The sequence below is a fragment of the Eptesicus fuscus genome, chromosome 10 (assembly GCF_027574615.1).
Source record: "Eptesicus fuscus isolate TK198812 chromosome 10, DD_ASM_mEF_20220401, whole genome shotgun sequence".
In the NCBI taxonomy this organism is placed as follows: domain Eukaryota; kingdom Metazoa; phylum Chordata; class Mammalia; order Chiroptera; family Vespertilionidae; genus Eptesicus; species Eptesicus fuscus.
Genome location: NC_072482.1, coordinates 53,476,307 through 53,620,485, shown reverse-complemented (window position 1 = coordinate 53,620,485; position 144,179 = coordinate 53,476,307). Strand labels below are relative to the sequence as shown.

General features: G+C 42.0%; 3 protein-coding genes across 14 annotated transcripts; all 3 read left to right on the top strand.

Moving 5' to 3' along the window:
- The first annotated feature begins 6,429 nt into the window (after window positions 1-6,429).
- On the top strand, window positions 6,430-35,293 carry PNISR (PNN interacting serine and arginine rich protein). Of its 9 annotated transcripts, none has more exons than XM_054722476.1 (13): window positions 6,482-6,579; window positions 13,091-13,170; window positions 15,045-15,159; window positions 17,086-17,274; window positions 18,639-18,862; window positions 20,282-20,453; window positions 21,602-21,792; window positions 25,259-25,405; window positions 28,148-28,247; window positions 28,991-29,044; window positions 30,107-30,277; window positions 33,640-34,284; window positions 34,957-35,293. In XM_054722476.1, the coding sequence occupies exons 3-13, from the start codon at window positions 15,072-15,074 to the stop codon at window positions 34,992-34,994; spliced, it is 2,019 nt and encodes a 672-aa protein (XP_054578451.1). In that variant the 5' UTR covers window positions 6,482-6,579; window positions 13,091-13,170; window positions 15,045-15,071; the 3' UTR covers window positions 34,995-35,293. The 9 variants fall into 9 exon arrangements, with proteins under 9 accessions (XP_054578452.1, XP_054578451.1, XP_027993970.1 ...); XM_028138169.2 differs by having other exon boundaries at window positions 6,483-6,579; window positions 25,259-25,396; XM_054722474.1 differs by having other exon boundaries at window positions 6,485-6,575; window positions 33,640-34,726.
- A 4,065-nt stretch (window positions 35,294-39,358) lies between these two features.
- COQ3 (coenzyme Q3, methyltransferase) lies at window positions 39,359-61,903 on the top strand. Of its 3 annotated transcripts, none has more exons than XM_054722031.1 (7): window positions 39,359-39,562; window positions 47,515-47,632; window positions 51,837-51,989; window positions 54,323-54,422; window positions 55,680-55,922; window positions 59,939-60,098; window positions 61,563-61,903. In XM_054722031.1, exons 1-7 carry the CDS (start codon window positions 39,454-39,456, stop codon window positions 61,724-61,726), a joined length of 1,047 nt encoding a protein of 348 aa, XP_054578006.1. In that variant the 5' UTR covers window positions 39,359-39,453; the 3' UTR covers window positions 61,727-61,903. The 3 variants fall into 3 exon arrangements, with proteins under 3 accessions (XP_054578006.1, XP_054578007.1, XP_054578008.1); XM_054722032.1 differs by lacking the exon at window positions 39,359-39,562 and adding an exon at window positions 39,612-39,801; XM_054722033.1 differs by lacking the exon at window positions 39,359-39,562 and adding an exon at window positions 39,797-39,834.
- A 9,219-nt stretch (window positions 61,904-71,122) lies between these two features.
- FAXC (failed axon connections homolog, metaxin like GST domain containing) lies at window positions 71,123-128,995 on the top strand. Of its 2 annotated transcripts, XM_054722012.1 has the most exons (7): window positions 71,123-71,241; window positions 71,713-71,834; window positions 77,225-77,360; window positions 85,887-86,083; window positions 96,090-96,313; window positions 117,065-117,181; window positions 127,942-128,995. In XM_054722012.1, the coding sequence occupies exons 2-7, from the start codon at window positions 71,728-71,730 to the stop codon at window positions 128,229-128,231; spliced, it is 1,071 nt and encodes a 356-aa protein (XP_054577987.1). In that variant the 5' UTR covers window positions 71,123-71,241; window positions 71,713-71,727; the 3' UTR covers window positions 128,232-128,995. The 2 variants fall into 2 exon arrangements, with proteins under 2 accessions (XP_054577987.1, XP_008150466.1); XM_008152244.3 differs by lacking the exon at window positions 71,123-71,241 and having other exon boundaries at window positions 71,464-71,834.
- Window positions 128,996-144,179: the final 15,184 nt, after the last annotated feature.

The following is a 144,179-nucleotide window of genomic DNA, read 5'->3' as shown; positions in this document are numbered from 1 at the left end:
ACCTTATAGCCATGGTTTTGAACTCTATATCCAGTCGTTTGTTCTCCTCCATTTCTTTCATTTGTGATCTGTTTCCTTGTCTCCTCATTTTTGCTGCTTCCCTGAGTTGGTAGGGTGGCTTTGTATGCTTAGGTGTCTTATATGGTTCAATGGGTCAGCCTCCGAGTTACCTGAGGTGGACACTCTTGGTGCACCCCTTTGTGGACTGTGTGTACAGCCTTGTTGTAGTTAAGTCTTGTTGGTGTCACTGGGAGGAATTGACCTCCAGGCCAATTGGCTGTGAGGACCCGCTGTGTCTATAACGGAAGAATTGCTGTGGAGGAGACATGTTTATGGGGCAGGACTTGTTCTAGTGGGGCTTTGGTGCTCACTGAGTCTGCCTCTTGAATGTATCCCTTATGAGAGTAGTTGAAATCTGGTGTCGTCTCACACTGACCACTAGATACACTAGTGTCTGAATCTCCAATGGGGTGCAGGTCAGCTACTGTCTGAGGCCACCCAGCAGGAGCAACAGCAAGAACTACAGTTTTCTCTTTGCTTGGGATTTGGAGGTTTTGGAGCAGTCTGACTGGAGCTGCAGTTTATTTGGTTAAGCTTCAACAGGGCAGGCCATTTATATGCAAAAGCCGCTGCACGGAGCTTAGGTGTATTTGTAGATTGTGTGGGGCGGGGTCTCAGGGCGTCACTAGGCTGAGGTGTGGCAAACAGCAATGGCTGCAAGTCAGCCATCTCTGCCTTTCCACGTTTCCAAGTCCCCGCGTCCCGCACTGCACTAAACACTGATTGCTGGGCGCGCTTCTGCATGAAAGTCACCCTCACTTTCCAACCCAATGGCCGACAGTCCAGCTTCTCCCCATAGGTGTCTTGGTCCCCCGCGTTTCCCCAGAAACTGGATTTCAGAGTAATCGGGAGCTTGTTTCCCTTCGTGTTGAAAAAAAGCAGTGTGCCCAGTCGCCCACCACCAGCCCGATTCACGTGCCTCCGTACCTCAGCCTTGTGTTCCTTTCTCCTTCCTTCCAGCTGTAGAACTTCCACTCAGCCAGCTTTCCTGTGGTTCTGGGTGATAGACATTTTGTCTTTTCGTTGTAGTTTTGAAATTGTTGTGCGAGGCGGCAGTTTAGGAGTTTACCTTTGCCGCCATCTTGGTTTCTTTCCCGGTGACTCCGTTTTTATGGGATACAGCCCCAAAGTTGCATCCAGCCCTGCAGTGTGCTCAGTGGCTGAGCTTTAACCCATGAACCAAGCGGTCACAGGTTCGGATCCTGGTCAGGGCACATGCCCAGGTTGTAGGCTCGATCCTCAAAGTGGGGGTGGGGGTGGGGTCATGCAGGAGGCAGCTGAACAATGATGTTTCTCTCTCATCGATGTTTCTGTCTATTCCTTTCCCTCTCTCAAAATCAAAACATATTTAAAAACAAACAAACAAACAAATAAACACAAAGTCCCATCCAGGCAGTTTTATTTGCTAAGTTCAGGTGCTTTAGGGAAGCTACATCAGTTCTGGATGTTGCTCCCACTGGTCTGGAGACCCAGGGACAAAGGGGTATGCTCTATTTTCCCATATACTTACTGTACAGAGGTGGAACTGGGGGAACATGACCATAATAAATATTCTCATTCAGATGGGGAAGAAGAATAGAAATGTTATCAGGGTCTCTTACACTGGTTATGGGGAATGTCCATTTTTGTTCACTAAGAATTCCCTTTTCCATTGTTCTCTTTGACTCCATACTCCACCTTCTGGAAGGATATTTTTTTATTTTCCTCCTTGACTATATCTGAATGGCTGTTTGAGGAATATGCCGTCCTTGGGAAATACATAGCTTTACTAGTATTTCAGTCTATTTCCTAGATAATTGGGGAAGTTGTTTTTTCGTGTTTTTCTTTAAAACAGTCACAAGTTCTTTTAGCCAATGTTTATAATTTATTTTTCAGTACAACTCTTTTTAAAAAAATATATATTTTATTGATTTTTTACAGAGAGGAATAGAGGGTTAGAAACATCGATGAGAGAGAAACATCGATCAGCTGCCTCTTACACACCCCTTACTGGGGATGTGCCCGCAACCAAGGTACATGCCCTTGACCAGAATCGAACCCGGGACCCTTGAGTCCGCAGGCCGACGCTCTATCCACTGAGCCAAACCGGTTTCAGCATTCAATACAACTCTTAAAGTAGGCCTTTTTCTGCTTTCAGTCAGATTTACATGCCAATAACCATACCATTTTTTTTAAGACAAGTACTTCGTGGGTTGGCTATATTTCTCTGACTTCCTACCTCCATATCTCTCCTGACTTTTTGGCAGGTATATTCTGTCTATAAGTTTTAAAGTGAGAGCCATCCTCTTAACCACATTTTCATCTTCAGGTACTTTTTTTCCAAGTGAAGAAAAAAATTAAGGTTCCACACCCTTAATTAATCCATTGAAGTTTTTTTCCAAAATAAATATGAAGTCTACACTCATAGTTATGGATTTTGCTGCAAGGCTTTCTCAAGTTTATCTCTTACTGCTTGGAGGTGAAAATCACAACCATTATGAGGCTCAGAATTTCTGGTCCCCTCTTCCTTAGTTTCAGGTTTCACAAATCAACCATTCTTTCTGAGCTCCAGTTTTATAATGAACTTGCCAAATGTGTCCAATAGCACCCCCCACACACTCTTATTATTCAACTTTTCCCCTTAGTTTGAAACTCACTAGGTACATTTTCTCCCTCCCAGGTTATTGTGGGTTAGTTACTTCAAATCCACTGCATAACGTGAAGTGCCATGTTTCTAGCCTCCAGTATTAGCTAAGTATACCAACCAACCTCTAAGCTAATACCACATAGCTTTGGTTCTTAGAGCAGCACCCAACTCCCATTACCAATATCTGTATTTGTCAGGGGAGGCTAGACTTAGGCTGTATTACCAAATTACTTCAGAATCTTAGCAGCTTATTCTGTGATCATTGCAGCCTTTTTGTTGATTTGGGGCTCTTTCTGGCCAGTATTTCCCATGAAATAACTCAGTGATCCAGACTGAGAGAGAATATACCAACCCAGAGCTGCATTATATGAAACATATAACCTTCTTGTTTGATGTTACAGTGCATCAGGTCCAGAAATGACAGTCATCACTTAAACCACAGCTTATTGGCCAGAACTAATTCACCAATTCCTCCCTAATTTTAAAGGGGCTTAGAAAAATGCTGTCTTCTGTGTGCTATGTCTATGGAGAATCAGATATGCGTGAACACTAATAATGTCTTACGACATTATAAAAGTGAATTAAGTACAGAAGTAGTACAGTAGCTTGAATCACAAAAGATTTAAGGTAAGAACATGTCTGTGAACATACAGTAGGTTTACCTTACTTTCTCCAGTCTGGGCCAAATGCCCATTACCAGTTTGGTTCATTGGTAAATAACTGAAGTAATTATTATTTTATATCCTCCTCATACTTAGCCAGATACTACTTTCTAGGAGATGCTTAAGTAACAACAGTACTTAAGAATTACAAGAGTTGAAATTTGTAATAATTTTCTTATAGCATATTAGCTTGAAATAATTCTTATCCTCCATTTATGCTTTATTGCAGTAAAAATATATAATAAAATTTACTATTTTAAGCATTTTAAGTATATGCTTCAGTGGCATTAAGTACATTCACAATGTTATACAAATATCACCATTCATTTCTAGAACCCTTTCCTAATCCCATACAGAAACTCTGTACCCATTAAATAACTCCCTATTGCCCTTTTCCTTCAACTCCCAGCAACCGTATTCTACTTTCTGTCTCTATGAAGTTGCCCTTCCTAGGTACCTAGGAAAGTGAAATTATATTTTTGTGTCTGCCTTGTTTCACTTAGCATAATCTTTTCAAGGTTTATCCGTGTCATAGCATGTATCAGAATTTCATTCCTTTTAAGGCTGAATAATATCCTAGTGCATGTATATACCACAGCTTTAAATAATATTTATTCTTAAATTTTAAAAGGGATGTGATATGGAACTTAACATTGTAAAGGTTTAACTCTTGAGAAGCAGGAATATGTCCTAATTCTTTATCTTCAATATCTCACCTTATTTAACATTTTTCCATTTTACCTTGAGGATAACTTGTTTCTATAATGCAAAGTAGTAACTTGAACATATCCTCCCCTTGAATTTTCTCCTTCAAACACTTTGCAAACAGAAGTTAAGAAATTTAATTTACAAAGTCTGCTGATTGTTGGTCATAAAAGGGAGTGTCAGTCAAGACTGGCAAGATGAGGCTGCTAAGCACTTTCTGGTCAAGGTGCACAATGACCAGCCTGCAGCAGGTCATATACATGACAGCTGTTCAAACACTTGAACACAAAAACATTCTGAGACAGTTTGGTGTTGAAATGCATATACGTGCCTGATGTCTCCTTCAGATCATACCATTACAGGGAAATCCTAGATCAGTGATGGGCAACCTTTTGAGCTTGGTGTGTCAAACTTCGCCAAAAAACTGAGCATAACTCAGGTAGTGTGTCACTTTGAGGAAAAAACATTATTTCGCAAATGTTTCATCCTCAGGAGCAGCAAATGTTTCATCCTAGCATGCGGCTGCTTCAGCGGCCGCGTGTCATCAGAAATTGCTACGCATGTCAGTGCTGACACGCGTGTCATAGGTTCGCCATCACTGTCCTAGATGATAGTGGTGAGGGAAAGGGAAATGGGAGTGTAAAATCATTTCCTGGTTTGGCAAACAGATTGCTGAGAGTGTCTCATGAAACTAGAACAGGGCACAAAATTTAGCAATGTGTCCAAAATGATTGGCCCATATTGGGATTATTGTTTAAAATACTAATTTAATTATTTGACAAATGGGGGGAAAATGTGGCTATGCAGTATGCTGGCCAGTTGGGAAGCACAGATGAAAAATAAATCTTTCAGAAAATTGCTTCAACTTTACTAGGGAAACAAGAAAACAAAACAATTGCATGATAATTATAGGAAGTAGGAACATATGAAAGTTTCACTAGCAATCAGGATTTACAGAGAAAGAACGTTTTTCTTATTAGAATGTTTCTTAGAAAAGTAAACTTGCAAATCAGGGTCTATCCAAAAAACTTGGAAAATGAAGAGAATCACAGAGCAAAATCAGAGATTAATAAAGTGATTTTTAAAATGGTATTAGTCTGTTGTGTAGTTTGTGTGTGTGCGTGCGCGCGCGCTAAGTGGAAATTAGGGAAAGGGTTAAAGGAATGGAATTTCCAGTAGCATCTTCATGCCTTCACAGCATTGTGTTGCCAGGGGTAATTAGTGAACTCTTCTCACAAGATGAAGTTTTATTTGGAGAGCCACTTGGATTTGATCCAGCAGATGTTTAGCTATTGAGGACTTTATTCTAAATCTTACCCAGGAGTATCTTGGCTTCATGTGTTTTATTAAGGAAGACTAAATTATATGTAAATGGCCTCTATATTTACCTTCTTGTACTCTTGCTACGTTATTCCTACTATAATTTGCTATTTCTTTTGCACAATCCTCAATGAAACAACTTAGGTACTTGGTGCACTTTCTTCAGTCACACACAAGTTTCATTCATGTTACTCCCCAACAAGGCATTTTCCAAGATTTAGTTGAGAAATGAATACTGTATTTTTGGAACATTTTTGTTTTCCTTGTAACTTGTAGACCCTAGCCTGGAAATCGATACTTTTTATACTTGGACACTGTTTCAAATGAAAACAACATGGAATCCAGTATTCCAGTATTCTATTCGAAGAATTGCACTGCATGGACCCTTTCAGGGGGCCATCTTGTAGCTGAGAGATGGAAACTGGACTTGCCCGCCACTTTTCCTTAAAGGTCAGGGGGAAAGAACCAAACCTCGGGACTTGCTGGGCGAGGTTCAGCTGAGCCCGTGTCTCCGGAAGGGGGCGCGATGTTTTGAGGTAAACAAAAAGAGTGAGCGCTGCGGGGTCAGCTAAGGTCCCCGCCATCGCTACCATCCAGACCGGCCACTTCGCTAACGTCCGGTCCCTGAGGCGGAGCCCTCGGCGGCGCTCTCTGAGCCCGAAGTCCGCGGTTCTCCAGGAATTCGCACCAGACCGAGGCCGGCCCGCCGCTCCAGGCGCACCTAGCAACGGGCCAGTTCTCCAGTTTGACCCTTTGGCCCTCCCGTAGTCTGAAACTAGTGCCGCAAACTCACCCCCCTTTTCCGAAGCTAAAGTGTTCCTAGGGAAGAACATACCTCCGTTGCTAAAGTAAAAAGTTGCAGGGCGCACTGTACAGAATATTTAAGTTCTTGGCCGGGTATGCGCTGGCGACATTAAGGGGAATGTACAGGAATGTTCAGACACTTCCATGGCGTGTACCAGAGACCAGGTGGTACTGCCCATAACAAAAATGGCGCGGAAACACGTAACCCGGGTACGGTCAAGTGCTCAAAGACCAGGAGGCAGGAACCGTACGGCTTCGATGACAGGCGGATGTTGTTGTTACTACTTCCGGGTGAGACCACTCGGGCGCCATCTTGTCTTGTTCGGGAAGAAGTAGAAGCAGCGAAAGGGTTGGAGGTATTACAGGGACGGTGGCGGCAACCGTATTCCGGAATCACAGTGAGTAAGTGGTGGAAAACAATTACGCATGGGGACTTGCCGGGCCGTTACAAACGTCTTGGTTTCTGTGGCGAAGGTAGCATAACTTAAAACACGTAGGCTGCTTACGCTGCTTGGCGCTACCGCTGGAACCTCATCCCCTTAAAGCCGCGGCGTCTGCCTGACTTGGTGAATCAAACCGGTCCTCTCGATAAAAAGGAAATGTTGCCATGAAAGAGAGTGCTCTCCACCCCTTTCTTTTTAACTATGAGAGTTTTCTTCTTCTCGGATGAGAAGGGACTAATTCTTGGGCTCCTGACCTGCCGTTAAGCACTGCGCGTGCGCAGTGGGAACCCTCTGTGGGGAGCGGGTTGCGAGGGGGGCGGAGGAGGCGGAGGACCCGGACCTGGACCTTTTGCGCTGTGCAGCTCTGACTACGCAGGCGCAGCCAAGGGCAAATGCGTCCTGTTAACTATAATTAGCTTCCTTAGTTTGTATTCTTGTTTTATCCAGTGATGGGCATTCTGTATTAAGTTTCACTAGTGAAAGAGGCAGTGTCCAATATTTTAGTTGTATTATCCTGTGGTGGTTATTGTCATCTGAACATCTTGGGCACTTGACAAATTTTGATTATCGGTGGTTCATAAAAGAGCAAAATAACTTGGAATTTCTGATTGGAATGCAGCAAGGCAAAAGCAATAAAAACAGACCAGAACACTATGTAAGTACTCACTCCTGTGACTACTTTGTAAAGCATCCTGGGGCTATAGGGAAAGTAACAACAGTAAGTCAGTTCTTTTTTTTTTTTTTTAAAAATATATTTTATTGATTTTTTACAGAGAGGAAGAGAGAGGGATAGAGAGTTAGAAACATCGATGATAGAGAAACATTGATCAGCTGCCTCTTGCACACCCCCTACTGGGGATGTGCCCGCAACCAAGGTACATGCCCTTGACCGGAATCGAACCTGGGACCTTTCAGTTCGCAGGCCGACGCTCTATCCACTGAGCCAAACCGGTTTCAGTAAGTCAGTTCTTTTTAAGATGTTCATGAAACTATATTTAATTATTGTTATTTTTACTAATAGACTTTATTTTTTAGAACAGTTTTTGATTTACAGAAAAGTGAGCAGATAGTACAGAATTCTCAAATAATCAACCCAAACCCCCATTACACAGTTTCTCTTGTTATTAGCATTATATGTTAGTATGATACATTTGTTGCACAATTAATGGATACATTATTATTAATGGACACAATGTTGACACATTATTAACTAAAGCCCACGTTTATTCATGTTTCCTAAATTTTAATCCAGCGTTCTTTTTTTGTGTCCCAAGACCCCCATTTAGGATACCATATTACATTTAGTTATTAGATGTCTTTAGTCTTCTCTTGGTTGTGACCATTTCTTAGGCTTTTCTTGTTTTTAGTGACTGTTACAGGCTGAATTGTATTTCTCCAAAATTCATGTTGAAATTCTAACTTTGGTACCTCAGAATGTGACGCTATCTCACACCCATGTTTCTCTCTCCTTTGTTTCTCTCCCTCCTTTCCACTCTGAAAAGGAATGCAAAGAGATAGTGTCTATAAAGAAATAAAATGAGGTCATTAGAGTAGGCCCTAACCATTATGACTGGTGTCCTTACAAGAAAAGAAGATTAAGACAGAGGGAAAAGCATGTAAAGATATAAAATAGTAAGAAGCAAGGAAAATTCCAGGGTAAGTGAATAGGGAAACTAAGACAGATAGTTAAATAGCAGTTTGCAGCCACCTAGTAAATCCTATCTTCTCTAAAACGTGGACACTTAAGAGTAAATGTACTTCTCTCCAGCCAGAGGATAAATAGCTTAAATCATCCTACTCAGGGAGACAGATAACAGAAATCCAATTCGTGCAGTTTTCCAACCACACCCAAGGATAGACAGATTAAGGGAATAAATCTCATTTTGGTACATCAGCATAAAGCTGACTAATATTCTATTGATTCTCCCCTAAGACCTCCCCTAAATGCCCATCCTTTAAAAACCCCTGAAAATGAAGGTGATGGGTGCATTCTCCCTCCAAGGAGCACACTCATTCATTCCCTTCCCCTTACTCCCCCCACAGGCACATATCCCCTAACCTCTAAGAGACCCCATGAAACTTGCAACCAGAAGAGAAATGGTCCTTTTTCACTGTCCTAAGTATGTTTTTGCTGTGGTCAATAAATTATTGCTTGCTTTTCTATACTTTGTCTCTTGATTGAAACCTTTCTATCAAGAAGACAAGAACGGAGGTTTCGTCATCTCCCCAGTGACATGGACATAGGAGGCATTCATCTACAAACCAAGGATATAGACCTCAGAATGAAACTCACCCTGCTGATATTTTGATCTTGGACTTCTAGCCTCCAAAACTATGAGGAAATAAGTTTCTGTTATTTAAGCTACTTAGTTTGTGGTACTTAGTTATGGCAGGCCTAGCAAACTTAATACAGTGACCTTGACAGTTTTGAAGAGTACTGGTCAGGTATATTGTAGGATGCCCTGTTATTGAAATTTGTCTGATGTTTTTCTCATGATAAGATTGGTGTTAGGGGTTTTGGAGAGGAAGATCACAGGTATCCAATCAAGTGTATCTATAACAATAAAAGTGTAATATGCTAATAGACCGGACGTCCTTCCGGATGAAGCCGGGCTGCAAGGGAAGTCCGGGTCCCGGTGCCTGCCGGTGGCCAGAGGGAAGCCAGTGCTGGCAGCTGGCAAAGGAAGGCCTACTCTTGCAAAATTTCATGCATCAAGCCTCTAGTATACTATAAAAATGACATCACATTGGGATTTGACTTCAGTCACCTGCTTAAAGTAGTGTTTGTCAAGTTACTCTCCCCTATTCACTCCTTTCCATACTGTACTTATTAGGAGGAAGTCCCTTTGCACAGTTCATAATTCAGGAGTGGAGAGTATCTACATAGTTTATTTGGAATTCTCCATGGGAGATTTGTCTCTTCCCATTTATTCAATCATTTGTTTATATCAGCATGGACTCATAGATATTTGTGTCAGTACTATTTTATTTTGTTCAAATTTTTTTCAGTTTTGGATTTCAGGAGCTCTTTCAGTTGGCTGTGTACTTTTGACTTTCTTCCTTTCTTTTTTTTTTAAAGCACTTTCTTTCTTCCTAGTACTCCAGGCTCATTTTGTACGTCCCCAATCCTAAGAATCAGCTTTTCTCTAAGGATCCCTGATTCCTTTTATTGTAGAATGGTATTAGAACCAAGATACATGTACTTGTTGCTACTGAGATGTTGTTAACTTTAGGCTCTTGCTCATTTATTTTTTAGTTATTACTTTGATAACCAAACTATCCAATTCTCCAATATTTTTTAATAACTCTGCTAAGCTGCAAGCTGCAAAGTATTTCAGTATATATCAAAATGTGTCACATGAAACAGCAAAAAAAAAAAATTGTTTTTACCACATTTCAAATGATTATAAAGTTAACCTTTACTAGTTCCATTTCCACCTAACTTGAATAAATTAATTTTTTTATTTGACATCAGTCATCTGGTGTGTAGGACTGAAAGGGCAGGGGAGAAGAGGATTATTGCATTTGTTAGTTTCTAAACTTTATATTTGATGTGAGAAACATTTGACCATATGTATCAAAGGATAGATGTGCTTCTATATATCTTTGATTTTGCAATTGATGCTTAAGGGCTTTAAAACATTACATTTTCACCCTGGCCAGTTAGAGCGTTGGCCCGTGTACAGGAGGGTTTCAGGTTTGGTGCACAGGAGGGTTTCAGGTTTGATTCTGGGTCTAGGGCAAGTAACGGGTTGCAGGTTCGATCCTGGTGTGGGAGGCAACCAGTTGATGTGTCTCGAACCCATGTTTCTCTCTCCTTTGTCTCTCTCTCCCTCCTTTCCACTCTGAAAAGCAATGCACAAAATATCCTCTGGTGAGGATTAACAACAACAACAAAAATAACATTTTCATTTTCGTTCATCTTATCACACAATCAGTGATTGTCATTTAAACAGGTATTTTTAAGAACCTCAAAGCACAGTGTTCTAATATATTGTCATCTAAGAAATGGGTAAGATGAATGATGGTCATTTCTGGTTGTATTAGTTTCTTAGGGATGCTGTAACAAATTACTACAAACTCAGTGGCCTAAAACAGCAGAAATTTATTCTTTCACAGTTCTCCAGGCTAGAAGTCTGTAATGTAGGTTTTGGCAGGGCCATTCTGGCTTGCTTGTTCTGTCTTTGTCTCTGCCTCTTTCTCCTTCTCACTCTCTTCTCCTTCTCCCTCATTCCCTCTTCTGTAGAGGAGGATCCTTCCTAGCTTCTTCTGGTGGTTCCCAGCAATCCTTGGCTGTAGATATGTTTGTCCAGTCTCTGCTCCTTTGGTTAGTTACATGGTGGTGGTGGTGGTGTGTGTATGTGTTCTTATAAGGACACCAGCCATATTGGATTAGGACCCACCTTAATCCAGTATGACCTCACTTTAACTTGAATACATCTGCAAAGACCCTATTTCCAAATAAGATTACATTCACAGTTTATGGGAGTGGGGGTAGGGACTTCAGCATATTTCCCAGGGGGACGCAATTCAATCTGTAACACTGGACATAGCTATAAACTAGATTTTTACAGCCCAGTGTGATAACTTAGATGATCTGATGCAAACAGTGGTTATTGATCTTTCTTTTCTTTCCAAATCCCAGTTATTTCCAAGAAAATAGCAGTTAATTAAACCTCATAAAGGGGAAATCTTACAATAAACAAATTCTTACAAACTTGAGAAGTTGAGACTAAGGATCTTTATATTAAGGCTAAAGGAAAATAATACTATGGGCAAAACACTATGGAATTTTTAAATAATTATTAGATTTCCTCTGCCCCTCCAGAAGATTCTTATGTGAGCCAAGACAAAAAAAATACAACACATGAAAATTCAATATAAGTTTCTCTATAACAAGTCTCTTTATTATCTTTAACTTATTGTGGAAATTTTCAGAGAGTACAAAGGTAGAGTTGGAACCCTAATGTACTTATTACCCATCTTTAACAGTTATTATTTTCCAAATCATTAAGACAATGTGTAAATGTCATTTTTAGTCAATAACAAGGCTATATTATTTCACTAAACCATAATGAAATTAAAAGATATATATTTTTTATTATTGCCAGGTGTGCCTTCATATTCCTTTTGTTTTCCAGATTTTGCATTTGTTGTAGATTTTATGGTGAAAATGAAGGAAGAAAGAGTAGGGCTTTTGTTTTTTATTTTTTTATTTTTTAAATATATTTTTTTATTGATTTCAGAGAGGAAGGGAGGGGGAGAGATAGAAACATCAATGATGAGAGAGAATCATTGATAGGCTGCCTCCCTTAATGTCCCACACTGTGGACCTAGCCTGCAACCCAGGCATGTGCCCTGACCAGGAATCGAACCATGACCTGTTGGTTCATAGGTCAATGCTCAACCACTGAGACACGCTGGCCAGGCAAGAGTAGGGCCTTTAAACCCTTGCCATCAAATCACAATTTTCTTCTTGAGTTAAGAAGAAAATTGTGAAACTCTATCAAGCATTGTTCAAGATGCTGAAACATAAATACAAGTTTACATTAAATATTCAAGTATACCAAGTCTTTCCTTAAAACCTGTCACTTTACAAAATTCAGCATAACTCTAAATTTTGTTCTCATAATCAGAGGTACCTTTTTTGGACTAATAACAGAAGATTATTCCAAATCCTTCATAAGAAAATGACACAGAGGTAATTTGCCCAAAGTCTCACATTTACATGACTTGTGTAATTGTTATTGCTTATACCAGTCATTATGGACTGTGCTGATCAGCTTTCTTTGATTCTTCATATCTTAAAAAATCTGTAGATTTCTTTCTTTTTCTTTTTAATTTTTTGAAAGTGGACAGAAAGATGGAGCTACAGATGATTTGTTTGGTGTTTAGTGATTGCTATGTGGAGAAAGCTGTGCTGTACCTTATGGAAGATAAAAGATGAATAGATTTGTTTTTCTATCAACTTTTGAAAAGCTGTGATCTTAACGGGAAGAATCTGTTTGAGGGACAGACTGTTCTCACCTTACTACTGTTAACTTTAAACTTAAAATTCCATTGAAAAATCTGAATTAATGCATTCTATTGCTTTACTTGTACCACTTAAGCTAATACCAGGTGGATGAGACCTTCTTTTCAAATGTTTGTTCCTTTTTTCTCAGCATATTTGACAATCCCTAAATTGTTGGATACTGTTTTGTTATTGTTAATAAATAAAGATATTTTATTGTAAATAAAAAATATATTTTGAAAGAAAAAAATGTTAAAAAGTGTTGCCTTCCCATTTCTGATGTACCTGTTTCCCTTAATCTTATAATGGTAAATACTTTCTCATTATAGTTAATAAAAGGAAAAGTTCCAAAATAATTTGGAGATTATCACATTTTCATGTTACATCTCTAAAGTATCTTTTCTAATTTTTCATAATCTAAGAGCAAACTTATACTCTTTTTTTTTTTTTTTTTCAGGGCATAAGTAATTTTGCTGCTATGCTTCCAAGCTGTAGTCTGAATCTGTCTAAATTTTAAACAGAAGGTGAATCTTTAAGGTCAGTCAAAATATCAGTTGATAATTCTTTTGGGCGTTTCCTTTTTTATTTGTTATCTTTTAATTCAAGTTATAAGTGAAGTTACTTTTCAAGAGTTGTGTAATGAGTCATTTAGTTTTTAAAGGGCTTTAAGGTATAGTTGGAAAAGAAGAGGGGGTGGGGAATAGGGAGAAGAATGAAAATCTCAAGAGAGATTAGAAAAGTATGTTTAACCAGTTCAGTGTTGGCTTCAACTGGGGTGCTGTGTAGTGCCTCTTTAGCCATATGCTAATAATGCCTTTATTGTAGACTATATTCATGCAACCAGAAGATAAGTGCACTTAATTCTTAAGTAAGTCAAGGTAACAAACGAATGCATCTTCCCTAATTCACAGTGCTCTTCAGTTGAGAAGTCAGCATCTGCCATTGATAGAATTATAAAAATGCTACAAAGACTAGAGTTGCAAACTTTTTTTAAAAAAATATATTTTATTGATTTTTTACAGAGAGGAAGAGAGAGGGATAGAGAGTTAGAAACATCGATGAGAGGGAAACATCGATCAGCTGCCTCTTGCACACCCCCTACTGGGGATGTGCCTGAAACCAAGGTACATGCCCTTGACCGGAATCGAACCTGGGACCCTTGAGTCCGAAGGCTGACGCTCTATCCATTGAGCCAAACCGGTTTCGGCTAGAGTTGCAAACTCTTAAGAGCCTGAGTTATAATAGCCAACTGTCTCATTTGAGTTGGTGTGTCTTACTTCCTTATCTGGCTTCTCTATTTTTTGTAATCCTGCAATATTAAGGCTTTTGGATTGTTTATAGAGGAAAGGGTCAGTCTAGAAGGATTTGTTTAGTAAACATTTATTTAATGCCTATTTTATGCTAAGCCCTAAGGTACAAACTGAAGAAATATATGCTGCTTACCATGTGTGTCATTGGTTCTTGAAGAGGGTTATATATCAGTGTTGGATAAAGTTCAAAGATATTAGACTTGTAGGAATTTAAACTTTGTGTTATGAAAATTTTCAAACTAGTTTACAGAAAGGTAATGTGTGATGACCCTCTCCCCCATATCCATTATCTGGATTTAATAGTTGTTAACATATGTTCTCTTCCCCAGTCTTTTTCATGCTGTTTACATGTTAAGAAACCTGGTCCCGTAAACTACCTTACCCTCTGAATTTATCTGATTGTTTCTTTGAAACTGTTTATCTCATTCCTTTGTCCCCTTATAGTTCCTTCACACTAGAAGTAAGATAGGAAAGCTCAGTTGTATTCAATTAAACATTTTTGGTGAAAGTATTTATTTAAATGATTCTGGGGACATAATATCGTATCTTATGAGGAGGCACTATTACAGATTATTAAATCTTTAGGGTGATATTTTGGCAACTTTTCAATTTGTGATTTCCCATTGCTTCTAAGATTGTCTGAATCAGTTCTATTAGGTTTGACAATATGGCAGTTTTCTAAATTGATTTTACCTTAAGCATTCACTAGCCATAGGGAGAGTTCTCCTTCATTGTTAGAGTTATTTGGTTACTCTCTTCAAGGAATCTTAGTTGGGGGAGATGAAATCACATTTTTTTCTGATTATTTTCAAAATAATTATATTTCAAGAGATTTATATTGGGAAAAATTAGTATTTTCCTTTTTGAGCTAAATTGATTTGAGCTCTGCCTACCGCCAAATTCTGACACCAGTATTAACATGAAATTTTCTATTTTTGCTTGCCCACCTAAAAATTCCAGTTGCCTCTGGCAACCTATTGACCAGAATTTTAGAGCTCTGATCACATAAATGTATTATCGTATTATAATTTCTGTGTGAGCTTTTAAAATTAAAGAACTCTTATTCTCATTTTTAAACTATGTTCATCTTGTTGAAGATAGAAAATCAAATATATTTTTAAAGTCAGGATGTGGGATCAAGGAGGACAGCCTTGGCAGCAGTGGCCATTGAACCAACAACAGTGGATGCAGTCATTCCAGCACCAGCAGGATCCAAGTAAGGAAATAAACCGAAATCGGAGGGGGGGCGAGGAGAGAGATGTGGAAGAGTGGGAAATAATTCGATGGGATTAAGAAAGATGGAATTGGAATTGGTTTATTGGATCATTTTGTGGTCAGTATTTAATCTTTAAAACTGATTTAGTTCTTTTTTTCTAAGAAAGTAGAAAATCTTTCTTAAATGTGTAATTTAAGTAAAGTATACTTCTCTTAATTCTGAATGTTATAATTCAGTGTAGAGCATAGTCAACTGATGGTATGCTAAATCATTTCTCTTTATTATGGAACATTTCAAGCATATACAGATGTAGAAAAGAGTATAGGGAACTCCCATTTGTTATTTAGCTTTAATAGTTATTGACTCATGGCCAATTTTGTTTCATTGATATGATCCCTTCCAATGCCCTGCCTTTATTAGGTTAATCTGAACTTATTTTTTCAGTAGCTACATAGCATTCTATTATAGGAATATACTGTAATTTAATTGATCCACTTTTGGATGATTGATTGATTATTATTTTTATTATTTAAAATATATTTTTATTGACTTCAGAGAGAGAGAGAAACATCAGTGATGAGAGAGAATCATCGATTGGCTGCCTCCTGCACAGCCCCTACTGGGGATCGACCCTACAACCCATGTATGTGCCCTGACCGGGGATTGAACTGTAACTTCCTGATTCATGGGTCGATGCTCAACCATTGAGCCACACAGGCTGGGCTATAGTTTTTTACTTTTAAAAATAATTATAATTTTGTATATATATCATTATTCATGTGTCCAATTATTTTTATTTTCTTAGTAAAAAAATCAAGATCATAGTTGCATATTTGGAAAGTTTTAGGTAGACGCTGCCAAGTTTAACTTCATGAGGATTATGCCAATTTATGTTTCCATCAGAATGTATGAGAATAAGCCCAGCAATGTGGCTCAGCGGTTGAGCATCGCCTATGAACCAGGAGGTCACAGTTAGATTCCCAGTCAGGGCTCATGCCCATGTTGTGGGCTCAATCCCCAGAAGGGGTCAGCCAATCAATAAAAATAATATTTTAAAAAAATGTGTGAGAATACCTTTTTAATCTTGACTAAATAGATGTGAAAAATTATCTTATTTTACTTTGTTTCCTTTATTAATAATATTAGATCTTAGAATGTTAAATATAGATATTTGAGAAATAAAGGAGGCCCTTAAATTAGTGGGGACAATACATTTGAGTAAAGAATGACTGATATGTTGTTAATAGAGGTATTTTGACTATAGAAGGGAGCTGAAACTAAAGAAGGGTGACTATGAGGAGGAATAGGGGTAGTTATATTCATCTGAGATCTAGAGGATCTAGTGTAGGCCTGAAGAGGACCTATTTGAGGAAGAAATGAGTGAGTTTGATTATTTGTTTAAAAAAAAAAAAAAAAAGGAAGAAGACTTTAAAAAAAGTCAGTAAACTGCCCTGGCTGGTGTGGCTCACTTAGTTGAGCATCGTCCCATGCACCAACCAAAAGGTCCCTGGTCCGGGTCAAGACACATGCCCAGGTTTCGGGCTCAGTCCCACTGAGGGGGTCTGTAGGAGGCAGCTGATTGATGTTTCTCTCTCTTCCTCCCTCTCTAAAATCAAATAAAAACCTTTATATATATATGTATCGCATTCAATAAAGTGCAGAGGATAAATTTCTTATGAGTTAATATTAGAAATTAATTGGTTAAGAGTGTTTTTATGGAATCCTTTTCAGAAAGTATTAAGTCGTTTGTTTTATTTTGTAGCCTGAATATAGGTTATCTGAGCATCCTTACAGTCATAACACTTGCTAATATTTAAAATCAACAGTGGGAAATTACTGAGATGCTTATTTTATATAGAGGCACTATTCTTTTAGCTTCTACATTCTGAATGCTCAATTCTGCCATGTTAAATTATATTATATTAGGCCAGATTGATTGGGCTGCATTGGCTCAAGCTTGGATTGCCCAAAGAGAAGCTTCAGGACAGCAAAGCATGGTAGAACAACCACCAGGAATGATGCCAAATGGACAAGATATGTCTACAATGGAATCTGGTCCAAACAATCATGGGAATTTTCAAGGGGATTCAAACTTTAACAGGATGTGGCAACCAGGTTTGTTGTTTATGTTTTCCAAAGTTTAGGATTATTTTTAAAATACAAGGATTAAAATTAAATTGTTTAATTTGCTTATTTAGTCTTACGACTTCTTGAAATCAATGCTTGAAGAATAGACAGTTTAAATTAGATTTGACCTTGAAATTTTGTGGTTAAAATTATTCTGTACTCAGTCTGCTAGCACTGTGGCACTCAGTTTGATTCTTTTCTTGGTTCTTCATTCCTAGGCTGACAGGGGCTGGGAACACTGGAAACCTCACTTGGCATCTAGGGAAGAGAGCATTCTATGATCTCTCTCTTGCAACCTCTGGCCTTTCAGAAGCAGGACTGGCAGAGCAAAACATGTCTAGTTTCTAAAGAAAAATTGTGTCACTATGTGACAGATTAGTCTGTCAAATATATTCTGCCCCTACCATCCACCCATATTTACTTCCCTGTTTTTCAGATAGTGAAGATCTTCCATAAGTTTTTATCTGTTTTGTTTGTTTGCTTGCTTGCTTTTTTACTTCACAATATGATTTAGATTCCTTGATGCTATTTCAGTTTTTCCAAACCTGTGCTATTATTTTTAATAGTCACTTTATTTATAGAGGAATCTTACATTTAAGTGTGCTGATGGTGAAGTCATCTCTCCTTTCCCTATTAGTAGTTATTTTTGTTTTTCAATATAAGAATGGAAAACTCAGAAAGTAATCCTCTAACATTTTCAAAAGGATAATGAATATTCTAATATTTGATACTGTGATGTAGTTCATTTCTAGTTTTCTTGAAGCTATGCTAAACTAAACTTTCTCAAGTTTGAAAATGTTTTAGTTCCCAAGTTTAAGTTTATAAATGACTCACCCTAGCATCATCCACTTCTCCATCTTTGCTCTACTGGTTTTCTTTGTGACCCTGCAAGTGATTTATTTCTGTGTGCCCAATTTCCTCTCCTGAAATTGGCAAAAAAATAATACCTGATTTCCCCCTACCTCACAGGGATGTTGTGAGGATAAATGTGTTCATGGAAGAAAGAAATTATATAAAAATCCCTAGGCATTATTTTTATGGTGGTGTTACTGAACAGAAATAGAAAACTTCAACAACAAAAAATTGCTTTGAGTTTTGTTAAATTTATTAAAAATAATTTGGGGCATTTGTTTTCATTTATTTAGGATATGAATTGAGTGGAGTTAGCTCATTTGAATGATTTATTAATTCATTGCTTATTTTTAAGATATACAAAAGGAATTTGACCAAGAAGTCATAAATTTTTTATTTATTTCTTTACTGAAAAATTTAGCTTTCTTGAGAGCTTAAAAATTTGTATTGATTTTGTTATAACTCCCTGTTGAATGTTTTTATGCCTAAATTCTAAATAGAATGGGGAATGCATCAGCAACCCCCACATCCCCCTCCAGATCAGCCATGGATGCCACCAACACCAGGCCCAATGGACATTGTTCCTCCTTCCGAAGACAGCAACAGTCAGGACAGTGGGGAATTTGCCCCTGACAACAGGCATATATTTAACCAGAACAATCACAACTTTGGTGGACCACCCGATAATTTTGCAGTGGGCCCAGTGAACCAGTTTGACTATCAGGTGAAAGATATTTTGTTGCTTTAATACTGTAGATGTGCACATAATCCATTCTTTGGAAGTTTGTCTCATCAAGAGTACCTGAGATATGTGTTTCACTTTTCAGTTTTATACAGATAAGTGCATATTATGTCTCAGAAAAGTTATCAGTTTTTGAGAATTAAAACATTAAGAGTTTTATTTTCTGATTTGCTTAGGAAAATGGCATAAAGAATTGTTAGGGGGAAATTTACATAAAATGAAAAATGTGTAAGTGAAATAGTTATATGATGTTTTGTTTTCTAATTTATAATTTCAAAATGGAATATTTAAATGTTCAATAAAGTTTAGGAAATGCACAGTAGTTGAATACATTATTTATCAATAATAATAGATTATGGTTAAGAATTGAAGAATATAGATCTTCTAAATGCAATTCCTTCTCTGTCAAGTTAGGACTTTTTCTAGTGTTGTCTTTTTTATTCCATTCTGACATGACATGTTCATTAATAGAATTATACATAATTTCTTTTGTAGCATCTAATTCATTCCTAGGGACATAGAACTCTATGGGAAATAGTGTTATTGTTTTTTTTCTAACCACTCACCAAGGTCCACTCTTAAATTATAATACTAGGTGTCATTTTGAAATAACTGATTACAGTTGTTACCTTATAAACTAAGCTATCATGATTTAAAATTTTGAAAATATATACATTATATCACTAATTATATAGGTAATAGACCTAAATGTAAACAATATTCACCTTGAGGTAGTAATCTTATTCATATATATTCAGATACTTGTTGTATACTCATACTTGGTATACAGATATGATAGTTTTTTGTGGCAGGGAGCTTCTACTTCTACCGCATTTGCCTGGTAGATCCCCTTGCTAATAAGACAAAGAGGTCGGCAAATGGCTTAGAAACGCCTCTGAAAATGGTAAAATTACCAAAAAAAGTTTAATGTAATGATTCAGTAACTTTTATCTTTGCTTAAAATAGATATTTCTTTCTTGCAAGGTTTTAGAAACAACTTACATTCACAAGAAATAGAAAGTTGGAATTGACTAAAAATTTTTTTCTTGTATTTTCTGGTTATAGAAAAATTGACATTTATTTGGTTTCTTGGTAGTGAAAGGATTAGTTTATAAATGGATTCAGAATGAAAAAGTTCATATATGTTATTTTCTGTACTTGAAAATAGTGTATCAGAAGGATTTTAGATGGCTCTTGCATTTATGTAGGCAGAAAATCTTTTTCTTAAGAAAAGTAAGCTTAGGTTCTTGGGGCTACAGAAATATCGGTGGATATTAGAACCATGGAGTTCTTGGATTTGCTGCACACATGGATTTCTACTGTCCCAGTTCATAACACACGTGTATCCCAGAGTGTATATTGTATTAATGTGAAGAAAAATAAACTGCAATACTCTTTCAGCATGGGGCTGCTTTTGGTCCACCGCAAGGTGGATTTCATCCTCCTTATTGGCAACCAGGACCTCCAGGACCTCCAGCACCTCCCCAGAATCGAAGAGAAAGGCCATCATCATTCAGGGATCGGCAGCGTTCACCTATTGCACTTCCTGTGAAGCAGGAGCCTCCACAAATTGGTAGTTATTTAAGTTCAGTGAACTACATTAGCATGATTTCTTGACCATATAAAAAGGATGTCTTAATTTCTTAAATTGTTCTACTACCTGTGATATATTAGAAATCGACACTTTAAAACCCTATTATTTTATAGTCATAAAACTTTAAAATTTCAAAGGGGAGATTTTGTCTAAAATATTAAAATCTTTGAATAATTTTCTTTAAAATAAAACTTTACCTTAAACTTAGATTTTGTGATGAGATAAAGTTAACATGGCTGTAGAATTTTGATTTCTTCAATGTTGACAATTTGATACATTATACCGATATATGAGCATTTTCGCCTTTTAAAAAAGCCTCTAGTTTTTTCTCTGGATTCTTTCCACTCTCAGTTCATCTGATACACTGCTGTAAGATTAATTTTCCTTTCATTATTTCACTTTCTGTAAGTATTTTTCAGAACATTTCAATTGTTAAATAACAGGACTAACGTATTCCCAATGAAAAATTTTGAATTTATTATATATCTGGAAATCCAAATCCAGCACTTAATGGACCAGAACATTTAAGTCTTTTTTTCTTATCACAAAGTAGACATTTTAGGACGATTATTGCTTCTTTTATAACTTAAGGAATAAATTAAAAAGTATCCCAGATGGAATACTTGTTTAAGTGAATTTTCAGTGTGAAATGGACTTGTGTTTGACTCTCTTCTGTTTTCATATTTTAAGAAGCAATGTAAGTTTGGCTCTGAAGTAGCCCATATCACTGCTTACTGGTTTTGTAACCTTGAGCACATCTCTTAATATCTGAGTTTCAGTTTTCTCATTTGCAAAAGAGATCAAGTAATAGTGATCATTTAGGGCCTTTTTTAGGATTGAGATGATGATAGTTTAATGTGCTTTCATAGTGCCTTGGCACATTGTAAACATTAATACAATGTTTATGCTGCTATTAAAAGTGGTGATTTTTTTAAAAAGCGTGACATTTATTGGGTTGTTTTTATTAGCACTGTCTTGCTGGAAAATGATAGTATTTGTTATAAACGCTCAAATGGCACCAGTATTTTTCCAAAAATTTCACAAGTTAGAAATTTAGGAATAAAGAACTCATGTGTTAGATTTTTACTTAACTGACTTACAAATTTTCTTTTTCTCATGTGAAACAGATGCGGTAAAACGCAGGACTCTTCCAGCTTGGATTCGGGAAGGTCTTGAAAAAATGGAACGTGAAAAGCAAAAGAAGTTGGAGAAAGAAAGAATGGAACAACAGCGTTCACAGTTGTCCAAAAAAGAAAAGAAGACTACAGAAGATGCTGAAGGAGGTGATGGCCCTCGTTTACCTCAGAGAAGTAAATTTGTGAGTAGAATCCTTTGACCTGAAACTCCATTTGATATCTATGTGAAAAGGTTATTGAAATAAGTATTTTAGCCTGTAGAAAAGTATTAAAGTAATTTTCCTGAGATTACCTTCAGTAAGTATATTGGGTATTATTTTTTTATATTATAGATGTGTTATTGAGGGCAGGGTAAGGAGAGAGTGTACAGTGAGTTTATAAAACATTTTATTCTGGAGAGAAATTATTCAGTGGGATGCGAGATAGGTCTTACATTGACAAACATTTGTATTCTTTTGTTGTGGTATAGCTAACTCCCAAGTGGTGGGTTATAAATCAAAACTTAGTTAAACAGCACTAGAAAAAGAAATCTGCCCTTTTTTTGAACATTTATACTTGTAACAGAGGATATAATAACTTCTATAGTTTTTTGACATGAGTACTGAAGGAAACATTGTTTTAAATACTTAAGTCTTCATCATGTAGGTGGCATAGGAATTATTTATTTAGCAATAATGTGCTCCTAGCTGGTAGGGCAGTTATAACAGTGGCAATGTCACTTAGGAAAAGGGTCCTCCTCCAAAGGCTATTTTCTGCTTCAAAGATAAATCTTAAGGACAGCAAGGTTACTAGATTTAAGAAGACATTGATTTTGCTTAAATTCAATAAAAAGCCATAAATTACTCTTTATTTTTATAAAAGAACCATGCCACAGATGTGTTTTTGTTCTGGATGTTATGAAATAAACTACAGACTACCACTACTACTAAGAGTTGACCTTAAAATTTGTTTTTTAAATCTTTGCATGAAATAGTGGATTTCCAGACTTGGTGGTGTATTTTTGTTGTTTTAAAAATATATTTTTATTGATTTCAGAGAGGGAGAGAAAGAGAGAAACGTCCGTGATGAGAGAGAATCATTGATTGGCTGCGTCCTGTATGCCCCACACTACCCAGCCGTGTGTGCCCTGACTGGTTGAACTGTGACCTCCTGGTTCATAAGTCAATGCTCAACCACTAAGTCACGCAGGCCAGGCTTGGTGGTTTTCTTAAGTGTCAAAACATTGTTTGGATTTGGAGATTATCCTCCTTCTTACAGATGATGCCTTTGGGCTTGTGTTACATGAATTCTTCTCCTGGTTCAAATGGCCTTTCCATAGTAGTATTTAGCCGATCATCTTGTCTTCTACTTAGTAGGATTGCTGAGTGTGACTATGGAACACTTTTTTGCCTAAAGTAGAGTCCCCTTTTTAAGATACGCTGTTTTGTTTTTTTGTTTGTTTGTTTATATATATTTTTATTGATTTCAGAGAGGAAGGAAGAGGGATCGAGAGATAGAAACATCAATGATGAGAGAGAATCATTGATTGGCTGCCTCCTGCAAGCTCCCCACTGGGGATCGAGTCCACAACCCAGGCAAGTGCCCTTGACCAGAATCGAACCTGGGACCTTTCAGTTCGTAGGCCGACGCTCTATCCACTGAGCCAAACCGACTAGGGCGAGATACTCTGTTTAGATATTGAAAACCTAACCACCTACACAGTGACAGAAACAACTGCTGGCATTTCTTCCATCTGAAGTAGACCTTATTTCGCATCTATCTGTCCATTAAATAGCTAAAAAGAAGCAAATTTCTCTATGTTTCGGGGCCAGCCAAGATCTGGAAACTGACTACAAATTTTTCATTTTAAGTCACATGATATTAGGTAAATAGCTTATATTTATAGCTATAAAACTTAACACTGAGCTGAAACGGGTTTGGCTCAGTGGATAGAGCGACGGCCTGCGGACTGAAAGGTCCTAGGTTCGATTCTGGTCAAGGGCATGTACCTTGGTTGTGGGCACATCCCCAGTGGAGGGTGTGCAGGAGGCAGCTGATCGATGTTTCTCTCTCATCGATGTTTCTAACTCTCTATCCCTCTCCCTTCCTCTCTGTAAAAAATCAGTAAAATATATTTAAAAAACAAAACAAAAAACTAACGCTGAATAATCTGATTGTGGTTCATTTACCAGTAGTTCTACAAGCCACTCATTCCAGCCATCAGATATATTGGATATTAATTAAGTCAGTCTCTGGGCATGATGTGCTTTGGTTATTTATAAAGAAAGGTCAAAATTGACTAAGGCTGGGTGGCTAAGTTGTTGGAGCATCATCCCATGAACCAAAAGGTTGTGGGTTCGATCCCCTTTTGGGGTGCATACAGGAGGCAACTGATTGATGTCTTTATCTCTCACATTGATGTTTCTCTCTCTAAAATCATATCCTCAGGTGAGGATTTTAAAAAAATTGTCCAGCTTGTGTGGTTCAGTGGTTGAACATCAACACATCCATTACTGATAAAGGCATATGCCCGGGTTGCTGGCTCAATCACTAATAGGGAGTGTGCAGGAGGCAGCTGATTGATGTTTCTCTCTCATTGGTATTTCTCTCTATCCTTCCCCTTCCTGTCTCTCTAAAATCAATAAAAATTTGACTAAGAAAAAGAACAAAATTTAATAAAATAATTAAAATAATTTTAAATCATCTTATAATCACATTTCCTCTCAGGTAACACTAAATTACCAAATGAAATTTATCATGCAAAAATATAATTTAGAGAGAAATTTCATTTTCATATCTCTCTTTCATACACTTTTTTTTGGGTTAATCTTCACCACAGGATTTTTTTTCCATTGATTTTTTTTTTTTTTTTTTTTTGTGGGGCGGCGGGAGAGTGGAAGGGCAGGGGAGAGACAGAGAAACATCGATGTGAGAGACACATCAATTGGTTGCCTACTGCACATGCCCTGGTCAGGCTGGGGATCGAACCTACAACCAAGGTATATGCCCTTGATCAGAATCAAACCTGGGACCCTTCATTCCATGGACTGATGCTCTATCCACTGAGCCAAACAAACTAGGGCTCATATACTTTTTGGTTTTTTAAAAAATATATTTTATTGATTTTTTACAGAGAGGAAAGGAGAGGGCTAAAGAGTCAGAAACATGGATGAGAGAGAAACATCGATCAGCTACCTCCTGCACACCCCACACTGGGGATTTGCCCGCAACCAAGGCACATGCCCCTGACCGGAATCGAACCCGGGACCCTTCAGTCCACAGGCCGACGCTCTATCCACTGAGCCAAACCGGTTAGGGCACATATACTTTAAAAAAAAAAAATCCTGACCCGAGGATATTTTTTCCATTAATTTTTAGAGAGAGGAGGGGGGATAGAGAGAGAGAAATATTGATGTGACAGAGACACATCTACTGGTTGCCTCCTGCACACACCCTGACCCAGGAGATTGAGCCTGCAAATGAGGTACATGCCCTTGACTGGGAATAGAACCTGAGACCCTTTGGTCCACAGACCGATGTTCTAACCATCGAGAAAACTGGGCAGGGCTATCTCATACACTTTTTAACTTAGGGTTTTGAAATAAAATGTTCAAGATAATGATTGATTATAAGCATGAATTTGGGCTACCCATAGTATTACTTTTTTAGGATAGTGATGAGGAAGATGAAGATGCTGAAAATGTTGAGGCTGCAAGCAGTGGAAAAGTCACCAGAAGTCCATCTCCAGTTCCTCAAGAAGAGCAAAGTGAACCAGAGATGACTGAAGAAGAGAAAGAGTATCAAATGGTAAAAAATGTAAATTTATTTTTTTATTAAAATTGTTTTGAGGTATAATTGATGTGTAACATATTATAGGATTTATTTTGTTTACTAGGTGTACCGGTTAATTGGATTTTTTTCAATAGATGGAGTTACACATATGTTGATATATATGCGATTTGATATGTATGCTATTTGTTGTATTGACAGCAAGCTTCAAAACTTTATATGTCAAATTTGCTGAAGGTGTTAACATCATAGATATTTTTATGCTTAAAAATGTCAAATTCCATGCAAAAAAAAAAGAGAGCATTTTCAGAAGTTTTAGTTCATTACTTTATTTTGGAGAAAAAGTTATACTTCGGGAAGCTTATGGTGAACATGCTCCATCTCAAGATACTTGTGAACACTGGTTTAAACGCTTTAAAAGTGATGATTTCGATGTGAAAGACAAAGAACACCCAGGTCAACTGAAAAAGTTTGAAGACCAACAATTACAAGCATTATTGGATGAAGATGCGTGTCAAACTCAAAAACAACTTGCAGAAAGATTAAACGTTGCTCAGCAAACAATTTCTGATCGTTTGCAAGCAATGGGAAAGATTTTAAAGGAAGGAAAATGGGTGCCACATCAACTGAATGAAATACAAATGGAAAACCGCAGTCATCAGTAAAATGTTGCTTCAACAGCACGAAAGAAAGTCTTTTTTGCATCCAATTGTGACTGGTGATGAAAAGTGGATTTATTTTGAGAATCCCAAACGCACAAAATCATGGGTTGATCCAGGTCAGCCATCAACATTGACTGGAAGGCCAAATCGCTTCGGAAAGAAGACAATGCTCTGCGTTTGGTGGGATCAGGAAGGTGTGGTATATTATGAGCTTCTAAAACCAGGTGAAACCGTTAATACTGATCGATACTGATAACAAATAATCAATTTGAACCACACTTTGATCGTGAAATGACCAGAATGTGCCAGAAGACACGGCAAAGTAATTTTGCATCATGATGACGCACCATCACACACTTCAAAACCAGTTAAAGACACATTAAAAGATCTTGCCTGGGAAGTATTAACTCACCTTCTGTATTCACCAGACCTTGCTCCTTCAGATTACCACTTGTTCCGATCGATGGCACACGCTCTTTCTGAGCAGCTCTTCAAAACAAACGAAGAAGTGGAAAATTGGGTCTCTGAATGGTTTGCCTCAAAACAAGAAAACTTCTATTGGGACGATATCCACAAATTACCTGACAGATGGGGGAAATGTGTAGCTAGTGATGGACATTACTTTGAATAAAGCACTTGTGAAGTTTCTCTTGAAATTATTGTGTTTTCTTGGATTACAAAATCCGCATTATTAACCGGTACACCTGGTATAATTTTTAAAAACTATTGGTTGGTATCTTAAGCATTTAAACTGAGAACTCATGAAACAAGTATGAAATATGTATTGATATATAGATTTCCTGGGCAATAATGTCTGCAAAATCCAGTAACACCTAATATGAAATCACAACTTATAAAGCAATTACTAAGCACATTTCCTTATACCAATGTTGTAATTTAACAATGTTTTACTATAAGGGGCAATATGTCTATTATTTTCTAAAGTGTGTGTGTGTTTTTTTAATATATGTATATTTTTGTTGATTTTAGAGAGGAAGGGAGAGGGGGAGAGAGATAGAAACATCAATGATATCATTAATTGGCTGCCTCCTGCGTACCCTCCACCGGGGATCAAGCCTGCAACCCGGGCATATGCTCGGACTGGGAATCGAACTGTGACCTCCTGGTTCACAGGTCGATGCTCAACCATTGAGCTATGCTGGCTGGGCTAAAGTGTGTTTTTCGAATAATGGGAAAAATTAAAAGACTTCATAGAATAAGTTTAGGAAGCACTGGGGTGGGAACACAGGTAAACGTATTTCTTCATTGTAAAAATTCTCGAAGCCTTTAATATCTGTGTTTATTCCTTTTCTGAGATTAGGAATATAAACTGCTGTTTTTTTCATATTGAAAGACCCATGATCTTTGGAATGTGTTTAGAAGATGCTAATTCAGTGCACTCTCATTTCAGAAGATTAGTACTGTGATCTGGAGCCCAGAGAGGCAAAGGGACAAATAGTCTACATTTGAAGGAGCTGTTGATAGCCAAACCATTGCTAGAATCCAGCTCTTATTTCAAGTCTATTGTACTCTATATTACAGCACTCAAGAAAAAAAGGACTTCATTTGACAAAATGAAATAACTGCCTTTTCCTTATTTTCTCTCCTCAAATTTTACCTTGAGCTGAGGGTTAAGTTCCTAAGTGACTTAAGAAGCTAATGTGGTGTTGCTTACTAATAGTATTAAATGAAAGGATATGTCTTTCAACTTAAAACACCAATGGAAATTTTTATTAATAGGGACTTTTTACATGTTTTGTCTCTAGAGTTAGAATTCAGTGTCTCTATAGAAATAAACTCATTTATTTCTTTAATCCATATGATTTTGAAATTTTTAAAAGTTCTTATAATTTAGAATTATTTTCAAGATATTCTGTTCGTTGGAATGATTGATCTGAAATGCTTTATAAAATAAAGCTTTGCCTTTTTTTCCCCACTAGTACAGGCTAATTTTTTTTTTCCTTATTGATTAAGGTTTTACATATGTGTCCTTATCCTCCCATTGCCCCCCACCCCCTAAAGCTTTGCCTTTTTAATTTTTTGAAAATGTCAGACTGTATTATTAGTAACTATAATAATTTAATTAGAAACAATATATATTCCTTAGATGTTATTGACAAAAATGCTTTTGACTGAAATTCTACTGGATGTCACAGATGAAGAAATTTATTATGTAGCCAAAGATGCACACCGGAAAGCAACAAAAGGTATATTGTGGGTGTTCTTGGCTTTGTTTTTCTGGGGGTGTTATGGTTTTGGTGGCTATTTTGGACTTTTTTTGTTGTCCTTGTTGAAATAGTAGCAGATATTCGAATATTCTCTTCTTGCATGTTTTACTCTTTTGGAAAGTTCAGATTTATAGACACCATATTACAACTATACAGATATATTTGTTTTGTCCAACCTCTCTGAGCACAAATTCATAATTACACTGTTGTTCTATAAAATGTATTTTGGAAAATTCTTGATGATGTTCAATTTATTTCACCTGATTTTTTTTTATAGATACCATGGTATTGGTGTATGATTTCTAATGCAATTTAGTTTTACTAAAGAATTGAATTATGAACCTTCAGAGTTTTCACAGTTTACCACTTATAATTCTTACAGAGCTAGTTAGTGATTTTCCCACCTAGCCCCCATATATTTAGTAACACTTAAAAAATTATACTGAAAGCAAATTTAAATTATGGGCCATACCTCAAAAATAAAAATACCGATATGCTGTCAACATTTTTCCTCATTATAAACCAATTTCAACTCACATCAGAATTATACTTTCAAGGCCAGACATGCTACTGGTTTAAAATGAATGTTATGTTTTTAATGTTTCTTCTCTCCCCAAGAAGCAGCAATAGTAGTAGATTTAACAATACCATAGACTCTCATGACTATGAAATCGTGGCTATTTGTGTTAACATGTTGTTCCTGTTGTTGATGTGATACAAAGCTCCTGCAAAACAGCTGGCACAGTCCAGTGCACTGGCTTCCCTCACTGGACTCGGTAAGTGTTCTCCTTATTTGTAAGAGGGCCTTAAAGGGAAAAATCACACTTACCTTGTCTCTCTACATGTTCTATTTTGAAACTGTACTGTTCCTACTCAGTTTATAAAACCTGAGATCTTAGGGTTAAATCAGTCTCTAAAAGGTTTGCCTTTTTTTTTTTTACTAAAGAATTCACAGTGGGATTATTGTAAATGTGGTGACTAATTCATAGTTAATGAGGCAAGTTGTAATAGTTATAATTTAGCCATGCTAATATTTAAATTCACTTTCAAAATTGTTGCCCTAGAGAGGAACCTATCCACTAATGGTTTTAAGGACCTTTATTTAGGTTGTGTTGCAGCAAGTTAGGTTTACCATAGAGGAAAGGGTTTATCTTACATTACCATAGTAGTGATGTGTTCATAGTTTTCTATTTGCATGTTATATTATCAAGTATATAAAAGCTTGAATTTGCCTTTTCCACATTATTTCAAAAATTAATCTTTGTGAGGATCAACAAAAATGGCTAGAACCAAATGCCCATGTGATTTTGTTATTACTATTTAGATCACTTCAGGGTGGGGAGTAGTTTTAGCATCATACCATTTCTGCACAGTCAGAATTACAGTATTCTAATTTTTTTAGGGGAAAAATACTTAGCATACTACCTGGGGTTTCTAAGCTTTGAACAATGAAAAAGTTAATTGTAGAACTATTTTTAGGATCATCATAAATTTTAAGGTAGTTGAATGGATTATGCTTTAGTGAGACTTTGTTACTACACTATTAAATGGTTTTATTGGTTAGCATGGACAGTAAAACAAAACCATTATCACGATTCATTTATGCTGACAAATATATGAAATACTCCAGAAAGAATAAGATACTAAGTATCAATTTTTATGAGGGCTCTTAGGAACTTCTTAAGCATTGGAATTTATACTTCTCCCCACCCCGAATAAGTAGATTCTTCCAACAAAATGCAATGTAAAAAAGAAATGAGCTTTCTTCTTGGACCGTAAAAAGTTTTTAATGCACAGAATAATTTTTCCATATGATGGACTGGGCTTTATGCACACAGGTGGACTGGGTGGTTATGGATCAGGAGACAGTGAAGATGAAAGGAGTGACAGAGGCTCTGAGTCATCTGACACTGACGATGAGGAATTACGGCACCGAATCCGGCAAAAACAGGAAGCTTTTTGGAGAAAAGAAAAAGAACAGCAGCTGTTACATGATAAACAGATGGAAGGTACAACTTATACATTCACCTAATTTTGTCCAGTTTTGTTTGTGTTTCTTTACATTTTTCAAACAACTTAAAGTATCAAAGGATGGAATTGAGGCTACATCCTATCTAATAAAAGAGTAATATGCAAATTGACCATACCTCCGCTACGCCCACAAGCCAATCAGGAGCAAATATGCAAATAAACCCAACCAAGATGGCTGCGGCCACGGAGAGCAGGAGGGAGGCTTGGGTTTCTCCGGCAATGGAGGAAGCCAAGCTTTCTGCCTGCCTTTGCTGGCCTAGGCCTCCACTCAATGCTACAAAGTTTCAATGATAGAAGATAAATAAATTCCAACAAAAATGGTGGCAGCCACAGAGCTCGAGAGAGCAGGAGGCTAAGGTTGCCCCCGGTGATGGAGGAAGCCAAGCTTCTGCAGCCCTGGCTGGCCTAGGCCTCCAGTCCAGGCTACAAAGTTTCAATTATAGAAGATAAATAAATCCCAACAGAAATGGCTGCCGCCACGGAGTGAGCAGAAGGCTTGGCTCCGCTCCAGGCTACAAATTTCAAGTGTAGAAGATAAATAAATCCCAGATACCAAGGCCTCCGCTTGGGTCACTGGGAGGGGTGGGGGGGGCCGGCCTGCAAACCACCACAGGCCCCTCGCCCAGGCCGCCCCCCGCCCCAAGGGAACCCCCACCCTGATCCGGACACCCTTCAGAGAAAACCAGCTGGCCCCCACCTGTGCACCAGGCCTCTATCCTATCTAATAAAAGAGTAATATGCAGATTGACCATCACTCCAACACACAAGATGGCTGCCCCCATGTGGTCAAAGATCCTGCCCCCATGTGGACATAAGATGGCCAGCAGGGGAGGGCAGTTGGGAGAGACCAGGCCTGCAAGGGAGGGCAATTGTGGGTGATCAGGCCAGCAGGGGAGGGCAGTTGGGAGGGACCAGGCCTGCAAAGGAAGGCAGTTGGGTGCAATCAAGCCTGCAGGGGAGGGCAGTGAGGGGTGACCAGGCCGGCAGAGGAGGGAAGTTGAGGGTGACCAGGCCTGCAGGGAAGGGTAGTTGGGAGGGTCCCAGGCCTGCAGGGGAGAGCAGTTGGGGGGGTACCAGGCCTGCAGGGCAGGGCAGTTAGGGGCAAACAGGCTGGCAGGGGAGTGGTTAGGGGGTGATCAGGCTGGCAGGCAGAAGCGGTTAGGGGCAATCAGGAAGGCAAGCAGGTGAGCAGTTGGGAGCCAGCAGTCCTGGATTGTGAACTAATGGTACTCATTACAGTAATTTATATAAAAATTTAGGGCCGGTGGGGTCGGGCCTAAACGGGCAGTCGGACATCCCTTGAGGGGTCCCATATTGGAGAGGGTGCAGGCTGGGCTGATGGACAACCCCCCCCACCCCCATGCACGAATTTCGTGCACCGGCCCTCTAGTTAGCCTACCTAATAATAGACAAATATGCAAATTGACCATACCTCCAACACACCCACAAGCCATGCCCACCATCCAATCGGAGCGAGCATGCAAATTAACCCAAACCAAGATGGCTACAGCCACAGAGAGCAAGGTTTCCTACGTAACAGAGGAAGCCAAGCTTTCCGCCTGCCCTTGCCAGGCCTAAGCCTCCACTCAAGCTACAAAGTTTCAATTATAGAAGGTAAATTCAAACAAATGGCGGCAGAATGGAGCTTGAGAGAGCAGGCCAGGGTTGCCGCCAGCAACAGGGGAAGCAAAGCTTTCCGCACACCCTGGCCGGGCCCACCCGCTTAAGGCAACAAAGTTTCAATTATAGAAGGTGAATTAACTGCAACAGAAATGGCTGCCGGCCTCAGAGGGAGCCCCAGGCTTGGCTCTGCTCCAGGCTACAAAGTTTCAGTTGTAGAAGGAAAATAAATTCCAGATACCAGGGCCTCTACTTGGGTTGCCAGGGGACGTGGTCGGCCTGCAAACCACCACAGGCCCCTCCTCAAGCCACCCCACGCCCCAAGGGAACCCCCACCTGATCCGGGACACCCTTCAGGGCAAACCAGCTGGCCCCCACCTGTGCACCAGGCCTCTATCCTATCTAATAAAAGAGTAATATACAGATTGATCATCACTGCAACACACAAGATAGCTGCCCCCATGTGGTCAAAGATCCTGCCCCCATGTGGACACAAGATGGCCACCACAAGATGGCCAGCAGAAGAGGGCAGTTGGGAGGCACCCAGCCTGCAAGGGAGGGCAGTTGGAGGTGATCAACTCTGCAGGAGAGAGCAGTTAGGGGTGACCAGGCCGGCAGAGGAGGGAAGTTGGGGGCAAACAGGCTGGCAGCAGAGTGGTTAGGAGGTGATCAGGCTGTCAGGCAGAAGTGGTTAGGGGCAATCAGGAAGGCAGGCAGGCAAGCAGTTGGGAGCCAGCAGTCCTGGATTGTGAGAGGGATGTCCGACTGCCCGTTTAGGCCCGATCCCACTGGGCAGTCGTACATCCCTTGAAGGGTCCCATATTGGAGAGGGTACAGGCTGGGCTGAGGGACAACCCCCCTCCGTGCACGAATTTCGTGCACTGGGCCTCTAGTCAGTAATAAATGAGTCGTAATTGAAACTAAGGATTTTGGCTTATTTGTAATTTTTATCAAATGTAAACTCAAAGTTAATTTTAGTATTGAAAATATATAGTTTAGGAAAGGTAAACTTTTATCTGGGGAGAGATTAATATCAGGGGCAATAAGTTAAGCTATTTCAGTGTATTTTTATTTCTTGTTAAAGTTCTTCAAAAAAGTTTTGAAATGGGGGAAATATATATGTAAAACTATTGAAAAATAATTTGTAGCTAGGATAATTAAGGGTAATAGAGGACTTTTTATATAAATTACTGTAATGAGTACCATTATTAACAGTTTACATAATGATACTAGGAATAATAGAGAATTTATTTTTGGAATATTTTTATTTGGACAATTTGAAAGGTAATTGTTAAGAGTTTGCAGCCAAATATTTCGTATAAATGACTTATTACCTTATTACCTTTATTGGACAAAAGGGAAATTTTTTTCTTGCTTCACATGTACCTCTGTACCTTGGTACTCTGTGGCTATACTGTCCAGGAGGTTAACTAACCCAAGTTGAGATGTGCTGTAGGTATTAAATATGCACTAAGTTACAAAGGCTTTTAATGAAAAGTATTTCCATATTTATTTTAATTGATTACATGTTGAAATGTTAATATTTTTTGTTGTATTGGGTTTATAAAATAAAATTTTAACTGTTTGTTTTTACTTTTTTAATGTAGTACTAGAAAATTTGACTTTGCTTCTGTGGCTTGCTCTATTGTTATAGTCTGATAACATGGGAGTTTTTCATTGTACATTTGACTTAATATTTTTGTCTTTTTTTCTATTTCAGAAGAAAAGCAACAAACTGAAAGGGTTACAAAAGAGATGAATGAATTTATCCATAAAGAGCAAAATAGTTTATCATTACTAGAAGCAAGAGAAACAGACGGTGATGTGGTTAATGAAAAGAAAAGAACTCCAAATGAAACTACATCAGTTTTAGAACCAAAAAAAGATCATAAAGAAAAAGAGAAACAAGGAAGGAGCAGATCAGAAAGTTCTAGTAGTGGTAGTTCTAGTAGCAATAGCAGAACTAGTAGTACTAGTAGTACTGTCTCTAGTTCTTCATACAGTTCTAGCTCAGGTAGTAGTCGCACATCTTCTCGATCTTCTTCTCCTAAAAGGAAAAAGAGACATAGTAGGAGTAGATCTCCAACAATTAAAGCTAGACGTAGTAGGAGTAGAAGTTACTCTCGCAGAATTAAAATAGACAGCAATAGGGCTAGGGTAAAGATTAGAGATAGGAGAAGATCTAATAGAAATAGCATTGAAAGAGAAAGACGAAGAAATCGGAGTCCTTCCCGAGAGAGACGTAGAAGTAGAAGTCGCTCAAGGGATAGGCGAACCAATCGGTCCAGTCGCAGTAGGAGTCGAGATAGACGTAAAATTGATGACCAACGTGGAAATCTTAGTGGGAGCAGTCATAAACATAAAGGTGAGGCTAAAGAACAAGAGAGGAAAAAAGAGAGAAGTCGAAGTATAGATAAAGATAGGAAAAAGAAAGACAAAGAAAGAGAGCGTGAACAGGATAAAAGAAAAGAGAAACAAAAAAGGGAAGAAAAAGATTTTAAGTTCAGTGGTCAGGATGATAGGTTAAAAAGGAAACGAGAAAGTGAAAGAACGTTCTCTAGGAGTGGTTCTATATCTGTTAAAATCATCAGACATGATTCTAGACAGGATAGTAAGAAAAGTACTACCAAAGATAGTAAAAAACATTCAGGCTCTGATTCTAGTGGAAGGAGCAGTTCTGAATCTCCAGGAAGTAGCAAAGAAAAGAAGGCTAAGAAGCCTAAACATAGTCGATCGCGATCCATGGAGAAATCTCAAAGGTCTGGTAAGAAGGCAAGCCGCAAACACAAGTCTAAGTCCCGATCAAGGTAGTATACTTTTTAAAGTATTTTGTCTGATTTTTTTAAAAATTTGACTGAATTTATTCAAAGTTGAAAGTGTCCTTTCTCTCTCTCTTTAATAAACTCAGATTGGTACTTTATAAATGATCATAGTCTTAAATAATTTTAGAAATATAATATTAGTTATTTAAAAATTATAGATTCTTTAGTTTAAAATACATTTTTATTTTTAAATTTTGTCTTTCCCTTTTTTTCAGATCAACAACCCCTCTCCGTCGTAAACGCTGAGGAATGATGTGGCAAGAATGCCATGATGTTTAAAAAATTCCATGAGTTTTAAGGGCTTGTCTCATTATAGAGGCACATTGTGGCTGTGTAGGTGAAACCAGAATTTTTTTTTAAAATCTGTAAATAGGTGTACTTTTTCCAAATGCTGCTCCGTTAATAGGATTTCTTTGTATTACTTTTTTTTTTTCCAAAAAATAGTGCACAATAAGACTATAAACATGCCATTCTCTTTCAGCTGTAATATTCTTAAAATTATTATTGAATGTACTGTGATGTCAATAAAGCTCTTTAGTTCATTTTTGTTAACCTCTTGCACCTTAATTTTATGATTTTAATCTAAGGAACGTACTTTTATAAAAAGGCAGCTGGAACTTTGTATAACAAGTTTTAAAGGTACTTCCTCCCATATCCCCCAAAGAAAATGGTTTTATCTCAATAGTCTGTCAAAGTTTGTAAATTTTTACCCATGAATTTTTGTCAAATTCCAACTTTAAGGGTGTGGAAGAGGGCCAGAAACAGACATTTACTTTTTATTTGGAATCATTAGACAGCTTTCTAAACTTTTCCTATTTAGGGGATTTTCAAGTAATACATTCTCTCTGTGTATAAAGTATGGTTCACTCCTGTAAAATGAAATTGCTGGATTCAGTCAAGCCAGTGTACCAATTAGAGTTATTATAAGGAATGATTGTGTTTGACTCTATCAGTCAAGTCTGGAACTATATTCTGCAGTTACCCACTTCTGTTTTAGAAGTGTATTTGAAACACTTTGGGGTTATTACAGAAATGAAACTCACAATTCAATATATTTATTTATATATTTTTAAAGTATATGACCAGCTCAGTGGAGAAATGTTGTATTATGCAGGCTATGTCAGTCTCATAATTTGAATGGTTTTGTTTTGTCAGTTTCTTAAAATTAGGCTCAGTGAGTGGTCTAGCAATTTAAGGCAGTTATAACTTATGAGTGAAATGAAGGCTCTACAGGCATTTTAATGCTCAGCTGCTTTCAGGGTTCATTTTTATGTGATTATTCACTTATGCCACAATAATCAGATAAGTCTCCAAAAACAAATGCTTTTAAATTTTAATTTAAAAAGAACAGGTGCAGGTCACAGAAATGTTTTAAAGTATGCCTTTTTACCAGCAATAGTTAATTTTAAAATAAGCCAGAATTTTGCCAAGATCAGTATTTCCTCAAAACGAAGATAGAAATAGATTTGTATAGTGTGCTCTTGTACCTCTACATAGTTCTTAAATAATTTTGAGCAATTATGCATTTATCTAGAGGAAATAAATCAACTGTGAATAAATGCATGTTTACCAAAATGGTTGTTTTACAGTGCATTCAGTTCTGATATTTATAAAGTTGACATTTCACAGAATAACTTTTAAATAGTTTAGAATTCTATATAGTTTAGACATCAGTCACATCTGGAGACAAAATAAAGGAAAGTGTGCAATATTTTTTATGTAGGTGAGCTAACATGGTATACCTAATTGTAGAATTACTCAATTAATTTGTAATAGATAAGTTGTATAACATTTTCATATCTTAAAATGTTTTTTAGATCAATCTTCAAGTGAAATAATATTTTCAAAATAAAATTCTACGGAAAAGTTCTGCTGGCTATGATATGCACATTTTTGGGCAAGATATGAACTAGAGCCAAAAGCAGTATTTGAAAGCTTTATTTACTCTGCCATAATATGCAAGTCTCTTATTAAATCTGTAGATATTTTTTAAAACACAGTCATGATGTGTGTGATTATTAGTAGACACATTAGTGTTATAGATATTTGTTTTGTTTTTTATGGATAATTTAGAGAATTCATCATTTCATTGACATGTAATGAAGTATGTTTACCTTGAATGGTAAGATTTTATAAAATAGGTCTTCCATGATTTGGGATGTGAATGCTAAAACTTACACATAAGTTCATTAAATGTATAATTTAATTATGAAATCTTCTAAATAACACCACCAGAAAATTAATAGGTTCCGCTTTTGAGACAATCATTGGTCTGGATTAGTTAATAAAAACTGTCTTAAGAATTTTTTAAAAAAACATTTCTAGTGTATTCATCATATTTGTTCTTGTGGAATGGGGGTGAACCACACCATTTAGAGCATAAAATGTAATTTGGAAGAAGTAATTATAAGATTTGTCTTAGGCCCCAAAATATAAATAAAAATTGGTGTGGAATCTCAGTGTATGTTTTCTGCCATTGTAAAATATCTTTTTTAGCATCTTTCTAATATACAATAGGTGAATTTCACAAACATAGTTTCTTTTTACATAGGAATTATGTAAGTTCTAAAGTTCCTATAATAGTCTTCTGGAAATCTTTTCATTTTAACTGAGTTTTTCTTCTGTCACATATATTAAAATCTATTTTAATTTACCGAAGTTTCTAAAATGGTCTACTAAGCATGGTTTAATGGAAATAGGGATATATTGGATTGTCCTAGCTCTAATACTTGATGTATTTCGGGCAAATCACTTACTCATATGGGCCTTAATTTCTTCAACTATATAAAGGTGGAATTAGGTTATTTCCAAGATCTTTAACACTTAAAGCCCTTAAGTTCTTCAATATTAAGTAGAATTTGGTTGTAAAGTCTAAACCTAAATGAGAAAATGGGCTTTTTATTAGTCCTAAAATAACTCATGCTGTATTATTCAGGTTTGTATCAGTTTAACATGGCATTTATTTTTATTTTTTATTTTTTAAAATCCTCACCCAAGGATACTTTTTCCATTGATTTTCAGACAGAGTGGGAGGGAGGGGGAAGAGAGGAGGACAGAGAGAAAAATCAACATCGATTGCTTGTCTGAATGGTCCCGACTGGGACTGAACCCACAACCGAGGTACATGCCCTTGACCAGGGGCATGCCTCAAGACCCTTCTGAGACCCATGTGTAGGCTGAAGCTCTATCCACTGAAATACACAGCCAGGGCTAACATGGCATGTCTGAGTTACATTTATACCATAAAGGTTTATCAGGTATAGAGTTTTCTAAACACACATAGGTCAAATCTGCCACATTCTGATTATGCTAAGTTAAAATTATTCTAATAATTCTAGTTAACCAATTTATGTGAAATTTTATAAATGAAAATTTACCAGTTAAACTCTGTATATAGTAGTATATCATTTTAAAGGAATAAAGCTGTTAGCTGTAAGGGAGCACATTACCCTTAACTTGAATGAAAAGTTTATGTAAAATTGAATTTAAAAATTATTAAAGATTTTTAGTTTTATAATAAAATTGTAGACTAGTTGACAACACATTTATGGGCGATACCATAGCTCCAACAATGGCTATGTACCATATAACAACTGCAAATCCTTTCAGAACAACTCAGGTTTAGGTGTCTGGGAAAGCCTTTTGCGTTTGTAGAGAAAAACCGTATGAGCTAGTTTTGCTTATCTGAGTTAAACTAGCGGGTATTCAAGAAGCTTTTGATAGACAAATTACTGATTGCCTTTGTTGAACTGAAAATGTGGAAGGCTCTGAAGCTCAGTGAGGTGGTAACATTAAAAGCGAGTACATTTAAATAAAGCTCTTAGAACTTAATCATGCACTTGGCTTTTTTTCTTGGATCTGTTACTCCAGCAAATATTTAACACATGCTAAAGGATCTTTTATGCAGATCTTTCTGCCATCTTGAGAGAGGAGCTGTGAAGAGATGGCTGAGGTCCACAACCACTCTTAGAATGAGGTCAATATTTTACTAAGAAGCCATAAGTGAAAGGCCATTACTGAGCTATGTAAATTTCACTAATTCAAAAAGCCCTTTGAAAATGTACAATGATTTTTTTTACCTTTAATGCTGGAAATTTATTTTTCTTACCCAAGGAAAGGCTTTTATATATTTAGAGGTAAAATGTTACAAATCACCGTTCTTGCTCTAAATGAAGTTTGACTAGCCTGGGTAATTAACAGTCTCCTGCTATATAATGTATGCCCTTGTCCAGAATATTATCAGGTCGCTTGAAGAAAATACTCAATTTAGACTTTTGGCCCTCTGACATTGACCTTGACAATTCTTTCTTTAGAGAAGTGTTTCCATGCTTTTATGATTCTAAGAGTGTCTAACGGGTATAAATCCCCTATGAGACATCTGTTAAATATGAAATAGAGCTACCAGGGAATAAAAGAAAAGCTAGGACGCAGCAGGAAGCAGTAACATGATTGATGGCTACTTTGGCTATGATGTCATATAGGGACAGGAATAATAGAAGCATCTTTAAGTTCGTTTATGATAATAGAAACATTCTATAGTTTAATGGCATACACAATTTGACACGTTGAGGGTGAATAACTATATATAAAACATCCACTAAGTGCAACCGTGATTAGATGGACTCTTCGACTGCGCGAGAGTGGATCTCGGAACCTTTCTGTTGGGGAACTTGTACCGGAGGGACCGGAAAAGACGTGGAACCTGTGTCGCGATGTGGGTGGTCCGCAAGCTGCGCTCCTGCGGGAGCCGTTCTTTAGGAGTGTTTAAATCTAGGTGCCGGGGTACACAGGCCGACTGTTCTCGCTTAACCCCGTCGGCGGGTGAGTAGGTGCCGAGGTCCCCCCACACGCGCCCACCGGGCGGACCTGCTGTGCGCAGGCGCGGAGAGGGCGGCAGGCAGACGCTGGGCTCCGCGCGGGCTCGGGAAGAGACCCTTGCCTACCGCCCTGGCCTCGCTGTTGGCGGAATGGCCGGCCAGGGCTGTCGCCCTCCCCTTCCCAGAGGCCGGGAAGAAGAGCTGAGGACTCGTCCTGGGGAGCGCAGCCCGCGGACCTCCGCCGTAGATCCAGGGCTTTTGTCTCCATTTGGTTGTGTGAGTTCCTTGGGAGCCGGCGGCTGCCTTGCGCGCCCGAGTCTCAAGGTCGTTGTGTGCGTTCTTCCTTGGCCGCGGGAAGGGACGCCAGCCGCTGTCTTAGTTATACAAACACAATAACGTTGTATTGTGTCTTGTTTGCACTTATCTCGCCACTCTTCAGGAATAATTTAAGGCAGCTATACCACTTTTTGATTAATAGGTTAATTCAACAGACTATTGGCAGAGATTAAGAAAATAATGCACTATACTTGATGTTTGTAGAAAATAGATTATTTGCTCCCAATGTTAACCAGAAAGTTAAGTTCATTCTTTAATGAAGCTCATTTAATAAATACTGTATGCCAGGCACTGGGAATTTTAAAATGAATGATAGCTCAAGGGCCTCTAAAAATGTTAGGATACCAACTAAGATTAGGATATAATGACCAAAAAAAGGAAACTGAAAGGCCCACCAATGAAGTCAACGTTGGTCCTCTCATACAGTGAAAACTAGTCTAGCCAACAAAAAGGGTGATTGAGCCCTGGCGGGGTGGCTTGGTTGAAGTGTAGTCCTATATCCCAAAAGGATTGCAGGTTGGATTCCTGGTCAGGACACATACCTAGATTTTGGGTTCAATCCCTGGTGGGAGCATCTACTGGAGGCAACCAATGGAGCTCTCTCCCCCTCTCTCTCGCCCCCCATTCCTCTCTCAAATCAATCCTATATAATAAAACCCTAATATGCAAATTGACGGGACGGGATGTCCCGTGGCTATGATGCGCACTGACCACCAAGGGCCAGAAGCTCAACACAGGAGCTGCCCCCTGGTGGTCAGTGCGCTCCCACAGGGGGAGCACCGCTCAGCCAGAAGCCTGGCTCATGGCTGGTGAGCGCAGCGGGAGCCTGGCTGGCAAGTGCAGTGGTTATGGCGGGAGTCTCCTGCCTCTGCTGCAGGTTGGTGGTAAGGAGCGAGGGGTCCCAGACTGCGAGAAGGTGCAGGCTGGGCTGAGGGACCCCTCCTCCCTCCCCCCCCCCCCCGCCTCCAGTGCACGAATTTCGTGCACCAGGCCTCTAGTAAAACCATGTTCTTGGGTGAGGATTAAAAAAATAAAAAGGAATGATTTAAATCAATGTGTATCCACCTGGAAAAATTATTAGGATATAGTATTAAATCAGTGTGTATTATGAACTTAGAGCTATATAGATGGAGATAGAGACTAGAGATACATAAAAATTTTAGTAGTGACTATCTGTGGTAGAGTTGGTGATCATTTAGTCATATACTTTTTGGAATTTTTTTCAGTAAACATGTTTTTTATAATCAGAAATTTAGAAAAAAATACAATATAACTATTTCTAAATATTGGGAGTGAACATAGAAGGAGCACCTAATACATATTTGGGATCAGGTAATCCTCTTAAACAGTTACGTAGGGAGTTGTCTTGAAGGAGTTGGCCAGTTTTAGAAGCAGGTAGAGTGGCCAAAGGCACCAGCTTGAATATCTGTGAGGAGGTTTCTGGGAAACGGCCAAGTGTTCCTTGAAAAGTAGTGTAGATGGAGGGCTGCAAATGAGGGCAGAGAGTGACAAGGGATGAGAGAGGAGACTTTTTTAGGCCATGACAAGTCCTTTTAGGCCATGACAAGTGTTCCTCCTGTGGTTGACTATTTTGAGGACAGTGGGAAATGACAGAAGCAGCAACATAATCAGGCTTGTTTTTAAGAAATAACACTTGGCCTGGCTGGCGTGGCTCAGTGGTTGAGAGTTGACTTATGAACCAGGAGGTCACGGATCGATCCCCGTTCAGGGCACATGCCCGGGTTGCAGGCTTGATCCCCAGTGGGGACTGTGCAGGAGGCAGCCAATGGATGATTCTCTCCCATTATCCATGTTTCTATCTCTCTCTCCGTTTCCCTTCCTCTCTGGAATCAATAAAATATATATTTTTTTAAAAATAAAGAACTAGCCGAGACCGGTTTGGCTCAGTGGATAGAGCGTCGGCCTGTGGACTGAAGGGTCCCAGGTTCGATTCCGGTCAGGGGCATGTACCTTGGTTGCGGGCACATCCCCAGTGGGGGGTGTGCAGGAGGCAGCTGATCGATGTCTCTCTCTCATCGATGTTTCTAACTCTCTATCCCTCTTCTCTTCCTCTCTGTAAAAAATCAATAAAATATATTTAAAAAAAAAAAAAAATAAAAAAAAAATAAAAAAATAAAGAACTAACCCTTGGCAGTTTTTTAAAAAAATATATTTTATTGATTTTTCACAGAGAGAAAGGGAGAGGGATAGAGAGCTAGAAACATCGATGAGAGAGATACATCGACCAGCTGCCTCCTGCACACCCCCCACCGGGGATGTGCCCGCAACCAATGTACATGCCCTTGACCGGAATCGAACCTGGGACCTTTCAGTCCGCAGACCGACGCTCTCTCCACTGAGCCACACCGGTTTAGGCTAACCCTTGGCAGTTGTATAGAAAGTGGCACAGAGGCAGGCAAGACTAGGCTCCATGAGGCCTTAGAGTAGTTCAGATAATAAATGATGATTGCTGGCCTAAGATATTGGCAGAGTATGGGTTTTGTTCACTATCAATACCTTATAGGGGCTGGATAAATGACTTTTGAAGTAAATGAAATTTCCCTCCATTACTTTAAAATCTCAAATACAAGAATAATTACAGATTCTGGTAGAGAAGGAATTGGTAGCATCCTATTTATTAATACAAACTGAATTGTTTCTCTCAATTATGATGAGGTGTTTTTTAAAGCCCTTGAGAGTTCTGGCAATACTAATGACTGAGACTAATTTGCCAGATATGAGGGAGGTAAGAGGGGCGGTGAGAGAGAGAGAGGGGTCATGACTGAGTAGAGAGCAGGAAGGCTCTAAGGCTCAGTTTCATAATAATACCTTATTCCTTACCTATATGTTACAGTTTACATAATTATCTAATATCTCATTTACCTACCTAAAGTCATAAAGGAGGTCGTATTTGAACTGGGTCTTAAAAGGTAGTCAGGTAGGTAGGTAGTACAGATAAAGACAAGACATGAAATATAAATAACCATTTGTCTTGGAATTGCTGTAATAAAATACAGGCTGGCTGACTTAGCAATTACAGATTTTTTTTTTTTAAATAGTTCTGAAGACTGGGAAACCCAAGATTCTGTGTCTAGTGAGTGCCCACTTCCTGGTTCAGAGATACAGCCTTCTTGCTCTGTCCTCTGGGAGCTCTTTTATAAGGCCACCAAACCAATCATGAGGGCTCCACCCTCATGAGCTAGTCACCTTGCAAAGGCCCCATCAAATGCCATCACCTTGGGGGTTACAATATGAAATTGGGGGGGGGGGCGGGTTAAGACACAAACATTCAGACCATCACACCATTATACTTAAGAAAAGATACAAACTCATGATAAATTAGCACGACTTGGAGATACCATTTTCTTCTATTAGATTAGCAAAGATAAAAAGGTTTGATAATACATTGCATGGTGACTATCAATGTGTTATCACTGTGGGGAAACCAACATTAGAAATTCTCATCTATTTTCCATGGGTTTAAACATCTGTCAGTGGCAAGTACATGCCATTTGACACAATTCCTGGGATTTTATCTATAGGTACTCTCAAACATGCATACATATATGAAATTACTTATGTAATTCAGTCTTATGTTTTTGGAATAGCAAGAAATTAGAAATAACCTAAACAAATGTCCATTAATAGGGGACTGTGCAAGTAAATTATGAGATACGCGTATAATGGGTTACCATGCAGCCCTAAAAAAGGATGTTCTTTGTTATGAAAAAAACCTCCTAAAATACATTGTTAGGTAAAAAAAAGTAAGGTGTAGAAGAATGTGTTACATTTTAACATTTTTAACATTTTATGTGTTATATTTTGTATTAAAATAAGAGAGAAATTGATAAACAAAAATTATATATGTGTAAAATATCGCTGGAAGCTTACATACAAATCTAGTAACATTGGTTGCCTCCAGAGACGGAAACTGGATAACTGGAGTCAGGGGATAAGAGAGATGCTTTGTAGTGAGTCTCTCTGTACTTTTTATTTATTTTTTTAATATACTCCTATTTATTTCAGAGAGGAAGGGAGAGGGAGAGAGATGTAGAAACATCAATGATGAGAAAGAATCATTGATTGGCTGCCTTCTGCACACCCTTTACTGGGGAATCGAGCCTGCAACCTGGGCATGTGCCCTTTGACCAGAATCAAACCCGGGACCCTTCAGTCCGCAGGCCGATGCTCTATCCACTGAGCCAAAACCAGCTAGGGTGCCTCTTTGTACTTTTAATTTAAAACCTTTTGTTTTGACCTTGGCCCTGGCCAGATTAGAGCATCATCCCTACACACCAAGATTGTGGGTTTAATCCCCGGTCAGGGCACATACAAGAATCAACCAATGAGCCCTGACCCGTGTTTCTCAGTGGTTAGAGCATCCACCCGCATCCAAAGATCATGGGTTTGATTACTGGTCAAGGGCACATACCTGGTTTGCAGGCTTGTTGCCTAGTGCCAGTTGGACATGTGCGGGAGGCAACCAATGTGTCTCTCTCACATTGATGTTCTCTCCCTCCCCCCCACCCCTTTCCACTCTTTCTAAAAGTCAATGGAAAAAATATCCTCAGGTGAGGATCACCAAAAAACAAACAAAAAAAACACTCAACCAATGAATGCATAAATTTGTGGAACAACAAATGGATTTCTCCCTTCCTCTCTCTCTCCCCAACATCCCTCTCTCCCTCTTCCTCTCTCTCTCTAAAATCAATCAATAAAATTTTTATTTTGAAATAATTTAAGACAAGAAGTTGCAAAGATAGTAGAGAAATTTTCATATGCCCTTCACCAATTTCTTAGTGATAACATCTTAACCTAACTATAATACATTGTCAAAACAACAATTGACATTAATATAAAACAGTTAACTAAAGTACAGACCTAATTTGGGTTTTGCCACATTTACATTGGTGTGTGTGTTTGTGTGTGACCACATGTAGAAATTTGTGTATCAGCTACCATAATCAGGATACACAGAGCTGTTCCATAATCACAGAGAAATTTCAAGGTACCACTCCTTTACAGTCAGACCCTAACCCCAACCTTAACCCTTGGCAATCTCTGATCTGTTCTTTATTACTAGAATTTTGTCATTTCAGCAGTGTTATATAAATGGAATTGTACAGTATGTACCTTTTAAAAAAATGCATTTTTATTGATTTCAGAGAGGAAGGGAGAGGGACAGAAAGATGGAAACATCAATGATGAGAGATAATCATTGATTGGCTGCCTCCTGCACACCTCCTACTGGGGACCAAGTCCACAACCCCAAGCATGTGCCCTTGACCAGAATCGAACCCGGGACCCTTCAGTCCACAGGCCGATGCTGTATCCACTGAGCCAAACCAGCTAGGGCATTAATATCTACTTTTATCATTATTTTCTTTTGTCTGCTTGCTTTGGGTTTATTTTACTTTCCTTTTTCTAGTTTGTTGAGGTGGTAATTTAGATTGTTGACTTGAGACCTTTCCTTTTTTCTAATATGCATATTTAGTGCTATAAATTTCCCTTTAAATACTGCTTTACTATGTCTATAGATTTTTATATATTGTGTCTTTTACTTTATTTCAGTTTTGTTTCCCTGAGACTTTGTCTTGACTCATGGATTGTTTAGAATTGTGTTGTTTAATTCCTAAGTGTTTTGTTATTTTCATGTTATCTTTCTGTTATTTATTTCTAGTTTGAGTCCACTACAGTCAGAGAACATAGTTTATATGATTTCACTTCTCTTAAAGTTGTGAAGGTTTCTTTTATATCCCAGGATATCGTCTATCATTATGAATGCTCCATACATACTTGAAAGAATATACATTTTATTTTTGTTTGGGTAGAATGTTTTATAAATTTCAATTAGATTGTGCCTTGGCCGGGTGGCTCAGTTGGTTGGAGTTTCATCCCATACATCAGAAAGGTTGCGAGTTTGATTTCTGGTCAGGGCACATACCAAAGTTTTGGGTTCGATTCCTAGTTGTGGCGTGTACCAATCAATGTTTCTCTCCCTCCCGCCCACCCTCCCCCCCCCCCCCCCCCCGCTCCTCTCTGAAATCAATAAACATATCCTCAGGTAAGAATTTAAAAAAATTCAATTAGATCTTATTGGTTGACTAGAGGCCCAGTGCATGATTGAATCATGCACGTGTAGGGTCCCCTACACGCTTTCGCTTTCGATTGCGGGGGAGCTGGGTGCCTGTCCGCTGGTGTACCAGGCCTTTCGGAAGCCTCCGGCTAGGTGGAGGCTTCTGAAAGGCCTGGTGCTGGAGCAGACAGGCACCCAGCTCCCACGCTTTTGATGGTCTGCGGCGGGACATGAGCTCGCTGCCCCAGAGGCCCCTTCTTTGCCGCAGCACAGGCATGGCACAGACGCTGAGCTCGCGCCGCCGCTGGTGACTGAGCTCAGCGTCCCGCTGGCCCAATCGGCTACCCCGGCCACCCCGAGTCCCGCCCCCTGCGCCTCCCGCTGGCCCAATTGTGGGCATAGCGGAGTGATGGTAATTTACATATTACCATTTTATTAGGTAGGATGGTGTTATTCAGTTCTGTGTCCTTGTTGATTTTCTGTCTAGTGGTACTATCAATTACTGAGAAAGGGGTGTTGAAGTTTCCAAATATAGTTATAGATTTATTTCTCCTCTTAGTTCTATTTTTGCTTCACGTGTTTTGAAAGCCTTGTTTGGTACATACACATTTAGGATTGGTTTATTTTCTTGGTGGATTGTCCTTCTTATCATAATGTAACGAGCATGGTAATTTTCTTTGCTATAAGGTATACTTTGTCTAAATGCTTTTGAACAGTTGAATGTTCTGCAGCAGAGTAAGTAGCTCATAAAGCAGGTTCCTACGTAAGTTTGAATATATGGACTAGATGAGTGCTATTTTAAAATGTTTTATACGACAGTTTTTTCTTCTGTAAAGGGTGTTGAGCATATGTATATGTCCATTTTATGTAGCTAACATGGAAGTGACAGAATTTGAATTAGTTTTGACATATAATCTCAGAATCAGTATTACCCTAATTTAAAAGGTAATGTAGTTTTTTGACCCTATTTAATAGTTGACACTAATACAGATGTCCTCATTTCTCCCCTTAAAAGGTAATATAGTTTTAATTTGAATATCATTTTTTATAATTTGGTGCAGCTTAATGTGGATGCAAAAACTAATGGTGTGAGAAAACTTTTACATATGCATACTTACGTTTGCCAACTACAATTTCAGAAATGTCTGATTAGAGTTAGATGGTGGAATGCAAGACCTTTATTTTATATTTTAGAATAAAATCCAAAATTAAAAAAACCTTTTAGTTTCTTCAAGTACATGTATATTAACCTTTTGCACTCGGATGTCGAGTGTGACTCGACACGGTTAGCATCGGTAGCAGCTCTTTTTATACTCTTTGAATGTATCAATAATTTGAAATATAAAAAAATCCAAATAAATAAGTTTGTATGAAAAGAAACTCCAGTTTTTTATTCTACTGCCACGCTTTGTAAAATCTGGGGTATTTAAAAAATTAAATCCCGAGTAGAATAAAGGAATCGAGAAAAAAGCAATCGAGTGCAAAGGGTTAAGGATTCATACTGTGCTTTCTCTAAACATTTAATTTTTTTCCAATTTATCTAGAGAATCAGCTCAGTTGGACTCTACAAATTAAACCATGGGTTTTCAGTAAATACAGGATCATGTGGTTCAAATCCTATAGAATGACTTTTGCCTGCTTGAATACAATGAAAAGTTACAGGTAAGTTTATTCATTACTGTGGCAAATATTTACATTATGTAAATAATAGTTTTATATTGGTTGTGTTTAATAACCCAGTCAGTATTGAATAGCTCACATGATTTGATTAAGGTACTTTTATTTATCTACATATTCTTGTGTTTTTTTTAATAAACCTTTATTGTTCAGATTATTGCAGTTGTTCCTCTCCCCCCCCCCCCATAGCTCCCCTCCACCCAGTTCCCACCCCACCCCATGCCCTTACCCCACACATTGTCCTCGTCCATAGGTGTAAGATTTTTGTCTAATCTCTTCCCGCACCCCCCACACCCCCTTCCTCCCCAAGAATTGTCAGTCTACTCCCTTTCTATGCCCCTGATTCTATTATATTCACCAGTTTATTCTGTTCTTCAGATTTTTTATTCACTTGATTTTTAGATTCACTTGTTGATAGATATGTATTTGTTGTCATTTTGTTGTTCATAATTTTTATCTTTACCTTTTTCTTCCTCTTCTTAAGAGAATACCCTTCAGCAAGCATTTCATATAATACTGGTTTGGTAGTGATGAACTCCTTTAGTTTTTTCTTATCTTTGAAGCTCTTTATCTGACCTTCAATACTGAATGATAGCCTTGCTGGGTAGAGTAATCTTGGTTGTAGGTTCTTGCTATTCATCACTTGCTATTCATCATCATTTCTTGCCACTCCCTTCTGGCCTGCATAGTTTCTGTTGAGAAATCAGCTGACAGTCGTATGGGTACTTCCTTGTAGGTAATTAACTGTTTTTCTCTTGCTGCTTTTAAGATTCTCTCTTTGTCTTTTGCTCTTGGCATTTTAATTATGATGTGTCGTGGTGTGGTACTCTTTGGATTCCTCTTGTTTGGGGTTCTCTGCGCTTCCTGGACTTGTAAGTCTATTTCTTTCACCAGGTGGGGGAAGTTTTCTGTCATTATTTCTTCAAATAGGTTTTCAATATCTTGCTCTCTCTCTTGTTCTGGTACCCCCATAATTCGGATGTTGGTACTCTTAAAGTTGTCCCAGAGGCTTCTTACACTATCTTCATATTTTTGTATTCTTTTTTCTTTTCCAGTTGGGTGTTTTTTGCTTCTTAGTATTTCAAATCTTTGACTTGATTCTTGGGATCCTCTAGTCTGCTGTTGGATCCCTGATATTATTCTTTATTTCAGTTAGTGTATGCTTGATTTCTGATTGGTCCTTTTTCATATCCTTGAGGGTCTCACTAAATTTCTCAGAGGTTTCTAGAAGATTCTTGAGTAACCTTATAACCGTGGTTTTGAACTCTATATCCAGTCTTTTGCTTTCATCCATTTCTTTCATTTGTGACTTGTTTCTTTGTCTCCTCATTTTGGCTGCTTCACTTTGTTTGTTTCTATGTACTGGATAGCTGCTAAGTCTCCTTGAGTTGATAGAGTGGTCTTGTGTGGTTGGTGTCCTTATAGGGCCCAGTGGCTCAGCCTCCCCAGTCACCTGAGGTGAATGCTCTTGGTGCACCCCTTTGTGGGCTGTTTGCACAGTCTTGTTGTAGATTGCTGTTGGTATCACTGGGAGGAAGTGATGACCAGCTGTGTCTACACTGGAAGATCTATTGCGCAGGAGACACCCTTATGGGGCAGGACTTGCTTCAGTCGGGCTTTGGTGCTCACTGAGTCTGCCCCTTGAGTGTGTCTCTTATGGATGTGAAGAGTTGTAATCTGGTATGGTCTCACTCTCACCACTGGGTACACTGGCCCTTGGATCTCCAAGAAGGTGCAAGGTCAGCCACTGTCTGGGGCCGCCCAGCAGGAGCTACAGAGACATCTGCAGATTCCTCCTCTTTGTATGGGTTTTGGAAGTGCCCAGACGAGGCCCAGCTGTGAAGCAAGGCCTCTGCTGCTGCCAGGCCTTGGGCCTTCTTTTGGAAGCTCTGGGGCTCTCTGACACAGCTGCAGTTTGTTTTAGGTGAAAGGACAGGCCATTCATATGCAAAAGCGGATGCTCTCAGCTTGGATGGGGTTGTAAATTGTGTGGGGCGGGGTCTCTGGGAATCACCAGGGCGGAGCAAACAGCAATGGCTGCCCTGAACCGGAGAAATCCCAGATTCTCAGCGTCCTGCGCCCCCGTGCAAGAACAATGATTGCTGCAATGAGCTCTTAAACTAAGAGCTAAAAGAAGAGAAGGAATTAAATGGGTTTATAGAGGAAGGAATGGGTATCTATATATATAAAAGCCTTAGTGACCGTTATGACAGGTTGACCGAATGACCAGTCAACCGGTCGCTATGACGATGCACTGACCACAAGGGGGGCAGATGCTCAATGCAGGAGCTGCCCCCTGGTGGTCAGTGCATTTCCATAGCCAACCTCTTGTGGCCGGCCAATCTCCCGTGGTCCCTCCCCGTAGCCGGCCGGCCTGCCCTGATTGGCCCCAATCGGCCCTGATCGTCGGCCAGGCCGAGGGACCCTACCTGTGCACAAATTCGTGCACCGGGCCTCTAGTAGTGTGAGAATAATGTTTCAGGGAGAGGTAACAACATATACAAAGTACCTGAGGAAGAAGCAAGCATGGTCAGTTCAAAGAACTAAAAGAAGGCTCAAGTAGCTGAAGTGGGGAGGATGAGGAGAGAAGTGTATATAGTTATGGAGAGCAGATTGGAGGGGGGTGAAGTAGGAAGCAGGTGGGCTAATCAGGCTAGGATAATGATTAACATAGGAGATGATGGGAGCTTGGACTCGGATGATAGCAGTCAAAATGAAAAAAAGAAGATGGAGGCATCTGGCTTCAAATCCTGATTCTACCACTTAATCTCTCTAAGCTTCCCTTTTATTATCTGTGTAATAGAGATAATCCTATGTAATAAAAGCCTAATATACTAAGTGTCCGGTTGTCCAGTCAGCTATTCAACCAATCAAAGTGTAATATGCTGATGATATGCTAAGGCCACTCAGCCTCTCGCTATGATGTGCACTGACCACCAGGGGCAGACACTTCAACTGGTTGACCAGTCGCTATGACGTGCACTGACCACCAGGGGGCAGATGCTCCAATAGGTAGATTAGATTGCTGCTGGAGTCCAGCTGATTGGGACTGAGTGAGATGGGCTGGACACACCCTGGAGCCCTCCCGCAGTCCCTCCCCGGCTGGCCAACCTTCTGCGTCCTTCCCCAGCCCCCGATCGTGCACCAGTGGCCTGGCTTGCACCCTCTCACAATCTGGGGGGGGGAGGGGGATGTCGGAGAGCCAGTTTCCACCCGATGGCGAATGACCGGTTGTTATGACATGCACTGACCACCAGGGGGCAGTTGCTCAACGCAGGAGCTGCCCCCTGGTGGTCAGTGCGCTCTCACAGGGGGAACACTGCTCAGCCAGAAGCCAGGCTCATGGCTGGTGCGCGCAGTGGCAGTAGCCTCTCCTGCCTCCGCAACAGCGTTAAGGATGTCCGACTGATGCAGGGAGCAGGCCTAAGCCATCAGTTGGACATCCCCCGAGGGCTCCCAGACTGCGAGAGGGCACAGGCTGGACTGAGGGACCCCCCTGCACCAAGTGCAGAATATCTACTAGTGAGATAATAATAGTAGTATGTACCTACCTTGTAAAGTTGCCGGGAAGATTAGGTGAGATGATCTGACATATGTTGAATTCTTAAATAGTAACAACATTTAGTAAGTACTCAATAAATGATTATTGCTACCATTACTACTACTATTATTATTATTAAACTAGAGGCGCGGTACACAGGATTCGTGCACTGGTGGGGGACGTGGCCTGCAGGGATCGGCCCGCTGTAGGAGCGCCGCTTATTCCGGTCAGCCAAGCGTTGCTCCCACTGTGGGAGTGCACTGACCACCAGGGGGCAGCTCCTGTGTTGAGCGTCTGCCCCCTGGTGGTCAGTGCGCATCATAGCGACTGGTCGACCAGTTGTTCTGGTTGTTCCACTGTTCGGTCGCTGGGCTTTTATTACATAGGATGTGACCCAGAAGGCCAAGTTTTGTGGTTTCATTTTCAGCGTAACTTACTTCAAAAGCAAATTAATTGTTTCATCTGTGAATAAAATGTAATTTAAGCAGTGTGATTATAAGGAAACTTGATTTTGAAGCATCAAAAATGAGTAATACATGTATTTAGAATCTAATAAATTATAAATTGGAATATCTTTGTACATACTATACTCATGTTACATTTTTAAAACCTGCAGTTTTTGCCTGGCTCTTCATTTTGACCCCTTAGATACCCTTGGACAAGACTGTACAGTACTTCTCGAACCACCGTAGACAGCAGTGAGATGAAAACCTTCCTGGCCCTGGCTCACAAATGGTGGGATGAGCAAGGAGTATATGCACCTCTTCATTCTATGAATGACCTGAGGGTGCCATTTATTAGGTAACGTTACAGAAATTCTAAGTCTTTTTAACATGCAAGTCTTTTTAATAATTCATCTTCTTTTCAGTTCATTTTTCTCTTGATTTATACCTAGGTTCAAAAATGCTGTATTTTAAGTTCACTTTAGAAATTAGGGAGATTCTCTTCAATGTCCATTGTTTGAAACCATTAATTTTTAAATAACATCCAAGTTCTAGGGTGCTTTTGTAAATTAACTTGAAGCATGTTTGGACGTTATCTGCTTAATTAGAATTAAATCCTCATGAAAAGAAACTAGGGTCCTATAGCATCAAGATAATTTTACAACAACTTTGACCTTTAGTCAGTTCTGATAAAGGGAATACTACTGAGATAGTTCAATTCAACAAATATTTATTAAGAACTTACTTTGTTTAGAGCTTGTGGACTAGACACTATAAAAGCTACTAAGACATTCATCATTTGAAACATAGTCCACGTACTTCAGTAACTTATAGTTTGCTGTCAGAGGTAAAGGCCAGGGTTCATTAGACTCCATTTATAAAGAAATTGTTCATTCATTCTTATGTTTATTCATTTATTTGTTCATTAAACATTTTTGAGCAGCCGAGATGGGCATGGCACTGGGATAGATACAGAATGTCAGACTCACACTGCCCTCGGGGACTTGATTGGTTTTTGCTGGTTCATCATTGCAGCACAAAGGGAAATGTGGGCATCTTTTTATTATTACTGAATTTTTGGAAACACAAAGGCAGGGAGAAGCAAAATGTCGTTTTTTAGGTTAGATCAGAGGTTCTCAAAAGTGTAGGCCCTGGACTAACAACATCAGTATCACCTGGGAACTTGTTAGAAAAGCAAAATTCTCAGGTCTCACCCTGGACCTATTGTTTTGGTTGCAGGGATGGGTGAGATAATTCGCATATATTCTCAGCTTGAGAACTACTGTATTCAGGCTACCGTGACACCGTCATTTAGACCGTTCTAAAAAAGATCACCCAGGGTAGTGCAAGTTATGGTTAGAAATTTAGATTTTATTCTGAGCGTAATTAGAAGCCATCAAAGGGGAATGATATGATCAAAATTATGGTGTAAGGTAGTCATTTTGGGTGATGTGTGAAAAATGGATTGGATTTCATTTGAAATGGGTCCTTTCAATATGTTATAACATTCTGAAGTTATCTATTTGACCAATATCAAGGTTATTCTTAGGAGTCAATTAATTTTAATAGGAATAACAGATATCCTAAGGTATCTTTATTATGTATAACACAACTTAAAAGTTTAGTTTTCAATACTGTTAGGTATATATCTATCAGTGTGTGAGTGTGTGTGTGCATGTGCTTATGTTTGCATATGTGTTAAAGTATGACTAAGTATGATAATAAAAGTATTACTATGGTGATCTTAGAATTAAGTTTATCTGATTTGGATGCCTATTTACATGGTCATGAAAACACCATTAAGTTAGAAGATTAAAAAAGACTCAATTTAGAAGGGAATATAGGCCAATTCTGAAAATATAGATTTCCAATCTGCTTTTTCTAAGCCCTGTAAATAACCTATTTGTTGCAGACATGAAATGGATGTAGCAAGTACTGACAATGTAGTTAATAGGTGACATGATATCTCAAGCAAATAAATTAGGTTAATCTAAACTAGATTATTTTAAAAGTTTTTATTTAGGTCATGACTGTTTAAACTAACAAGTCATAATTATTGCTGTACTAGGGGTCCAGTGCACGAAATACATGCAGCTGCCGGCCAAGTACTCTCTCCCTTCCCCCAGCTGGCCCCGCCCCCTGGTCAAACTCCCGGACAACTCCCGGTCGTGGGGACAATTTGCATACTACACTTTTATTATATAGGATTATTTCAAGAACTTTACTTTAAACCTCCTGCTTTTGATTATTAAAAATATCTTATAAATTAGCTCAGGTGGTACTGCTCAGTGGTTGGGCATCGACCAATGAACCAAGAGGTCCCCAGTTCGATTCCTGGTCAGGGCACTTGCCTGGATTGTAGGCTCTAGCTCTGGGCGGAGAAGGTAGAGGGGGCAAGGGGGGCGTGTAGGAGGCAGCCAATCAATGTTTCTCTCTTAACAAGGTTTTATCTCTCTATCCCTCTTCCTTCCTCTCTCTTAAAAAAATTCAATAAAGATGAATTAAAACAAAAACAAAAATACCTTGTAAATTAAACAGTTATTTAATTCTGAAAATAAAAGACCTGTTTACCCAAAAAATGAGTAATTCATTTTAAAGTGAGAATTTAATATTTCATTGAAAAAATGTACACTTTTAAGATTTAATTGATAAAAATCAATAATTTTTATATGTTTTGAATTTTTTAAAAAGAGACAATCTTTTAAAAACAATTGCTAATCACCAGCCAGGAAAACCTTTGTCTGGGATGAAGATTCTTGATGTTGGCTGTGGTGGTGGATTGTTAACTGAAGTAAGTGACTCACAACGTTTTCTTTAAAAATATAAAAATTGCAGAAAATTATAGTGAGGATTTTTTTTTCTTTTTTATTACAGAATAGCTTTGGAAATTTTGGTGTCTCTTCTATCCCAAGAGATTAGGCAATTTCCACTGTTTGGGTGCTATGATAAGCCGTCCTTTGCCTTTGCTTCCATATTAAAACCTAACAGAGTTTTGCCGGCTTGCAGGGCTCTTCCCTTCTCGGGTGCTTTAGAGCACTTGGAAGAATACTCATTCTCTCTGTGAAGATTTGCTTTAGCTTATAGTAAATTTATGCACTGTAGCTTTATTTTGTATTCTCCTATCAATGCTGCATCATAATCTGATCTCTGAAAGATATTTTAAGCAACAGTATAGGATATAAATCTAAGTGAAGGGTCAATGCGACGTGGTCTGTCGAGGTCCATAACAGCAAGTTGGGAGTGAGCCTGACAGAGGCCTTAGATGCATAGCTAAGTTCCACATGCATAGAAAACATGTTCTTCATGTGGCTGGTCTCTCTGACATCAATTATAAAATTTCAGGAAATGTAAAATATGTGAAAATACATCTCTTAGACTCAAGAATAGGTGGTATATCAAGTTATAAATTAGTAAGATTTTACTATATGTATTCTACAATCTTCTCTGTGTGTTAGTGCAGATCTTATGTCTCTAAAGTTAAAATAATTTGATTTATACTTTTAACTTACTGACTAAAGAGTTATAAAAGCTATACAAGTTTTGATCAATATTAAGGCTGTGTTTAAAAGTGAGCATTTTGTGGGAAGTGATTGAATATAAAAGTTGAAAGAAGACTTAGCTATGAAGAATCATTTCTAGTCAGTCACAGAAAAAAGCTATCAAGAAAAAATTGTTTCTTAGGCAGTTTGAATATCATACAGTTTTGCTGTTTTTATATGTTACATTTATTGCACTTTAAATAAATCAGTACTGTACTGTGTGCATATTAATTGTACCTAGAAAATACAGACGATTTTTTCACTATTTGAAAGTAGTTCTTCATGAGTTTTATGTTGTGATTATTGTTCTCATGTTTAAGCTTTTTATTATGGAAATTTTCAAACGTGTACAAACTAGAGAAAATAGTATAATGAATTTCCATGTTCCCATAAAAAATCTCCAATATTTATCCCCTCATAGTTAATCTTGTTGCCTTTTTGATAAGCTTTTTATTGCTAACATTGTTCCATTTTCTTCCTGAGGGTAACTTTTTTTTTTATACCATCAGCCCCTAGGGCGGCTAGGAGCTTCAGTTATTGGAATTGATCCTGTGGATGAGAACATTAAAACAGCACAGCGCCATAAATCATTTGATCCAGTCCTGGATCAGAGGGTAGAATACAGAGCGTGTTCCCTGGAAGAGATTGTGGAAGAGACTGCAGAAACATTTGATGCTGTCATAGCTTCTGAAGTTGTAGAGCATGTGATTGACCTAGAAACATTTATACAGTGCTGCTATCAAGTGTTAAAAGTAAGACTTTCGGAGTTTACTTGTTTGATTTTGCTTTTCAGTGTGTATATATAGCCATAGCAATAAGTGCTTCATAATACTGGAAACCAGAACCAGGGGAAGTATCTGCTGGACATTACTTCTGCCTCTCAGCCTGCCCTCAATACCAGCGTTTTCCAGATCCAGTGTGTTGATGTCCAGGGAGCTTGAACAATGTTGGTGCTGAACATTATAATACAACCAATAGATTTGTAGTGATATTTTTCCATTGATATAGTCTAGTTAAATACCTAATAGACATTGAATGACAATTACTAAAAAATTTGTTTGGATTAACATTTAAAAATAAATAAAAATCATTATCAGCATAAATTGACTTAGCATTTGTTAAGCACTCTATATGTGATATGTTTAAGTTTTCAGCTTCTAAAAGAATCTTCATGCATATAACCTCACTTGATCTTACCTACAACTAAGGAAGGTAAGGCAGGCATTGTTATGACCTCCTTTGATCAGTGAGGATCAGGATTTGGGAGATATCAAAGGTCATTTGGTCTTTAAGTCAAAGGTCACTAGGTACTGAAGTGCAGTTTAAAGCTACATCTTTTGATTCCAAATCTGTTTTTTCCCATTACATTATTATTGTTCTATAATTCTCTGCAGCCTTAGTCCTCTGAAAATGATTTCAAATTTTCTTTTAATAAATTTCCCTAAAATATTATTATTATTATTTTATTATTATTATATTGATTCTGTTATATATGTATTCAGGAGGTAACACCCTGAGGTCAAAAGCTAAAAGAATGCAATGCTTAGTTTTAGCCCTTACCTAAATAGAGCTTTTTAAAAATGGTTTTTCTTTTGAATAATTTTAGATTTATAGAAGAGTTGCAAAAATAGTAGTGTTCCCATATACATTTTACCCAGTTTCCCTTATTTTTAGCAATTTCCCCCCCTAGCTCTATTAAGATATAATTGACATATAAGTGCTTCTTAAGAATATGTTTTAGAATACTGGAGTTTTACAGAGAAAAGTTATAATGTGTGATGAAATAGTGTTTGATATTTCAGTTTTTCATTTAAATGGACTGGGCAATATTTCAGGGCCTTCTTTTTTCTATTTTTGGTTTGGGGTGGTATTTGAGATATATATTCTTTCTTTCTCTTATACATGTACATATGAGGTAGGGCAAAAGTGGATTTACAGTTGTGAGTTTGAAAAACACAGTTTATTATTGTATTATTATTTATTAATCATTGGTATTATTTTTCACATATCAATAACTGTAAGCCTACTTTTGCCCCACCCTGTATATAGTTATATGATTATTTTGGAGAGTCTCTTTATCCTCACCAGGCTAATGAGAATGCATGAAAGAGGAGATGGTAATGTCCTTGCTATTCGTGGGAATAAATATAGGAAACACTATCAATATAGTCACTAAAATATGGCAGACAGAACAATTTCATAAATGGCTTGTATTTATCTAAAGTGCTTATCTTGATCTCTTCATATTCTTTATACCAGCAATTTTTAACCTTTTTTATCTCATGGCACACATAAACTAATTACTAAAATTCATGGTGCTCCAGAAAATATATATTTTTGCTGATCTGACAAAAACAAAAAAGGGATAATTTGGATTAATTCATACCAAATGGCTCTTGTTGTGTTGGCTGTTGTCATTTTTCTATTTGACGATCTAAGGGAAAAGAGGTCAGTCCCCATGACTACATAGTCAGGAATTGCATGTTTTGAATATTTTTGCAGCACACCAGTTGAAAATCACTGCTTAATCCTAATGAAAGAAAATAAAAATGAAAAAATTTCAAGCCTTAATCATTAATGTTCTTTTCAAAGAACAGGTACTGGCATTGCTTGCCTGCACAAGATGTGGAACTATCCGCTGTACCAAACAAGTTAGACAGAATACGCACCTGGAGGGAAAGCAGTATTGACACATGTTAAAACATAAATGTAGACATGTAACAAGGAAGAGCAGGCTGATCTCATTTCCATATTTTTATTATTAAGTAGTTAATATACACAAAGCAATGTATCCTCCTATCTAATAAAATAATAATATGCAAATTGACCATACCTCTGCTACACTCACAAGCCACGCCCACCATCCAATCAGGAGCGAGTATGCAAATAAATCCAACCAAGATGGCTGTGACCACAGAGCGAGCAGGAGGCTTGGGTTTCCCCGGTAATGGAGGAAGCCAAGCTTTCCTCACACCCTGGCCGGCCTAGGCCTCCACTCAAGGCTACAAAGTTTCAATTATAGAAGATAAATAAATCCCAACAAAAATGGCTGCGGCCATGGAGCAAGCAGGAGGCTTGGCTCCGCTTAAGGCTACAAAGTTTCAATTATAGAAGATAAATAAATCCCAGTTACCAGGGCCTCCACTTGGGTCGCCGGGGGGCGTGGCCGGCCTGCAAACCACCACAGGCCCCTCGTCCAGATTGCCCCACGCCTCAAGGGAACTCCCACCCTGATCCAGGACACCCTTCAGGGCAAACCAGCTGGCCCCCACCTGTGCACCAGGCCTCTATCCTATCTAATAAAAGAATAATATGAAAATTGACCATCACTCCAACACACAAGATTGCTGCCCCCATGTGGTCAAAGATGGCTGCCCCCATTGGACACAAGATGGCCACCACAAGATGGCCAGCAGGGTAGGGCAGTTGGGAGGGACCAGGCCTACATGGGAGGGCAGTTGGGGGTGATCAAGCCTGCTGGGGAGGGCTGTTAGGGGTGACCAGGCCGGCAGAGGAGGGCAGTTGGGGGTGACAGGGCCTGCATGGGAGGGCAGTTAGGGGTGACCAGGCCGGCAGGGGAGGGCAGTTAGGGGTGACCAGGCCTGCAGGGGAGGGCAGTTAGGGGCAAACAGGCTGGCAGGGGAGCAGTTAGGTATCAATCAGGCTGGCAGGGGAGTGGTTAGGGGGTGATCAGGCTGGCAGGCAGAAGGGGTTAGGAGCAATCAGGAAGGCAGGCAGGCGAGCAGTTGGGAACCAGCAATCCTGGATCGGGCCTAAATGGGCAGTTGGATATCCCTCGAGGGGTCCCAGATTGGAGAGGGTGCAGGCTGGGCTGAGGGACACACACCCTCGTGCACGAATTTCGTGCACCGGGCCTCTAGTCCTATATAATAAAAGCCTAATATGCTAAGTGTCCAGTTATCCAGTCAGCTGTTCAACCAATCAAGGAATAATATGCTAATGCCACTCAACTGATCGCTATGATGTGCACTGACCACCAGGGAGCAGATGCTCAACTCAGGAGCTGCCCCCTGGTGGTCAGTGCGCTCTCACAGGGGGAGTGCTGCTTAGCCAGAAGCCCTGAGCAAGGTTTATGGCTGGCAAGCGCAGCGGTGGTGACAGGAGCCTCTCCTGCCTTTGCAGTAGCACTAAGGATGTTCGACTGACGGCTCCTGGACTGCAAGAGGGCGCACACCAGGCTGAGCCACTGCCCCCCACCGAGTACACGAATTTCGTGCACTGAGCCTCTGTATAATATAAACATAAATCATAGTAATGTATGATTTTAAGAGTTATAAGCACTGTTGCATAAACTCAGTGACTGTATTGGCAGTGGACTGCCTTTATTAATGAATTTCCCCAGGGAAAAAAATACTATTTTAGTAAATTATATTCTATTCATGCTTATGTATCTTAACTGCACTTAAATTATTTGGAAGGGCCCTGGCTGGCTTGGCTCAGTGGTTAGAGTGTTGGCCTGCTCACTGAACCAATCAAGGGCACATACTTGGGTTGCAGATTTGATCCCCACATGGGGGAGGCAACCAGTCGATATGTCTCTCTCACATCGATGTATCTCTCTCTCCCTCCCTCCCTTCTACTCTCTCTGAAAAGCAAAGGAAAAAATAACCTCAGGTGAGGATTAATAACAACAACAGCAAATTACTATTTGGAAGAAAGGAAGAGGGTGGGGGAAGGGAAGCCTTTACCTAACTGATGTTCCTGACATTTAAAATTTTACTTCTCTCTCTCTCTCTCTATTTTTTAGCCTGGTGGTTCTTTATTTATTACTACAATCAACAAAACACAGCTATCCTATGCCTTGGGAATTGTTTTTTCAGAGCAAATTGCAGGTATTGTACCAAAAGGCACTCATACGTGGGAGAAGTTTGTTTCACCTGAAAAGCTAGAGAGCATTCTGGAATCAAGTAAGTATTAAGAATTTTTCCAATTAAGAATTTTCAAGGCCTAGCTAAATGTTTAATGTACCTATAATTAATAATCACACAACCTAGCACTTAAATAGGCCACAGTTCTTTGGATGTTGGTTTCATCTCCTCAACTAGATCATAAATTCCTTGAAGTTAGGATTAAGTATTAGATACCATTTTCTCTCACCTGGGGCACCTAACCCAGAGCCAAGCAAATCAAAGGTGATCAGTGAATACCTTTTGGCTGTTTAGTCCTCACATGTTTAAGGATGAGGAACAAATGTCTGTTATTTACACATCCTCAGTTTGTCCTCTTGAGGCCCTCCTTGTATTAGCTTATCGTACATATTATTTTTCCTGATTTCCCCCATACTCAAATACATATATTTTTTTAATTTTTTAAAATATTTTTACTGATTTCAGAGAGGAAGGGAGAGGGAGAGAGAGATGGAAACATCAGTGATGAGAGAGAACCATCAATCAGCTGCCTCTTGCATGCCCCCTACATTGGGGATCGAGCCCACAATCGAGGCATGTGCCCTGACCAGGAATTGAATCAGTGACCTCCTGACTCATAGGTCGATGCTCAACCACTGAGCCACACTGGCTAGGCACTCAGATATATTTTGAACTTCCTTGTTAAGTTTTATGTATTTTATGCTTTTTATAGCATGCCTTATAGTTATTTTCGTGTTTTTAAGCCCCTTTCTGGCTTGTAAGATCCTTGAAGTCAAACTAGGTCTTTTTTTTTTTTTTTTAACTATGTCTCTTTTTTGTACTCCCTGCAATGCCTAGCTCTGCTTTACTCATCATGAACATTGGACTTACGTGTTAGATTCCTGTTAAGTAATAATGTTTATCAGTTCATTTATTTGGCAATTGATATTCCTGTCAAGTACTTAGACTCATGTATATCTCATGTTTTTTGTTCATAAACAATATATCAATAAACTTGATTTTACTTGGAATGTTATCAGTCCAATGCAATATAGTAAGTTCTAAAGATTTCTGCAAGTAACTTTGTTGAAAACAGAGTAGAAAAAATATTTTAAAGATGCTTTATAGGAACAATCACTTGTTGACAGGTATGTATTTTCTAAAAACAGTTAATGTTTATTGAGTACTTACCAAATTCCAAGTGCTGTGCTACTTTATACACATATCTCATCTAATTCTGACAACTGTGTGTTATATGTTCTGTCCATGGGAGAAAACTGACATTGAGAAAGGTGAAATGAATTCCCCAGGATCATCTGTTAGGTGCCAGAGCTGGGGCCTGAGGCCAGGCAGTCGGCTTTGGAGTTTATGTTCTGTGCTGCAGTAAAGAGTGATTGGCACATGGTGACCAAGTGTTTTTGCCTGTTGAGTTGGACGTCCTTGTTTAACATGGAGAGTTGCATGAGACTCGGCTCTTGAAAGGTAAATACTTATTAAATCTACTCTTTGTGATATGTTTTTCAGATGGTCTGTCAGTTCAAACTGTGGCAGGAATGATCTACAACCCCTTCTCAGGCCATTGGCATTGGAGTGGCAATACCAGCCTTAACTATGCCGCTCACGCTGTGAAGCAGGAGCTCCCAGTGCCCGCTGAGCTTGTTTTAAAGGCGGATACCGAAAAGCTCTGAGCTGATGCCACCACCAACCCAGCTGTGCACGATGAGCGGAAGAAATGAATGTTTCCAAGGACCTTAGGAACATGGCTGAAAGCCTGGTGTTCACAAAAACAACAGATGTATCATTTAATTTTTGAGAGAGGTTATGCAGAAAAGAGAATCAATAAAAAGGGCTAAAACCTTGGAAAACAGTTTTTGTTGTTTCATCTAACAGCTATTTTCAAGGAATTATTCTATGGATAAAAAAGTTTTGTCCTGGTATTGTGTTCTTTAGGAGTTTAGATTCCTCAGCCTTTCTTAAATAAATAGGGTAGGCATATTTGTTAAATAAATAGGGTAGGAATATTTATAGGAAATCACTCCATCTTACAGATTATATATATATACTAGAGGCCCGGTGCACGAAATTCGTGCACAGGGAGCGGTTCCCCTCAGCCCAGCCTCTCCAACCCAGGACCCCTCGGGGGATGTCCGACTGCCTCTCGCAATCCGAGACCGCTGGCTCCTAACCGCTCGCCTGCCTGCCTGCCTGATCGCCCCTAACCACCTCTGCCTTTCTCCACACCCGGGACCCAGGATTCCCTCTGGCCGGTTGCAGGCACCCAGGACCCGGGTTTCCCTCCCTCTGGCTGGCTGCAGGCACCCAGGACCCAGGCCAGCTTCACCTGAGCCGGCCGCAGCCACAGGGGACTGTGGGTGGGCGGCTTTGCCTGGGCCGCAGCCGCAGGCACCTGAGGCCACGGGGCAGGCAGCTTGTCCCTCTCCCAGGCCGCAGGTGTAGGCACAGCCGCTGGTGCCCAGGACCACGGGGCGGGTGGCTTGCCCCTCTCCTGGGCCACAGCCTGGCTGGTCCCATTCCTCTCTTGAGAGCTCATTTGTGCCTGCCTGGTCCCCATTCCTCTCTCCCCAGTGTTGAATGTCTGAGCAGTTACAGTGTGAGGGCGTGATGACCATTTGCATATTAGCTCTTTATTATATAGGATGTTTTCCAGCATGTGTGTGTATACATATGCACTATAATGTTTTAATTTAAAGGAATCTGTATTATCTGTGATGTTTGGGTTTGGTTTTGGTTTTGGTTTTAGTTGAAGGCAGTTATGCTTCTGACTGATGAAAACCAAGTATAGTTTTGTACCACTTATATTTAAGAAGATAACATTTTTCCCTTTAAATTTTAGTTTGTTGGAAAGCAAATGGACTGTTAAGTATATGCTTAAGGATTTGGATTTAAACATTAAAATCCAGAAGTTCAGATTGTACTGGACATACTTTCGTGTATTATTCCATAAATGTTTTATGGTGCCTTTTTTTTTTAAATAGAAAGGATTTTTTTAACTCAATTAAAAAATTCAGTTATGGAAATTTCCTTTTTCAATTTTTATAATTAAAGGTACAGACTTAAAATATATATTTTTTGCCTCTTGATATATGTGAGTCTCTAGCTTTTTCTGAAGTCCATTGCTGGAAAAGGACTTTCATAGAGGGTGTTGGCCGAATGTGACAAACATGGACTGAATGCATTGGACCCATGTGGAAGGGCAGCTTTTACTTTCGAGCCTTTTTTCACTCTTAAGCTCATCTGTTTTCCATATTCCTTTGTCAGTGTTTGTTGGATAGGGCTTCTTGGACAAACACTTCAACCATCTTAGCTCATTTTCTTGTTCTCAGCGGCATTTCAAGGGAGGAAACTAAACTTTAAAGAATTAAGAGAGAAATTTTAACTTTATTTGCTAATGTCTAATTAGGGCACTAAAAATTAGGAGCTCTCATTGGCCTGCTTTTAAAAGTTTGATTCTGAGCCTGAATTCTTGTAGTTTTATTATGGGGGTGGGGGGAGGGGGGGAGGGAGCTTCCTGATTCTGGCTGTTGGGAAAAAAAAATGTTGGTATTAAAGATTAATCTAAGAAACATGTAATGGATTGATTAAACTCAAAGTGCATTTATTTTAGAAAGAAAGTTCTAACTTGCAGCTATTCAAAGTGTGTATTAAATCCTGAAAGTTCAGGATGACCCAGTAATAGCTACTTCTGTGTTTCACTTGACTTCCGATGAAATGAGCATATGAAAATTTTGTGCCTCTTTTATAATCTAATTTCATCTTTCAGGCCAATTTTAGCCAAATTCCAGGGAAAATAGGCTCAGAAAGACACTACACATTTTTGAAAATGCATATGTGTAGAGTAAGAATTGCTCAGCTGGAAAACTGTAATTTTGAGAACCACCTGCTTTTGAAAAGCAGTAATATAACAATTAGGGCAATGGTGGGGAGTTTAATCTGCAAACAAACTCAGGAATTCTGGGTTCATGAGAATCCATTGCAAGAAATAATGATGGAAACTTTGTGACTGATAGTCCAGCAAAAAAGACTGCACACCTGTCTCAGAATGGAAAACAACTAGGCTGGAGAGAGCAAGAAGGGGAACTTACCCAGGATCTTGGTTTGGATTGAGAGGAACAGCTGTAGGAAGCTGGCAATGACCTGGACCACCTGGTGCTTGTGAAGGGAGTCAGATTGGTCAGTGCAGTTACAATGATAAAAACTGCTACACCATTTGAGGTTGGCTCAGAGGGCTATGAGTGCTAGGACAGCAAAGCTTTCAGCACTTACAAGTAGCAATGAATAATGGTAGGAAAGATCACATGGCAAGGCAGGTGGTGACAAGAGAGAAGTCAAGTGGTGTAGCTTTTCCCATAACTTCCATAAGGAACAACAGGGCCTCGCACTCAGCGCATAAAAGCAAACCTCCCATAGAACCTGGAGGAGCCTTCTGGAAGCAGGATTCTGGAAACTAGCCTGGTTAGGAGGCTAGAATAGAAAGCATTTGGAGTTGTTACTGAAGCTCTGATGTTTCCCCAAGTTGCTATATTCTGAGAAAAATGTTATGCAGGCATGTAAAATATTGCTAAATTTGTGTGTTCTATATTTTTTCTGAAGACAAAACACCACCCCCCAAAATTATCTTAATTCTTTTATTTTACATCTAGAAGTTTGCATGAGGTGCTAGAAATGTTGTCACATTCTTTATCCCCTAAATCATGCCTGAGTGTCCTCATGAAAATGTCAATATCTTTGCAACTATGATCTTAGGACACTTCCTACATTTTGTTGATCATGTTTGGATTTGGAAAATGGGTGCCATTTGGATAGTAAGGTTGAACATTTTGTTTTATTTGATTATGATTTGTTAACATTTTGTGGCTAAGCTTGAGACTCCACAAAGAATCGTTCTTTGTAATTGTACTGCTTTAGATAATTTGTTAAAGATGTTCCTATTGTTGCCCTGGCCAGTGTGGCTCAGTTATTTGGCGTGTCGTCCCATGCACCAAAGGGTAACAGGTTTGATTCCCGGTCAGGGCACAGGCCCAGGTTGGGGGTTTGATCCACAGTCAGGGCATGTGCAGGAGGCAACCAATCGATGTCTCTCTCACATCAATGTTTTTCTCTCTCCTCTCCCTTCCTCTCTCTTTAAAATCAATTTTTAAAAAGGTAAATTTAAAACATCCTTAAAGAAAAAAGGTTTTTCTATTGTTATGGTTGATGCCACAGTGGAAAATTGGAAAGCTTATAGAATGAAGTGTGTCCTATCTTCTCCCTAACACAGCTTCACAAAGTCTGGCGTCTGAGCCTCAGTTCTCATAGAGTGTCATTGCCCTTCTATGTTTAAAACAACTACATGCTACTTATTGCAACTTAATGCTTTAAACATCCTGAATAAAATTATACTCTTTCTGTTATAGTTTATAATATTATATTAATGATAAATTGAAGAAAAGTATTGAGTTCAAATACTACATCAAAAATATCTCAGGCAAGCAAAACAGTAGAAAGTGTTGGCAGTATTTGAAATGTCTTTTTGTTGTGTGCTAGGGACACTTACAGGACTTCTGAGCCACCCTGATCTGGAATACAAACAGCATTGAGAGCATTAAGTAGAGGTATACTGATGCTATTCGGTAACCAGGGTCAAGCCATGCTCACTGGAAGTTTTTAAAACCTGGACTGGTGAGGTGTCTGCAATTCCATAAAATATTTGCATCATTATAGGCTTACAGAAGTAGGTCTGAAAATCTAAGAATCCTAAGAAAATGTCGATGTAGAAATAATGACGGAAACAAGACTAAATAAAAGAAAGTGTTAGTACAGTCACACAATTGCTTTTAACTTACAATGTGACTTTATTAGGAAGGAGATTCTTATTTGACTATATATTTTTATTAAATCTGTTGGGGTGACATTGGTTAATTCTTATATGACTATTATTAATAAGATGCAAATTGCATGCAAGCCTTCTCTGTGTCAAAAACACACACAAGACAAACCAAAAAACATCTTGACACTGATGGTTTGCATGAAATTCAAGCAAAGGAATTTACTGTGAGATCAAGAAACTTCTTGTATTCCAGCAAGAAAAGGATGCAATGTTAATAATAAATGATCCACTGTCTAGAAGCTAAAAGGCACCAGTTGGACCCAAAGAAAAGGATATGTTCTCAAGATGATGTGGGCAGAACTGAGAGTTGGGGGTGGAGAGATACAAGGTCATTATGGACACCAGATGTTTCCACTTTGCTAGCTTTGAATCCTTGTTTCTTGTTGACGGACAGGATCTAATGGACATAGAACTCACTGACAACACAAGATCTCCACTGGTCTTTCCTTAACTAAAGCAGACCCTGTACCTGGGATGCACAGAAAGGCTTCCAAGGTTCCAGGACCCCTTCCCCCAAAATAAGAAAAAATGTGTGTATTTTTCTCTGAGAATGTCCCATAGCTTTTAAAAACACGTATATTTTTATTGATTTCAGAGAGGAAGGGAAAGGGAGAGAGATAGAAACATCATTGATGAGAGAGAATCATTGATCAGCTGCTTCCTGCACACCCCACACTGGGGATCGAGCCCACAACCCTGGCATATGCCCTGACTGGGAATCGAACCATGACCTCCTGGTTCATGGGTGGACACTCAACCACTGAGCCATATTGGCAGGGCTGTCCCATAGCTTTAATGACCCCCAGACATCTCAATCCCAGGCCCATATCTCTTCTAACTCACATTCTCAGTTGCCACTGGGCACCTCCACTTGGGCATTGTATAGGCTGTCTGCTATGGGCTGAACTGTGTCTCCCTAAAATGCATATTTTGAAGTCCTACTCCCCAGTACCTCAATATGTTACTTTACTTGGAGATAGGGCCTTCAAAAAGCAAATTAAGGTACAATGAGGTCATTAGGATGGTCCTTAACCAATATGATTAGTGTAGTGTCTTTATAAGAAGAGGTGATTAGGACACAGACAAAAACCATGTGAAGAGACAGGAAAAAATATCCACCAACAAGCCAAGGAGGGAGTCCCCAGAAGAAGTCACCCTTCCTAACACCTTGATCTTAGATTTCTGACCTCCAGAACGGTGAGGAAATCTCTGTTGTTTAAGCCACCCAGTCTGTTGTACTTTGTTATGGCAGTGCAAGCAAACGAATACACTACAGAAGCTCAAAATGTCAAATTGTTACCCACCTTCTCAATTGCCCCTCATTCATCTGAGCCTGGTTATTATTTGCATACCTTTTCTTAGCCTCAAGTCAGTCTTGTAGGAAATTTTTACTGAGGGTTATATAATGATTTATAAAATGCCCAGGTTCAGTGAATCAGAAAGTAGATAGGCAAAGTCACCTTCTGGATTCATAATTAGGATTCAGGATACTTGGAGAGGGAAATATTAGATCTCTTCTCCATAAGTCAAGTCAAGAAAGCAGAAACTTTACAATAAAATTCAGGGTAACATTACCAAGTACATTGTTTATTTTTAAAATATTGAGATATTTTAATAAAATGGCATCTTAAATTTCATTATGTAAAACAAGCAATAGTGCCAACATCACATCCACTTATTACCACAGCATCAAGGACTTAAAACTCTTAAGCTGTATTTTGAAACATGAAGTACATTCTTGTGAAAAATGTTTTTCCAAGATCAATGAAATTTATAAAGCAGTGTTATTTATTTATGTTCTTTGTGTTGGCATCTGGAAAAGGTGCCATGATATTACTAATTCCCCAGGATTCTATGTCTTCTCTCCTCTCCTTTACTCCCTCGCCTCCCCCCGCCACAAACACACACCATCTCCTTTTCCTCTCTCAGCTCCTATCACTGGGACTAGGACCTCTCAGAAGTGATATGCATTACTATCTGTTATAATTGCTCTTCTTGAGACTTGATTAATTTTCTTTCCATGTCTGATTCTACTACCGAGTCAACGTTTTCATCTGTCTGTTGTCTGAACTCCTAAGAACCATAATTTGATTGTCTTAAGAACCATCTAACATGTGGGGTCCCTTTGGGTAGAGTCTTTGATTCTCCTCATAAGCCAGTGGTCTCGGCTGTTGTTAATCAAAGTGTAGTCTGGTCTCACCTGGAAGCTTGTTAGAAATGCAGAATCTCAGACCCCATCCCAGAACTATGGAGTCAGAATTTGCACCTTATAATGATCCCCAGTGGTTAATATGCACCGTAATGTTTGGGAAGTACCGATCTAATTGTCCATTATTTGAGCATCATAGCAGAGCCCTAATTGTTACCTATGCTCTTTAGAGTTTGGGAAGCACTGATTTAGTTGTTTCTTGTCATATTGTCATGACCAGGCTGCATAGTCACGAGGTACAGGCATAGCAATATCTGTATGAGGAAATGTCTGAATCTATGTTTCTCAAAAGGTGACAGTATAACTGGTAGGCATTTGAGGCTTTGTAGCCATTGGATTTTGCACAGTTCAGAATGTGTAAAGAAGGAATGGTGTAAAGAAAGAATACCATGGACAGCGCTCCAGCACTAGTACTTGGTGTGAGAACTATCTTAGCTACAAAGGCTGTGGCATGAGACACACAGGGTTTGAATCCTGGCTCTATCATTATGTCGCTCTGGGAAGTAAACTTGCTAATTTACCTCTCTGAGCCTCAGTTTCCTCACTTGTAAAATGGAGTTGACAATACTACTTATTTAATACAGATTGTTTTGAAAAGTTACTGAAGAAAAATCACTAGACAGGACTCCCTTCCATTTTCTTGTCTTGTAACACCTCAATTAAAGTTAGTGAAACAAAGTCCTTGAAAAATAAAAAATAAAAAGATGCCTCTAGCTTTGAGCTAATGTTATGATACGAAGGCCGCCAGAATTGGTGGCGGTGGTGGGAGGGTGCAGTGGGGAGTAAAGATGCCCACTCTGGCTCCCAAGGCCCTCATTCCATCTCACTAGCTGTGGGTACCCAGGAGGAGGAGCTGGATGACAGACACGCTCAGCTCCCTACCCTTCACCCTGCAGGGCAGGGTCCTGCACAGCCGTTATACAGGAACCCAGGGGATTGGGCCTGGGATCTGACTCTACATGGGGTTCTAAGGAGCCATTCTTCGAAGAGGTGGTCTCCTCAGCTCCTCTGTTGAGTTTCCGTCCGGCTATTAATTACACCACCAGCACTGGCCTGGTGCCGAGTCCCCGTGCCGGAGCCGCAGCCTTCCTCCTTTCTGTGGCTGGATTGTACCTCTTCGTGGAGCAGCTGCTCCATGTAGGGCTCAGTCTGATCTTTCACAGAGTTGGCTAGGGCTGGCATCACTGCTTTGCCTTCACAGCGGTAGCTGCTTTCTTTGTCCTCTAAATTTTGTTCTGACATTCTCACACCAAACTTTCGCCCAACTCTTAGGTCTTCTCAGACTCTTCTGCCTCCTTTCCCCTTTCTACAAGCCAGAGTTCTAATAATCTTCTCTATTCTATGCCATGGATATGATATAAAAGCTAAATGTTAATCTGCATCAGATTGCTTAAGACGATGGGAGTTTATTTTACCTACACTTGCATCTTACAGGCATTCACTTTTGGGTGTCTCTGAAAATGGAAACCATATTTGAACCAAAGACCAGGGACTGCTCAAAGATTATCTGGTACTCCCAGGACGCAGCAGTGGGCCACGGCCTCCATGGGGGTGGGGGGGTGGGTGGGGCAGGTCTGCCTACCAGAGCAGCTGTCCAATGCATCCAGTGGCTCTCTGGGATTAAAATATCAACCTTCCTCTGGTTTCTAACTTGTTTCCTGGGCATAGGGTTTACCACTATGGATTCTCCCTTTTGCCTTCCATGTTCCTCTAGAGTCTAGAGTCTAGAGGCTCAAGGGGATTTATGCCCATTCCCAGGACTGGACCCAGACACTCAGGCAAATGATTCGGTACCAAATAGCAAACTGATATTCTACAAATATTGGCTCAGCATTTAACGAGAGCAAAGGCTGAGTGCTATGTGGGAGGCACAAAGAAGCAGCATGGAGAAACACTGGTGCCTGCGCTCTTTGTCCCCTCTCAGCACAGAGCACTTCTGCTCTCACCCCAAACTTGTCCACTCTGCCTCTGATGGACAGGCCTTGCAGCCTCCTTGGCAGGCCCTGGGGTCCCACTCCTTGCCACCTGCCCATGGAAGGTTCGCTTCCAGCCATGCACTGCTGGTTCCCCAGAGGTCACATGTGCATACACAGTGTGTTAGGGACCCCCGTGTGCTGGCACTTGGGTACCGGCCTGGCTAACCCCTCCCTTTATCACGTTGGGGCTGGCAATAAGCCCACTCTTAACAACATGACCCCACTCGCTGCCCGTCCTAAGGGCTGGTTTGGTAGGGGAAGTAGAAAGGAGCGGGACTCCCTTCACCACCATCTCCGCTCTCTCGTGAAAAGTCTGGAGGCTATAGCCCTCCTTTCACCCTCCTCGAGAGATAAATCCCCTCCTGGGTTTTTCCAGTTCCTCTGAACAATTTTAAATGATCGATGCTCTTGCTAAAAAATTTGCGTGTACATCATAAACTTCCATGAAACACGATTCTGTTATTTGTATTTTCAAGCCTTAAAAAAATGAAGTTAAAAGGAAAGAATTGAACACACAATTTGACAAGATTTTCTGTACCAAGGAAAGGAAAAACACCTCACACCAGCAGGTTTCCTGATAATGATTTCAAAGAGGAAAGGCTTAAGCTGCGTCTCACAGAAGGGAAATCTCTGGGGTACATTTTTTTCTCATTTGTCACACCAGACATCTTTCCAGGAGCACATGGGCAAGACCTAGGAAGTCACTGTGTAACGTAACGAGAGTGTTTTTACAACCTGTGCAAGTACACAGCGCCGTGACGACGGCCAGCCCCACCTAACCCCGACCTGGACCCGGGTTTTGGTGCCCAGCCCCACGGGGTGGCGGGGCGTTTCCGCTCCGCGCGGCCCCAGGTGAGTCCGTGGCGCGCCCCGCTCTCTGGCTCGCGGGAGGGGCGGGGGCGGAGGCGGAGGCGCGCGGGTTGAGGGGGACCGCGATCCGGGCTCGGACGGCAGCTTCCTCCGGGCGGAGCCGCCTCTGTAGCCGCCCCCGCAGCCCGGCCCGAGCGCGCGGAGCCTTTCCGGGCCGTGGCGCCGGGGCGCGGAGCCGGACCGGCGCGCCCCAGCCCTGCAGCTCCGGCCGGGGCGGAGGCCGCCGGACCGCGGAGATGCGGGGCGGGGGCAGGGCGCGGGGTAGGTGACTGTCTCCCGCCCGTTTCCCGGCCCCGGGGAGCAATGACATCACGCGGCCTTCTCCAGGCGCCGACACAAAGAGAGGCTCGGAGAGGCCGCCGCGGGGGAACCCGGCGGCCGCCCTGGGCCTGGGGGTGCCGCCGGCCAGGACCGCCTGGCGCGGCCAGGACCCTTTCAACTCCTCCTCCTCCTCTGCAGCCACCGCCGCCCTAGGTCGTCGCCGCCCGCGCCCGCAGCCCGCCGCTGAGCCCGCGCCCGGCCGCGCCGGCCCCTTCCCATGCGGGCGGCGCGGGCCCTGGGAGGGGCGCCCGCAGCCAGCCGCGCAGCATGCCCTGGGGGGTTGGCTTTGCCTCGTCCAGGCCGTGCGTGGTGGATCTGAGCCGGAACCAGAGCGTCTCCTTCTTCGGCTGGTGGGCCGGGTCCGAGGAGCCCTTCTCCTTTTATGGGGACATCATCGCTTTCCCTTTGCAGGATTACGGTGGGATCATGGCAGGGCTGGGCTCCGATCCCTGGTGGAAGAAAACACTTTACTTGACCGGGGGAGCTTTGCTGGCCGCAGCTGCGTATCTGCTCCACGAACTCCTGGTCATTAGGTGAGAGAGGGCCCCGCAGGGGCGCCGGAGGGGCCCCTGGCCTGGGCAGGGCTGGCGCGAGGGGGGACCCTCCGTCTCGCCGCTCAAATGCCCAGGTGACCATGGCCTTGAGGGGCAGTTTAGAGTTGACGGAATTAATCTGGTATTGGGAGGGAAAAACATCCGTCTCCCAATATTTCGGTGCTGAAAGCCAAGAGTCTTTGGCAAGATCCTAAGTGCACTGTTTTACAACAACAGAATTAGGCCCTGTAGAAATACTAAGTTACACTTTTATGAAAGTCCTCATTTATTTATAGATAATCATGCTGGAACATTAACCACTAACCTTATATTTTACTTAAAGGTTAGTTCTCCATGCTACACCCCCCCCTCCGCCGCCCCCCCAACCCCTCTCCCCCTTTCCGCCCCAATGTTAACATGCTGAAAAGGCTGAAATTGCAAAGGGTCCAGAGACCTCTGGGCTCCTGTTAAGGCTGCAGGGCCGGGTATAGTGCTGTGCAGTTTTGATGCAACCTTCACCTGGTTCTCTGCTAATCTGTTGTTTAAAGCGAAGCACCGTCTTCGGGTTTGCATGCTATTGTTGTGTGAGCCATAGGAGATATAGGACTAGCACATTGGGCGTGTTTGACAGGAACGTGAGAGGCACCCAGAGCCACAAACAGTTGCATGGCCGCCTGCCGCAGAATGTTGACAGGATTCACTTGGAAATAGCAGAAAATGGAGGCCCTGCTGTTGGCACATCCAGCCCCACACGAGATCTTTGAGTAGGATAATAACCACAGACTGCTGAGATGGTCGTTTGGCTAATTGCTACATTAATTTACCTTTAAAATTTCTGTGTGTTGGACCCTCTGCCACTGAGATGACCAGAAGCAAGCAGTTTTCAGTAGCTTAGAATGTCCCTCTCGGCCAGTATCTTTTAAACACTGAGAAATGTGCTTTCGCTGCCTTTTTCCAGTGGGGGAGTCCTACACAGTAGGTTGTAAACAAAGACAGTGGCAGTGACCTTTAATAGGCCTGCAGGCATTCCAGGAGGACACTGTGACAGACCAGCTCAGGTACTGTGAATATTTCTAGTCTCTGAGAGGGTGGGGAATCATTGAGGTCTGGGGAAATGTATGTTCGTATTATTTAGTCATAATTGAGAAGTTTTATTTCCATCTTACACATTAAATGCTCTCACTTAGCACAGTGTTTGAATCTAGTCTAGTTGAAATAAAAAAATGTAAAGTGAAATGATCTCTCTAGGTTATTTTATGTTTTTGCTACTTTTAGAACTCTCTTTCAAGCTATATGAAAAACTGAGACATTTGTGCAGTAATTTAAACGGTAACCCCATTGTTCCTCAATTATATTCCAGCCCTCTTTTCAGGATCCCACACCATGTGGTATCTCACCAGTTGCCCACTTTGTGAAGGGAGTGAAGGCACGCTTCACAGGACTGAGTCTAACCCTTGCTTAAATGACCTTGCAGGAATAGGGAGGAGCTCGGAGCTCACCCTGGGAGCAGGCCACACCCTGGTAGGTGTGGTCGCTGGACAAAGAAGAGGCCTCTGGACAGAAGTGTGTCCTTTCCCTACTTAGGAGACTGCTTGGATACTTATTTAGTTGAGGTGTGTTTAATCCTTGGTTGATTCACTTTTGTTTCTTGACAGATACTTAAATTGAGTTGGAAAATCCTGTTCTAATGCTGGTAATAAAAGTGGCTGCCCATTTCTGAGTCCTTAGTAGGGGCTCTGCATAGCAGTGCTTTCCTTGTGTGGTTAGATTTACTCCTTACAACTAGCATTGGATGTTTGATCCCCATTTTATCGGTAACGAAATTGTGGCCCAGGATGGGTAAGCAACTTGCCCAGGATCACACAGTAAGAGTAGTAGGATCCAGATTCAAATCTGGGAATGTGTGTGGGCTGAGCCTGAACTTTTTTACCACTGCTTCCTAGAGAGTACCAATTGTGAAGTAGATTTTGATGGGGGGAGAGGAAGAGAAATGTAGAGAATTGGGGCATAGCTCAGGGAAGACAGACCTGTGGAAGCACCTGAATTTTTGACAGCTTCTGGGGTATGGAGGGATAGTGGAAAAAAACCTGAGGTCTGGGACTGAGGTTCAGAGGTTACATGATAGAGACCTCTGCTTAAAGGGAAATCGTCAGTTGTCTGTGTATTTTAGGGAAGACACTAAACAATATGAAATATGCGAGTGGACAGTATACCTTGAAATGGCTATACTGTCTGAGTTCACTGGCAATCACATAGTCGTCACCACCTTCTTGGATTTGCTGTTGCATAGACTTAACCTTAATCCATGGCTATGTCTCCAGAGCGGAAAGTAAAGTTGACGGATGAGAATTACTTACAAAGTTTCATTAATGAGTATAACCCAAGTAGGTATTTTGGATTTTTCCCCACTACAATATTTTTCAACAAATATAGTCCCAACCCTGTGCTTTTTTTCTCCCAGTGGAGGTAGCCCAGAAGCTATCTTTTTTTTTTTTAAATATATTTTATTGATTTTTTACAGGGAGGAAGGGAGAGGGATAGAGAGTTAGAAACATCAATGAGAGAGAAACATTGATCAGCTGCCTCCTGCACACCTCCTACTGGGGATGTGCCCGAAACCAAGGTACATGCCCTTGACCAGAATTGAACCTGGGACCTTTCAGTCCATAGGCTGATGCTCCATCCACTGAGCCAAACGGGTTAGGGCCCAGCAGCTGTCTTAAATTCAGTGTGGCATTTGGAAATGTATTGTTTGTAAGTTGAGTGACTAAGTAATGACTGTTATTGGTAGCTCATTTGCACTTAAGGCCCATGGCTCAGCCTGTCCTAGAAAACTTAGGCAATCAGAGCAGCCCATGGGTCAGACTCTGATCTCCCTCTAGAGCTCATCAGCCGTCCACAGAGGCATGTTCACTGTGGTATCTTTCACTGTGGGAGTAGGGGCCAGTCTTGCTGCTGTACAGGTGTTCTCTGATACAACCCTCGTCATAAGGGCACTTTATAAAATACAGCTTCTGGGAAAGAGGTCACCTGCTTCTTTGATCCTGTTAGAGGGAGGTTCCTGATGTGTGGAGGGAGGGCTCTGGGGCCTGTTTGGGTTCAGATTTACTCTGTTTTTAATCAGTCATGTGACCTTGGATTGGAGAGTGGGCTTCTTGGCTACTGGGTTTTCTCATCTGTAAATAGGGATGATGATAGTAGCCTTCTTTGTAGAGTTGATGAAGTGAGTTAGCCTCATGTTTGACATATAGTGAGCAGACAGTAAAAGGTGGACATTAGTTGTCACAGACTTTCACCAGAAAGTTAGGCGTAAGTGGTCTGGATCCAACTGGCTGTTTCATATTACTGAGTAGGAATGGTTCATTTTGGTGTAGTTGTGCTTAAGAGCTTGGGAACTGGAGCTGTTAACAACTTGATCTCAAGTTGGTCGTCCTTTGGCACGTTATTAACCTCTCTGAGCTTCAGTTTTGCTGTCTACTATAAAATATAAATATCGTGTAATATACTAAATTTAAACTGTAGCAATATCCACTCTGTAGTGTTACTGAAATCATGTAATATACATGCATACAAAGTCATTGGCATATATGCTTGTCACATAGTTAACATCCATTCTTCTTATGACATGGCCCAAGTTAACCATTACAATTAGATTGTTCTGGCCAGTGGCTCAGGGGATTTTATATTTACCTCCTAACCTTTCAGTCCTTATATTTTGCCCGGCTAATTTACATAAAAATACAACTCCGTGATTTGAATTATTTGAGTGGGCAAAATCAGTTAGTTGTCAAATCTACAGTTTGCACTTTCTGGGAATATAGTCTAAATGGCTCCTTAATTTTGATATCTGACCTCCCAAACATTTCATCTAAATGAAAACCTTTGTTTCATAGCAAATATTGCCAGAAAGCAGCAAATATTTTTATTCATTTGACCAATGTTTTAAAAAGGAGCCATTCTTACCTCTCTAACTGGAATGGGCTCTTCAGTGGTAAACTTCTCCAAAAGTGTTGTTATATTGAGCGGAGATGCTGCAGTAGATGACCATCTGTGTGATGGTGATACGAAGAGCTTGTCTTTGCTTGCTTAGGTAGATAGATGTACTTGAGGGATTCAGCTAGGAATGATGGGAGGGAACCAGAGCTCAGGGAAGGCCAAGGGGAAGAGTGGGAAGTGGTTAGGTAGAGTAAAAGATGGAAATTGCAGGAGGTTCCTGTGGTGTCTGAGGGAAACTATGTGGAATGATGAGGTTTTGTAGTGTAAGGGGATAGGACCATATCTCTTTGAAAAAGAGTAAAGTCCATCCCTCCTACATATGCTTGATAGCTCACCAAATATTTATAGATATTAGTTTATTTAATTCTCAGGATAATCAATACAGAATAGGTACTCTCCTCACTATCTCTCTGAGAGAGGAGAAGAGGGCGAGGCCAGTAGGAAGCAGGACGTGGACTTGACCCCACGTGTCCAGACTTGGAATCCAGTATTTGCTTTACTTCATGGCGGCTATTGAAAAACTGTACCAGGGAAGTCCTCCCCACCCAAAAAAGTAGCCAAAGAAAAGATAGGTGATGTGTGGCTGAGACAGAAGAAGGGGCAAAGGTAGGGGCACTGAGACAGGTGCTGTGTGGTGAAAGTAGGGACCCTGGGAAGGTGGAGAGAATGAGGGAGCCCAGAAGCCAGTCCCTCTGCTCCGCAGGTGAAAGGCCAGGTGAGGGGCAGGTAGTTGGGAAGAGGGACCAGAGTGCTTGGCGTCTCAGATTCCCTGCAGACGTGGGTCAGGGCCGAGGAAATCTGCATGTTATCCAGGGCCCTGTGGAAGAAGAGCCTCAAGAACACAGGCTCTGACTACCTGGTTCAGTCTAGCGTCTGCCATAGTGATGTGACTTCGGGCAAGTTCATCCTCTGTGCCTCAGTTTCCTCTTCCATAAAACATGGATCGCAATAGCATCTACTTCGTAGGGTTATTGTGAAGGTTAAAGGAGATCATGCCTGTGAAGCCCTCAGAACCATGCCTGACACATAATAAGCCCAGAATATAACTTTAATCTACCCATCGTGTCCCCTGGCAGGTAAAGATAGCCAGTAAGGGGAAAAGGGGGACCTGTCCCCGAAAGTGCTCTTCCTGTCCATAAGCTACAGGGACCAGAAGGAGGTCGATATGTAGTTACTTTGCTGGGCCCTGGAGGTCGTGGTAAAATGGGAGCTTGTAAGGTTCTTCTGTGGTTCACCAAGCTTCCACTTGCTCCGTGCCTCTGGGTGAGGTAAGCCCCAAGACGAACATCTGCTTGTTCTTGAGGAGCAACAGCCCAGCAGGGGTCTCTGAGGAACTGAGAGAACTGAGTGTATAACACGTGGATTGTTCTTTAATTCTGTTTTGGTTTTAACAGGAAACAGCAAGAGATTGACTCCAAAGATGCTATTATTTTGCATCAGTTTGCAAGACCTAACAATGGTGTCCCCAGTTTATCTCCTTTCTGTTTGAAAATGGAAACTTACTTAAGGATGGCTGACTTACCCTATCAGGTACTCGTGTGCAAATACGTTTTATTCTCATAACAGCAAAATCTGTTAGACGCGGTCCCTAACCTCACGTGGTGGGAAGGACTGGCACTCTTTGCTAATGGGGGCGAGCATGAACTTTTGTAGGGCTCAGGGCCATGTTATTTTTTCCTGAGTAGAGTATAATTTGGTTAATAGTTTGGATAGGCTGTTAATACAGGTGGGTGTACCATTCATTGCCTGATGTGGTTTTATCCTTCAGGTTTCTATTTATTGACAGCATTAAATTTTGTCTCATGAATCCTGGGGCAGAGCACCCAGCAGGCACCCGGGAAATGAATTTCTCCACAGTTTCCATGTTTTGTTTGGGTGACTTTCAGGGAAACGCTGGCTCATTTCAGCATTGGAGAGGGAATATAGGCGTGTATTTAAGGGCATACTTTGTTCTCTGAGTAATGCTTGCGCTGTGTCTCACAGATTTGACAGGTTGTGTTTTCATTGTCATTCAATTCTATGTATTTTTTAAAAATTCCCTGATGTTTTTCCTTTTCCCTTAAGGTCTAGCCAAATGCAACTTTTTTAAGATTTTGATTTTTGTTGCTGTTTTTCAATTTTATGGTCAGAGCAGGTAGTTTTAGTGATATTAATTCCATGGAATTTACTGACCCTTTAGCCTAGTGTATGGCTACTTTTAAAAATATATATATTTTTATTGATTTCAGAAATGAAGGGGGAGAGAGAGAGAGAGAGAGGGAGAGAGAGAGAGAGAGAGAGAGAGATAAACATCAATGATGAGAGAGAATCATTGATCAGCTGCCTCCTGTGTGCCCCAGATGGGGGATTGAGCCTGAAACCTGGGCATGTGCCCTGACCGGGAATTGAATTGTGACCTCCTGGCTCATAGGTCGACCCTCAACCACTGAGCCAGGTAAGCTGGGCTGTTAAGATTTATTTCTAACATCTTATTTAATACTTGTCTCCTTACTATTACTTTGTTTTTACTTTTTCTCATTTCCTGCTTTCAATTGGATAGTTAAATTTTTTTTTTTGTCATTTAAAACAAATTCTATTTTTGTTGCTATAGTGGTTGCTCTTAAGATCATAATTTGTGTCTGTTTATCCCTATTTATTTCTTAAATGTATCCCATTGTATTTGCCCTCGAATGATACAGGTGTGTTAGCAGGTTCACATGAACCTTGGGTCTCTTCCTTCCCAGCCCTCATCCCATCTGTGTTGCTGTTGTGTAATATGCTACTTCCGGAATTTTTGAAATATTATCTCTTTTGTTTGTTTGTTTGTTTTGGTCCTTTTATAAACAGCAAGCCTTACTAAGTTATTTGACTAGCCTAATTTCCCATCTCTGATCCTACAGGATTTGTTTATCTTTTTATTGGAGTACTTCCTTGATGAGTATTTTCAGAGTGAGCCTTTCAGTGGCAGTCTGTGGCTTTGCATGCCTGAGAGCTTCGTTATGCCCCCAAATTGGATAATTCTGTGATCAAAGTTTTTTTCCTTCAGTGGTTTAAAAATTATATATTTTTTTTATATAAAAATTTAACAATATAACTAAGTTGCCTTTTTTTTTGCATCGGTGTTGCTATTGAAAAATCTGATGTTAATCTGACTCTTTTTCTTTCATTTTTTTCTCTGGAAACTTTTAGAGTACTTGTTTAATCTTGACATTCTTAAATTTCACTATCATGTGCCTTGGTGTGGGTCTTTAGTATCTTGTTTGGTCCTTTATAAATATTTAATTTGAGGTCTTTAATCTTTTTAATTCTGGGGAATTATTATTTTTCTAGTATTTATTTTCTTTTTTATTTGTTTTCCTTTTCTCCTTTCCTGTTGAATAACGAAGGCTCTACTTTCATTTTCTGCATCTCAGAATGTATCCCTTCATTCTTTTCTGCTTCCTTCTGGGAGAATTCCTCTCTGGAATTGCTCTATTCTCTCCATTGCTCTATTCTCTCCTTGCATCGATCGTGCTATTTCTCTCATTTATTGTGTTCAACTTTTACATTTTTTCTTCTTAATAGTTCCCCTTGGTTTGTATTACTAATCTCTTTCGTTATCTCTTAGAGGACATTTATTATGCTAATTAAAAATGTTTGGTCTGTCCCAGTAAGTCTGCCTCACGTTGTAGATATCCAGCCTGTTGCCCTTCCCACGGTTGTACTCCTCTGGTGCCTAGTTATTTTGGTTTGAGATCTCCTTTCACTGGGGATGTCAGCTTCCCTGCCTGGGAATTTATACTGAGCAAGGGCTAAAGCTCAGGCTGCAGGTTGTGTACCTTGGAGGAGGTTGAAGAAAGGGAAGGAGGTGAGCCCCAGGCATTCTCCAAACCAGTGTGGTCCCTCTGGTTTGCTGCCACTCCTCCAAATGGCTCCCACAGATCAGGGATTCACCTTTAAGCTCTTACAAGGTAGCAGCATGGAGAGGAGGTGGTCTCCTTGGCTGGAAACAGACCAGCAGGGAGGTTGGAGGGAGAGCTCACCCAGCCAAACTGTTGGCTGCCCTGATAACGATATCTCCCCCCCCCCCCCCCGGCCACCTCCTGACTCCCCGTGGCCTGTGCTTTCTGAGCCAGTTTCTCTACAGAAGAGGGGATGGGGATCCTTCTCAGCTGCACTGGGATGAGATGAGTGTCATGCTCTCAGCTTGGTAGTGCTGTTTTGGAGGTTCCCTGGGAGTATGGTGGAGTGGCACCGAATCTGGACTCTGGGGGATCTGGGAGGGCATGGGGTCTTTATGACTGGGGGCTGAAATACAAGGGTGAGTCTGGAGACGGAGGCAGGGAGAAAAGTACTAAGGACTTTCTAAGCCAGCGATGGAGGAGAAAATAGCCATAGAAACAGCCCAGGCTTGGATTCTCTAAATGCAGTGGATCAGGTTTGAAGATCGCTGTTCAGCGTGGTGTTGGCAGTTGCCACTAAAGATGTGTGTCACCGAGGGGTGCTGATTGGAGGAGAACGCTATCCTGCAGCTGCCTGTCTCCACTCCACCATCACTCTAGACAAGCTTCCCCCTTGAGCCATGGCAGGTTTGGGACAGTGAGGGTCAGAACCTGAATCTTGTGCTCTGAGTTTCTGGCTGCTTCCAAGATCATGTGTGCCTCCACCCCATGAAGTGATCCTGCTGTTGGCAGCCACAGCCGGGCTGGCTGCCCTTTCTTTCCTGCCTCTGCCCCATCGTTACCAGCAGCCTGCCTACCTACCTTGGTTCATTTTTTGGAGCCGCTGCTTTTCAGTTTGTATAACGGCAGCAGCAGGACACACGCCTCACTGTGAAGCCTGGAGCTCTTACCGAGGCCTTTGAGAAGGGCCGCGCTTACCCGCTTCCAAAGTTATTGTTTCTTGTTCAGTATAGATACGTTTTTAAAAAGGAATGATATAGGAGTGTTTTTTCTTCTGTGAGGTCTCTGTGGGAAATAAATGGAGGGGTGTTCAGCATGGGGCAGAGATCTGGGTGGAGGGAAAGTGGTTCTGTGGTTTAGAAGGGGGTGTGCCTGCCAGAGTGCCTTGAGGCCCAAGGGCCATCAGCAAGGGTTTGTGACGCATGTGGTGCCTGGAACGTGATGGTGGGAAGTGCCCATGTCTCAGAGGATCAGCAGAGAGGTTTGTCCTATTCCCAGGGGGCTCCACCCTCGGCCCCTTCTTTGCCCTTTGCCTTTTTAAAACATATTAAGATACCATGTTCCTAAGAGCATGACTTTATATTTGAAACTTTTCTATTTTTTAACCTAAGTGAGACTGGAATAAATATTTGATGACCATCAGTAGGCACTCACAAAGCTTTTTTAAAAAAAACCTTGATGTTTTGGTCATAGTTATTATCTTTTTAAAATCAAGATATAAATATCAATAGGTCAATTTTAAAAAGTGTTCATTTTGTAATAATCAAAGATTCATGGGAAGTTACAAAACATGTATAGGGAGATCCCACAAATATGGGTAATAAAAGAAAGAAACAGCTTTAGTATTTTTTCTGATTACATGTATTTGACGTACGACGGTCCTTATAAGGATTTCAAACAGTACAAAAAAGTATAAGTGAAAAAGGAAAATCTCCTGCCATCCTACTAGCTAGAGATTGCTGTCACTGATATTTTTGACCATCCTTCCATTCATTTCTCTAGACATACATCATTTGACATAACTGATTGTATATGAAGCATGTATTTCACACAGTAATTCTTTTTAAATAGATAATGACTTCTTCGGAACTCACTGCTCTGGCTCTCAGTTTTAACTTTTGATGTTCTATTTATTTGCTGATCTTGCCTTTTTTTCTTCTATCTATCTATCTATCTATCTATCTATCTATCTATCTCTATCTATCTATCTGTTTTAACTTTTTTAAATTGAAATTATTGGGGTGGCATCCCAATCTTAAAGAATAATAGAGTGAACACCCATATGCCCTTCACCTGGATTCACCAGTTGTTGACATGCTGCTTTTTTGCTTTATTTCTCTTTATATATACCTTATGGACAATTTTTTTTCTTTTTAATTTGTCTGTATTTGCCACAGTCTTTTAAAACAGAACATGACTTAAGCACTACATTTATAACTTGCTCTGAGTTACTTTCAAACAGCTTTACAACATCCCTAGGTTGGCCTATAATTTTGTCACGCTAAACAATATTTTTCCTTGGAGACAAGCCCTATGGATAGTTACTCTCATCAAGTTGGTCAGCTTAGCATACTGATTTCTAGAGGCCGTGCATGCAGTTGGTAACTACAGGGGATGTTAGACTTAAAAAGTAGATCCTAGGGAATGGAAGTTGTTTTAAGCATGTATCTCAGAACACTTTAGCAATAAAAGATTTGGTCTACTTAGTAATCCACTTGAGAGATAAACACTTTAGATCAGCGGTCGCCAACCGGTGGTCCGCGGACCACTGGTGGTCCGTCCGTGAGGTCCAAAAGGTTGGCGACCGCTGCTTTAGACCACAGAGCTAACAAACATTAGCCTACACATATCTTACAACAAACATAACCCCATTCTGTTAAAACATACCTTTATGGACAATTTTTTTAATGCACCGTTTGAGAATAGGCAGCAGAAATAATAACACTTCATCCCTCACTATTTCAGTGTGTATATCCAAAAAAATGAGAATATTCTGCTATAAAACTATGATAGATATTACATTTTTGTATAATATAATAATAGCTGCATGGATTTTTTTCAGTGAGTTATAACCCACAAAAGTTGCTCAAGTAACTTCAAATTTAGTTGATGGAAGACCTTTCAAAATAGTTGCAAAGCTTCAGGGAATATAATAGAATAGAGGCCCAGTGCACAAAATTTGTGCACAGGTAGGGTCCCTATCGGTGCCGGCTGCCGGCCAGGGCCTCCCTTCCCCTGCTGCCGGCTGCTGGCCGGGGCCTCCCTTCGTTCCACGCCACACCCTGGTGGTCAGCACACATCATAGCAAGCGATCTAACTACCAGTCCATAGAACTCCCGAAGGGACACTTTGCATATTAGGCTTTTAAATATATAGATGTAAATTTAGCTGAAAATTTGGGCCATCATGACTGTGTAGCAAATCAGAATGACAAAACTTGGGGATTTCTTTTAAGGTCTCAAGTTCTCCATCACAGAATGGTGATGGTGATGTTAGTCCTTATGATAAAGGCACTTTATCAGACACTTCATGTGCATTTGGTTCTAGCAACTGTTATTATATTGTCCTCATTCTTTAGAGGAGGAAATTGAGGCCCAGGGAGGATTAGGGAGACTCAGGGAGGTCCAAGGTCACACACTGAATAAATGATGGAGCCAGATTTTTATGCCAAAGCCTATAGCTTTCACTGCTGTGCTAATAATGCAGTGTGAATGTAGATATATTAACCGCACCGCACCAGGGATAGACTTGCAGGGGAAACATCAGCTTGAGAAAAATGTAGAGGGTTTACCTCTTCACCTTTCTTCCCAAAATTGCTTTCAGAAACTATCCTCAGTGGGTCAGTCAGACTCCAATTGCTTAAATAAGAGTAGGCCAGGTGTTTTTAAATGTTTATGGAAGTTAAGGGAAAAAAAAATGTATATATATATATATATATATATATATATATATTATTTTAAAAGTAATATAATCACATTTAGAAATTTGGAATGCATGGAAAAGACCACCTGCATCTACCCATGGTCTTGCAGGTTGTTCACTGCACAGCAGTGTCTGCGAAAGAGTGGGGGCAGGGAGGACTTGCCAGGCTGTGAACCCTGGCATAGTCTGTATCCACCAGAGGAGGTTCTGTTTTCCTGGTTGCCCAAAAGCAATATGGCTATCAGCAGCCCCATTAACTCCCCTTTTTCTAGGTTGGGTCCAGAATGAATTTCTTTAGAATAAGCAATGAGATAAAGTATTGATACCAGGAGACGGAGACCAGTGAGTTTCCAATACGTTCCATTAAAGCTAGCAGTAAGCAGCATTAGCTAACACCTGCTCTGGTTTTTAGCCTTCCAAAAAGGTGACATTTCCTCAGAGGTCTGAGAAGCCTGGGACCCTCAAACGTAGTCCAAGCCCAGTCCCTGTGGGCACAAATGGACAGCTGCCTTTAAGGATCATGATTTCTAGCCATAACCCTGTTATCTCACTGGAGGCCAATTCATTGGTCATACATACCACATACAACATGCAAGCATAATTCTTAGACACGGAGAGACTTGACTTAGAAATTTTGTAACATTCTATATATTTTTTTATCCCTTGTGGTGAGATGTGCTGTTTGGTTTTTGGGAAAGGCACACACAAATCTTGGTGTGATTTAGGTAAGAACAATTAGAGCAATAATCATCTTCGGTAATCCCAATAATTTCTCACACACAAAAAAAACCCTCAAATGGTAATTTTTTTTTCTTGGAAAATTTTGTTTCTAGTCTAAGATTTGCCCGGGATCTCCTAGAAGGAGGCCCTTACAGAATTTGCTGTCATCAAGCACCTGTACAAGGAAGGGTCTTCCTGTGCGGGGCTTGATGGGTGTGGTTACGTAGGTTTAACTCTGTTTCTCTAGGAGGTAATGAGGGTAAGTGAAGCAGAGGTGGACAGGCTGCAGGTCTGTGGGCCAAAGTCAAAGGAGGAAGAATACTTTGTATTGCATTACATTCACATTTCAGGGGACAACCTTTTATTGCTACTCATATTCATTTATGTGTTGTTTATGGCTGCTTTCGAGCTACGACTGCAATGTTGAGTTGTGACAGAGACCATATGGGCTGCCTAAAATTTACTATCTGGCCCTTTACAGGAAAAGTTTGCTGACCCCTACTTTAGAGAAACAGTTTAAAGATGTTGAGTCCGATATATTTAAAATTTACCCAATGCAACATTTTAAAATAAATAAACAGCATTATCCTATATAATAAAAGCCTAATATGCTAAGTGTCCAGTTGGCTGTTCAACCAATCAAAGCATAATATGCTAATGATATTCTAAGGCCGCTCAACCACTTGCAGTGAGGTGCACTGACCACCAGGGGGAAGACGCTCTGATTTGGTAGATGAGCTTGCTGCTGGGGTCCGGCCGATTGGGACTGAGTGAGACAGGGCGGACATGCCCTGGAACCCTCCCGTGTCCCCTCCCCCACTGGCCAACCTACCATGTCCCTCCCCGGCCCTGATCATGTACCAGTGGGGTCCCTCGGCCTGGCCTGTGCCCTCTCACAATTTGGGACCCCTCGGGAGATGTCGGAGAGCCTGTTTCAGCCTGATCCTACAGGCTAGGCCAAGGGACCCCACTGGTGCACGAATTCGTACACCGAGCCTCTAGTTGAGATATAATTGGCATGCTATAAACTGCACATATTTAAAATGTATACTTTGGTAAATTTTGGCATATGTAAATATTCATGAAAACTCACCATAATCTAGATAGTGATGTATCCATTGCCCACAAAATTTATTTTTGCCTTCTTGTAATTCTGTTGTCCTGTCACTTCTTGTCCCCCTATCCTCCTGAGTCAACACTGATCAGCTTTCTGTCACTATAGATCAGTGTAAATTCTCTAGAGTTTTATCAAATGGAATCCTACAGTAAGTACTCTTTTTTTTTTTGTCTGACTTCTTTCACTTAGCAGCGTTATTTTGAGATTTACCCATGTTAATGTGTATATCAGTAGTTCATTCCTTTTTATTGTAAGGTTATACCAGGATTTGCTTATTCATTTACCTCTTGATGAGCTCTTGCTTTCCCCCCCGTGTTTGACAGTTGCAAATAAAGCTTCTATGAACATTTGTGCACACGCCTTTGCATGGATATATGCTTTATTTTCTTTTGGCTCTCTCTCTCTCAGCAATTAGCTAGAGCCCATGATAAAATTAATTGGAGAAAAGTAATATCTTCATGTGCAGTAAATCTTGTGTGTGTTTTTTTTTTCCCAAGAGTAACCATTTATTCTCTTTAAGATTTTATATGCTGAGTACAATCACTTGAGTCGTATAGTCACTATCCAATATATAGTTGAGATGTTTGTTTCTGTTAATCACACAGTAAAATTTAAATAAAACATTGCTTTTCTCTTTTTAAACTTTCCTCTGCTTAGAATTATTTTGGTGGAAAACTCTCTGCTCAAGGGAAAATGCCTTGGATTGAATATAACCATGAAAAGGTTTCTGGCACAGAATTCATAATTGACTTTCTGGAGGAGAAGCTTGGAGTGAACTTAAACAAGAACCTGGGGCCTCAGGAAAGGGCCATCTCCAGGGCGGCGACCAAGATGGTGGAGGAGCACTTCTACTGGTGAGTGCCCGGCCTGCCCCCCCCTTCCAGGAAGCCAAGTTCTCTGTCACTTTTCAGATGCTCCCCAAACCTTTCCTCTTGGAAAGAAAACTTTGCCAAAGCTTTCTGCATTCTGGCTGACTTAGCGGTCAAACTTATGACTGTGAAGTTTCTAGGACATTTCCCGTAGATGCCCAGCTAGTACCTGTCTTAGGCTTTGTGTGCCATATGTCTCTGTAGAAACTACAGTTGACCCTGGAACAACGTGGGGATTGGGGGCACCAACGCCCTACAAAGTTGCAAATCTGCATGTAACTTTTGACTTCCTCAAAACTTAACTACAACTACGAGCCTACTGTTGACGGGACGCCTCACCGATACCAGGAACAGCCAGTTAACACATATTTTGTATGTTATATGTATTATATACTGCATTTTTACAATAAAGTAGGCTAGAGAAAAGAAAATGTATTAAGAAGATCATAAGGGAGAGAAAATATATTTATAATATTGTACATATTTTTTAAAAAATATATTTTATTGATTTTTTACAGAGAGGAAGAGAGAGGGATAGAGAGTTAGAAACATCAATGATAGAGGAACATCGATCAGCTGCCTCTTGCACACCCCCTACTGGGGATGTGCCCGCAACCAAGGTACATGCCTTTGACCGGAATCGAACCTGGGACCTTTCAGTCCGCAGGCTGACGCTCTATCCACTGAGCCAAACCGGTTTCGGCAATATTGTACATATTTATTGAAAAAAATCCACGTATAAGTGGACCCACGTAGTTCAAACCTATGTTGTTCAAGGGTCAACTGTACTGAACTGTGCCCTGATGTTGGAGAGGAAAAGTGGCCATAGATGAGATGCAAATGAATAAGCATGACTCTCTCTCAGTAAAAGCACTGAAATTTGAATTTCATTTAATGCAAAATAGTATTTTTTTGATTTTTTTTGCCTCAACTATTTTAAAATGTAAATTTCTTAGCCTATGGTCTATAGTTATCTGACCCCTGACCTAGACTGGAACTCACTAAGGTGAGGGAGATATGTTAATAGGCTGGGCTCTTCACCAATACAAACCGCTGCATTAAAATAACATTCATCAGATACCCAGAGCAGGGAACAGAAAACGAAGTCAGGGCACAAGTCTTAGGTGAAATAAATTACACAAGCGTTGTAGAATTGTTGTCAGTTTTCCTCAGAGGACAAGAGTGTCTCTGTGCTCAGTAGGAAAGCATGCTACCGCTCTCTGCCCCGACTGCCTGACTGCTAGCTTGTGCTCCCCGAGTCGGGAGCATCACACACACTGTGCTGTGTGCTGGCTCGTTCTGCACATGGCCTTGTGCTGGCTGTGACACTGAGAATTAAACAGACCCAGTTCCTCTTGCGTTATTGTCATCTAGGTTTTTTAAAAATGCTTTTTCTTTCGTCCATTTTTTGGAAGTCGGAGCACCTTTCCCTACCCCAGTAGATAAGTTTTCTCTCTGATTTCTGCAAACGTTATCTTGTTCCAAAGATTTAATTAAGTATTGTTAAGCCCACTTTTTGGCATTAGTTGTTATTCCTGGGCCAGTTGCTCACCCAGTAGCTTTTCCCTCCTGCACTGGGAGATACACTCAGTGTGGAGTTGACTCTGGAAGGCTCTTCCTCATCACCTTCCTATTTCATCCATTCAGCTCTCTTTCTAACTAGAAAACTTGTTGTTCTATCTCTTGGATTTGAAGTGCCCTTCTATTTTCCTTTTCCTCTTTCTACTCTCAGTTCCTGCCCAGTGTATTGCAGGGCTGACCTGAAGCACCACTTCAGAAGGGGTGGGAGCAAGGAGGGAGGCAGCAGCGGTGCAGGTCGGCATGGGAGTAATCACAGGCTGGGTTCCAGAATGAACCCAGGCCTTTCCTTAGAGTAACACCTGTCCAGAACGGCTGGACTTCCCACTTCAGAGTGCAGGGTTCTGCAGTCAGGACCAAAACGCATGCCATGCTTAGCCCCAGGGAATAGCCTGTAGGACAGAGCCTGTCTCACCTGCTTGCCAGGTTCCAGTCCCTACTTTGAGGGAAATGAAGAAGCAGCACAGGGCCACCCTGGCCCCTCCGCATTCCTTTGATGTGGCCCTCCAAAGCCTTCATTTGACTGATGGGCCCTAGGAGAGCTAGCACATTGTTAGCTGCCTGAAAGGAAGCGGGAGGCCCTACATTGGTTGGTAGTTTTGTTACAACTCTTTGATTTCTGTAGCGGTTCATAAAATTTATATCTCGGTTAGAAAATATATATATATATATATTTTTTGTTTTGTTAATATTCACCTGAGGATATTTTTTCCATTGAATTTTTTTTAGAGTGAAAAGGAGGGAGGAAGGAGGGGAGAGAGGGAAGAGAAAGAGAAAGGTAGAGAGAGAAACATTGATGTGAGAGAGACACATCAGTTGGTTGCCTTCTGCACAGCCCCATCTGGGCTGGGGATCTAACCTGCAACCCAGGTACGTTTGTGCCCTTGACTGGGCATTGAACCCATGACCCTTCGGTGTGCAGGCTGACCCTCTATCTACTGAGCCACGCTGGCGAGAAAGGCTTTTATCTAGAAAGATTCCCAAGTACCACTTGTCACTGCTTCTTGCTATGGGTGTATGGACATTTTGTACATATTTACTTCATGGTAGAAGTTCATCTTCTGCTCTTCCCTCCCCCCTCTCTCTACAAGGGCCCCTGCTAATACTTGCTGGGGGTGGGGTGTGGTGGAGGGAAGGGTGCTTGTGGAAGGGGTGGGAGGTGCTATCCTGGTAGGAAACTACCTTAATTTTACTGACCACAAACTTCCAAATGCTTGAATCATACATAGACTCTTTTCTCTTTTTAATTAGAAAAATACTTTTTTGGGTTAGCCAATATTTCTCATTTGTGTCTCCTCAAGGGTTAATTTGAGGAAGAAATAGTTAAGGTGGAAGGCCATGTCTTGATTGAGATGTGAATATACAGTGAATTTTCAAAAAGGAAAATCCTAGTTCCTCTAATTCCCTTAAGTCCCTAGTAGCAGAAGGAAAAACAGACCTTCCTCTGTTTCATAAGCTTTCCAGACCTGTAGCCAACTTCTTGCTTTGGGAGATTTTGAGCAGCCTTTCCCGAAAGCTCTAAATCCAGTGGAGAAAACGACCCTGTCCCCACTCATGATGAGAAAATGTGTGACAGAGAATCCATGGATTCCGCACTGTTGGGCTCCTCTCCTCCTTCCCATTTTTGTAGCCTCAGAGGCAAAACACCAGACGGGCACCCGTAGAAACTGGGGCCAGCATAGGGGACTACAATATGTAGGAAAGCAGTGTAAGTATGAGCTTTCCATGAGAGCCTGTTCAATTCTAGCAGTCCATAAGCTCCCAGGCTGTGTCTGCACTTACAGCGGTGGAAGAGGTGGAACCAGTTGTTTGACTAATGTGATTCAATTATCTGGAGTTCTCAGATATGTTTACTTTGGTCTGAAGCTTTAAAAATGCTCCAGGTATGGTTTTTCTGAAGAGCAAGGACAGTGGAAAGCTGTTATTGTTATGTAACATCACATAATTCTGAAGCTCTGTTTTAGGTCTGCTCAAATAAGCACGTTCAGCTATAAAGTGGTTTTTTTCTTGCACTTGGAAAAAAAACCATATCATGTCCCACTGGCTTTATAAAGCTACTGAGGAAGATGAAGAAGACAGGTTTTTATCTCTGTTCCACTGAATGCTTAAGTCTGACCCAATTCCATATAAGGGGAAGTCTGGGAGACACAGGGTCAAATTACTGGAATGAAATTGATTTTTGGTAACAGACACCATCGCTTCTTTTGTGTGACATACTGCCCCCTTGTGGACACCAGTGAGTGTCTTAAGAGTCTTCCAACCCCATAGGGAAGTGTGTAGGGTACGGTTGTCAAACTATCTAGTCATAACATTATCAACTATAAATACTGGTATATAGGCATTAGAACAGGGAATCCAAGTTCGACTCTAGGTTGGCCATAATTTTACAATTTTGCGTTTGTAAATGAATGGGTGTGTGTGTGGGGGAAGCTTTAATCAAATGACTTATCACCAGGATCTTCTCTAAAAGCCAGGGATTCTCTCTCCCTGATTACACCTCGATTGATGTGTTCTCTGATATCCTCCCTCCCAGTTTTAGATGTAGTGAGGCCTCCTGTTTGCAGGAGCTAATCTCATGCCTGTGACTTGGTGAAAATACAGAAGCTTATCATATGCTCCTGCACCCATGAGCATTTAGGGGACAAGCAAACTACAGCAAGGAGAGCACAACATGGAGAAAGGCGTCCTCATGGTCGGGAAGGCCACGTGCAAGGACTCCTCATTAAACAGTGGTTTGCCGTTTCCCACATATCGATATTTGTTTCTGCTGTGGGCCAGGTCTCATGTTCGGTTATAACAAGAGAAATCTTCATTCAAACAGCCAGGGTCAGTTTTTCTTTCCTGTCTTCTTGCTCTCCTTTAAAAATGTTTGAGTCGGGTTTATTCTTCGGTTCTAAGATAATCATTTTTTTAAGGACACACCTCTTTGACCCCATTTTGCAGAACAGATCAGATCCATCAGTTGCACTAAAGAACATGAGTATCAGCTTCCTGAAAGAGGCGCTGAGAATGATAAATTATTTTAATTGCTGAGCCTAGTCTACTTTCCAGATTGGCCGTCCTCGGCCTCTCCAGTTAAGAATTCATGACCCCTTGTGCAGCGGCCTCTTCCCAGTGGAGCGGGACACGGATCTCAGAGGAGAGCAGTGGCAGCCTCTTCTTCATCCTCCATAGGCTCTGCAGCTCTTTCCTTTTTTCGACTTAAATGCTGTCATCCCTTAGAAACACTGCGGAGCAGTGGCTGGCTCAGAAGCGAAGCCTTTTTTTCATCCAATGGCCAGGCACCATGCCAGATGCGGGGGAAAGCGAGGTGATGAGACGCTGTGTCTGTCCTCCAGTGGCTCCCAGGCTGGCGGGTGACATGGAGCCTTTGGATGGTCAGTGCCGGGGAAGAGTTTGAAGAACCAAGCAAGGAAAGGCAGCACCTGCTGGGGGGATGAGGGGAAGGCTTCACAGAGTAGCCGGTGTCACAACAGAATCTGGGGACAATCAGAGTGGCAGGTGAAAGGGCTGAATGGTAGGGAAAGGTTAGGATATCCGGGTAGAGGGAACAGCCTCTGCAAAAGTTTAGAGGCACAAAAGCGGGGTTTGGGAGGCACATGTAATTCTGTATGGTGGCGCATGGGAGGCAATGCAGGGGGGGGTGTCAGACTGTGGGAGGGGGCTGGTGTGTCAAGCAAAGGGCTATGGGGAGATAGTGAATGACTCTGAGAAGCATTGTCATTCCAATACATGATGGGATTTGTGTCTTAGGAAGCTCTTTGTGGTAAAGGGATTTCTGGAGGGCCTTGAGGGGATGTCAGGAGACCTGCTAGGAGGGTTCTGTCCTCAGGGTTGAGAATGATGAAGGGCTGAACTCCAGTGTTAACTGAGTTGGAGGAAAGGGCGAATTCCCAGGGTGACCAGCTGTCAGGAGTGAGGGATGGGAGCAGTGAGGAATAGCTTCCCAAGCTTCTTTCTGGCTCAGGTGAGGAGAAGCAGGTTGGAAGGGAAGGAAGATGACGAGTCCAGTGTGGAAGTGCTGGTTTTGGGTTCCTGAGGATCCCTCACGAGGGTCCCTGGGTCTCAGGACAGAGGTCTGGGCTGGATATGGAGTTGGGAGTCATCAGTTTGAAATCGTGGGTGGAAAGTAGATCACTCCATGAGTGAGAAAGATAGAAGGAGTAAAGGTAAAATCTTGGGAACATGTAGGAGGTGAGAGGAAAAGCAGTGGAGACGTAGGTTAAGGAAGTATTCTAAGAACTATGCCACTATTGTTGGATCTATAGAGAATTAAAGAAAGATAAATATGGAAGAAGGTTGATTTGGATTTTGCATTAAGGAGGGATTGTGGACTTGGGCAGGGTGGTTTCAGTGGAGTGTAAGGGGTGGGAGCCCTGCCATGTGGACAGAGTTTCCAGGCAGCGTGGTTGCAAGAGGAGGGGGATTCGTGGTTGTGGTATGGAAGCATGTGTCAGTGATGTCTTGGACCTGTAGTAACTGCTTTAGGAATCCATGAAGTTAAAGTTCATACACACTTCACAGGGCTTGACCCTGAAAGAGCCTTCCTGGCCCTCATTGCCTTCTCTTCCCTAACACACATCTATAATATGGGGCCCCGGGAATGAAAGAGAGGAAAGAAATCAAGAGTAGGGCAGGAAAGAGAAGGGAGAAAGACCAGACAGTTTCTGAAGTTACTTTTAACTGCAAAATTCTGAATCAACCCAGTGTTCCTTCTTCTGTGCCCTGCATTCAACTTGCTAGTGCAGGCAGGGAACCTCACAGTCTTCCCGGCATTGGTGGAGCTCCTGCCTGCCCAGCTGTGCGGCCCGGACAGCTGCCTGTCCCACCCCCACCTGCTGCTCTACCCATTGGTCTTCAGAAACTCTTTCTCCATTGCTGCATCCTCATCTTCTGCACCTGCTCAGCAAAGGAGATGGAAGTCATCAGTAAGGAGCCTTGAACCTCTCTGCAGCTCCTCATCTCTTGCAGGCAGTGTCCCTACTTCTGTTTATCTCAGAGAAAGCGGTGCCCCTGCTTCTCTCCAGCTGGCCCTTCCAGCCCGGCTGTCTCCTCTTCTCACTTGCCCTTGAACTGCGGTTTCCCCACTCCTTACTATGGAAACTTCCTTAGGCAACCTCATCTCCTCTCACAGCTTTAAACTGCCACCGATGCCCCTGCCCACAGATTCTCTATCTGGACCTAAACCTGTCTCCTGAGTTCTCAACCTGCTGGACTCCTCACTCAGGGGGTTCCATGGAACCTTCAGATGCAACAAGTTAACTTATCTTTCATCAACGAAGTCTATTCCACCTTGTGTATTGCTAGTGTTGGCTAATAGCAATATCGTCCACTAAAACCATCAGCCTGGGAGAAAAGGCCTCCTTATACCTCATCCTGTATATCCATTGGCCTTTTTCTAATATCTCAGCATTTTCCTATACGTGCCCTGTTCACCATCCCCTTGCCATTGTCTTAGTTCAGTGCATCATTTCATGTCTGGTCTTGCCGTGGTCTTCTAGTCAGCCTTCCTCTGCCAATTTCTCTACCTTCACCCCTTCCTTCACCATCAATCTGATCATGTTTCTTGTCTGCTTAAGACCTTTAGTGTTTAAACTTTGCTTTCAAAATCAAGTTTAGCCTCCTTTGTGTCAGATCCATCCCGATCTGATCCTTGCCCACTCTTCCAGCCCCCAAACACTTACAAGCTTCCTCAGGCATCCTGTGCCCCAACCCCCATCCTGAAGTTCTTGCCACTCATCCACCAGCCAGTGCTCTTGCTGCACCCACCTTCTCCCTCTGCTCTGCTTGGGAGCTTCTGCTCATCCTTCAGGATCCTTATGCTGATGACAAAACCTATGTAATTTGCCTACAAAGAATGCATTCCCCCCCCCCCCCCCGTCAACCTTTCAGCTTAGAGTCATAGTATTCCTCATTTTGACACTTTAGATGCTTCCTGGTTGCTATTATTACCTGGCCATACTTAATTTAGGATAATTTAGTTTTATTCTCAGATCACTGATTTCCGAAATAATGAAGGATGATATAGCCCGTTTATTTAGATCTAGTACAATTAGAATGAATGTGCCGAATTATTCTAAGAGAATGTGAACATTGACACCTTAATGACTTAATTGCAGGTGTAAAAAGAAGAGCAAATACAAAAGCATTTAGCTTGAATAGTTTTAGAGAATTTACTTGAATAAATGTGAGCTCTTTCATAATAAAAGCTCCATTGACTCCTCTGACTGTGCTCATTGATTAGTCACCATTGCCATATGCCTTTTCCTTTTCTCACCAAAATCCATTGCTTGACTCCTCAATAGTTTATTTTGAGAGACTTTTAAATATATATATATATATTTATTGATTTTTTACAGAGAGGAAGGGAGAGGGATAGAGAGCTAGAAACATCGATGAGAGAGAATCATCGACCAGCTGCCCCCTGCACACCCCCCAACAGCGATGTGCCCGCAGCCAATGTACATGCCCTTGACCGGAATCGAACCCGGGACCCCTCACAGTCCGCAGACCGACGCTCCATCCATTGAGCCAAACCGGTTTCGGCTTTTGAGAGACTTTTAAAGAAGAGGTACACAAACCCTTCTAACAAGATTTTTAAACATTCCTTTAAAACGGTAGTAAAGCCCTAGCCAGTTTGGCTCAGTGGATAGAGCGTCGGCCTATAGAACGAAGGGTCCCGGGTTTGATTCTGGTTAAGGGCATGTACCTGTGTTGCAGGCTCCTCCCTGGCCTGTGCAGGAGGCAACCAATCGATAAGTTTCTTTCACATTGATATTTCTCTTTGTCTTTCCCTCTCTCTTCCACTCCTAAAAGTCAATGGAAAAATATCCTTGGGTGAGGATAGATAAATAAATAAGTAAGTAAGTAAGTAAGTAAGTAATAAATGGTTGCAGCACAGAGAATATGTTGAAATTGGTTGTCGGACCTTTCAATTAAAGATCAGGAATGCTTAAAAATTTTTAGAAAAATCATTTGCTTTTGTTTTTCCCCCTAATTTTTATTTTGTAGAGGAGCAAACCCTAAAATAAAAAATGAAGAAGAACAATATAAAGTGATCAGAATTTCAGGACCTATTTTCAGGTGTATTTTTTTTTCTTGAGGTGCAAAGTAGCTACAATTTACTATCATCCCTTGTGTTCTCTCTGTAAAAATATTTTTTACTCTTTTAATTATTTTGAAGTAATGATTACTGCTATATCAACCAACATAGGAGTAGAGATGACTGCTAATGCATCTTTTATTGCACATTATGAGGAAAAACAAAATATCTCATGCCTGTAGCCCACAGCTACATTTTTCTCAGTCTTCAGTAGGAAACCCTTTAATTTCTTTAAACCTCCCCCCCCCCCCCACACACACATGTTTATATTGATTTCAGAGAGGAAGGGAGAGGGAGAGAGAGAAACATCAATGATGAGAGAGAATCATCGATTGGCTGCCTCCTGCACACCCCACACTAGGGATCGAGCCCACAACCCAGCCATGTGCCTTGACCAGGAATCGAACCACAATCTCCTGGCTCATAGGAATTTTAATTTCTGTCTACCAACACTGTTAACCATAAAGACATTCCTGCAGTTGCACAAGTACAGAGAACAAGATCAGCAAGGGCCTGGGTGTCAGCCAGCATAACACATGAACAGTGAATAGCCACCTGTTACATAGGAACACACGGGCAGGTGGGAAATGATTCCACCAAGTTCCTTTGGTGTTTGTATCCATGTTAGAGTCCTAGAGAACAGACTGAAGCAGAGTTGACTTTTTGGAGAGCGAGTTGTTAATGTAATACTTATAATTGATATAGTTTATTATAAACATGAACAGGTTTACCTACTCCCTAATCCTTTCTCAAAGGCAAAAGTTTCTTTAAAAACAAATTCTTTGTTATCATGAAATATAAAGTACATACACAAAGTATACAAAACAAAAATGTGCAGCTTGATTAATTAACTGAACATAACCTGTGTAACCATTGCATTGATCAAGAAAGAGAATGAAGCCAGCACCGCAGTCATTGCCGCCTCTCCCATTGCCCCCCGTAGGTACTCACTATGCTGCCTAGAAACCTTTTAAAGTGGGTTTCTGCTTGTTTTCTGTGGGGGTGCCTAAGGAAAGCAAAAGCATGGCCTTGCGGGTGGGCGAGGGGGACGGTCTGCTGGCGGGTGGCAGGAGAGGTTTGGTGGAATGGCAGCATGGCATCGTTATCTGAGTTTGTTACTGTGTCTCCCAACGCGCCCCAAGTCCAAGCATCCCCTAGGGCCCGTGTGACACCTGCCATGCTTTTTCAGAAAAGCTGCAATGATTCGGTTCCTCCAGAGTGTGCCAAACCCTGACCCACGCGTGGGGAGTTGACCCGTGGAGCGGCTATGTATCTAATGCACAGTAGTAACTTGTTTCCACACACTTCCAGGACGTTAGCTTATTGCCAGTGGGTGGACAATCTCAATGAGACCCGGAAGATGCTCTCTCTTAGTGGTGGTGGTCCCTTCAGCAACCTGCTGAGGTGGGTCGTGTGCCACATAACGAAAGGAATTGTGAAACGCGAGATGCACGGCCACGGCATTGGCCGCTTCTCAGAGGAAGAGATTTACATGCTGATGGAGAAGGACATGCGGTCTTTAGCGGGGCTTTTGGGTAACGTACCACACCTTCTATTCCATATTTTCTATCCTTACTTTTTGCATGATTAGTAAAGCACTGTTAGTTTACTGATTTAAAGTTTGATGTTGGTTGGTTTCTTTGCTTCCACGTGTAGGTTTCAGTCCCACCATGGGCTGAAGTGTGCTGGGGATGTCCCTCCAGGAAAAGCGAAGAGCGGTGTGTGTCCAAGGGCGGGTGAGGATGCTGAGAGTAGAGTGACCCACCCGCACTCACCTGTTGGCTGCAGGTGGCTGGGCTGATGTGATTCTGTACTGGGCAGAACTTGAGTCTTAGCTCTAATGATTCATAAATATGATTTCAACTTAGGAGCTTCTATGTGTGAAATGATGGCCTCTCCTGGGAACAACTCATGCACAGGGAGCCAAGCTCTCTATGTGACTAGTCATACGACCTAGTCCTTCGGGCTACTGATTTTGTTTGGGGAGGGTGGGGTTCACTGGCCCTCTCTCAGCACCCTCATCTCCATTCTGGAGCAACTTAGAGACCTCACCTCTAGGAAGTGGGGTTTAGGATTTGTTTTGTTGGAACCCTCCTGGTGCCCTAGGAATTGGGGGCTGTGCTGGGTGTAATCTGCCCCCAGCAGAGTGATCCACTCTGGCTCTTTCCTGCTCCACATTCCAGATGCTTATTGGACCTGGAATCCTCCCCTGAACCCCAGCTTGCAGGGGGAGATCCCAATGGCACACTCAGCCCTCACATTGGTTCTCGGCAGCTGTGTTACATGGTGGTGCGGGGTGGTGGCGGGCCTGGCTGGGCTCCTACTCTAAACAGGCATTCAGAAGCACCGCCTGGCTTGAAGATTGACACTGTCTAGACCTTCTGGTGCTTTTCCTCCCTGAGCCAGGTGGGCCTGCCTGATGTAGATATGAGTGGGATTAGTCTCCAGCTTGTCCTATTCCATTGGAATGTTAGACTGGATGCCCAGCCTCACAGAGCAGGTGTGCTGAGGACCATTTCCTCCTTAGCAGTGGTTCTGTCCACTCCTGGCTTCCTCCCTTCCTCACCAGCTCATGCTTTGGGGAGCCCCAGCAAGCCAGGCATGGAGCCCTTGAAGTTAAGATCGAGATTATGCCAGTGACATGCTGCTCATCGCTCACAATGTAACAGTGGGGGTTCCTTAACCAGAGAGGGGTGGTCATGACCTTTCTGGAGCATTTCTGGTTGGGAGAACCAGGGGGCAGGGTGCTAGCTGTAATAGTGATGACTGTCAATGTTTCTCTGGCATGTGTGACTTGGAAATGCTTTCTCCCCAATTGTGGTGAGATGGGAGGTGAATGAATTGCTAATAGCTAGGCTGAATTCAAGACGGCATCACCAATCTAGATGATTTTCTGCAAAGAGAAATAGTGGCTGCTCAGAAGCCGAGTGAGCTGGAGTTAGGTGCTGTATGGGGCCCAATTGAACTCTCCCACAGAAGCACTTTTTTCTGCATTGGGGAGGGAGAGGCTCTTTGGCTGAACATCATGGTTTTTCTTACTAAATGAGGCAAAAATCATCTACTTCTCCCTACACCCAGGAACAGAGATTACTTTTAATGCCTAATGCCTAAGAGACTCAAAATGCAAAATGACTTTTTGTTGGGATTGTTCAAGAGTTGGGGAAATTGCCCAGTTGGCATAGCTCAGTGGTTGAGCGTTGACGTATGAACCAGGAGGTCACAGTTCAATTCCTGGTCAGGGCACAAGCCTGGGTTGTGGGCTCAGTCCCCAGTGTGGGGCGTGCAGGAGGTAGCTGATCAGTGATTCTCTGCCATCATTGATGTTTCTATCCCTCTATCCCTTCCTCTCTGAAATCAATTTATATATATATATATATATATATATATATATATATATATATACACACACACACACACACACACACACACACATATACATATACATATACATATACATATACATATACGTGTGTGTGTGTATTTTTTTTTAAAGAGTTGGGGTAATTGTTCATGGATATGTTTGATTCATCAGGATAAATTAGATATTGACGTTTCAGTTTAATTGACATCAATTAAACTGGGGAATACAAAGATGAATTAGAGGTTGTCCCTGCTCTCAGGGAGCTTACAGTCCAGTGGGAGAGATGAGACTTTAAAGTATGAGTAGGGATGGATGGCCCTGAGATGGTGATCCATTTTCTTTTGTTTGGTTTTATGGCGTAGGAGTTAAAAATGGCTTTTACATTATTAAATTACATGGACAAAAATGCAATTGAGATTAATTGTAGTCTGGGAATCCTAAAATCTTTACCATCTGACCCTCTAGAGAAGTTCGCTATTCCCTGCCATAGAGGAGGAGCCATGCACAAGGTGGGCTGTGCAGGTCGCATGACGGAGCTCTGTGCCTTTGGGGTTTCATACCTCTGCTCTAGGGGCACAGCAGAAGCAGGATGGAAAGTGGGGAGAACTGGGAGGCCACACAAGAGGTGGCCGTTGTGCTGGCCCAAGAAAGTAAACAAGGAAGTGAAGAAAATAAGGAAGGATCTTCCAGGCAAATAATGAGAAAGGGACCCATGAGCGAGGGGCATTTTAGGATCAAAATAGTTGTCATTGATTTAGATTTCCTGGGCTTTGTGAGTCGAGTTCATACCCTTCCTTAGGAGGCTGGCTTCCCAACAAAGAGATATTAAAACTTCAGGCAGACATGCATAAGTACTTGAGGAGAAATGATCTCTTTTTGGAGCTGCTATTGAATAAGCCAAGTAATAAAGTGGAATTTGTTAATGGAAGTCAGAAAAACAAGCTGATTGCCAGCCAACTATACTGGACTAATGAAAAATAGAAAACACCTTTCTTCCCCGCCCAGCCTGAAGCCTTTTATTAAGACATAAAGATGGCTTGGGGAGTCTCTATTTTTCAGAGTCCTTGTTGACATTGGTTTGGCACATGTCAAAGATCCAAATCTCTTGGTTATTTTAATAAACAGCAGTATGTGATCTCAACGATTTAATGAAGAGTCTAGGGAGGCCAAGTAGTGCTTCCTTCCAAAGGCAGTAAGATGAGTCACCTGCCATGCTTGCTTCATGGCCACCCTTTTCAGCATGTATAGTTACAATGTGGTACAGTTTTTGAGGATGAATTAAAAAATAAAATAGTTTTTTTAAGTACATAGATATTTGATTGATCACTTCATTCTTAGCTAAATAATATATAAAAGACGAAAAGAAGCTTTTGTGATTAGTAATAGAAAATTTCTAGCCCACTCTTAACCAAAAATGCCTTTGGGGTTTCATACCTCCAGCCTGGGGAGCCTCACTGTGGCACAAAAGTGGTGCTATGGCTCAGGAAGTAGGTGGACTGAGGCAGAGTGAGGGGACTCAGGGAAGGGCGTGCATCAAGGAAAAGGTAAAGAGAGTATGGCTGCAATTATGCCTGGAAGTCTAGGCCAGAAACCTTGGAAAGGCAGGGTGCCACTTTGCAGAACCCCTTAGCCCTCTGGCATGCCAGGGGAAGGGAGAGCCAGTCTCAGTGAGCCAGGAAGCTGGGGTCTAAGAAGAAGCAGATTAGGGAAGGGAATGTGGTCACTATAGTAAGGGAGCCACCCTCTTTAGGGAGTATGCCTTTCTTGTCTCTATTGACCCCTAGAACTCAGGCTGGGGTCACAGTCTGCAGAATGAGGGGGGCGGGGTGTTTGTGATAGTTCAGATTGTTATAAAGGAGTCATAAGGAAGCTGTGCATTTATCTGATGGCAATAAGGCAGCACAGACTACTAAAATCGAATGCTTCTTTGCTTTTAATTGAACTGTTATAGACCGTATGGGGTGACACAGTAGTTATCTGTGGGAAAACCAAATGCATGATTGGTAAGTAAAATTGGTTCGGGAGAGATAGTCATATAGGGGGAGAATAATAAAAATATGGTTTCAGTCATGAGGCTCAGCTGTGCACCATTGATGAGCAATAAATATGTGTTGGATGAAGGAAAGAGCTAACGAATGTCAGGGTGCATTTAGCAGACAGCCAATCTGGACTCCAGCATCTGTGGACCTGGGAGTACTTTCTGAGCAAAAAATTGAAATTTGTAAATGCATTTAAGAGGTGGAATCAGAAATAGTGATGGGGTCTCCAGGTGGCACCTGCAATTTCCTATAGAAGAATGTACTTTTCAGTCATGGCTAGAGACTTAGGAGGGAGAATTTCCTATATAATAAAAGGCTAATATGCAAATCAACCCAATGGCAGAATGACCAGTCGCTATGACGTGCACTGACCACTAGGGGGCAGATGCTCAACGCAGGAGCTACCCCCTGGTGGTCAGTGCGCTCCCACAGGGGGAGCACTGCTCAGCCAGAAGCTGGGTTCATGGCTGGTGAGCGCAGTGGCGGTGGTGGGAGCCTCTCCCGCCTCCGTGGCAGTGCTAAGGATGTCTGACTGATGGCTTAGGCCTGCTCCCCATGGGGAGAGGACCTAAGCCGTCAGTTGGACATCCCCCAAGGGCTCCCAGACTGCAAGATGGCCCAGGCCAGGCTGAGGGGAGCCCCCCCCCCGAGTGCACGAATTTTCGTGCACTGGGCCTCTAGTACTTGTAATAATAGGAATTTAGACAGAAGGGCGATGCCTTTGACTGAGGGCTGTGTGAGTCTGGCTATGTGGTCAAACACACAAAGGTGTGCAGGGCTCTTTGTGGGGGCTGAAGAGACAGCCGTGAACAAGTTGAGAGACTAGAGCTGTCACCTGACAGAGGGTGTTTAAAGAGCTAAGTAGTGAGCTGTGGTGTGAGGAGGTCGGAGTCCAGTGGGATACCTAAAGGTTTTTTTAAGGGTGTAAAGTTAAGTGACAGCAAGGAGAAAGTCAAAATACTTAACTCATAATTTGCTTCTAGATAAGTAAGAATTGAAATACAAACTAGGTGAGAAGGTCACAAGAGAGCACTTCAATATTTGTAAACAACTAACAGACTAATAAGCACACTAATTATTTAAATACTATTTTTGTATTAGTTATATACCGGGTGCTATACTAGGCTCTTGGAAAACAAAGATGAGTGAGCATGGTCTCTATCTTCAAGAAGCTTATAATCAAGTCCTAGGATGTGAAAAGTGTCCCAATGACATATTAAGATGTGAAAAATTTCCCATGTGATCTTGGAACTCTGATTGTAGTCTTTCAGAAATGGGAGGGATAGGGAAAATGTCAGAAGATGGAGATAGGAAATTGTTCCATTTTCTAAAAGGGGAGGGAGAAGTAGAGTCCCATAGTGAAATAAAATACTAGAATGAATTATTAAGTAGATAGTTTTCATGAAGGACTATCATTGGTTCATTATGAATAAAGCACTGTCTCTTCCTGACTTGCTGGACTTACTAGTTGGATGGACCATCTCTTGATTTCTTTAAACCATAGGACACCATCTCATGATATTCTGTGGGCAAGACAGCTGGTTTTCAAAGGGGGCCTCGTGGACGTGTGGTGACATCGAGGTTTGTTGAGTGCTCTGGTGGGGAGGAGAGGGATTTCACCTGGAGCAGCATTTTCCTAAAGAGATTTACAAAGTGACAGTAGAAGATTGAGGCATGAGTTTGAAGGCTCATCAGTAACAGGTCTTATTACTGAAAAATAATTTACCACATTATGCATTGTAAACTGTTTTCTTAAGGTTATGTTTGTTTTCTGATTCTTTACTCACTTGTAAGAAACATTTTTTTCCCCTTTGGATTTTTCCTAATTATGTTTCTTATATGAATTGGTGCTCCAATCCTTTGTCCATTTTTCTATCGAATCTTGGGTTTTTAAAAAAAATTAGAATTGATCTATTTATATCTCACAGATATAGTCTCTGAGTGACATTTGAGGCAATATTTTCTCTGTCTTACTTGGAATCTTAAAGGTTTTTGTGACTCATGGTCATCCTCTTCAATCCCAACCCCACTGTAGGCATTCACAGTGCTTGTGTGGTCCTTTTGGCCAACACCTCAGAGCCTTGAACCCTGTCCCTGCAGTGAACTCCGCTCCTTCTATTGAGCTGCCTTCTGCCATAGGCCAGCTCCAGGCTCAGGCAACACCTGGGCTGTCTGACATCTGACCAGGACTCAGAGCTTGCCAGCATGCTCCCTCTTACACCACCCAGTTTGCTTTTTAGTTCCATTAGAGTGGTTCATCTAAATGCACATGAGACCTGTAAGCTCTCAATCATTTTAGACTAAAATCTAAATTCCTTTTCTTCACCATCTGAATTCTACTCACATCTCTCTCCTTATTTCCTCCTTCTCCCTACATGCACCTTGATTCCCACCGCACCAAGTTATCCTTGGATCCCTGAAGCCCACTGTGCTGTTTTTCAGCTTCATGCCTTCCCATAGGCTTCCCTTGCCTTGCTTAATTTGACAGATTCTCAAGGCTTACTTCCACTTACTGAAAAACTTCTGGCTGTTCTCCTCAACCCCCTCCAACCTCATGGTGCTCCCTACATTGGGCGTTTCTCTCCTCTCCTGCTTCATTCTCGGCATACTTCCATCATGGAAGTACTACATTGTGTACTACATTGTACTTCTCCAGGCTCTTCCTGTGCTTCTCCCCTCCCTCTGGCTATCCCCCAACCTGGCCTGTGGACATTGTCATTTTGAAGGAATTGGCTCTAACCCTGGTATCTAACAGGAGGCCTGGTAAATAATAGGCAGTCAATAACTATTTGCTGAATGAATACTAACTTCCAAAAGGTATTCGAGGCAATCCACATATAAGACAGGGAAATATATTCAACATTAATACAGAAATTTTAGGAACCCATTTAGAAAATAAATTGTCTTCTTGGAATGAGTATTTCTGTAATTGGGCACAATTTAACTTTGAGTGTTTTGGCTACCAAGATGAAATGGTAAATGTATGGGGCAGGTTTGCATTTATTTTCTAGAAAAAGAAAACACACAGGTTTTTTTCAATTGGGACAATTTTTAAAAAAATCCTGATTCTAGGAAGAAATTCTTCAATGGATGTTACATAAGGGAGATTGGATTTCCTTAAGTACAGTGCTTTTGTTTTTCTTTTTTGGACAGTGCTTTTGAATATAAACATTTGTAAAAACTTTCTTAATGAAAGCTCCAGGTTTAACATTGAATTGCAGCTCCAAAGGCATTTGTTTGGGGACCTACTTTAATATAATTCCGATATTTTTTTCTGATATAATTGACATTATAAAAGGCCAGGGGCCGTCATGACCTAAACAACCAGATGGACACTGATCACCAGGATGTTCCTGGAGCATCTTTCAGTCCCTCCCCCATGGCCCACAGGCTCCTATCACAGCAAGGCTGGCAGCTGGTGATGGGGGGGGGGGGTGACGGGGGTTGGTGGGGCTCGGCAGCAGCTGTGGATCAGGCCTGGAGAGAGGCCCGGAGAGAGAGGCAGGGCTTGATCTGCAGCTGCCATGGCTGCTGACGAGGCTTGGAGAGAGAGAGAGAGGCAGGGCCTGATCAGCAGCCACTGTGGCTGCTGGCGAGGCCCAGAGAGAGAGGCGCAAGACCTGATCTGCAGCTGCTGTGGTGGCTGAGGATCAGGCCTGGAGATAGGCCCAGAGATGCTGACTGGCATAGAAACCAACCAATCAGAACCTAATCTGGGTGAACTGCGAAGGCAGAACCTAAGGTGGGGGCTGAGGAGGGCTTTTAAGGGCAACAGCTGTTTGGTGTAAGGTGTAAGAAAGCGGTTCAATTTTTTAATGACTGGTTTGGCAGTATAGTGCATATGGCTGGCTATCAGTCCAGATATAGGGATTATGTATTTTTGTCTGCCAAGAGCATCTTCTCCTGCTGAAAAAGGCTCCCCCCACCCCGAATTTAAGCAATCTTATCCTATATAATCTATACTAATAAAAGGGTAATATGCTAATTAGACCTGGTCAACCGGCCATCTTCCGGATGTCCGACTTCCTTCCAGATAAAGCCATAGTGGTGGGGGCTGAGGCAGAACAGTTAGGGGTGATCAGGCCAACAGGGAGGGCAGTTGGGGGCAAGTCAGGCCGGCAGGGGGTTAGGTGCAATCAGGCCGGCAGGGGAGGGCAGTTGGGGGCGAGACCAGGCCTGCAGGAAAGGGCAGTTGGGGGTGAGATCAGGCCTGCAGGGGAGGGAAGTTGGGGGTGAGATCAGGCTGACAGGGGAGGGCCGTTGGGGGCGAGATCAGGCCGACAGGGGAGGGCAGTTGTGGGCGACCAGGCCATCAGGGGAGGGCAGTTGGGGGCGTTCAGGCTGGCAGGGGAGGGCAGTTAGGGGTGACCAGGCTGGCAGGGGAGGGAAGTTAGGGGCAATCAGGCCAGCAGGGCAGCAATTAGGGGTGATCAGGCCAGCAGGGGAGCAGTTAGGAGTGATCAGGCAGGCAGGCAGAGGTGATTAGGGGCAATCAGGCAGGCAGAGGCAGTTAGGGGCGATCAGGCAGGCAGGCAGAGGGGTTAGAGGCAATCAGGCAGGCAGACAGAGTGGTTAGGGGTGATTAGGCAGGCAGCCAGATGAGTGATTAGGAGCCAGCGGTCCCAGATTGCAAGAGGGATGTCCGACTGCCGGTTTAGGCCTAAACCAGCAGTTGGACATCCACCAAGGGGCCCCCGATTGAAGAGGGTGCAGGCTGGGCTGAGGGAACCCCCCCCCCATGCACGAATTTCATGCACTGGGCCTCTAGTTTATTATAAAGGTGGATCTTAGAGAACCTAGAGGTTTTGGTAACTTACTCTACAACCATTGCATAGGTACCTCTTAGATCCACTTTCTAATGCTATTTTTTTGCAAGAAGGGGTTGAGGGCAACCTTTGGCTGGTCCTGAGTCAGCTATTTTATGTTTAATTCCTTAGTGACTACCAGAGGTATACTCTTACATGTTGTTGGGTAAAGAGAGTTCTTCTTGCATTAGATGGTCCAGCTTGGACATTCTCTCAGGGGAATTTAAGGGCTCACTTGCTGTGCTGCCTGGTTAGAAGGCCATCTTGGCTTTATGGAAGGTGAGCTATAGCAGTATGGAGCAAGGTCAAACTAGTTCTTCATGAACTATTTGCTCAAGTACCTATACAAGCCCTTGGGTTCCCCAGAGTTCTGCGTCCTAGAGTCCTATACTATCAAGTATTTGGAGGGATAATTTTGGTCTAAATAATTTAAGGGCAAGGTATTATAATATAGTTGCCATTACTGAAAAATGTATTTATTGAGTACTTAACTGTGTGCTTGGCACTAGGATGGGTACTGGGGGATCCAGTTTTAGCTCTCAAGTGGTGATTTATAGTGTGATTTCTTTCACTGATTTTACAATTTAGACAAAAATCACAAGAGAACCACTCTGATGAGACGGTCAGGGCATCCAGGTAGCAATAAACCTCTAAATAGCTAAGTTCATTCACCTGTTAAAGAAGGGTCACTCAGCCTTGTTCATTTAAACATTGGAGGATGGCTGCCAAATGTTATAACTTAAGATTGAACATTTTTTTTCCTTGACCCATTATTAGTGAACAAGATCCATTGGTTTGGATTTTTTAAAATGAATTTTTTCCCAAACATACAGTGGAAGAGTAGTCCAATGAATAGCTTTTATAAGCATCACCTTGATTTAATAGCTATTAACATTTTGTCACAGTTTTTTCAATTATTTTTTTGGGTGTGCGTGTGTGGATGTATTTTACAGAAAATCCAGATATGATGATATTGAACCTCCAAATACTTTTGAGTGTAGCTCTGATGTTTTCCTCCTGCGGTGGGCAACCTTTGAGATGGCCACCAATGATCCCGCCTCCCAGGGTTCTTCCCCTTGTATAATCCCCTATTGGACTTGTTGATTTGCTTCGACAAATAGAATATGGCAGAAGCAATAGGATGCCCCTTCCAAGATTAGGCGATAAAAAGACAATAGCTTGCATCTTGGGCATCCTCTCTCCTGCTCTTGCTGGCTCACTCATGTGCTCTAATGGAAGTGAGCTCTTTTGTGAGTTGCTCAATGGAGAGGTCCACCTGGCAAGGACCAATATCTCTGGCCAAGAGCCAGCGAGGACTGACGCCTGTAACACCTGTCTGAATGAGTGTGGAAACAGGTGAGTCAGGCCTTGAGTGGCATCTTGATTGCAGCCTGTGAAAGACCCTGGCCCCGAGGCACCTGGCTAAGGCTGCATAAATTCTTGACCCACAGAAACTGTGAGGTAATAAGTGTTTGTTGTTTTAAGCTGCTAAGTTTTGGGGTAATTTGTTATTCAGTTAGCAATAACTAATGTTCCTACACAGCTCCAATCCCATTAATCCCAGTAGGTACCTCCTGGAGCAGCTGTTGTGTTTGAAGAGTAAAGCCATGTTGTCAGCAGAGAATTTTTTCTGCCAAGGTGGGTGGTGGGCACCAGATCTCATTTGCCTCAGGTTATTTAGATGAAAGGTTTTACATCACTTAGAAGTAGAATCTTATCATTCAATCTCTCAAGAGACAAATATTACTACCTATTCTGATTCTAGCATGAGTATTCTCAGCTTAGTTGTGAAGAAACCTGAATCTATTTAAAGATTATGGAGCTTGGCACACAAGTTTTCAAGTCTGCTCTGGGGAGAGTTATAGGGAACATTCTTAACCATTTAATGGTCAAATACTTGGATAATAGCTTTCAGTAGGGAAATAAGGCCTCCTACAGTAGGTGATAAAAAAAGTCTTACACTTGAAGCATCATACAGAATTTTGATTTGATGCCCAGCATACTCATGGGTATATCATTTGAGAAAGTGTAGGACTTCCATTTTAAGTAATGAGGTCAATAGTAATTTGATTTCTTCCCAAGAGGCCCGTGTCTATTGAGTAAATAAGTAAGGTCCACCACTCTGGGCAGATCCTAAACAGTTTTGATGGTTAAAAATCTTTACCGTTTTTTTTTTTTTAAATATTTTTTATTGATTTCAGAGAGGAAGAGAGAGATAGAAACATCAATGATGAAAGAATCATTGCTTCCTGCATGCCCCCTACTGGGGATTGAGCCTGCAACCCGGGCATCATTGCCTTCTGCACGCCCTCTACTGATCCTTGACCGAAATCAAACCTGGGACCCACAGGCTGACGCTCTATCCACTGAGCCAAACCAGCTAGCGTTCTTTACCAGGTTTTGATAACTGCTCAGAAGTTTGAAAGTGGATGAGGATCCTGGGATCCATAAAATAAAGAAAAATCCTTTGGAAATGTGGAGTCTGTTTGCATGACCCTGATGGCCAAACCCCACACCTTCCATTGGAATATATTACTATTCAGCTTTCTTAAAGGAAGGATATGTTTCTTATAAAAGGATTTGAACTTAAATTTCAACATGACATTGAGTTCTGTCTGATGTGTTGTTTTATGAACTATACCAGACTTTGGGGGACTACCAGATAGTCTTTATTGGATAAAGAGAGAGAATAGCTGATTGCCCAAATACAGGACAGCCAAGACAGAAATGAGATTAAGGGGAAAACTCCTGGCATGTAGTTTGAGTTGAGTGCTCTGTATTCTTTATTCTCAGGAGATGTATTTGGGAAAGTGAAACTGGGGAGCCCTATATAACTTTTGTTGTTGCTAATCTTCACCTGAGGATATTTTTCCATTGATTTTTAGAGAGCATGGAAGGTAGGGGGAAAGACAGAGAGAGAGACACACATTGATTAGTTAGTTGCCTCTGGCATGCTCAGGGCACCAGGGATCAAGCCTGCAACTGAGGTACATGCCCTTTACTGGAATTGAACCCATGACCCTTCAGTCCGTGGGCCAGACGCTCTCTTCAATGAGCTCCCATATAACTCTTATACCCTTAAATCTCACCATTTCAGTCAAATATGTAGTCAGACACAGAAATAACAATATTGCATCAACTTAAAGAAGAGCGACAAATAGCTCTGGCCAGCTCACAGTTGGTTGAGAACAAGAGGTTGCTGAATTGAATCCCAGTCAGGACACATGCCTGGGTTGCATGCTCAATCCCCGCTGTGGGTATGATGTTTCTCTCTCACTCTCTCTCTAAAAATCAATAAAAAACTCAAAAAAATAAGAAGGCTGATCGTCAATGGTCAGTAACACTGCGTCATCGTTAGACATGTTCTCTAAGACTGCCAGGAGCTGTTGTTTAATGTTATTAAGTTATATTAATAAGTGAGTCTGAGCAGGCATTTGCCTCCTCCTGAGAAATACTTTCCTAATCTAGATTTCTTGTGTGCATTTTTCCACAACTTGCTGCAAAGTTTTCTAAAATTATAATATATGCCCATGGAGGCTTTGAGTGGAGTTCAGGAGGTGCTCATGAAGACTGAAGTGCAGAGAAGCAAGGGCAACCTGTTCCTTGTAGTGGGGAATGTACATATTTCTGAGTTTCATCATAGGGGCTTTTAAGAGCCAGGATGTCAAAGAGAAGACTGGGAGGAAGAGGTGAGATGATTGGTTTTGATGGTCAGTGGGAAATGGATCAGGATAGTTCATACAAGCTGAAAAAAAAAAATTCTCTCTTGTGTGTTCTTTCAGAGAATCTTATAGGAAATTGCAGGAATATCTAATTGCATCCATAATGAACTCCGAGGAGAGATTAAATTTAGGGGCTTCTTCTGTTGTCCCCATCACCCACTTTTATCTTTTCCCAGAGTGTGAGCCAATTGGTGCAACTAGTAGATGGCAGAAAGTTGTCAAAGTTGATGATTTTAATTCTGAGATTTATTCATAGGACCATGAATAACCTCACATATAAGATACCACCTCTCATCACCGCCCACCCCACCCAGCTGAAAGAATGACATACTTAGTGATTTTAGACTATGCTGGGAATATGAACAGGAGCTCTTTTTTTTATTTTATTTATTATTATTATTTTTTAAAATATATTTTATTGATTTTTCACAGAGAGGAAGAGAGGGATAGAGAGCTAGAAACATCGATGATAGAGAAACATCAATCAGCTGCCTCCCGCACACCCCCACCGGGGATGTGCCCACAACCAAGGTACATGCCCCCGACCGGAATCGAACCTGGGACCCTTCAGTCCGCAGGCTGACGCTCTATCCACTGAGCCAAACCAGTTTCGGCTGAACAGGAGCTCTTTAAAGGAAGTGGCCAGTCATATTATTTCTGACAAAGAGAGTTTGATCAGGAGTATAAGAGAGAACAGAAAGTAGATTTTATTTTCTCTGTAGCTTTGGGAGAGTCACATGTAGAACAAGAGCTTAACGAATGAGTGTGTTCTTTGAAGGTTGGCTGGCAAGACTGCTGTGCCCTGTGCTGTCCTTGGGGGAAATACTTAAAATCTTTGTTTCTTAATTTTTCTTAAATTCCAAGTTAATTAAAGGTGAGAGGAACAATTAAAAATATGAATGGTGTCCACATTAACTTCCCTGAAATTACCTGTTTAAAAATCGTATCTGTGCTCTAGTATAGGGGACCTTTGTAGGTGAAAGACACAATTACTCTTTGTTTCTTAGACTAACAGAAAATGAGTGCTTGAAAATATGACTATTCTCTTTAATTTCTCTCTTGAACTTATATTTTCTAGCAAAGCCAGTCTTTTATCTTTTATATGTACAGAACTTGAAAATTTAGCTAAATGGTGTAAGTGGAGCGGATAGTGACCATTACCTGATGGTGACTAATTCTGGGAACAGAATTCATAATGGAGGAAGCAGATGCGATGCAGAGGTTCATTTCTATAGCCATTTTCAGTTTGGAAAGAAGCTTTTTACCCACTATCCCACAGTGATATATGTGAAAACAAGTAATCAACTTTTACTTAGAACTATGTTAGTAGAGATTTACTTTCCTAGGAATAGGAAATATGGGCATACATTCTTTGTGTGATTCCAAAGGAAAGAACCGGGATCAATGGTGGAAGTTCTAAGGAGACACGTTTGTCTCAGTATTAGGAGCTATCTAACCATAGAATAGTTTGCTCTGCCCACGAAGTGATGGAGATGTTCCTAGTGGGCTGGGGTTGAGGAATATGGGGTAGGGAAGTGGGAAAAGGGTTTCTACACTGTGAGAGATGTTGGACTGCTTTTGTCCACAGGCAGTACTTGTTCTGATTATTGGTGATGAGTATAAAATAATTCTGTAAGTTAGAATAGCACCATCTAGCTTGCAAAATGCTTTCACATTTTCACATTATTATGTATACTAGAGGCCCGATGCAAGAAATTTGTGCAAGGGGCTTGGCCCTTGTAGCTGTGGCGGCTTGCCTCGGCCCTCGCAGCCCTGGCTTCATCCTGAAGGACATCCAGGGGGTCATTTGGCTGTTTGGTCTAATTAGCATATTATGCTTTTATTATTATTATAGACTAGAGGCCCGATGCATGAAATTTGTGCCAGGGGCTGGGCCCTCGCAGCCCTGGCTGCCTCAGCTAACCCTCGCAGCCCCAGCTGGCCCTCACAGCCCTGGTTTTGTCCGGAAGACGGCAGTTCTGCTGTTCAGTCTAATTAGCATATTAGCTCTTTTTTGTATAGGGTATTTAAATCCTCACCCAAGGATGTTTCTTGATTTTAGAGAGAGAGATTGATGTGAGTGATAATCAACAATTGGTTGCCCCTCCCTCCACATGCACCCCAGCCCCAACAGGGGATCGAATCCACAACCTAGGTATGTGCCTTGTCTGGGAATCGAATGGGCAATCTTTTAGTGAATGGGATGATGCTCAACCAATGAGCCACACCAGCCAGGGCTCTAGTGGGACTTTTAAGGCCCACATTGCTCTTTGCTTTTCTCCTCTTCTTCCTTTGGTTCCCCTGCTTACCAAACCCAGCGTGTATCAACTCTGTACCTTGCTTGTTCTCTCAGTTGGGCTTGAATCTTCAGCCATCCCTCAGGGAGTCTGATGTATCCTGAGTCCCTCACCTCCCAGTGTTTCTGGTATATTCAGCCTTCATTTGCCCTCACCAGAGGTTCCAGTCCACACTTCCAATCTGGAGACTGACAAGGAGTTACAGGTACTCAGATATTCCTCAGCTGCTTCTGTCCATCCCTGCAGAAGCCAGTGGGTGGTTCAGCTACTGCTCCTAGGAAAAGGAAATATGGCCATACATTCTTTGACATGCCTGCTTCTTCAGAACCCTTCAGAAGTGCCCTTAATGCTTTGGTTTTGCTAAAACCCTCAGATTGTGAGATCTGGGACCACTGGGAAGACCTGAAGTTCTCAGACTTGAGACTTCAGCTTGGATTGGCTGTCTCTAAGAAGTCAAATCTAAATGCAGGTTCCCTCTTAAAAACACTTCCTGCCAAGGTCCAGAAGGCCAAAGCTGGAACAATTTGAGCAGCAAAATAAATAATGAGAGTACTGGATTATGAGCCACAGAATAAAATAATTATCCATAAGTGCATACTTAACATAAATAAATAATTGAATACATTAGTAAATGAGGAATGAAGTGGACAGTAGACATTTAATCAATACCTGTAGAAGGAATGAGATAAATAAAAAAATCTTGATTAGGCAAACACTACGGAAGTAATTGTTTCAGATAACATCCACCAATGGGTGTTAAAACATCAAAGGGCCAAAGTTTGTGGAGAAACAGGAGATTTATACAGTCTCAAAATATCTCTCCTAAGATTATTAATCGCAAAAGGAAAAATAGTACCATGACAGTGAAGAAACCTCACAGACACTACCTTTATTACATGGTCAAGGTTAACATCTCCAGTGACAAGACATGGACATTATGGACCCTCTGATTTGATGCTCTGAGAAGGTGTATTAGTCAGGGTTCCCAGAGAAACAGACCAATAGATTATATGAAAAAAAATTTAGTATAAAGATTTAGTATAAGGAGTTGGCTCATGCAATTATGGAAGCTGACAGTCCAAAGGTCTGCAGGGTGAGTTGGCAAGCATGGACCCAGGATAGCTGATGGAGTGGTTTGAGTCTGAAGGCAGGAAAAAGCCCATGTCCCAGTTGGAAAGCAGTCAGGAAGGAGGGGTTCTTTCTTGCTTGGAAGAGAGTCAGCCTTTCTGTTCTCGTCAGACCTTCAACTAATCAGACAAGGCCCACCCACATTAGAGGGAAATCTGTTTTACTCAGTCTACCACTTAAATGGTCATCTCATCCAAGACACCCTCACGAAAGCACCCAGAATAATGTTTGACCAAAGAGCTGAGCACTTTATAGCCTAGTCAAGTTGACAAAAAAATTAACCACTACAGAAGGGTACAGTAATGCTTCTTTGGTATCTTGCCAAAAATACATGACCTACTGGGGGCGGGGGGGGGGGGGGGGATAGGGGAGGCCAGGGGAAGGTCAATGGGGGGAAAAAGGAGACATATGTACAACTATTTGTAATACTTTAAACAATAAAAAAATACATGACCTAATCCTATCTAATAAAGAGGGAATATGCTAATTGACCCTCATGCTGTCCAAAGATGGCGGCACCCATAGCCAATAAGGAGGGAATATGCTAATTGACTGCCCTGCCCTCAAAGATGGCAGCGCCCACAGCCACAAGATGGCGGTGCCCAGTCTCCTCTGCCCTGCCGGGGTGGCAGTCGCCCCCCAAGCGGGCCCGGCCACTCTGCGCACCTGCCTCTGGAGTCCCCCAGTACCCTCAGCCCCCCAGCCACTCAGGGCTGGCCCAAGGTGCAGGCAAGCCTTGGATGGTGGCTGCCCAGCCGCCCAAGGCCACCCGAGGCTCAGGTAACCAGGGCCGGTCGAGGCTTGCGCTGCCGGCAGTGGCAGCAGCAGAGGTGTGATGGGGCGTCACCTTCCCATGATTTCCGGGTCGCCTCCCGCCCCTGAGGGCTCCCAGACTGTGAGAGGGGGCAGGCTGGGCTGAGGGACCCCCCTCTAGTGAATGAATTTTCATGCACCGGGCCTCTAGTCTAATCATAAAAAGCCTTAGACAAACCCAGATTGATGAACATTTTTACAAAGAACTGACCAGTATTCTTTAAAAGTTCAGGGTTATGAAAGAGAAGGGAAGACTGAGCAATTTTACAGGTCGAGAAGAAAGGAGGCATGACAACTAAATGTAATGTGAGCTCATGGACTGGATCCCGGAATGGAAAAGAACATTAGTTGAAAAACTAATAAAATTTGAATGATGCCTATAGTGCAGTTAATAGTGTTGTGTTAATGTCAATTTCCTAGTTTTGATAAATGTACTGTGGTTATATAAAATGTTAATATTAGCAGAAGGTGGTTGAAGAGTATACAGCATATTGGCTATTTTTATAACTTTTCTGTGAGTCTAAAATTATTTAAAAATAAAATGTTTTTAAAATGCTACCTGCCATTGGGTACTCTAAGGACTTTTTAGTAACAGGATATTTTTATATTCTTTAAATTTATAAATGTTGTATGTGTATACACATATTTTCTATCTACCATTCACTATTTCCACAAATGATAAATTTCATCAGTTTTGTTTGCTAGCACCTTTAAAAAATATATTTTTATTGATTTCAGAGAGGAATGGAGAGGTAGAGATAGAAATATCAATGATGAGAGAGAATCACTGATTGGCTGCTTCCTGCATGCCCCACACTGGGGATGGAGCCCGAAATCCGGGCATATGCCCTGACTGGGAATTGAACTGTGACCTCTTGGTTCATAGGTCGATGCTCAACCACTGAGCCTCTCTGGCTGGGCTGTTTGCTAGCACCTTTTACAAACCCCGAAACTTCTGCTCCCTCTGTATTCTGTATTCCTCATGGGAAAGCATCTTTTTGTAAACATCCACAGTTCAGCCCTCCTGTTGCTCCATGGGGTCTTTATTGCTGAGATGATGGCCCACGAGGCATATTAGGCAGAGCCAAGAGCGTTGGGCTGGAAGTCGGGGACCTGGGTGCCAGCTTTCTTAGCCTGGTTCTGTTACCAACTCAGTGTCCTTCCAGTTCTAGTGTTCTGAGGCCAGTGGCAAAGTTGGGCTGAAACCTACATGTGCTAGTTCATGTATGGTTTCAAATTATTATATTTTTTATTATCTTTTCTTTTTATCAACGTCCTATGTGTTCCATTTTTAGGTTTCTGAGGTTTTTTTTTTTTTTTTTAATCTGTTTTTCCTCTTGTCTTGGATTGTACAGTGGACTTTACAGATTTCCCTCAGCATTACCCTGAGACATTTTAGCAATTTGAGATAATTTCTTTTTTCCTTTTGATCAGAAAGAAGTTCTCCTCTATCTTTTCTTCTCTGTCCATAAAATCCTCTCGTGGCTTCCAGTTGGTGGGCTTCCTCGCATTCAGGCCTTGAATGGGCTGAGCCTTGGCACAGTTCCCTAGGGAGCACTGGCTGGCACACCCTTCCTATCCTTGCAGGATGATGGTGTGAGAGCTCTAGGCCGGGGTCCTTCTGCCTTCTGCATCTTTGATGCTAGCAGAGGTGTGGCTGAGGCACGGAGCCAGCAGGGTGCACCATTAAGAAGTAACCGATGCTCTTGAGAACAAATGATATACTTGGCTTTTCTTTAAAAATTTAAAAAATATGTTTTTATTGATTTCAGAGAGTGGGAGGGAGAGGGAGAGAGAGATAGAAACATCAATGATGAGAGAGAATTATGGACCAGCTACCTCCTGCATGCCTCCTACTGAGGATTGAGCCTACAGCCGGGAATCGAACTGTGACTTCCTGGTTCATGGGTCGATGTTCAACCACTGGCCAGGCATATACTTGGCTTTCCTTTGTTCTTTTAGCCTGGGTAGTGTGTGTGTGTGTGTGTGTGTGTGTGTGTATAAATTTTTTTTTTTTTGTATTCCCAGTATTTGGATAGTGGGTTTAGATCCCAGGTAAAGACTCAAATGTTGGATAAGTTGGTTGACAATGGAAAACACCTAAGGGCTCTAGCATGGACAACTTGCTTGTCCTCACCAGAAAAGACAATTCGGTAGGTTCAGCATGTTGTACTAGTGTAGCTTATTCCCTGGTCCCTGTGGAAAATAGAGTAGAAAGAAATTTTTTAAAAATGGCCTCCAGCTCCTTGTTTTAGTTTTTTTTGAAATCGAAATATAATTAATGTATATATAATATTGTGTAAGTTGGACCATATGCCTAGTTGATTTGATATATGTATATATTGCAGTATGATTACCACCGTAGGGTTCACCAATGCCTTTATAATAGCATCGATCTGTTAGCTTGCATTCCCCTCCTAGCTTGCCTGTGTGTTGTCATCAGGTATTTAATTTTCTCAGCTTGCCACTCAGGAACAGAGAAACAGGCAGATATTTGTAGAGTACAGCATGTAGAACCATGCCTGACATGTAGGAAACACCGTATTAGAGTTTGCTAAATAAAAGTAAGAAATTACCCTTACTTTCAAAGAGCTCACCATTTAGTTGGAAAGATAAAATGAACAAATGAAAAACAACCAATATACAGTTCAAGAAATTGAGGTTCATTGGCATTAAATGACTTAAAATTCTATTAAGGTTGTACATGTAAAGGTGAGATTTGAACACAGGGCTGTCTGAACTAAAAGTTACTGTTGCCACCAGATAAAGTGATCACAGAAAGCTTTGAAGCTGAACCTTGTAAGATGATAGTCTTTATCATATGGAGGGAAGTGGGGGGGCACATAGGTTTTGGGGGAGCAGAAAAGGGGTAAGTGCAGCATGAGCAGTAGGAAGCATAAAGTGTCCTGGGGACTGTGGGGTGTTCCTTAGATTTACTAGAGAAAGGGAGGAATGTGGAATAAACTGGAACATAGGTTGGAGGCAGAGTATAATGAGCTTGAATTCATAGTTAAGTTTGGACTTTTACTTTATAACCCATTTTGTAAACCATTAAAGGTATTTGTGAAAGGGAGGAATAGGATGAAAGAGTATCTTAGAGAGTTACGTTCAGGGGTATGGGATGGACTGGAGATCCCAGCTAATGTTTACTGAGTCACCCAGATACGGTGCTGTGTGCTCTACATGCATTATGCCATTTACTCCTCACAGCAGCTCTGAGAAATGGGCACCGTTAATATCATCTCCATTTCCCAGATGGGAAAACTGAGGCTTTAAGAGGTTAAAGACCAGGCTCCCACAGTGAACTAGGCGGATCACTTCCACCTGTGCTGCCTCTATATGCTACAGTACCTGACGGTGGCCCAGGAGACAAACTAGGCCAGATGTGATAGTCAAGGTGACAAGGCCTGAACTAGGTCAGGAGTGGTGGAAAGGAGAGATGGGAGCAGCAGTGTGAAACGTCCTGATTCTGGGCTGGGCCTGTAATTTTCTAGCTTTTCTTTATGCAGTGTTTCCCATGGAGCTGGTGGGTAGTGGAGAGAACCTTGCCCAGACCAAGGAGGCATCATGGAAAACCTTGCCTCCAAACTTCTTAACTAACTTAGGCCTCTTGTTTTTCCCAAGGAAATGTATCTATATATAAACACCTAAGCGACCCTTACGACCAGATGACCTGCTGGTAGCTATGATGCGCATTAAATTAATAAAGTGAGTGATGAGTTTGGTGTGCTTGGCTTGGGTTACTTTTGAGATGGTTTAAGCAAACTTCCAAGTGTTCTCAAGCTTCAGTCACTAGAGTTGGAGACAAAGCGGTACCTCCAGGTCTGTGAGTGATCTGTTGTCCTTTTTTTCCTCGAACCTCCTCCCTTATCTGTTTATCTTGACATCTTGCCAGTTACTTCCCTGCTTTTGCAATTGTATGGGTTAATATATCACAGAATTGTTCAATTTGTTTTACTTTTGTTTCTCATTTTTTGAAAGGAAGAGGGGTGCATGCATTTTGACTCTGCAGAGCTTTTGATTCACAGTTAAATGAGCACATAATGCAAGTGTGCTGAGTGCCGTGTGACCGTGTGGGGCAGCGCAGGCCAGCAGTGACCTCTCTGTTCTGTCTGCTGCAGGTGATAAGAAGTACATCATGGGGCCCAAGTTCTCCACGCTCGACGCCACTGTCTTTGGACACTTGGCACAGGCAATGTGGACCTTACCTGGGACGAGACCTGAGCGGTTGATCAAAGGCAAGCACTACGAACCTCTTCGGGTTTTGTGAGTTGCTGGGCGGGTGCAGGGTAGGGGTAACACAGTGGAGAATTCTAGGCTGATGCCTGGGAGCTTGATGGAGACACCAGGCGGTGGTGTCCAGGGCCAGGGTGTTTTCTGTGATCAGGATATGTACGGGTGGAGGAGACACTGGGCTTCTCACCTGCCGTCTTGTTCATGTTGTGTTCTGGCAAAGCTGACACAAATCTTGCCGTGTCTACACCGGGGCTTTTCTCCCAGCTCCTTACGTGGGGACTTAACACGTGTTGCTGAAATAGGGCTTGAGTTCTGCCTAGTGCCCTTGCTTTGTTGGTCTTCATTATTTGCCTTGGGACGGTGGTAGTTTACCACTTTCTGGTGTGTCTGCTGCTGCAGTGAGCACAGTGGGCTGATGGACTCACTGCTCCTTTTGTCTCACCTGATCTTAGATTTTTCACATGTAGGTGAAAGTACACTATTCTGTGTCGTTTGAGTTCAAAGCGCTCCTTTCTCCTATTTCAGTAGTGTCTGTAGATCAGACAATGAGGAAAGTGTCAATAAATGTTTGTAAGTCTGGTGCTACGCAAAGTTTTATATTAATACTAGAGGCCCTGTGCACGAATTTGTGCACAGGTTGGGGGGGAACCGCGGAGGTTGGCCAGCTTGGGGGAGGGACTGCGGGAGGTTGGCTGCTGGCCCTGAGGAGGGAGCTGCCCTCGCCCCCCCTGGGAAAGGGGCCGTGTCTGCTGCCATCTACCTTCGGTTCCCTGTCCCAGCCCAGCCCGAAGGCCCTGACAGGGTCGGGAGAGGAGGCGATGGTCTCTGGGCGTGGAAGGAATGGACACCGGAACCGACGTCGCTGTCAGCACCCTGCCACCACATGGTTCCCTGCCTCCCCCCCTCCTTCCCTTGCCACTGTGCCGCCACCATGGCCAGCGGGTAGCCCCTGGGGAAGGGAGAGGACAGGAGCGAGACAAACCCTTGTGTCAAGGGCTGACTTTCAATAGATTGCAGCAAGGGAGCTGCTCTGCTATGTACGAAACCCTGACCCTGAAGCAGGTCTCTGTGAATGGTTTAGCACCAGGGTCCGATGGGGGCCAGCCAGCCAGGGGGAGGGGCCGTGGGAGGTTGGCTGTGGGAGCGCACTGACCACCAGGGGGCAGCTCCTGTGTTGAGCGTCTGCCTCCTGGTGGTCAGTGCATGTCATAGTGACTGGTCGACCGGTCATTCTGGTCATTCGGTCATAACAGTTGCTTAGGCTTTTATATATATAGATTCTTATGTGTACATTTTGACCAAAGAAACAGTGTTGTATTTTTGTTGTGTGATCTTGGCTGTAATACCTGTCAGAATTACAATTCTAGACTGGAGGGGTAGAAGTGGGGATGAGTGGGACCTGAGCTAGAGATGAACATACATATCTGTGGGGGTGGGGGTGGGGTTGGTGCCAGGAGTAAATTTCATGTTGGCAAGGGGGCAGGGAACATCAGCTTAACTTGGGTTGATGTCAAGGAACCAGATCTTGGCGCATGTGTGTATGTGTGTTTGTGCATGTGGCTTGTGTGTGGTGGAGTGGGGTGGTGAGATAAACAAGGTAATGGGGCCTCTGGGACAGGCTTCCCTTGCATTGCTGAGTGGGAACTGTTTAGAGTCATCTCCAGTTTGAAGCAATGCCTAAACAAGTGCCTGAGGGCTGGGGATGTGGGGATCAAAGTTCAATATTTAGGTTTGGGGAAGGGGGTTGACAAGAGTTAATCAAGGTGTTTATGCTCCAACTGACCAGGCTGGACATGTAGATGAGATCACCAGTGAGTAGCATATAGAATGCTCTCAATTATTTTTGGATGGGTGGAAGGTTGGAAGGAACCAAGCAAGGCACAATTGTACATGAACCTGAGGCAGGCGAGCAGCCATGTGTGGTGATCATGGGTGGGTGGGTGGGGAGACTGGCTGGTGAAGGCTGTAGCTGTGTGTGTGTGTGTGTGTGTGTGTGTGTGTGTGTGTACTCATATACACTCATGTGCACTCATGTGCATGCGCAGAAGTTCAGACCAGGCTATTGGTAATAGGAGTCACTCTCCAGATCCTGCTATTGGTGAGGCTGGGGCTCCAGGTACGTGTCCAGGCTTCATTGGAATGGTTCAGGCATTGATTGAAGATCTTCTGGACTTCAGCTGAGTGGGGCTAGGGATAGTATGGATTGACATAGAATTTCCTAAATGGTAAGTGTAGAGATGATCCTTATCTTGTGATGTGTTGGAAATTATCTAATTTGAATGTTATCATATTGGTGATATTTATAGCTTTTACAATATTAATTTCCCTCTTTTAATCAGAATTTCCACAATGGTCTAAAATGTATTGATTCCTTTTAGTTCATTTAGGAGTGTGTTTTGTTAGTATATTTACTCTCCTTTCTTGTTACTTTCCACTCCCTCCCTCTGATTCTCTACCACACCACCCTTACGCACCCACTAGCACAGCCCCCACATCTACTTACTTCTATACACACACGCCCCATACACACTCACTTGTACACATACTAGTACACTTACACTTCTAGCCAAGCATATTCATGCATGCATACATGCACGCATGCGCACGCACAGACACACACCTTATGCATACACACATGCACATCTCCTGCGGCGACCTGTTATTTAGTCAGAAGCACTCAGGAATCCATCAGCAGTGGAATTCTCAGATCCTGTAGTGTCTATCCCTTCTTGCAGAAATGAAGCATCTTTTGTAATTTATTTATGACTTGGCCCTTTCCTCTATTACTTTCTGGAAGGACTTGAGGCATTTAGTGTTCTTTTTAGAGGATTGATCAGCCTTTTTTGGAGGGTTGATTTTGAGTCCTACCCTGAGACACACATTTGGGGGAATCTTGCACCATCATCTGCAGGGGACTTCTGGCACACAGCTGCATGCACTTTGATTCTTAAAACAAGTTAGTAGCTTTCAGCTCTCCCCAGGGATGGGTGTAGCATGAATTATTCAAGTGCAGAGAGTTTGTTTCCAAATCCCATTTTAGTCATTAGATTTAGGTCCCTTCCAAACCTTTGGATCCAAGCTACTAACATGCAGGCACACTGCTAATTTGGTCTCAACTTCTTTCTCTGCCTTTTTTTTTTTTTCTGTGATGGAGACTTTCCCAAGAAGTAACGAGAGAAAGGAGATGTAGAAACAGTCGAGCCTGGATAATTTAGAACTGGCTCAAACTCAGGAGTGTGAATGGCTTGAGTCAGACATTGTTCTGCCTTAGCTTTGAAACACCCACGTGTGTGAGTGTATACATATTCGCTTTTTGGTTCTAGATATTTTTGACAATATCTAGCCATAGAAGCTACTTCTGGAACCATCTAGATTAATGAGAAATGTTTCTTAATTTTAGGTGAGTAAAGGGACAGACTATGAATATTCAGCAATTCTTAAAATATTTATGTATTTGTTTATATAGCTAGATCTCTGTAGATATAAAGATATGAAATATTTTTTTACTGGAGAAAATTTAGACAAGATAGAAAAGTTAAAAAGATAAAAAAAAAACTTGTGACCCTATCACTCACAGAGAACTGCTATTAACACTGTGGTATATGTCCTCATCTTATATCAAGTACATGTATGTCCATATTTTTAAAAATTGAGATCATAGTATTGATATAACCTGCAGTTTTTAAATTATCTATGTAAATTGCCATTAAATATTTTTCAAAACAATATATTTAGTAGTTGTATAATACCCTATCCTATGACTACATTGTAATGTATGTGATTAATCTTTTTTTTTGGACTTGTGGCTTATTTCAAATAATTTTTACTAATATTCTATAGTGAATCTTGTATAAATATATACTCCTGCTTATCACTGCCTATTTCCTTACATTTCAGGTTGGGGAATTACTGTCTCAAAGGGTATAAGCTCTTGGTCTATATGGCTAAATTGCTTTCTAGAAAGACTTTAGCCGTTTATATTCTCACAAATGTTTGAAAACACTTCAAATTTTGTTCCTCAATTAGGGTTGCATATAATTTATTTAAAAATTTTTGCCATTTTTATAGTCAAAAAAGAATTCTCAGTTTTATTATCAGCAACACTCTTAATGAGGAGTCACATTTGATATATTGATCAGAGTATACTCATTAGAGAATTGCGTGTGGACTTGGGCCCTGTTTAAACAGACACAGAGACTGGAGAGCCGCCCAGGAAAGTGAAAGGGAAGCAACAGAAGGGAATGGGTTCTGCGATGCCTCTGCTCGCCCGCAGAGCCATATCCAAACCACACAACCTAACGCTGGTTTTCTGAATTTGTAAGAAATACAACTGTGTTCTAAGAAAAGCCTTGATCAGCAACTCTTTTGCCAACAGTTATTTATTGCACTTGGACTTTATTTTTTGCTTATTCTCTGACAGGTTAAAAGGTAGGACACATTATGGATGTGCTTGAAAAACAAAGGAGTCCACACTCTTGCTGTGCTCCATCCGGAAGTGTTCAGGAAAGGTGTAGGGCATTCAGGTCCCAGCAAAGGGCTGGCTCAGAGGACTTGTGTGGGTCTTTGGATTTTGAAATATATGAATCAGTGCCTTTTTGCTTCAAGCAGATGACAAGGGGCTGTCCTCATTCGGGACTGTCCTCATTGGGGCATTCAAGTTTGCTGAGGACTTTTCTGGGAGGATATCTCAGTGCCCTTCCTGCCCGTGTGACAGAATGCTAACGGGAGCAACCAAGAGCACAGCCAGCACCTTGCACAGGTGTGGACCCGGGCGATGCTGAGCAAATACCTGGAGACCAGCTGAGTGTGTGTGGGCACTGGCTCCACGTTTTCCAACTATTTGCTAGTGAGTGACCAAGGGCTGGGCAGGTGGTGCTGGGAGACGCTGGCAGGCTTCTCCTCACTCGCCCTCCTGCCATGCAGGATTGGCAGCTCGGAGAAACCCAGGCCTGGGTTCTGGGTGTGGTTGCCAATCTCTTCAGTGTCAAATTGTACAGAATGTTTCTGAATATTAGAGAAATTGCAGTGACATGGGAAAATAAAAGGAGTCTCTTTTTTCAAAGAGTGGTGGGGGATAGTTCCGTTTGAGAAACTCTAAGAGAAGAGCTCTTTGCTCTGTCTGGGAGTATGCTCTGGTTAGAGGGCCATTTGGCTTTCTGATGAATATCCTGTCTAGGTGTTTGAGAGTATCACTGATCACTCATTAGTATTTTACTAATTTATTTTATTCATTTTTAAATTTAAAATGTAATACATGATTGTCACAATACATTGAAAAATACAGGTATATTTTCAAAGATTTTTGACCTTTCCTCATCCATATCCAATACCATTCTCCCCCCCGCCGGATAACCAGCATTAAGGATTTGGAGTCACTCCTCTGTGTCTTTTTTTATTTTAATCTACAAACTTATATGCATGTATATAGCTGTTTTGATTTGTTTTTTACTATTTTGAAACAATGAAATTACATTGCACATATTACTTTATAACTTGATTTTTTAACGTAATACACTATCATGTCTCTTTAACATTTGTACATTATTCTATAGAATTTATACACTGTACTTTATCAATCAATTCCTATTGATGGACACTCAAACTCTTTTCATCTTTCTTATCTTTCTTTTTTTATTGACACAATTCTGTATTCAATATCCATATACGTGTAGCATTACATACTGATGCTCTTATTTTAGTAGAATAGAGTACTAAAGGTGGTCTGCTATGTACGTTTAAAATTTCAACAGACAGCATCAGATTACATTCCAAAAAAGGTTTTGGCAATTTAGACTTCCACCGGCCATGTAGTACAGTGCCTGACCTCTACATTGATGTTCAGACTTTAATTTTTACCAGTGGATGAAATTGTTATCTGATTGTTGAGTACACTTTGAAAATATACTTTTCCTATTGTCTCACAAAGTTTACATCTTCATTATAAGCATTTATGTTAAGTCACCCCTCCATCCCTCCCTCCCTTCCTCCCTCCCTCCCTTCCACACACACTATACACGACCTTTTTCTACTGCCAAGTTTTTCTATTCTTTTGGCTGGTAGGCATGTTGAGTGGGTCCACTGATGGAAAATCTGGGCACAGGAAGGATTGGCAAAGAGAGATAAAGGTAGAACTTAATTACAGATTTTCACTCTTTTTATCAGGATTGGTGGGTGAGCTCCCAGTCCTTGCTTATCAAAGCAAACCCTTTCTTAACTTCATGATAGAATAATCGCTTCCTTCATGACAAGTCATTTTGAAGGCAGCATCTTATAATTCTTTGAGACCTCAGAGAGAATTACAGAAAAATATTCTGTGACAGATGGTGCAAAGCTGTTAATTCCCAGGCCAGGCAGTCAGCTCCCCAGTAGAGGGGCAGAGTGGAGTCATAGTGAAGGGCTCAGAGCCTGGGGAATGCTTGAGTTTGAATCCTGGCTCTGCCACTACCTAGAACTTGACCTTAGTCAAGTTAATTAGCTTCTCTGTTGCAGTTTTCCCATTACTGATAGGGATAATAATGCTTCCTGCCTCATACAGCGTTTTTGCAAGGACTAAGAGAGTCACTATGACTTCAACAAATGAGAAAAGCACATCAAACAGTGCCTGATACACAATAAGGACTATATATGTATTTGCTATTCTTATTAACTTTTATTATTGCACAGTGAAGTGCTATTAATGTTGCACAGTCATGAAGGGGGCAGGTCTCAGGAAGGAAGGTAAAGAAACAGGCTGTAGAAAGAATAGCCACAAGGAAGTGGACAGACTCATGGATGGTGTAGATCCTGTGGCTCTTGTGACCAGATTATGACTTTCTCACAGCTCCTAGGGAATGCACTTGATTAAGGCAAACAGGGCTGTCCCCAGGGCCTGCTGTGAAGTGACTGTAAGTCATTTGTGATGTCTCCCCACCACCTCCTTGCTGATGCTTCCCCATCTTTATCCAACCCTTGGTTACCTGTGACTGGCAGCAATACCTGGTGAGGTGTGTCTCAGGACTGCTTCTTAGAGGGAGAAAACAGGTGAAGGTTTTGCATGTCTTTCCAAAGGGGACAGTGAGATTGGCTTTTCTGCTTCTGGCTCCTTAGTGTGTGCATAAACATCTTTGAGTAGGGAGCAATCCGAATGGACTCTTACAGTGTGAATTGAGCTATTATGATCTGATAGGACTGAAAATGGTACCCTGGAACCAATACAAGAACATCCTATATAATAAAAGCCTAATATGCAAATCAACCGAACGGTGGAACAAGCGGTGGAATGACTGGTTCTATGATGCGCACTGACCACCAGGGGGCAGATGCTCAATGCAGGAGCTGCCCCCAGCCCGCAGGCCCCCGGCCAGCCAAAGTGGGTGCCAGAGCAGGGAGGGGGCCCCTGATCGCCCCGCCGGTTGCCCCACAGATCAGCCCTGATCATCGGCCAGGCCTAGGGACCCTACCCATGCACAAATTTCGTGCACCGGGCCTCTAGATGGTTTATAGGCTTCATGAAGCAGGGAGATTTGCTTTATTGTGCTTTGTAGGGGATATTTGTTTATTTAAGCAGAACAGCAATCAAGATTTGAAAAATTTCACCCAGTTGGTGTGGCAGCTCAGTGGTTGAGCATCGACCTATGAACCAAGAGATCACTGTTTGATTCCCAGTCAGGGCTCATACCCAGGTTTCAGGCTCGATCCCCAGTGTGAGGTGTGCAGGAGGCAGCCGATAGATGATTCTCTCTCATCATTGATGTTTCTTTCTCCCTTTACCTTCTTCTCTGAAATCATTAAAAAAAAAAATAAAATATATATATAAAATTTTTGAAAAATTTTAATGACATGGAAAAATGTTTGCATTAATGCTAACAGGAAGTAACAGTCAAGTCATAATAATAATGCCAATAAATACATAGGAAAAAATACTGAGGGAAATGACACCAAAATGTTAATTGTGGTTATCTTGGATTGATAAGATTATAGATCTTTTGTGTTTTCCTTTTTATGATTTATAGTTTCTCTATACAAATTTCTAATTTTCCAAATGGGAATATGTTATTTTTTGATAGAAAATAAAATAGAGTAGTTATAGACTATAATTAATAGACTATTTATACAGAAACAACCTAATTGGCCTGTGATAGGAGATTGGTAATAACAAAGTGAAACTATGGTACATCTGTATAATGAAATACTATGCAATTATCAAGGTGGGATAGTGTGAAATTGAGAGATTTTAATTGTATGTTGTTAAGTGGAAAAAAGTAGGATAGGTAAGAAAATATATAGTAAATGTTATACAGCAAATGTAAATATATATAAATACTATATAAAATTCTGGAAGAACGTAAATGAAAATATTATGGAAAATGGGATTATTGATAATTCTTTTATTTTTTTGTTTATATTGTCTATTTTTTTGCAATAAAATATGGATTACCCACCTACATAATAAGTGAATGTTTATATAACTTTTAAATATATATATATATATTTTAATTTAAATTCTTTATTGTTAAATGTATTACATAAGTCTCCTTTTCCCCCCATTGACCTCTCCCCAGCTGCCCCCAACCCCCAGCACATGCCCTCCCCCGCACCCACCTGGTCTGTGTCCATTGGTTATGCTCATATACATGCATACAAGTCCTTTGGTTGATCTCTTACCCCCTCACCCCCCACCTTCCCTCATAGGTAAATATATTTTTACTAGTGGCCCAGTGCACGAAATTCATGCGGGGGGGGGCGGGGGGGGAAGGGTGTCCCTCAGCCCGTCCTGTACCCTCTCCAATCTGGGACCCCTCAGGGGATAACCGGCAGTCGGACATCCCTCTCACAATCCAGAACTGCTGGGTCCTAACCACTCACCTGCCTGCCTGATTGCCCCTAACTTCTTCTGCCTGCCAGCCTGATTGCCCCTAACTTCTTCTGCCTGCCAGCCCGATTGTTCCTAACTGCTCCCCTGCTGGCTTGATTGCCCTTAACCACCTCTGCCTTGGCCCTGCATCCGGGACCCAGGATTTTCTCCTCCAGCCGACCACAGGCACCTGGAATCCAGGCTACCCTCCCTCTGGTCAGCCATAGGCGCCCAGGCTGGCTGCAGCTGCAGGGGATGGTGGGCAGGTAGCTTCACCTGGGCTGCAGCCGCAAGTGCTGGTGCCCAGGACTGCGGGGTGGGCAGCTTCTCCGTCTCCTGGGCCACAGCCAGCTGCAGGTGCTGGCACCTGGACCTCAGGCGGGCGGCTTCTCCATCTTCCCTGGGATGCAGTGTGGGCAATTTCTCCAGCTGGCTGCGGCATGGGATCACAGGGCAGGCGGCTTCTTCGTCTCCCTGGCTGCAGCCAGCCTCAGGTGCTGGGGCCCGACTTCTCCGACTCCCATAGGCCCAGAGTGGCTGGGGGGTGGGGCTGCCGCCATCTTTTCAGGTTAATTTTTATACTCACTCTGATTGGCTGTTGGGTGTAGCAGAGTGACAGTAATTTGCATGTTTCTCTTTTATTAGTGTAGATTGAGGGAGAGCGAGATAAAAACAGTGATGAGAGAGAATCATTGATCAGGTGCTTCCTGCACACCCCCACTGGGAATCAAGCCCGCAATCCTGGCATGTACCCTGACCAGAAATCGAACCATGACCTCCTGGTACATAGGTCAACGCTCAACCACTGAGCCATGCTGGCCGGGCTTTATATAACTTTTAAAAAGTAAACATCCTAAGAATATTTTTAGGGCAATGAAGTTCTATAAGACAGTGACAAATTGCATATTTATAAGCAATGTTGCCATCTGGTGGATTAAAGGCAAAAACTCACCCTCTTCCTTCCTCACTTGAAATTAGAAAAGGAAAGCCAAATATTATGTTGTGTTTCAGACAAATGCCTGGATGATTTTAGCAATTTAACCATGTTCCTTTGATTCACGTGGAAAAGAAGTAGTCCAGTCACTGAATGAGAACCCAATCGTGGGTGCAGCTGTGGAATGTAATTTAAAAAATGAAAAAAAAAAAATCTACTCAGTACACTCATCCACAGACAATTCTGAGTCATCCATTTGACGGATTATTTAGAGCAAAGTTTCCTTCCTAACATAACATTTGTAAACCACTTGGCATAGTGCTCAGCCCGTAATAACTACAAATATTTATGGAATGAATGATTACTTCTGGCTGGTTTAATCCAATTGACAGTTGGTGTATTTTCATGGACTATAAATTAATTTACACAGGAACCAGTTGAAGCAAACATAAAATAATAAAATGCTTCACAAAGCCAAATGATGGTAGTTTAGCTGCCATTTCAGATAAACTACCCATCCCCAATTTCTCATCACCATAAAACTCACTCCTAAATTTCATCTAGCCCCTCGCTGAATTTACCTTTTCCCACTCACCTTTCTTACTATGTGTAGAAAGTCTAAACATTTTGACATTTCCTCTGTGGGAAATTTTTTAAAAGTATATTTGATTGATTTCAGAGAGAGAGGGAGAGGGAGCGGGAGGAGAAGGGGTAAGGGTAGGGGTATGGGGAGAGGGAGACAGAGACATCACTGATGAGAGAGAATCATTGATCGGCTGCTTCCTGCATGCCCCCTACTGGGGATCTGAGCCCAAAACCCAGGCATGTGCCCTGACTGGCAATTGAACTGTGATCTCCTGGTCCATAGGTCGACACTCAACCACTGAGCCACACTGGCCGGGCTTGAAAACATTCTCCCACATTCCCCAGAAAGCCCCGCGAGGGCAGATTGCTGGTCCTGAGAGCTAACCCTGGCTGTCCTTGCCGCCCTGCAGGTGAGCTCATCAACCTGGCCATGTACTGCGAGAGGATCCGGAGGAAGTTCTGGCCCGAGTGGCACCACGACGACGACAACACCATCTACGAGTCGGAGGAGAGCAGCGAGGGCAGCAAGACCCACACCCCTCTGCTGGATTTCAGCCTTTACTCAAGGACAGAGACCTTCGAGGACGAGGGCGCAGAGAACAGTTTTTCCAGAACCCCAGACACGGATTTCACCGGACACTCGCTCTTTGATTCCGACGTGGACATGGACGACTACACAGAGCACGAGCCGTGCAAGTGACACAGGCTCGCGGGCCCTTTCTGCTGGAGCCGCCGCCGCCTGGGTCGGGCTGGGTGCCCAGGTAGAAATCCACCGCAGCCGGGAGGAGGTCTCCGTGCCTGGCACCCTTCTCACAAGCGACTGGCCGAGAGCAGCCTTAGTTCTCTTTTGTACACACAGAACACAGAACCGTGCAGATGGCTCCATTGCAAACAAACAGGCAAACAAGCAAACAAAATATCAGCATGGTTCCTGAAATCCATTTTTGTTTTCATTAGAAAACTAATATTGTGAGGTGGACCAGGTGCAAGGGCAGGTTTTCCTCCAAAGGTGTATGTCCATCCTCTCCAACCTGAGGGCTTCGTTGTGAGATGAATTCTTGAACATCCTCCATCCACCAGGGTTTGAAGGAATGAAAGATGTCGTCAGAGGAAAACTGTAGGAGATGAATGTTCTGTGGCTGTATTTTATGTGTGTATATTGTATGTTGAGGTATAAGTCAAATAAAATCCATAGATATTCAGCGAACACCTACTATGTGCAAAGCACTGTGCTAGGTGCTAATCAGTATACGTTGTATCCTAAGCCCTGCCAGTGACCAGCTGTGTGATTTCGGGCAAATCTCTTAATTCTTGTGTGCCTCATTCGCCCCACCTGTAAAGTGGGGATAACAATACTCTCCACCTACCTACCTCACAGGGGTGTTGTGAGGATTCATGGGGTTCCACGTGGCGCTCTAAACCTCTTGGAAGAGGTGTGACATAAACACAACATTTTATTCTTTATTGTGCTCTTCATACATTTGAAGATTTGAGGGCAAAGGAATTCCACACCCAGGCAGTAGCCACTGCAGTCCCTCCAAAAAGCTGATCAGATGAAACACACGAAGGCACAGCTGGGACTCTGTCATCATGCCTCTTGGTGACCTTGCTTGAATTGAAATCTTTTGTTGAAGGAAAAACTTGGACATATTTTTACAAATCATCAACAGCTACAAATGGTCTTTAATTATGTCTGTTTGCAGAAACGTCTTCCTTCCATTGCCTGAACGCACCCTGAGATGTGCCCTTGGCTGATTCCTGAGTGTTAAGGAGTTTGATTTATTTGGCGGGAATCAAGTTCAGGAATATGATGGGCTTAATGGAGGGGAAGGGGAAAGTACTTGATTGATTTTTGTAAGCAGAAGCTAGCCAACTTGTGACGTCTGTTTGAAAACAAACCTTGCAAGAGGTATTGAAAAGGGGAAGGAGAAAGAGGATCATGTTACTAGCTAGCATCAAAGCACTTTGTGAATGTAGACTCTATGCAGTTTTATTAATGCACCTTTTCTGCTGTTCTCAGTCGTTGCCCAGTGAGAGGAACGCAGTGCTGAGGACAAATTTTAATGTTTCTTAGGGATCTCCCATTCATTCCCTCCCCTGAGAGCCCATGAACTCTGTATTTACGGAGGCCCTTTATCTCGGAAGACACAGTCTTGGTTGACTTAAAACATTTCCAGTTATATTTGGGGTGAAGATCCTGGGGTGGCAGCCATGGATTTGGGTGAATAGAGTCAGTGTTAAGATTTACAGCTGGAAACTAAACTGCTTTGCTTCTGATCACAACCAACTGGCGAGGTAAGGACTATTCATTATGGGGTAGAAGAGGCACTTCTTGAAAGACATCAATTTCTTCTGAGAAGTTCATGTACTTCAAAAAGACTCTGAATATAGCTTTTGCAAAAACAATCCTCAAATACTGAGGATGCACAGAGAGATAAAGGGGGCGATGTTTTGAAGCTGTTTACCATTTAAGCAACTGTGTAGGGCAAGCATGCCAAAGTCACGGCCCACTGGCCACATGCCTCATTTATTTGGCCTGTGTTAGCCTTTGAGTTTGACATGCTTGGTTTAGGGGATGTGGAACAAGGAAGAAATGGTGAAATACCCTAAGTTAGAAATTCTTATTCTACAGATAACTTCGTTGTTCGTATCTTATCAAAATGATTCATTTTTGAGAGGACTGTTTGATGGCTAATGAGAATGTGGTGAAGATAAGAATGGATAAGCCTATTATTATTATTATTTTTTTGTCTCCAGTATCATTTGGGAGGACTGTTTGCCTCTCTTTTCTCTAGCAAGTGTGTCCCAAAGCCAGCTGGAGGCAGTTCTGTGTGACAAGGGAAGCTCCTGTCCTGAAAACGTGAATGTGATGAACAGGTGGACTGTGGGCCTGGCTCCACCAAGACTGTTGCCCTTTCTCCACCCTCAGCTAGAAAGACTTGTGTTTGAAATTTTGTCTATAATTTATCCTTCCTGTATAGCACTGTTTGATGTACCTTCACTCCAAGAATGAATAAGTTACGAGTCTGTAGATTCACATATGTTCTTTGTTGTGTTGTACTTGGAGGGCAAGTACATGGAGAGCCAACATTCAGAGAGAAGTTATGACACAGATGAGTCTATCCAGGAAACTCCCATAGGAGCTTGAATGGACATTGTACCGGGAGGCTTGGGTGCTGCCCTGACAGCTCATGACTAGGTCATCAACATTTTGTAGGTGTAACTTGATTTGGAATCCTAGAAGGTCTCCCCCACCCCCCTCCGTATATGTTATGGCAATGAAATAACCAAGACAAAATCACTGTGGTGGGGAATGACTTAGTCTTTATTGGGAGGGCTTTAATTTTATATGGTTCATTCTTAAGCTATCCAGATTTGAAGTGTTTCCAATTTGATGAATAGGTGCTATTTATTACAAAAATTAACATAAAAAATGAGGGGACATTTTGGTCATCTGGCTCACTTGTTCAACTTCTGTGTTTCTTTTTATTGGACGGTAACTTAAGGAAGTGGCTCTTTGATGCTAACATGGTGTTGGTTGGACAGAAGACCCAGAGGCCACCAGTCCTGTCTCACCTCTCATTGTGAACATAAATTCTGTCTATTCGCTTCTCTTCGTCCTCCCTGTCCCGACTCATCAGGATTAATGAGCAGCAGTAGTATGTTTTGTATGAATCAGAGTAGATACAAGGACAATATAAATATACTGCAGAATTGAACTATATTGTTAGAGTTTAACGTTTTGTTGTAACATAATGAATTGTGAATGGTGACATTACCAAGGCCACGGGCTACCCAGAAGACTGATCACAGATTTAAGAGCAACTGGGTAGTGAATCACAGCAGCTGTCTAGTCCTCAGGTGAGCCCCGCCTATGGGCACTGGGGTAGTAGGATGTGCTAGAGTTCAAGGAAGGAAGTGTTGAGGATTAGCCTCATGGGTCTTGCTTGGATTATTTGAGAGTGAGTGTTGGATCACAGAAATGTATAGCGAGGCATGGATTATCTCTAGAAAGCCCCTTACAAGAGAGGCCTGGGGGCATTATTGGCTCAGTGTCACAAATACTTACTCGCAGGGCAGGACCAGAAACGGGTCTTTCACCTTGCCTTTGATGGTTCTTGGGATTAACCGCGTTGACTTGATTTCCTTTTAAATACACACTCTCTGAGAGATCAGTCCTAGATGTCCCTAGAGCTAGCTCATCCCAGCCTCTTGGAGAGTACTGGGACTCCTCCACCCTTGTTCCCCAGGTCTGTTCAACCTGGTCCAGGCCAATTCAAGAGACCTTTCTTCAGTATCCACTCCGTGCAAGGCACCGCTAGGCTCTGTGAATGATACCAAGATGGACACCCAAATCACTAGCACTCATTCTTTGTTATGTATCTTTTAAAGCAGGCGTCCTCAAACTACGGCCCGCGGGCCACATGCGGGTGTTTTTGCTGTTTTGTTTTTTTACTTCAAAATAAGATATGTGCAGTGTGCATAGGAATTTGTTCATAGTTTTTTTTAAACTATAGTCCGGCCCTCCAACGGTCTGAGGGACAGTGAACTGGCCCCCTGTTTAAAAAGTTTGAGGACCCCTGTTTTACAGCATCCACACCCATATGCTCACTATCCACTGAACACCTGCCCTGTCCTGGCCCTGGGATGCACACTGGATTTAGAGTAGTGAACAGAACAGACATGGCTCCTTCATTTCAGGGCATCCTCTTCCGGCTAGACCTCTGCAGTAGCCTCTTTCACGTGCTTGGCCGCTTCCCTGCTCCAGTCCCCCTATCACCACTAGGTCAATCTTTGTAAAAAGCTCTGGCCCTCGTGGGGTGCCATACTGCTTCAGGATGAGGTCACTCCTTAGGGCTTGGTATGCTCACCTCTTTTTTGTTGTTGTTAATCCTCACCTGAGGATATTTTCCCATTGATCTTTTAGAGAGAGTGGATGAGAGAGGGAAAGGGAGCGAAACATTGATGTAAGAGAAACACATCGATTGGTTGCCTCCTGCACACACCCTGACTAAGGCTAGGGGCGGGGAGGAGCCTGCAACCACGGTATGTGCCCTTGACCGGAATTGAACCCGGGACCCTTTGGCCTGCAGGCCGACTCTATCCACTGAGCCAAACTGGCTTAGGCCTCACCTCTATTCACCTTGTCTCCTGGGGCCCCTTCCTGTAAGCCACCCAGGTTGGCTCATTTGCTGTGGCCTGAACATGCCTTGTGTGCACCCACCCTGTGCCTCTGTCCATGCCAGTCCCTCTCCTGAAATGCCTGCCCTCCCTCTCCACTGGCCCAACCCATACCCATTTGTCAAGGCCCAGCTTCGTTGGTTCTGCAAGAAGGCGTCTCAGCTCACAATCTAGAAACACGACATTGATCATTTCCTCCCCGGAAGGCTGCATGGGAAAGGTATGCTCAGAAAGGGGCCCCAGGCTAGGAAGTAGTGCTTTCAAATGAATGTTTGTATCAGGGACTCCATCGCTAACCTAATGAAAGTCCTATACCCTTTTCCCAGAAAAATACACGTGTAAATATATGTAATTTACATAATAAATTTAGGAGATTGAGAAACATTTTAAAATTATCTGTGGATTTCTTAAGGGGTTCAATGACCCCAGTTGAGGAAGCTTTCTTCTAAAGAGTTTTTAAAACTTGTTAGTGTTCGTTCTTTCTTGCCTTAAACACATCCAGAGAGGAGAAAAATAGGAATGGGATATGCAAGCAAAAGTAATCTCACCCTGGCCCATGTTGCTCAGTGGGTAGAGTGTCAGCCCATGCACCGAGGGGTCGAGGTTCGATCCTCGGTCAAGGGCACATACCTGGATTGTGGGTTTGATCCTTGGTCCTGGTCAGGGTGCATGCAGGAGGCAACTAATTGATGTCTCTCTTGCATCAATGTTTCTCTCCTCCACCCCTCCCTTCCACTCTCTAAATATCAATTGGGGGGTGGGGTGGGTATTCTCAGGTGAGGATTAACAAAAAAAAAAAGTAATCTCTATTATTATTCCCATTGATTATGTTCTGAGTAGTAAGGAAGGAAGAAGAGTTGGCTTACATTAATTGAGAGAATATCTTTGTTTTGACAGATTAGGCTTTTTGAAAGTGACAGTATTTTGTTGTCACCATTGTCATGTATCTTTTAACCATCCAAAAGGTCTACTTACCAAAATCAGTTCAGGGCCAGGCGAGCTTCATTTGAACTCTGAAACCCACCACTTCTGCTTGGGCAGGCTGACTGGCCTGGGGCTGAGGTGGAGGGAAGCAGCTGGATTTTTCCTCCAGGAAAAAGGTCTGCACATGCAGGTTTTCCTGTATTCATTTGCTCATTCATTCATTCATTCATTCATTCAACAATTGTTGAGTGTATTTTCAATAAAAGGATGGTGACTTAGGTTCCTCCCTCCTCCTCCTTATCCTCCTCCTCTCCTCTTTTTCCTCTTCCTTTTTCTTCTTTCTTTTTCCTTCTTCCTCCTTCCTTCTTTTTCTTCTTTTTTACAGGGTGAAGTTATTTTTATTGCTCCTGACTATGACCCAGGTTGTTCTTTACATGCAGTGCTGTTTAAGTTAAATAAGAACTGATGGTAATACATTCAATGACAAATACATCTGAGTATACATGCTGAGCTCTGGCCACCCAGCTTAGCAGGTCTAGGGGTCAATTGTGTGGGATTGTGGAGTGCTTGACTTTTACTCTGTTGCTTCCAGTGGTCTGGGTGAAACTCAAAGTTCAAAAGGGTCCTTGGTGAGTGGAGTAGGAGGTGCCTCTTGCCTGCAGAACTCCTGCCAGTGCCAGGATTTTTGACATTTGAATTCTTCACCAGAAATTTAGGAGCCAGCCACATATGGGCCATGCCCCTTAGAGGTGGTTACAGAGAATACTGAAAAGCAGCTGGAAGGAAAGCTGATTTGGGGCTGACTGTGACCACCTCAATCATTCTGGCTCTTGCCAAAGCAGAGAACTTGTCCCCAAACCAATGCTCTCTGAAACTGCTACTGGCTGGACCGTGACAAATTAAGATGCTCAAATTTCAAAAGGACTGACTGTTGCCCCAGATTGTAAATTTGTACACAAATAAAGGGGTTCATTGCAACAATAAAACAAATAACTTATGGATGTGGTCTGGCCAGTACCAACCCTCCCTGTCATTCCAGTGGGGAAACAAGTTATCCAGAACGAAAGATTGATACAGTGCTTTGGTGTTCTGCACACGGTTAAATATTTCAGCAATGAACTTGATGTCCTCTTTGAATATTTAAAAATTGCTGCTGTCCCTAATTATAGCTTTAAATATTTTCAAAACAATTTAATAATTGTAGAGCAATATATATTTATGATAGTAGTTAATTTATGAAAAGTAGTGTTACTGTGACTGATTCACCTTCCACCCCCCATTGGCAAGTTTTTTTGTGTTGTTTTTTTTTTACTTTGTGGCTCTGCAATTGAGTATCTTTTATTTATTAGTAACATTTAACACCCCCCCCTTTTTTTTTAGTATTTTTATAAATTACCCCATGGCTTTGAAAACAGTAGAATTCAGCTCCTGAATTGCCATGTTAATTAGCATTGGCTAAACAGATAGCAAAGGGAACATGATATAATTGCCCACTGGAGGGCCAGAGAAGAGAAATGCTTTGGATATTTACTAGTACTACCTCCCTCCTCTTAAAAAAAAACACACACAATCTATGGTCTTTTTCCCTCTCATAGTTATTCAGAATTGGAAGAATTCTCTCATACTTGCACTGTCCCTCAACAAGATCTCACATATGGCTTATTAAAATATACACCATGTCCAAATGGTTGTGTTTTTGTCTTTAACAAGTTATATCTGAAATTATTTTGCAGCAATAAAACTAAAGACAGTGCTCACATTTTTGAGGAATTTCTGCTTCATTAGGGGCGACATGTTTGTGTGACTCTTGTCAAAGTGATTTTACTTCAAGTAATCAGTCTCATGGGATTATGCTTATTGCAAACATATGTTTTTCCCAGTGATCTGCATCACGCAGGGTGTCTGACAGCTCAAATGTTGATGAAGAAGGTGATGGCTTCTTGATAGTGATGGTTGGGAAGATGAGGATCCCAGTCTTTCATTTGGTTGTATTCAAATTTCACTTCGTAGAAGGAGACAAAGAAAATGACAGATCCTGGGGCTTCACGCAACCAGGTGGTATGGCTGGGCTAGAGGTGTGCCAGGCACACTGTAGTTTTCCAGATGGTGACATCTTACTAAAGTGCAGGTTTTAAATAAAAAAACAAATGCAATCTTTAGGAAGGATGGCCTATGGATATACAGGTGGCTGGTGCAGGGAGCTTTGAAGCAACCTGGTCTTTGTCTTGTTATATTCTCATGCTCCCAGATTGTCCCACCTGAAGCGACTCCCGGAAACCAGGGGAGCAGCTGAGTGGCCTGCCCCAGAGTGTTCACTTCCTTCTAGTCTTCAAAAATGTTTGTGGCATACTTTCCATTTTATAAATGTAAAATGTACAAAGCCATGTAGATTTGTTATATAAAAATCCTTCAAAATGTTTGGAGATACCCCAAGTCATCCCTAGGCAGGCAGTGGTCTCCAAATCCTTGTGCTCACTCACCTGATCAGTAAAACTCCCTGAGCATGTCCCTCCGCATAGTTACTTATAAACACACACGCTGCTCATACTGCTATACTGATACATTGTGTACACTGAAAGCCACGGCGAACATAGAAATTTACAAAGAATATTCTCCTGTACTCTGCCATAGAGTTTAGAGAAAGACGCAGGATAAGCACCTTGAAGGCTGCAACTGAATAAAGAGTGTGCATGTAACACTTGTGGCAAAGTGGATGTAAAATAAACGTGGATGCATGCTTGTAGTTAAGGCATTTCTTTATTATTTTTACTTAAAACAGGCATTTGTGGTTAGGGGAAGAGAAGCGCGAATAATTAGATGTTGCCTTTACAAGATTTCATTTTAATTCTGTTTATGGGGATCACTTGTTCTAGAATGTCTTGAAAATTCCTGAAAGATTTCACAATCCACTGATTTAAGCAAAACAAGAAAAGAAAGGAGGGGTGGGGGCAAATAATGCAAATGCAGGATGTATTGCCTGAGAATTTGAGCGCCAATGGGAAAAACATTTGGATAATCCCTGGTCATCATCAGCTCATTGATATGTCTGTTTTCTATCTGTTTATAATCTCGTGTCTTCAAATGTGTAGGAGATGGACAGATTTATTTTCTGATCTCTGAGGCGGAAAGACCACTGCAGGTGTACTGGAACCACATTTCAGCGGCTTGTGGGCGGGTGGCTGGACGCTGCCCAGAAACATTGACCTGCGCCATCTGTTTCACAAACACAATGACTAGCATCTGGCTGAAGGAGGGCCTCACGTGGAGGCGGCATTCCAGGGTCTGTTTCTGGACCTGTGAGTTCCTTTAGCAGTTATTGTTAGTATTTATAAAGCCATACCTAAACTTGTACACTTGATTGTAAGATAGATTTGAACTGCGCACCCTGTTGATTACTGTATATAGATGTGGAAATGCTGTATATTTGGTCTTAATGTTGTATGTCTTTGATGTGTAGATGATAACTAATGGATATGAAATAGCTTTCTGTGAGTGTCTTTATTCCAATTCACTTCTCTTTTGCAAATTGGAATGTTTAAACTTTACACCCAGGAGGAAACTATAAAACTTCTGCATCGAATGTACTGTTAAACGGTGGTCTCTTAGATGATTGGGAGAATATTTTAGTTGTAAGGCTCTTGTATAATTAGAACAGAGGTAATGAATTTTTTAGGCATATGACTTTCTGAGAGAATTTCAAGTGCATATTTTTAAAGTGGAAAAGCACTTTGAATAAGCTGCCCTACCCTCTCCTGCCCTTGCTTCCTGCCCAGTGTGCTGCCCTCAGAGCTCCCTGAGGAGCGATATGTACTTGCAGAGGGAAGAAAAGGAGAAGGAGAGTTCAGGCCACGTTATTTAGACTCCCCCTGGGGAGCTAGGCCTGAGAGTAGACCAAATTCCCTTTCTAAAAATATTATCTCAGTTTTCTCACCTCTTCAATCAAGTAATTACGATTCCCATTTTACAGACGAGGAGAGAGGCTTGGGAGGTAAATTAGAGTAATGTGGCTAAAATATGCTCAAGTAATATCTTGGGGTTAGAGAGTTACAGAGAGGTTTTGGAAATACGAATCTCATTACTAAGTGTTTCACACATATATGAACCTCAAGGGTAGCTGGGCATAGGGCCTGTCGGGATTGAGGCATTCTGGATGCTTGAAATCCTATCTACAAACTGGACCAGCTATTATTCAAATATTAGCTTCTTACCATTTAGAGCAAATTATGATAAGGTAACATCCAGAATCACCAACTGCCCAAACCATAGGAATATCTATTAAGTATAAAATGAGAGAGTCCCCTAATCATACATTCTAGAGCAGGTGTCCTCAAACTTTTTAAACAGGGGGCCAGTTCACTGTCCCTCAGACCGTTGGAGGGCCGGACTATAGTTTAAAAAAAAAAAACTATGAACAAATTCCTATGCACACTGCACATATCTTATTTTGAAGTAAAAAAAACAAAGCGGCAAAAACACCCGCATGTGGCCCGCCGGCCGTAGTTTGAGGACGCCTGTTCGAGAGATACAAGTTTGTTTGTTTTTTTATCCCTTTTACACCCCCTTTCTCTCTTGACCTAATAAATCCCAACCATTCAGTCCGGCTTATTAACACAGGTCCAGACTGGAAGTGCGCTGGGACAAAGCGACGTCTCCTTCAGCTGAAGTGGCTCCAGACCCGCCAGCCACGCCTCTGGCCCTCCGGGGTTGGGGGTGAGGGGTGGGGTTTGGTGGGGGGGCGGTGGTGGGGGGGACCATTTGCCTTTGCAGCGCGCTGTGCTCTCGGAAGTGTTGAGGGAAATGCTTTGCTGCCGGTGGTCCTGAGTGTCCCAGGCCCTCCTTTTCCATGCTGTTGTCCTTCTGTCCTTGAGAGCAGAGGCAGAACGGGTGGTCTCCTTGCTTGCCCGGGGCTGCCCGTCGGTGTGTAGATGGTGCCGCTGTCCGCACCCATCGAACCCTTACCAGCTGGGCTGCTGCTCCTCAGCACAGGCCTTTCTTATAAACCCCGCCGAGCGGGGAGCAGCCCAGCCTCTGGATGAGCGGGAACTCTGGAACGAAGAGATAATTACTGTGCTGTTGCCCTGCACACCTAAGAGGTAGGTACCTGGTCTAGTTCGGTGACTGTTCTTGTGGGAGGACTTAGGGTCATTTCCATGGAGGGCCATTAGGGTTGGAGATTCGCCCACCTGGGGGCGGGTTTGGCCGGGGCCAGCACCCTGGGTAACTCGTGCTCACCACGCCTCCAGGAAAACCCTGATTAAAAGATTAAAACACATCGCAGGCAGCCGAGAAAGGGAGGAGAGTGGGGGAAGGGCTGCGCGTGGAAGGGAGCAGTCCCAGCCCCTGCCCCAACCCCCTTGGGCCCACGTGTTCCTTGCGTGAAGCCAGCTGCTTCCGTCTCTACCCTCGCAGGCCTCTCTCCACTTTAGCTGTGCATTCAACAAAAAAAGAGCAGAAATTTTAAGGACGGCTCAGGGATGTCAAACAGTCCAGCTGTGCTGGCGGCACAAGCATGGGAGGGGGAGGAAGGGGGGCGGAGGATCCTGGCACACCGTTGGGAAGTCATCCCTTTGGGGGTGAGGAGGGCTTTTGAGCAGCGGTCGAGCAGGAGGAAAGAGGGAGTAAATGAGGCTCATCTGGTGGCAATCTGGATGCAGGACTGGTCAGAGGAGAGGCTGCAGCCCGGCAGCTGGACCTGACCTCAGTGTCTCAGAGGGAAGCTGGACGGTGAGGTGGGGGTGAGGGTGGCATGGGGTGGGTGGGGTGGGGTGGTGGGAATGGGGAGAGGGAAAGAGCAGCCACTGAGCACATGAGAACACTGGGACTCCTGGATGTGGGAGCACCAGGTGGCTGGGAGAGAGATGATGAAGGTAACCCTGGGAGATTGGGGACATGGCCCTGTGCCTGCCAGACGTAGGACATGAGGAGGGGGTTACACTGAATTTGAGGAACCAGTAGGAGATGCAGGACGGGAACTTGTGAAGCCACGGCCCCCGAGGGCACCGCTGAGGAAGTGAGCTGGAGAGATAATAGAATTCAGGAGTGCCTTGCATTTGTGTAACGCTCGCCTTTAAGATACTGTTAGAGGCAGTGAGACCTGGGCCACGGGCCTTGTAGCCCCATATGCAAACTGGCAGTCCTGGCAGGCTGATCTTTAAGATCCCTCCCAGCTCAAATGTCCTGCCTTCTTCCCCTGAGGTTGAAACCGCTTCCCTGTAGACACCGATTCCACCTCCTGCTTTGTTGATTCTCATTGTGCTGAAGAGAGGAGTTTATTGACCAGATAACTAGTAATCGCTAACATCTACGTATTAACTACCGTTCTAAGCAACCTGCATGTATTAACTCATTTATTCCTCATCACGACCTGTCAGATAGGTACTATCCTCGTCACCATCATCTTTACCACCACCACCACCTTCATCACCATCATCCTCATCCTCAGTTACAGATGGGAAAACTGAGGCAAAGAGAGATGAAGTCACTTCCCAGGATCTCTGCTCAGTGAACAGAGGAGCTGTGGTTTAGACGCAGAGAGTCTGAGTTTAAGAGTCTAGCTTTTCTCTTCTGTATACCATCAGCTGTACTCCTTTCAAGGGATAAAGGACGAAAAGACATGTCATAAAAGGGTTAAGGTGGACATGGAGTGCATCTGCGGTAGGGAGGGGCAAGGTTTTGCTGGGAGGCATTATATCAGCTGCTTGGAGGCAGGTGTGGGTTGATTGGGTGTATTACCTCTTGTCTTAGCATCAGCTAAGCCAACCCTTTTCTCCTTTTTTAAAAAAAAAATATATTTTATTGATTTTTTACAGAGAGGAAGGGAGAGGGATAGAGAGTTAGAAACATCGATGAGAGAGAAACATCAATCAGCTGCCTCCTGCAACACCCCCTACTGGGGATGTGCCCACAACCAAGGTACATGCCCTTGACTGGAATCGAACCTGGGACCCTTCAGTCTGCAGGCCGACGCTTTATCCACTGAGCCAAACCGGTTAGGGTCCCTTTTCTCCTTAAAAGCAGCTTCCCCAAGTCACTGTGCAGTAGCTTTTCCCCATGAGTGGAACCCTGGGAAACTGCATGGACAGAACCCCAAGGATGGGGCACTCTGGGAACCGCACGCCCCCACAAAGCCCCTGGCTGTATCCCCATCAGACATTTGTTTTAGTTTTTGTTTTTTTGTTTTGTTAATCCTCACCCGAGAATATTTTTTCCATTGATTTTTAGGGAGAGTGGAATAGAGAGGGAAAGACAGAGAGAAACATCAGTGTGAGAGAAACACATCGATTGGTTGCCTCCTGCACGAGCTCCAACTAGAGCCCAGGCCAGGGAGGAGCCTGCAACCAAGGTACATGCCCTTGACCGGAATTGAACCCGGGACCCTTTGGTCCGCAGGACAACACTCTATCCACTGAGTTAAACCGGCTACGGCATTTTTTGTTGTTTTTGATGGGTATTTACTCTAGCTGGCACATGTAGGATGTCTGCTTTCTGGTGTTGGACAACTTTAAGGGTGTAAAGCCTGCAGCAGCTGGAGGCCAGGACCGCACTGTCCACTTCTCCCCACATCACGGCATGTACATGTAGTTAATGCTCACTAAAGATTGGTTACAGGAACGGGCAGATTCTCGGGTAAAATGTAAATCAAATTGCAAAGAAATATCCAAAGTTTGACAAGATAGGCTATGCAAAGGCAGTAAATTACTCATAGAACAAACCACAGGTGGCTGAAGGATGGCATGGTAATTTCTGGAGGCTCAAGTGGTTTATGCAGTCCTCAGATCCCTTGATGGAATTGTAGCCCTGTAGCTCAGATAGCTCTTGTTTCTTTGACACACATATTCCATGGGTCTGAATCCTGAATCCTGCTAATAGTTGGCACCGTGTTTTCCCTGCCCTGTGCTCTTATGCTGCCCAATAAGTTCTTTTGTTTGAGCCTCTCGTGTTAGGTACATTCACTATTCTTTGTCTTATATTGTTTCTATGTGTTGCAGGATATTTAACTTATTAATGAAGCTATCCTACCTAATAATAGACAACTATGCAAATTGACTGTACCTTCGCTATGCCCACGATTGGCCAGGAGGCGCGGGGGGGGGGGGGGGCGGGACTCGGGGTGGCCGGGGTGGCCGATTGGGCCGGCGGGACGCTGAGCTTGCGTCGCCAGCAGCGGCGCGAGCTCAGCGTCTGTGCCATGGCTGTGCTATGGCACAGAAGGGGCCTCTGGGGAAGCAAGCTCACGTCCCACCGCAGACCATCAAAAGCGTGGGAGCTGGGTGCCTGTCCGCTCAGGCACCAGGCCTTTAAGAAGCCTCCGCCATGCCGGAGGCTTCCGAAAGGCCTGGTGCACCAGCGGACAGGCACCCAGCTCCCCCGCGATCGAAAGCAAAAGCGTGTAGGGGACCCTACACGTGCATGATTTAATCATGCACTGGGCCTCTAGTATGCATTATAACTTTGTGGGTAGCTTTATTTTGGGGTCTTGGAAGTTTATTCCTTGTAGTATCAGCTTTGCATCGTACAGGAAGCAGAGTGAGGTTAGTGATGCACTCTTTCTTCAGTACTGACACGTGTGGAGTTAGCGTGACCTCTGCACCCAAAAAGAGGAGGAAAACCTGACAACTAGGAGATAAGTCTTCTTCTTTCACCTTTTCTACTGCCTGCTTCAACTCTTTCCTGACATTAGGAATTTGAGTCCATAGTAATATGTTATTGTTTTTAGCCCTCTTTCCTATATTGTCACATATATACATATACTAGAGGCCGCCCGGTGCACGACATTAGTGCACTGGGGGTGGGGGTGGGGGTCCTTTAGCTTGGCCTGCACCCGCCAGCCGTGAGCCTGGCTTCTGGCTGAGCAGGGCTCCCCCTGTGGGAGCACACACTGACCACCAGGGGGCAGCTCCTGCATTGAGTGTCTGCTCCCTGGTGGTCAGTGCACGTCATAGTGACTGGTCATTCCACCGTTCGGTCAATTTGCATATTAGGGTTTATTATATAGGATACTTAGTACCTTAATAGCAGACATGACAATGTCAAGTACAATTAGAAATTTGTTACTTTTATATAACCACCCCTGAAAAATTACTCGGTGAAGCAGTATTTTCCTAGTGTTGGATGAAGTTTTAGGTAAGCCTCATTGTTTATCTGCTTACTTGTAGCCAGTGAGAAGTTGGATATCTCCTTAGTCCCTCAAAACAGCTGCAGTTCTGTTATTACTACATGCAGTCAATTGTAATAAGAATTTCTGAATTGTGTTCAATGCTGACGCTGCTCTCCTGATTTACTTTTGCTATTCACATTGTTGATTTCAATTTGGGTCCTTATTGTTTCTTGTCAGAACTTCTTGATCAGATATCTTTGATGGCTCCTCACCTTCTACAGAATAGTCTCAACTCTTTGTCAAGGGCTTTCAATATTTGGTTCCTAAACATCTCGTTGTCCTGCTGTCCTTGGTGAAGCTTCCTCGCAGAACTGTGCCCTCCCCAGGCAGCTGACTTCCTCAACACTGTGTCATGTCCTGGCCACTTTCATGTCTTGGTTCGTGGGGTTCCATCCTGTTGGCTTATGTGCCCATCCCATGCATTATGGCCACAGCAAATTCATTCTTCTCCAGGGAGTCTCCCTGCTCTGAGAAATGGTCCCATTTCTTCATTTCTGAAGCAATCATTGCTCATCTGTTTCTTAAACACCAAGCATGTGCCTATATGCTTTCCTGTTCATGTCCTGTCCCACTTTCTAGATGATGAACTTGCAGAAACAACACCTGAGTTCCTATATTTTTAAAATTTTCTCTGAGGCTTTGATAAATGTGTGTTGTCCCAGGTGGGGACAGTGAAAATAGAGGGGGGGAGACATATGTATGAGGAAGCATTCACAGACTTTGCTATTACTGCCTTATCTAATAATAATAAAGAATAAATCCTTCTTGGGGATTTATTTTTATTTGCATGCTGTTCAAACTCTTGAAATAATGGGTTTCGTATGCATCCATACTCTTGTGCAAACAAATTCTTCCTTTTATTTGTCCTAAATTGCCCTTTATACTAATGATCCTATTTAAAGCATAAGGTCTATATGCCTTTTAAAGGTTAGGGCACTGTTTAGCCAGACGCCCAAATATTTATATACTGAGACCTACACGAGTGTTGTCTGATTAATACCTGTCTTCTTGGGAAAGCTGTGAATAATGTCAACATGAACTACATTATTCCTGCTAAAAATTCATCCATTTAGTTTAACTTGCATGTAACGACACCTGAAAGTCAGAGCTGTTTGCTGAGCCTGCTGCAACACTGTTGTAGCTCATTCACACCTAATGGCCAGGAAGTCCCTTTAGCATCCGGAATGGGAGAATCTGCATAAATAGAAAATTTGGGGGCTCCAGGAAACCTTTAATATGTGATGAATATAAAGGGAAAATGCAATGGGTCTCAGAGAAGTCCTTGTTTGGGGGGAGAAAAAGACACTCTTAGGAATAAAATCGATTTGAGAGTTAAAACGATGTTATTAGCCAAATGCTTTACATCAATGTCAGTTGAAATCTCTC

What these genes read in the sequence shown, in the direction of transcription:
- PNISR (XM_054722474.1), top strand. Translation starts at nt 15,072, where the DNA reads ATGTGGGATCAAGGAGGACAGCCTTGGCAGCAGTGGCCATTGAACCAA. An exon ending in CCAGCACCAGCAGGATCCAA is followed by an intron (nt 15,160 to 17,085) that starts GTAAGGAAATAA and finishes ATATTATATTAG; the next exon opens with GCCAGATTGATTGGGCTGCA. An exon ending in ACATGATAAACAGATGGAAG is followed by an intron (nt 30,278 to 33,639) that starts GTACAACTTATA and finishes TTTCTATTTCAG; the next exon opens with AAGAAAAGCAACAAACTGAA.
- COQ3 (XM_054722031.1), top strand. Translation starts at nt 39,454, where the DNA reads ATGTGGGTGGTCCGCAAGCTGCGCTCCTGCGGGAGCCGTTCTTTAGGA. An exon ending in TCGCTTAACCCCGTCGGCGG is followed by an intron (nt 39,563 to 47,514) that starts GTGAGTAGGTGC and finishes CAATTTATCTAG; the next exon opens with AGAATCAGCTCAGTTGGACT. An exon ending in GCTGCTATCAAGTGTTAAAA is followed by an intron (nt 55,923 to 59,938) that starts GTAAGACTTTCG and finishes TCTATTTTTTAG; the next exon opens with CCTGGTGGTTCTTTATTTAT.
- FAXC (XM_008152244.3), top strand. Translation starts at nt 71,569, where the DNA reads ATGCCCTGGGGGGTTGGCTTTGCCTCGTCCAGGCCGTGCGTGGTGGAT. An exon ending in CACGAACTCCTGGTCATTAG is followed by an intron (nt 71,835 to 77,224) that starts GTGAGAGAGGGC and finishes TGGTTTTAACAG; the next exon opens with GAAACAGCAAGAGATTGACT. An exon ending in TGGCTGACTTACCCTATCAG is followed by an intron (nt 77,361 to 85,886) that starts GTACTCGTGTGC and finishes TCCTCTGCTTAG; the next exon opens with AATTATTTTGGTGGAAAACT.